The 119,771-nt window shown below is 37.6% G+C and overlaps 3 protein-coding genes, 1 long non-coding RNA gene and 1 pseudogene across 21 annotated transcripts, besides 18 other annotated features; 2 read left to right on the top strand and 3 right to left on the bottom strand.

The window, feature by feature from the left end:
* Window positions 14,594–15,113: a transcriptional cis regulatory region, noted in NCBI's record as "candidate enhancer chr12.528 targeted for multiplex CRISPR interference". NCBI's record gives its function as "positively regulates CD69 gene expression with high confidence in K562 cells {active_cell/tissue: K562}" and the evidence as "EXISTENCE:mutant phenotype evidence [ECO:0000015][PMID:30612741]".
* Window positions 18,263–18,342: an enhancer, noted in NCBI's record as "active region_5956". NCBI's record gives its function as "activates an Ori minimal core promoter by ATAC-STARR-seq in GM12878 lymphoblastoid cells {active_cell/tissue: GM12878}" and the evidence as "EXISTENCE:reporter gene assay evidence [ECO:0000049][PMID:35858748]".
* CD69 (CD69 molecule) lies at window positions 18,872–27,287 on the top strand. Its single transcript, NM_001781.2, has 5 exons — window positions 18,872–19,016; window positions 23,354–23,476; window positions 24,512–24,711; window positions 25,083–25,186; window positions 26,184–27,287. The coding sequence occupies exons 1-5, from the start codon at window positions 18,953–18,955 to the stop codon at window positions 26,290–26,292; spliced, it is 600 nt and encodes a 199-aa protein (NP_001772.1). The 5' UTR covers window positions 18,872–18,952; the 3' UTR covers window positions 26,293–27,287.
* Window positions 20,688–20,907: an enhancer, noted in NCBI's record as "active region_5955". NCBI's record gives its function as "activates an Ori minimal core promoter by ATAC-STARR-seq in GM12878 lymphoblastoid cells {active_cell/tissue: GM12878}" and the evidence as "EXISTENCE:reporter gene assay evidence [ECO:0000049][PMID:35858748]".
* Window positions 28,226–28,305: a silencer, noted in NCBI's record as "silent region_4235". NCBI's record gives its function as "represses an Ori minimal core promoter by ATAC-STARR-seq in GM12878 lymphoblastoid cells {active_cell/tissue: GM12878}" and the evidence as "EXISTENCE:reporter gene assay evidence [ECO:0000049][PMID:35858748]".
* Window positions 28,766–29,060: an enhancer, noted in NCBI's record as "tiled region #11505; HepG2 Activating DNase matched - State 12:CtcfO, and K562 Activating DNase unmatched - State 5:Enh". NCBI's record gives its function as "activates a minimal TATA promoter and a strong SV40 promoter by Sharpr-MPRA in HepG2 and K562 cells {active_cell/tissue: HepG2 | K562}" and the evidence as "EXISTENCE:reporter gene assay evidence [ECO:0000049][PMID:27701403]".
* Window positions 36,404–36,473: an enhancer, noted in NCBI's record as "active region_5954". NCBI's record gives its function as "activates an Ori minimal core promoter by ATAC-STARR-seq in GM12878 lymphoblastoid cells {active_cell/tissue: GM12878}" and the evidence as "EXISTENCE:reporter gene assay evidence [ECO:0000049][PMID:35858748]".
* Window positions 36,494–36,563: an enhancer, noted in NCBI's record as "active region_5953". NCBI's record gives its function as "activates an Ori minimal core promoter by ATAC-STARR-seq in GM12878 lymphoblastoid cells {active_cell/tissue: GM12878}" and the evidence as "EXISTENCE:reporter gene assay evidence [ECO:0000049][PMID:35858748]".
* Window positions 39,082–39,334: a transcriptional cis regulatory region, noted in NCBI's record as "candidate enhancer chr12.520 targeted for multiplex CRISPR interference". NCBI's record gives its function as "positively regulates KLRF1 gene expression with high confidence in K562 cells {active_cell/tissue: K562}" and the evidence as "EXISTENCE:mutant phenotype evidence [ECO:0000015][PMID:30612741]".
* On the top strand, window positions 45,427–77,591 carry CLECL1 (C-type lectin like 1). 13 transcript variants are annotated; one of them, NM_001441814.1, is made up of 6 exons: window positions 45,427–45,460; window positions 46,330–46,423; window positions 46,680–46,824; window positions 50,097–50,182; window positions 56,960–57,129; window positions 62,997–66,800. In NM_001441814.1, exons 4-6 carry the CDS (start codon window positions 50,131–50,133, stop codon window positions 63,012–63,014), a joined length of 240 nt encoding a protein of 79 aa, NP_001428743.1. In that variant the 5' UTR covers window positions 45,427–45,460; window positions 46,330–46,423; window positions 46,680–46,824; window positions 50,097–50,130; the 3' UTR covers window positions 63,015–66,800. The 13 variants fall into 13 exon arrangements, with proteins under 13 accessions (NP_001428743.1, NP_001428735.1, NP_001428742.1 ...); NM_001441813.1 differs by lacking the exon at window positions 45,427–45,460 and adding an exon at window positions 45,478–45,756; NM_001441806.1 differs by lacking the exon at window positions 50,097–50,182.
* Window positions 48,884–48,943: a silencer, noted in NCBI's record as "silent region_4234". NCBI's record gives its function as "represses an Ori minimal core promoter by ATAC-STARR-seq in GM12878 lymphoblastoid cells {active_cell/tissue: GM12878}" and the evidence as "EXISTENCE:reporter gene assay evidence [ECO:0000049][PMID:35858748]".
* Window positions 59,640–59,729: a silencer, noted in NCBI's record as "silent region_4233". NCBI's record gives its function as "represses an Ori minimal core promoter by ATAC-STARR-seq in GM12878 lymphoblastoid cells {active_cell/tissue: GM12878}" and the evidence as "EXISTENCE:reporter gene assay evidence [ECO:0000049][PMID:35858748]".
* Window positions 61,951–62,050: a silencer, noted in NCBI's record as "silent region_4232". NCBI's record gives its function as "represses an Ori minimal core promoter by ATAC-STARR-seq in GM12878 lymphoblastoid cells {active_cell/tissue: GM12878}" and the evidence as "EXISTENCE:reporter gene assay evidence [ECO:0000049][PMID:35858748]".
* Window positions 66,224–66,273: an enhancer, noted in NCBI's record as "active region_5952". NCBI's record gives its function as "activates an Ori minimal core promoter by ATAC-STARR-seq in GM12878 lymphoblastoid cells {active_cell/tissue: GM12878}" and the evidence as "EXISTENCE:reporter gene assay evidence [ECO:0000049][PMID:35858748]".
* Window positions 66,324–66,373: an enhancer, noted in NCBI's record as "active region_5951". NCBI's record gives its function as "activates an Ori minimal core promoter by ATAC-STARR-seq in GM12878 lymphoblastoid cells {active_cell/tissue: GM12878}" and the evidence as "EXISTENCE:reporter gene assay evidence [ECO:0000049][PMID:35858748]".
* Window positions 66,384–66,553: an enhancer, noted in NCBI's record as "active region_5950". NCBI's record gives its function as "activates an Ori minimal core promoter by ATAC-STARR-seq in GM12878 lymphoblastoid cells {active_cell/tissue: GM12878}" and the evidence as "EXISTENCE:reporter gene assay evidence [ECO:0000049][PMID:35858748]".
* LINC02390 (long intergenic non-protein coding RNA 2390) lies at window positions 68,855–76,389 on the bottom strand. Its single transcript, XR_931347.3, has 2 exons — window positions 75,616–76,389; window positions 68,855–70,901 (listed from the first exon to the last, which is right to left on the bottom strand). It is a non-coding gene; the product is annotated as a long intergenic non-protein coding RNA 2390 (long non-coding RNA).
* Window positions 68,968–69,057: an enhancer, noted in NCBI's record as "active region_5949". NCBI's record gives its function as "activates an Ori minimal core promoter by ATAC-STARR-seq in GM12878 lymphoblastoid cells {active_cell/tissue: GM12878}" and the evidence as "EXISTENCE:reporter gene assay evidence [ECO:0000049][PMID:35858748]".
* Window positions 72,125–72,224: a silencer, noted in NCBI's record as "silent region_4231". NCBI's record gives its function as "represses an Ori minimal core promoter by ATAC-STARR-seq in GM12878 lymphoblastoid cells {active_cell/tissue: GM12878}" and the evidence as "EXISTENCE:reporter gene assay evidence [ECO:0000049][PMID:35858748]".
* Window positions 77,552–77,601: an enhancer, noted in NCBI's record as "active region_5948". NCBI's record gives its function as "activates an Ori minimal core promoter by ATAC-STARR-seq in GM12878 lymphoblastoid cells {active_cell/tissue: GM12878}" and the evidence as "EXISTENCE:reporter gene assay evidence [ECO:0000049][PMID:35858748]".
* CLEC2D (C-type lectin domain family 2 member D) lies at window positions 80,220–110,060 on the bottom strand. 6 transcript variants are annotated; one of them, NM_001004419.5, is made up of 6 exons: window positions 109,978–110,060; window positions 98,740–98,850; window positions 91,687–91,871; window positions 86,842–86,945; window positions 86,658–86,739; window positions 80,220–85,013 (listed from the first exon to the last, which is right to left on the bottom strand). In NM_001004419.5, exons 1-6 carry the CDS (start codon window positions 110,036–110,038, stop codon window positions 84,972–84,974), a joined length of 585 nt encoding a protein of 194 aa, NP_001004419.1. In that variant the 5' UTR covers window positions 110,039–110,060; the 3' UTR covers window positions 80,220–84,971. The 6 variants fall into 6 exon arrangements, 5 of the variants coding, with proteins under 5 accessions (NP_001004419.1, NP_037401.1, NP_001184247.1 ...); NM_013269.6 differs by lacking the exon at window positions 86,658–86,739; NR_036693.3 differs by lacking the exons at window positions 86,658–86,739; window positions 86,842–86,945 and having other exon boundaries at window positions 91,612–91,871.
* On the bottom strand, window positions 83,224–84,405 carry NPM1P7 (nucleophosmin 1 pseudogene 7; annotated as a pseudogene).
* Window positions 106,182–106,441: an enhancer, noted in NCBI's record as "active region_5947". NCBI's record gives its function as "activates an Ori minimal core promoter by ATAC-STARR-seq in GM12878 lymphoblastoid cells {active_cell/tissue: GM12878}" and the evidence as "EXISTENCE:reporter gene assay evidence [ECO:0000049][PMID:35858748]".
* Window positions 110,061–119,771: the final 9,711 nt, after the last annotated feature.

Here is a 119,771-nt window from a genome sequence, read left to right as displayed (position 1 = left end):
ACTCCAAAGAGCAAAATCATATAAACCGTGCTCTCGGAACACACTACAATAGACATGTAAATCAATCTCAAGAAAATATGGCTCAAAACCACCTAATTACGTGAAAATTAAACAACTTACTCCTGGATAACTTTTGGGTAAATAATGAAATTAAGGTAAACATCAAGAAATTCTATGAAATTAATGAGAACAACGATACGACATACCATAATCTCTGGGACACAGCTAAGGCAGTTTTAAAAGAGAAGGTTGTAGCACTAAACACCATGAAAAAGTTAGAAAGATCTCAAATTAACAACGTACCAACACAACTGGAGGAACTAGATAAACAATAGCAAACCATCCCCAAAGTTAGCAGTAGACAAGAAATAACCAAAAATCAAAGAAAATCTGGAAGTGAAACTGAAGGAAATTGAAACCTGAAACAGCATACAAAAATCAACAAATCCACGAGTTGTTTCTTTTAAAGAATAAATAAGATTAATAGACCACTAGCTAGACTAATAAACAACCAAGAGAGAAGATCTAAATAATCAAATGACTTAGGGGACATTACCAGTGACTCCACTGAAATTAAAAAAAAAAAAAAAAACTCAGAGACTACTATGAACACATCCATGCATACAAACTAGAAAACCTAGAGGAAATGAATAAATTCCAGGAAACATACAATCTCACAAGACTGAACCAGAAAGAAACTGAGTCCCTGAACAGAACAATAATGAGTTCCAAAACTGATCCAGTAATAAAAAGCCTATCAACGAGAAAAAGCCCAGGACTATACGGATTCACAGCCGAACTCTATCAGATATATAAAGAAGAGCTGCTACCATTCCTACTGAAAGTATGCCAAAAAATTTAAAAGGAGGAGCTCCTCCCTTACTCATTTTATGAGGCCAGTATCATTCTGATACCAAAATCTGGCAGAGACGTAACAAAGGAAAACTTCAGGCCAACAAAGGCTCAACAACGGCCAGGCATGGTGGCTCATGCCTGTAATCCCAGCATTTTTGGAGGCCAACGTGGATGGAGTCTCAAAACCTCAAAAGTAGAGAAGCTGACAGTGCAGCCTTCAGTCTGTGGCTGAAGGCCTGAGAGCACCTGGCAAACCATTGGTTTAAGTCCAAGAGTGCAAAAGCTGAAGAACTTGGAGTCTGATGTTGAGGGCAGGAAGCATCCAGCACAGGAGGAAGATGAAGGCCGGAAGACTCAGCAAGTCAAGTCCTTCCATCTTCTTCTGCCTGCTTTATTTTAGCTGTGCTGGCTGCTCATTAGATGGTGCCCGCCCAGATTGAGAGTGGGTCTGCCTCTCTCAGTCCACTGACTCAAATGTTAATCTCATTTTGCAACACCCTCACAGACACACCCAGTAACAATACTTTGCATCCTTCAATCCAATCAAGTTGACACTCAATATTAGCCATCACACTGGCTATATAACCAAAGGAATATAAATCATTCTATCATAGAGACACATGCACACATATGTTCATCACAGCACAATTCACAATAGCAAAGACATGGAATCAACCTAAATGCCCATCAATGGTAGGCTGAATAAATAAAATGTGGTACATATACACCATGGAATACTACGCAACCATAAAAGAGAATGAGATCATGTTCTTTGCAGCAATATGGATGGAACTGGAGGCTATTATCCTATGCAAATTAACACAATAACAGAAATCAAATACTGCACATTCTCAATTATAAGTGGGAGCTAAAATATCGATTATACATGGACAACACAAAGAAGGAAATGATAGATACCAGGGCTACTTGAGGGTGGAGTGTGGGAAGGGGTGAGGATCAAAAAACTACCTATTGGGTACTATACTTATTACTCGGGTGACAACATAATCTGTACACCAAACCCCCATGACACACAATTTACCTATATAAAAAACTTGCACATGTACTGCTGAACCTAAAATGGAAATTTTTCTAAAAAAAAAAATTACAAAAGTCACACATATATCAAACCAAAGAAGACTCATACTCTGGCTGGGAATTGAAGCCAAGCCACTGTGGTGGAAGCACAGAGCCTTAGCTGTTGGACTACAGCATGCGGTGGTCTTTGTTGTTCTTCCCAGAAGAATACCAGATCAAGCAGAGTTCTGAGCTTGCAAAGGATTTTAACTTTTAGGTCACAGAAGTCTCAAGGCTAGCCATGACATCACTTTGTATCCTATTTCAATTTAACCTTTTCATTAATTGTTTAGAATAAGAGATCTCTGAAATCTTGTTTTATTTTCAGTGGCATACTCAGGTCCAACAGTGACTCAATCCAAATGCCTCAATCCAAATGCCTCTTTAAAGTTCAGATGCTACAAAAAGTACCAAAAGTGCACCAGGGTCACTACAACCCAAGAGCCGTCACACAAATCCTTTTTTCTCATTAAACAAAACCTTCCAGAGGAGACAGTGATTTTTACCATCTGCCCACCAGAGTGCACAGAGTCCAGGAGCCTGGTGGGTAAGAAACTTTTACCCCTTTGCCAACAGATCAGGTTACTGGGTTCTCTTCTCAGCAGCTTCTAGAAGCGAAGAACAGCTTTGAGTCCTTTTTACTGCACTATCACGGGGGCCATGGCCATTGGCCCACTAAAGTTTTGCTTAAAAATCAGTGGCATGAGGCACATTAATTAATAGGAGAAAAGGCATACAAATTTATTTAATCTGTATATAAAGAGACTTCAGAATGAAGACGGTCCCAACAATAAGATTAAAAAGCCACAGTAAAGAATGCAGAATCAGGGCGTGGCCAAAACCAGGTTATGTTGCTAAGTCAGATTTAGTGACAACACAGGTTATGAGGGAAAGAAAGGCAGGAGCTTGGCTAGCAACAGAGACTTTGTTACGTAGATGAAATTCTCAGGTAGTCAAATTTTTTATCTTTCTTAACCAACCAGGTTTTTTAGAGGTGGAAATTTGACTTTCTGCAGCTGTGGGAGTTTCAGTCAACATTAGAGATGGCCAGGAGTTGGTCAAATCTAACAGAAGATGAATCAACCACCGCCCCCCCCATAAAAAAAGGTCCAGAGAAATTAAAAAAAAAATGATCACACAATTTACATATAGTCAATATCTCTCAGCATAAGGAAAAGTTATCACTAGCTGACAATAGATCTTGTCCTTCAGCTACCAAATCCCAAAACGAAACCCCAAACCATCTCTTTACCTGCAGATGGAACCCATGCTGAAGACTGCTTTCTGTCACCACAGAAGCAGAAAAAATCCCAAAAGGAGTCCTACAGCAGAAATAAACCTCAGATTGCAACGAAAACCTTTGGGAGACCAGGGATCTCTAGAGGGAGAAGCCCCCAGACTTCAGCATATTTTCCTATCAAAGCAATGAAGATAGCCCACCCCAGTACCAGGCACCAATAAGAGAGTTGCCACAGGTCGAGGGCCAAACTCCACTCAGAATCCCCTCATGTTTATGAAAATGTAAAGCAAAAAAATTTTTTTAAATGACTGAGGCAAGTCTCAATCAGTTTTGAGGTTTATTTTGCCAAGGTCGAGGATGCTTCTGGGAAAAAGAAACACAAGTTACAGTAAGATCTGTGACATGTGCTTCTTCCAAAGAAGGTTTGGAGGACTTCAATATTTAAAGGAGGAAAAGAGAGCAGGAGGGGAAAGAGGAGAGTTTAAAAAAAAAAAAAAAAGGCCAGGTGCAGTGGCTCACGCCTGTAATCCCAGCACTTTGGGAGGCTGAGGCGGGGGGATCACGAGGTCAGGAGATCGAGACCATCCTGGCTAACACGGTGAAACCCCGTTTCTATTAAAAATACAAAAAATTAGCCGGGCGTGATGGCGGGCGCCTGTAGTCCCAGCTACTTGGGAAGCTGAGCAGGAGAATGGCGTGAACCTGGGAGGCGGAGCTTGCAGTGAGCCGAGATCACGCAACTGCACTCCCGCCTGGGTGACAGAGCGAGACTCTGTCTCCAAAAAAAAAAAAAAAAAAGCAGAGGAGGGTAAGCAATGAAGCAATGAAGCAAGTGGTTACATTCTTGTGAGGCCTTGGTTAGCACTCATTCGATCCACATTTTATAAGTAAGAGAGGTAATAGAGGAACAATCAATTATGCATTCCTTTTACACTCAGTAAATCTACATTTCACATAAGATAAAGTAAGCATGGGAAATTACAGCTATTGGTTTGGTAACAAAAGGAAGGCAGTTTTTGCATGACTCAGTTCCTGTACTTAATTTTCCCTTTGGCATAGTGGGTTTGGAGTCTTGAGACTTTCTTTTCACAAGATCAACAAGGAAATAGAAGACCTGAATAACGCTACAAATCAATTACTTAACAGACATCTATAGGACACTTAACAGGCAAAAACACATTTCTTTTAAGTGGATATGGAAAATCTTCCAGGTTAACCGTATGTTAGCTCACAACAAGTTTAAAAATGTCTTAATTTAAAATGATGGAGATCATGCAGAGTATGTTCTCTGATCACAATGAAAATGAAAATAGAAATCAGTAAGAGAAACAAATTTGGCAAATTCATATATATGTGAAAATTAAACAGCAAACTTCTAAATAACCAATGGGTCACAGAAGGAATCACCTGGGAAATTAGACTTTGGATTGTATGACAATAAACAAAACATATCAAAATTTATAGGATGCAGTGAAAACAGTGCTCAGAAGAAAACATACTGCAATAAACACCTACATTTAAAGAAAGATCTCAGATTGTTACGGTAGGTGATCAAGCAGACATGAGAAGGGTGGGAGAGGTCCTCCACCCACCAGGAATGTCAGGTGATGGTCAGCTAGTTGTTACGCTCTCGTTCCAAAATAATAATTGGTTGCAGTTGGCCCTAGGGAAAGGCAGTCTCCCAATAGATAGAAAAACCTGAAACTGCTGATTAGCGTCCCAATAAGATCTCAGGTGTTGGGCGAGTGGGCTCAAACATGCACACTAAGTGGCAAAATGGCAGAGCTTAACTGGTATATGGGCTTCTAGGGGCATTCAACTGGTAAAGGAAGAATGCCTCAAGGTGCATGCATACAACTCCAGTAAACACACTGCGTATGCTCCCCTCCCAAGTGCTAGCAGGCCAGTACACATGCGGACAGCCCAGCCCAAGGGAAGAATCAGGGGAGAAGGGACACAAGACCCTGGAAGTATGCCAATGTATAAAGCCCTAAGTCAAAGTCAAACAATGTATAAAACCCTAAGTCAAAGTCAAACAGTTCGCTTGATCTCTCCAGTTGCCTGCTGGGCCCTTTTCCAAGTGTACTTTACTTCTTTTCATTCCTGTCCTAAAACTTTTTAATAAACTTTCACTCCTGCTCTAAAATTTGTCCTGGTCTCTCCTTCTGCCTTATGCCCCTTGGTCAAATTCTTTCTTCTGAGGAGGCAAAAACTGAGGTTGCTGCAAACCTGTAGAGATTCACCACCAGTAACAAAATCAATAATCTAAACTTCCACCTTAAGAAAACTGAAAAAAGAAGAGCAAACTAAACCAAAAGCAAGAGGAAAGAAAGTAATGAAAATTTAAGAGAAAATAAGCAAAATACAGAATAGAAAAGCAATAAAAAGAATCAGTGATATCAGAAGTTACTACTTTTAAAGATTAACAAAATGGATAAAACTTTGACTAGAATGACCAAGAAAAAAAGGAGAGAAGACTGAATTACTCATTGTGTGTCCTCTTTGCTAGACGGCACACTCCCTAAAAAAATGGCTATAATTGTTTTGCTCAATACTGGATCTTTAGCACATACTTATTTCAGTGTTTGGAACAACGTAAGTGTGCATTAAATATTGGTTGAATATTGAATGAATTGGTGCAATTCAGTGAAATGCAATTACTTATCTAATTTTATGCATTAGTAGCAGTCAATTTTCAAATCACATTCCTTTATGATTTCTAGCCTGGGTCTCTACAACTTGCAACCAGAATATATATCTCTTAGGCCTTCTCCATTTGAAGCTGTTGCTACTGATGTGTGCTGGTTCTATTTTGTTTCCTTTTTATCTGATTCTGCTATTCCCCACCCACTTCTCTAAACTTTACTTCATAGAAAACCTGTCTATGGTGTTTGGACAATAGCACTTTTTTTTTTTTTTTTTTTTTTAAGTTTCAAGTTATCTGATGTGGTTTTAAAATTTCCTGTTAGGAGATTAAGACAAATGTGAGTTAGGGACATAAAGTTCCAGAGCTTGAATATGAAGATCGGTAACAAAGATTTCTTTTTGGCAAATATTTTGCCATAATTGTTGCAGACTGTGTTGATTTCATAGCCAGCATGCTATTATTTCTTTCACCTTTCCTACTGGAAAATGGAGACTATTTAGATGCTCATCATTTTTCATGTGGTCCTGGTGTTTCAAGAGCAGTAGATTCCATCCTGTAACTCAGAAGACGAATCCTAACTGGTCCAGATAACCATGGTGATATCAATTCTATGCTAGCAACTGGGTTATAAAAGGCCAGTAAGGCTAGCATTTGTAGCTAATGTTGGCTGAGCACCAACTTTCAACCATATATTACATTAAGTGTTTTTGAAGTGTGAGCTCATTAAGTTTTTGCAACAATTTTATGTGAAAGTACACATGTTGTCTCATTTTACGATTGAAAAAATTGAATAATTAAGAGAATTTGAATTTGATTATTCTATACTTGACAGCCCTTGATAAAGAGGAATTGGATAGATTCTCTGGAACAAGCTTTCTTGGAGACGTGCTGTATCTAGGCTAGGACATTGAGATTGCTAAAGGTTCTGGTTCATGTGTGAAGAACCTGAAGGAAAATACTCTAACAATTAGAAGATGAGTTATATACAGTTATTTATGTCTTCCTTACTGGTTGTTCTTGTGTCTGCCTGTGATTCTTAGAACAGACACAGCCATTTTGTAATCGTTAGGAGAAATGATGCCAACTAATAAGAATAGCAAAATAGAAAGATAACTCCTGGGTTCTTGAACTGCTGAAATCACCACCTCTCAACCTGCAACGAGATAATAACGTTTAAATCACGTTGAGTCAATTATCTGGTATGCACATCCACGTGCATCATAATTGTAGAGACCCCTTCTGACTTTCTTGTTTTAAGTGATTGTGATTCTTTATTGTTTTAGTCAACTGACACAGAAGTATTTGGTTTTTACAGCTGAAGTCATTCTTATTATTCAAATGCAAAGAAAAGTAAAGATATTAAAGATGATGAGTGAAAAGATATGGAACCAGCCTAAAGAGGAATCTTAGTGTCTAAGAAGTAACAAGTTGAACATTAAGAAACGATGAGTAAATTTCTGCCTCCATGTGGTAGTGTTACCTATATTCCCCTTTGCCCCAACAAACACACACACGGACCCACACAATTACTGATTAGAAATATGTCATCCAGACAAAATACAAAAAAAAAAAAGAACCCAAGTAATCTAAAGACCTATAAGAGCAATTAGAATAGTTGTATGTGGAAAATAATCACACCTTGGAGAAATTATCAGCATGAAGATGAGTTTCCCAGTGATATTACGGCTCTGCCTCCAGGCATACTGCAAGATGTTTGGTTATGAGTGATCAATTTCCGATAAAAACTCTACAATTTTTCTAACTATACGTACCAGACAAAGTGTGTTACTTTGGGTCCCCTGAGAAGCAGACTTCAATAAAGAATTAGACATGCAACATATTTGTTAGAGAAAATACAGTTGACAAAAATTGAGAAGACTCCAGAAAAGGATGGTAGAGCTTTCATATTATACCATGTGAGGAAAAGAAGGAAGGAAAAGAGGTTGAGTGTACAAGCCTTAGAATGTAGTGCAGTTCTAAAAATGTTTGTCAAGACTGGTAGGGAATCATCACATCAAGGTTGCCTGCCAGAGGAATTCCACATCTAGGAACAGAGCTACCTCAGTGTCCTTCCAAGCTAATTCACTGCCTGGGAGATACATGTGAAAAGATTGGCTTTAGTATACATTTGGTAAGGAAGTTCAATGGGCAAAATCTGGGGTGAAGATTTGAAAAAAACATTTTCATAAAAGATAACACAAAAGAATAAAGAAAATGGTAGTGTGATGGTTAATTTTATGTGTCATAAAAGATAAATATAAATTCTATCTATCTATCTATCTATCTATCTATCTATCTATCTATCTATCCTATTGGTTCTGTTTCTTTGGAGAACCCTGACTAATATAGTAGTTACCACAGAAAGAGATAAGAATCCCAGAAAGAAAAGAGCCAGAGAATGGGTTCAAATGTTGTAAAATATCCAGGCTGGCCCCTGAAACAGGCATGTGCAGGACAGGGGACAGTCTCCCTGCAATGCAACAAAAGCTAAAAAAATGAAATGAGATATGTACCACTGTATTGGTCAGGGTTCACTATATATTACATATATATATATATATATATATGTATGTATTTATATAAGCTGTTCTTAAGCATAGTTTAAATTTTAAACTGTGGGCCAAATTCCTCCCGTCACCTCTTTTAGTAAATGAAGTTATATATATATGATAAAACTTCATTTACTAAAATATATACACATATCTTATATATATCTATCTTAGATAGAAGATAGATAGATAGATACATAATCTTATTGGTTCTGTTATATACAGTTATTTACTGCTCCCTCTCTGGTTGCTCTTGTGTCTGCATGTGATTCTTGGAACAGACACCACCATTTTCTGACCATTAGTGGAAAGAATGCAAACTAATAAATTTATACTTACATGCCATTTTCTGAAGACGCAGGAAAGCCAATGGTGTAATTCAGTTCAAATCTGAAGGCCCAAGAACCAGGGAAGCTAAGGGAAACAGAAGATTAATATTCTAGTTCAAGCAATCAGGCAGGAAGGCCTGAATTCTGCCTTCCTTAACCTTTTTTTTTTTCTATTCAGGCCCTCAGTAGATTAAATAATGCCCATTCACACTGGGGAGGCAAACAACTTTACCAAATCCAGATTTACAGGTTAATTTCGTCTAGAAACACCCTTGCAGACACACCCACAAATAATGTTTGGCCAAATATCTGGGCACTGCATGATGCAGTCATGTTGACCCATAAGATTAACCATCACAACCACCATCCACAGAAGTTAAGAGAGCTCTAGTGTGAGTTTAATGGGTCATTGGGCGCTAAAACAAAAATATCAATATATTTTGAATATATATTCAGAAAATATTGCAGAATCTAAAAGGGCAATGCATCAGTCAGAAACATTTTAAATATGAATATGTTTAATAACATAGCCTCAAAATCTATTAAAGAATTTTTGACAGATTTTAATGAAGAAATAGACAATTCTATAACCAAAGGGTATTTTAACATTCCTCTATGAATAATTTATAGAATAACCAGACCAAAATATCAGTAAAGATATAGAAGGTTTGAACAACACCATCAATCATCTTGGTCTAATTTATGTTTACAGAGCAATACACCCAACAACTTCAGACTGCCCCTTTTTTTCTGAATGTGCATGGCACATGCATTTGAGATAAACCATGTACTTAGCTATAAATAAACCTCAGTGTGTTCTCTGACCAAAATGGAAAAAACACTTATTTGCAAATTAAGCAAGTCTTTTCTAGATAATGCAAGTGTGAAATTATAAGGAAATTAGAAAATATTCTCACTTGAACAATAATAAAAACGTAACAACCAAAATTAGGGGAAGAGGTTTATAACAGTTTTGGAGTGAATGTTCTGGCTTTAAATCAGCCATCCATACATTTTTTTTGTGTGTATAGTAAAGAGCGGGAGAGTAAATATTTTAGGTTTTGCAGAACATAAAACCTTTATCACAAAACTCCTTTTTGATCTTCTAGCCCCAAAACAGCAATAGACAATATGAAAGCAAGTGGGCATGGCTGTATTCCAATAAAATTTTATTTACTAAAAGAAGTAACAGGAGGAATTTGGCCCATAGGCCATAGTTTGCTAATCTCTGCTTTGCATATAATTAATTATAAAAGAAAATAATTCTATAATCAATAACCTAAAGTTACCCTTAAAAACTAAAAAAATACAAATTTAATCCTAAGAAAGTAGAAATAAGCTAATAATAAAGATAAGAGCACAAAAACGAAAAAACTGAAAGCAGAGAGAAAAGTAACAAATTAAAAGACTATTTCTTTAAAAATACTGGACGATTTCCAAGCTAGGCTAATAGAAGAAAGAGATTGAAATAGAGAGACTACAAATTCTCAATATCAGAAATGAAAGAGGAACTGTTACTACCTATTGTGTAGACATTAAAAGGATAATGAAAGCAGACAATAAACCAATAAATTTAACAACTTACACAACCAAACACTTGGAAGTACTACTCAATAATACTGTCACAAGGAGAAACAGAAAACAGCCTCACATCTATTAAAAAACCGAAGTTGCCATTAAAAAAAAAAAAAAACTTTTTTAAAAAGCAAAATAAACAACGAAAAGTACCTCCAGGTCCAGATGATTTCACAAGTCACCTCTTTTAAACATTCAGAGCAATAATAATAACAAACACATACAAACCTTTTCAGAAAAATAGTAGGTATGGAAACACCGACAAATTCATTTTATAAGACCAGCCAAACACTTCATTATTTTTCAATGAAGATTTCTGATGAATATTAGTAAGAGAGAAGATTGTGAGGAAGCATATAAGTAGAATCCTTTTAATAGAAAAAAATAAGCATTTAATTAACATGTGCAACAGGTGGGGCAGTATTTTGACAGCTGATCAGAAGAGAATATACGGTATTGGCATGGAAAATAAAATAATAGGTGCATAAATTGTATACCTGTTAAAGGATGATGAAGATGTAGTTGCATCTATGCTTGGGAATAATTTATGTATCACATTTGGAAAAACTGGAAAGCATAAATTTATTTTGGTTAATACAACCTATGAAAATATTAGCTAGTTAAGGAATACTTTTTTTTTTTTTACTCTGAGTACTTCAGTCATCTTTAGCTATTTCCTCTTTATCACCTTCACATTTTCTGTTATCAGAATCATTTCACTAGCTCTTTTCAGTGTTTTGCACATACACATTCTTCTTTATATTCAATTAATTGTCTCACATTTAGAATACTGCTATGATATAATGTATTAACTTATTTCTGTCTTCAGTTTCTACCCATTTCCTCTTACTCTTCTGGGAAATGTCTCCTGCCACTGCAGCCTGAACAAATTTATTTTCTTCCTATAGATTTTTTAACCTAAACTTTTCATTTGGCAACAATCCAGTATGACAATATCATATATTTTTATCATTGTCCTATGTATTATTTTGATTTCTATTGTATTTAACTTTGTGGGCTTATTTATTCTATCTAGGTTGTTAGGACTTTGAGGAATAGAACCAGGTCATACATTTCTCTTTGTCCTCTACAGTGCATCCACTACACTGTTCAGAATCTTGTAAGCAATAAAAAAATTGTGCAGTGTACCTACTTACTGATTAATTAATGGCATATTAGTGTTTAAGACGATTGAAGCACTGTTCACTACAGATAGGGGATAATTCTATATAGTTGAATTACCCAGAATAAATTTCCCAGTGCCATAAGTTTATGTAGATAAAAACAACTGTGCACAGTCCAATTCTCTAGAGTAGAGCTTCTGCTGTACTTGTTCTATTAGTACTGGACAATTATTTTACTTACAGAAGTGAATATGCTTTTTTCTTAAGCTGTACAAAGAACCCTATAACTTTATCATTGGGTTTTTAGTTCCAGAAGAGCTTTTAATGTTGAGAAGATTAAAGGAAGAACAAAAGGTTTCACCTGCATTAATGCAACTCACATTTGATTGGCTTTGCCTCTTTTATTTAACTGTCTTCATTGTATTTGTCTTAATACAATAGCAGAGACCATAGCAGAGATTGTTAGCTGTTTTGATGTCACGTAATTAAAAATTCCCTGTAAGTACAGTTCACTTCTGTTCTAACTAGTGAATTGTGTTTATGTGAGACCTTTCAAAAATTATTCACACTTTATATATTAACTTTAAACATTAGAGTTTTTAAAATATTCTTGATTTTATTAGAGATTAATTAAAAATCTATTACAGTGTTTCTGTTAGTAGTCCTGCATAATACAATTCTAGTTTATTTTATTTTAGTGTGGGGGCAGAATCTTATATAGAAATATGGCAACGATGACATCCACAGGCACAAGCTGTATGTGAAACAACAGTTGAAAATATGGGTTCAAATTTCATATTGATTGTTTCAAAAACAGCAGTAAAACCACAAACAAATCAATTAGAACAGGCAAAAGATACAGATATTTCACTAGAGGACATACAAGCAGCAACTAAGCACACAAAAAGATATTCAACATCATTAGCCATTAGGGAAATGCAAATGAAAACCACAGGGAGATATCACTGCACACCTATCAGAATGGCTGAAATTTTAAAAACAGAGTGGCGACATCAAATGCTGGCAAAGATGCGGAGAAACTGAATCACTCGTGTATTGTTGATGGCACTGTAAAAAGGAACAGCCACTCTGGAACAGAGCTGGGCAATTTCTTAATAAACCAGGGCTTGTGGAGGGAAATGGGAAATGGGTTTAACTCTAAAGGACAACAGAAAGATTCATGTGGTGATGGATTTATTCTGTATCTTAACTGTGTCAGCGTCAATATCCTGGTTGTGATATTGCACCTTAGTTTTGTAAGATGTTGGTATTGAGAGAAGTGGATGAAAGCTTAAAGGGGCCTAGTGCAGTGGCTCACGCCTGTAATCCCAGCACTTTGGGAGGTCGAGGAGGGCGGATCATTTGAGGTCAGGAGTTCAAGACCAGCCTGGCCAACATGCTGAAACCTCATATCCACCAAAAATAGAAAATTAGCTGGGCATAGTGACAGTAACCTGCAATCCCAGCTACTCTGGAGGCTGAAGCAGGAGAATCGCTTGAACCCGGGAGGCAGATATTGCAGTGAGCAAGGATCTTGCCACTGCACTCCAGCCTGGGCGACAGAGCGAGACTCCGTCTCAAAAAAAAAAAACAAAAAAAAAAACAAAAAAAAGCTTAAAAGCCTAAAGGGAGCTTTATGTGAATCTATAATTATTTCAAAATTTTAAAAACAATAAGTAAAAAATATTTCGACCCTTCTCCCCAATCATTATATATTTTTTTTATTTATTTATTTAACTTTACTGCATGTTACATCAAGAAATATTATCTTTAAAATGGGGATACTGGGCATCTAATCTCATTTCTGATTTCACAAGAAGCATTCTCAATTGGTCATCATTAAGTATGATGTATTTTATGGATACCCTTTTCTATAATCTATAACCTATAGAGTAATGCAGTTCATTGATTCTTAGTGTGCTATAGACTTTTATTATTGATTCATGATTAAAGTTATAAAATATTATTTATCTTCTGAGGTATCATTTCCTCTTAATTTGTCAATGTGGCAAGTTGTGTTGATTGGTTTTCAAATGAGAAATCAACATTAGATTCCTGCAATAAACCAAGTTTTGCTGTGGTGTATTATTTTTTATATATTGCTGAGTACAATTTTTTAAATTTATTTTTAATTTGTTTGCCATCTGTTCTTATAAGTAAGAATAGGTCAAGTTTTGATTGCAGTGTTTTCTTGATCTGATCTTATAGTCTTTCAAATAAATTGTAATTTGCTATTTCTTTTTTAAATGTTCGTTATTTTAGAACATAAAACCATCTAGACATGGGGTTTTTGTTGTTTCTGTTGTTGTTTTGTTTTATTCTTTCCCAAAAAGAGCGTATTTAATTATGGATTCAATTAACTTAATAGTTACAGAATATTTAATTCTTTATTTTTGTCTTGCTTCAGTTTTGGAAGAGACGTCTGTCTAGAATATGTTCATTTTACTTATGTTGTCAAATATATTATAGCCAAAAAATATTCATAATATACTATTATAATTTTTCATGCCTACTTTCACCTCTCTCATACTTTCTTGTGAATTCCCTTTTAAGATAAAAGTCCCAGAATGTCATCCACCTGGAGGCATTTCCTAGGTATGTTAGGTGCACACAGATCCACAGGAAGTGGGATAAGCAGTTCTGTTCAAATTCATTATGCATCTATCAAACAAGATCCAAGTACAATTGGATACATTTTATGATAGCATAGTAGCCCAGACCCCGGCCTACCTTAAAATTCTATATGGTACATTTGCTATTTTCACACCATTATCTTTGAGAGTAGTCTCCAAAAATGTTGTATATGGATAAGTCTGGAATTAATTTAGGTAAAGTACTCAGACATGGTTAAGCGTTATATCTCATCTTTAATATAGCTCTTCTTTTATTCTCTTATGTATTTTACTTTCAGAAACAGTCAGGTTTTTCAGAGTCCAAGCTTGTGTGTACACAAGCACTATCTTTTACCTTCACTGTCTCAAGTCAAAAAGAAGAAAATGCCAGCTCACACTTTCCAAGCTCATTTTTTGTGTTTCAGATGTTCCATTGAAGAGGAAAGTTAGAAAGTTCAAAGACTTGAAGAGGACAGAAGGTTGGAAAGTGTTTAAAACTGGAAATCCCCCGTTTACTCATGGTTACCTTCATTGACCCTTTACGGTAAACAATTCAAAAACACAAAGGCACCTGCAGGTTAAAAATAAATTTTACCAATTTGTGTAATTTGCATTAATTTGAGAGAGGATGATGTATTCTAAATTGAAGTTTTGATTCACAAGAAGATTAAAAGCCATTCAGAAACCTAATTCACCCACTGAAAGGAAAAAAAAAAAAAGAGAGATGAGCAGTTTGTCTCCGGAAATTGTCTTAGGTCGGAAGTCTGTGGTCCCTGTTCACATGTACCCAAAAGCATCCTGCTGCTGCAGCTGTCTGATAAGCACAGAGTACCCCACCTTCTCTGCACACTTTGCATCTAGCTCATATTACCTCATCTTTACTTCCTTTCTGACGTCTCACCCTGGATTCTACATATAAGGTCACACAGGAAGGAAAGCTGCATTGAGTTTTGGTGTCCTGAAAGACTTTTGCCAACCTTGTCCCCGCACTAATTTCTCTAAGCCTCGGCTATACTATTTTCTCAGCTACACGATGAAATGTGAATGATAATTTCTGCCCTAAAAATATCACTTAATTTTTTAACATATCATTTATGAAAGAAGACACATAAAATGTCTCCCTAAAATGGAAAGTTACATATTATTGCCATCTGTGTTTTATAAAGAGGTTGAAAGGGGTTTGCTTGCACAAGGTTTGTTTCTTTATGTGTGTTTTTTTTTTAAGAGAACTAAACCCATCAGGGCTAACCACAATAAGTTTGCTTCCATGTTTTGATTAAAAAAAAGGGGGTACTGAAGAACTCTCTGACCCCCAAATCTCTCCCACACTGCATCTTGACCCTCTACACTTTCCTTTGTTTTTCTCTGGAATTTCACGTGTAGAGATATGTTTCTTTGGCTTAACAAGTATTGATTAGTACCGTGGGCATATAGTTTATTGTACCTAAGAGGACATTGTCACAAGTGAAATAGCATACTCTTAATAATCACTGAAATAGCGTGGTGTTAATAATTACATGTTGTTAATAATTAACAGCATGTGTCAGCTAGGACAGTGCCAAGCAACCATTATTCACTGTGAGTTTAAATTGATTGCTTTCTCAAATTAAAAGAGATTTCTCACACTTAAGAAAAATAGAAAGAATTATGGAAGGGAGGGAAGATAAATGAAGAAAAAGTTAATTTTTCAACAAGTTCAGGCTCTTGCAGAAGACCTTGAGCAGCATGGGGCCCAGTGGATATCCAGGAGGCCACTGACAACCATGTGCTTGGTACGTTGGCTACTTTTTTCTTGCAGTGGCTGCCTCCTCCCACGCACCCAAGTACTGATTTCAACAAAATACTTGGGCTATCCCCATAAAAAAAAGCAGAGAAGGGCCAGGAGCAGTGGCTTATGCCTGTAATCCCAGCACTTTGGGAGGCGGAGGCAAGAGGATCATCTGAGGTCAGGAGTTCGAGACCAGCCTGGCCAACATAGTGAAACTCCGTCTCTACTAAAAAAAAAAAAAAAAATACAAAAATTAGCCGGGCGTGGTGGTGGGTGCCTGTAATCCCAGATCCTCAGGAGGTTGAGGCAGGAGAATCGCTTGAATCCAGGAGGTGGAGGTTGCAGTGAGCAGAGATCGCACCACTGCATTCCAGCCTGGGCAACAAGAGTAAAACTCTGTCTCGAAAAAAAAAAAAAAAAAAAAAAAGCAGAGAAAAATGACTGCAAAATAAAGTTAATAGATTTTGATCAATGTCATAATGTTTAAAAATATTTCCTCAAAATAAGATTTCTAGGTATCATTTTTCTGTGGCTTAGGGCATATATGTAAATATATATTATACGTAACATATATATAAAAACCTGTGCACACTAGATGTGTGTGTGTATACACACATCCATTAACTTGATTATGGTTGAAGAAGCAAGAAACCTTGAGCAAATGAGTCTTAGTACCATGAAAACTGCTAGAGGTGGTTGTAGGAGACTGCAGTTTCCTCTGTCTCTTTCTCAGACGGAGAAGAGACACATTACATTACATCAGCAATTATGCTGTGACTTCTCAGTTATTATCTCTGAATGCCTTACATCAAATGAGGAACTTTCTCTTTTCATGACGTGTACCAAACTGTCACTCCCTTCCATATAATTGAAGGCATAATATGTACCAAATACTATATTAAAAAAATTTAGAATTCATAATTTTTCTTCATAGAAACATTATAAATTGGATGTTATATTTTTAGTTTACAGATAACAAAGCCAAAGCTCAGTGGACTTGTATGGTCAATTTCCTGAAGCACTACTGGCTTACTGCACTTACCTTCATTCTTTTCCTTAAAGAAGCTAAACTTCTTTTTATTTTATAGAGTGTGTTCTTGTTCTTGTTCTTTCTGTTCTCAAATTTTCAATGGTTAACTCTTTCCTCCCATTTTTATTTAATTCCACATATGACCTCCTCAACAAGACCATGCCTGATGACCTATATAAATGACCTCACATCCATTCCTATGTATTACCTGGTTCTTTGCATGTAGCAGCCTAAGGTCATACACTTCTCAACCAAACAATCCTACGAACCCCAATAAATAGCACTCCATATTTTAGAACTTTTAGAGTTTTATACATATTTTTCATTCATTCACGCATTCAGTAAGGGCATGGAATACATACTAGATTCCAGTTACTACGGCAGGTGTTAGAGGCACAGAGGAGACAAGTCAAAGCCCTTGCCCTCAAGCAGCTTACAGTCTAGTAAGGGAAACAGATAATAAACCATGATATAATATCAGATATTGACAGCAATCTGTACAGGCACAGAGTGTGAGGTTCTATTTTACATATAATAGCAACTGACAATTTCTCTGAGCAGGTGGCAGCTGAAGAGTGAGTCGGTTAAAGGGAGAGCGAGACATGCAGGGAGATGGAAAAAGAATCTTTTAGAGAAAAAGTAAAAGCCCTGTAGTGGTAGGATGCTTGGCATTTTTAAGGAGGAGGTTTCTGTCAGAGAGGATACTGAATAATAGGAAAAATGATAAGAGAGGTAACCAGGGGCCATATTATGTATAAAGCATTCTCAACTATTAGGTCTTTGGATTTTACGGTACATTTGATAGGAAGCCTTTCAAAGTGCAGTGGGGGGAGGAGTTAAACACTTCACCAAAATCATATGAATTAATTATAAAACAATGGTTCTAGCTGCTATGTGGAAAAGGGACTAAGAAATTGACTGAAAAATAGGATGGAAGCAAAGGGAGCTTTTAGGGCCAACATGTACCTCTTTGTGTCTTAGGTAGACAAATGCATCTAATGGTCCAACTAACTTCTCTAGATGATAACTTCCAACCCACCTATGCATAAAATTTAACGTCTTTATTCTAAATAAGTGATATTAATAATAAAATTTGGGGCACCAAGATTATTAATCAGAGTGGTATTTTGATTTCCCTCCTTAAATCACCATACATAGCTTTCTGCATTCATCTTGCGTTGACTGTCATTACTTGTCTGAGTGAGACTGATACCACAGCGATGTTTTAAATAATAATCATACCTCAAAAGACTGAAGTCTCAGAGGTATCTGAAGAGAATAACCTAGAGCACAGGGGGAGAATTGAAGGAGCTGTTACTGAGGTGACATAAAAGCAGTCTAAATGACAGTAAAATGTGACAAGAAAATTAGCAGGAAACAAATGAAACAGATAATTTAAGATAAACAATTTTAGAGCATAGCAAGGAAGTTCCAGACCACAAGCTTTCTGTTTCCTGCATTCTTACTTCTTACTACGTGATACATCTAGTCACCAGGGAAGAAGCGAATGACACACTTCCAAAAACCAATTCGTAGCTTTCTAAATAAAACCCTTTCAAGCTGGAGAGAGATCCATGAGCATAGAGATCTTAAAATTCATGTTCAGCAATAAATCCTGGGGCCCCAGACAGTGTCAGGTGCATAGGGGGTGTTCAGTAAATATCAGTTAAATGTATGCATAAATCGATAAACGGGATTCCTGGAAAATACTACACTCTCCTTCTCCAAATTATCTTCATCTCAAAGACAGGAACCTCTAACTTTTAATTCTTTACTTAGATTATGCTGTCTCCTAAACTGTTTATGTTTTCTAGAAATTTAAGGCAGGATGTCTCAGAGTCTGGGAAAATCCCACTTTCCTCCTGCTACACCTTACAGTTGTGAGAAAGCACATTTCAGACAACAGGGAAAACCCATACTTCACCACAACAACACACTATACATTGTCTGGTCCACTGGAGCATAAATTAAAGAGAAACAATGTAGTCAAGCAAGTAGGCGGCAAGAGGAAGGGGGCGGAGACATCATCAGGGAGTATAAACTCTGAGATGCCTCAGAGCCTCACAGACTCAACAAGAGCTCCAGCAAAGACTTTCACTGTAGCTTGACTTGACCTGAGATTAACTAGGGAATCTTGAGAATAAAGATGAGCTCTGAAAATTGTTTCGTAGCAGAGAACAGCTCTTTGCATCCGGAGAGTGGACAAGAAAGTAAGTCAGATCTGATTGCCTATTTACTCTCTGGTATCTCTATATATGACATTAATAGTAGTTATACAAGATATACTGGTAATCTCTCTATATATGATATATAATCTTAGAGAAATATACTGCTAATCTCTATGTATGTGATATCTAATGGTTGTTAGGGAAGGAAGTGAGGCTTTGTCTTTTAGAGAAGACAGGTTCTTCTTCAGGGAAGAGGTAAACCCCTTTTTATCTATAAGAAGATAGAATACCTGAGATGAGAGAAAGCCGCAAAAATGAATTTCAGAAGATCTTTAAAGATCTTTCTCTTTGCTTTAGTTTATATCATCTCAGTGTTTAGATTTAATTAGAAAACTTTCTGCTCTAGCCCAGTTATTCTCCATCATTTTTTTCATATCCATCTGTACATTCTCCAGGAAGTGTTGTCTCTCTTTATGAAAAATTCTGTTTTCCACATAAGCAATTACATTGTTTGCCTTCCTTTGCATTCAGTGTCTGCTTTCAGTGTACCTTATCCTGTGTTCTCATGACAGCATCCTCTAGTTGCTGGAAATGGGCAAGTTTGCCATCTTTGAGAGAATAGCTATATCAGCAGATGAAAATTTACAGTGTCCATTTGTAATTTGCTAAAAAAAAAAGTCACAAAAGAATTCCCGAAAATGCAATCTCCTGCTTTGGTATTCTTTATAGGACTCTTTTCCTCTATTTCATCCTTCTATTTAACCTTTCCAATCTCTGGCTTCAAAGACTATGTAACTTAGAATTTGTTCTTCCTTTCCTTTGTCTCTCAGCAAAATATAATCATCTTAGAAATTTTCCTCTCTTCTATTTGTCTATTCTATCCACATATCTAGCTTATTTCCTGTTACTGGGATTTTGCCTATTGTTTTTCTATACCTTACTTCTGTAAAATTTGTTGAGTTTTTCTATTTATCCCTCTTTCTCCTTAGTTAATGAGGTACCCTAAAGCACTAGCACTTAGGAATTAGTCTACTTGTCAGCAAGAGCGATCTATTAACAAAGGGATATGTAAGAAACAGGAGAACTAAAACAATCTTGTGGAAAGGGATTATTTTCTAAGCGTGTGTCTACTATATTAGTTTACTTCCGAAAAACATCAGTTACTTCTCATAAATCCATCCTGTGTTTAAGAACATAAAATATAGTGTGGATTACAAATGCAAAGCATGCAAATTTTCAGGTAATCAGGCGAGCCATTACTTACGGCACAGGTGTGCCGCCAAAAAGAAATAATAATAATAATAATAATAATAACTACTCAATAAATAGAGAGCATAGGTGAAAGAAGGACCTAATACAGAAATTTTTAACTTTTCCTGATACTGTTTCAACTTTCTTTTGAATGTCTGATTTAGGCTGCCCTAGTCATCCTTGGACGTTATCCTTGGGTGATTCAATTAGTAGCAAATTGAGTTGATTTTCAACTTCTCCATTAATGTGCAGGACCTGAAATCAAAGCAAAAGTGTGCTGTTGAGGGAAATGTTTTGTCACCTAGGAGATAAGTCAAGCTGTGGGTAACAATAGCCCTCAATTGTAATCCCAGCACTTTGGGAGGCCGAGGTGGGCGGATCACGAGGTCAGGAGATGGAGACCATCCTGGCTAACACGATGAAACCCCGTCTGTACTAAAAATACAAAAAGTTAGCCGGGCGTGGGGGCGGGCGCCTGTAGTCCCAGCTACTTAGGAGGCTGAGGCAGGAGAATGGCGTGAACCCGGGAGGCGGAGCTTGCAGTGAGCCGAGATCACGCAACTGCACTCCAGCCTGGACGACAGAGCGAGACTCCGTCTCAAAAAATAAATAAATAAAACAGTAGCCCTCATTAATGGGAATAAAGTATCATCTGAGAGTCATCCCAAAGCTTACTCCCTCGTTGAGCCGATGGGCTGACTGAGACTCTGGAACCCACGGGTCACTGGGGTGTGTTAGTGCTCACTGAGGAGACAGAGCTGTTGCAATACTGAGTTCAAGCAGCACGACTGACTCACATAATGTGAAGTGAAACCAGACAGAGCTCCGAACTTGGTACCTTGGGTAGCAAAGGCGGCTTCCAATGATGATTCTATACCGGTGAACAAAGAAAAATTTGCTTTGAGAAGCTGAGAAAATCGAGCTAGACGGCAGTGAAGTAAAGGCTTCTCTTGCAAAATCTGAGTGCCGATCTGTGATGGGAAAAATAACTTCCAGATAAAGCAAAAGTTGATGTGGACACCAGTACCCAGTAAATTACTGTGAAAAAAAGGCAACTTCTCTTGGTCCAGTTTACCTTTAGATAAATGTTTTAAGGGTAAAAATATGTGTATTTCAAGATATGTCTTATGTAAACTTTTTTAAGTTATGAAAATCATCCATATTGAAAAATAGAATGTTTTCTATTTTGAAACTGTTTTGCATTGTCAGTTACTTAAGCAGCCATTTTACATTTTGGTTTTTGAGAACATAATAGGGACCTGTATACTCCTTGTGGGGCCGCATTTTAAGACTCCTGACAGCTCATCCTGCAAAATTAAAATCCAAAATCTAAGTCGCAAAATTCTCTTTTCTCCTTCCTCAGTTATTTACTTAGAGTGTAGAACAGACATCCTCTTAGAGTTTTTTGTAACTATCAGTTATCGTTAACATCATATTTTTATTCTAAATCCTTCCATAGAAACACTGCTTGTTGGGAAAAAAAAAGGCTTTTACTTTGTTTCACCATTGTACAGAGGGTAAATGAAATAACTTTCGCTGAATATTTGGTCTATAATACTGTTACATTTCCTCTATTATTTTAACATCTTTTGAAAAATTCAAATTTTTACTGTTCATTCACATATCATTTTAAATTGAGGTTTAGTTCACATACGATGAATGCACAGCTCGTAGGTATACAGTTTAACGACTTATGACAGTGGTATAACCACAAGACCAGCAACATTTGAATCTTTCCATCACCCTAGACAGTTTGCCCTGTGTCCCATTCCAGTTAAATTACCTTTCCTACACACACAAAGGCAACTACTGTTCTGATTTTTGACACCAGAGCTTAGACCAACTATTATTTAAAGTCATGTAAATGCAAATATGTAGTATACAATCTTCTGTGGCTGGATTTTTTTTCACTCAACATTTTTTTTGGAGATTCCTTCATTTTGTTGCATGTATCAGTTGTCTTATTTTGAATTGCTGAGCGGAATTCCCTTGTATGGATATACCATAATTTGTTCACTTATTTTCCTGTTGGTGGATATTTGGATTATTTCTGGAATTTGGCTCTTAAGAATAAAGCTGCTAGGAGCATTCTTGCACAAGGCATTTTGAGAACATATTTTCATTTTTCTTGAGGATATACATAGGAGTAGGTTTGTTGGGCCATAGAAAAGGCATATATTTAATTTTATAAGAAACAGTTTCCAAAGTGTTTTTCCAATTTACTCTCCCACCAATAATATCTGAAAATTCCAGTTGCTCCACATCTGCAGCAACTTCACCAAAAAATACTGTCACGTTTAAAATTTTGTTCAGTCATTTTAATGTCAGATATTTATATAGCAATTCAATATTTTACTTTATGATATTATCCATATTTATCCCATTCACATCATTTCTCTCAAACAGTAACTACAAGGAGATTAAGGAATTATGCTAGAATTTTTTATTTATTTATTTATTTATTTTTTTAGACAAGGTCTCACTCTGTCACTCAGGTTAGAGTGCAGTGGTGCAATCTCCGCTCACAGCAACCTCTGCCTCCCAGGCTAAAGCGATCCTCCCACTTCAGACTCCCAAGTAGCTGGGAACACAAGTGCGTGCCACCATGACCAGCTAATTTTTTGTATTTTTGGTGGAGACAGGGTTTCACCATGTTGCTCATGATGGTCTTGAACTCCTGAGCTCAGGTGATCAATCCACTCACCTCGGCCTCCCAAAATGCTGAGATTACAGGTGTGAGCCACCATGCCCTAGAATTTTTTTATGTGTCTTCTGGGGCATGTGCATATTTAATAAACGTTCTTATCATCATTAAAACAAACTGATTATATACTTAGAATTTTCATAGTTACTAAGTGTATAAATCATATGTGTCAGGTAAATATTTTGGGGAGACACTTTATAATCTCATCATTATGCTTGAATTGTTTCATTTCAAGCCAACAATAAACTATTCAAATTCACTCAAAATTGGGGGTAAATTAACTTAGAAATTTCTATAAAGAGACGGGGAAATTTCATATAATGAGATAGGAAATATTAAGTTTAAATGCCTCAAAAGAATGTTGCATATTCCTATAGTACTTCTATAGTCTGCCTGAACTCATCATCAACTTTCTCCCTTCCAGATGATGCCACCAGTCCCCATTTCTCAACACGTCATGAAGGGTCCTTCCAAGTTCCTGTCCTGTGTGCTGTAATGAATGTGGTCTTCATCACCATTTTAATCATAGCTCTCATTGCCTTATCAGGTGGGTCTACACTTCATCAATTCTTTCAAAGCCTCCTAGCTGTAAGCATTCATGCCCAGCTGAAATCAATATTAGTTTAGTCTAGTTAATCAGAAACTAGCTAATTCAGAATCATCCCATGTACCATATATGGCCAATTTCCTAATCAATACTAAACATAATTCCACAATCCTTGAATAATTAATGTAATACTTTTATAAGTATTAAAAGTATCTATGATTTATATATTACTGTAGAATAAAATTGCATTTGAAAAGATGTTTACATCTAGAATGAAGGGAGCTGATTTGAATTCTGAATAAATACCTATTTAGCTAGAAAAAAATGTGAACTTCACATTCATTGATTATGGAAAAAAATCGTATCTAAAGCCATAGATTAATCAGGAAGTGGCCAGTCTTTTGTGTTTTATCTCAAAGGACACAGAATGGTAGTTCTGAATAATTAAGATTATATTTAAAAGTTCCCAGAGAGTCAGTAGTGATTTGGTATTCAATACCTCCAGCTGTACCAAGATATATTTGTATCTTTTACAAATGGGAATGTTTACCATTGTTTTGAGATATTCTGAGTCATATGTCTTTCTGTATTTTGAATTGGTTCCCTAAAAGTTAGTTACTCTCTCCATCTTTCCAGCCTAGTGCTATAAATACTGCATCTTCAAATTCTTCCGCCTCTGCATTCAGATTCAAAACCTTATTTGAAATGTATAATGCACTTTATCCTTTCTAGTCCAAAGAAATATCTAGTCCAAATTTTCAGAATTGTTCTATATTTCTGTCATTTTCTGACATTATGACCAAAAGTACATCCCCTCATCCTCATATCTCCATCCAATGATGATTAGGCACAATGGAAGATCAGATATGGTCCTGAGAACTTTCTTTCTTCATACCCTTTTCAGAATTCTACTTTTTAGCTTTTATCCTTTACTTTATCACCACCTAGCACAACATAGCATCCTAAGGCTAGTTTTGCATGCTGTGGGTATTTGGTTTCTTTTGTTACTAAAACAAAGCATTTTTCTGTTCACAGTGGGCCAATACAATTGTCCAGGCCAATACACATTCTCAATGCCATCAGACAGCCATGTTTCTTCATGCTCTGAGGACTGGGTTGGCTACCAGAGGAAATGCTACTTTATTTCTACTGTGAAGAGGAGCTGGACTTCAGCCCAAAATGCTTGTTCTGAACATGGTGCTACTCTTGCTGTCATTGATTCTGAAAAGGACATGGTAAGAATAAAAAAAAGATAAAATACTACTATTTTAATTCATATGGCTAATCAGTGCTTTCCTTCCGTTTCTAAGTGGAGAAAACAAACAAACAAACAAACATTGTACCTATTTCAGATGTAGGAAAATGTCATCCCAGAGAACCATATGATCAGCCTGAGGTCAAAATGAGATTTAATTTAATCTTTTAAATTTGATTTGATTGCTTAGCTTCAAAGACCAGAAATCCAAATATGCTGATCCTATATAGAATGAGTACATGGTCAGATAAGCTGTCATGCCTCAAGTTGCAGCTTTTGAGAAACAGGATTTACTATCTACTTCCCCAGAAGGGTGTTTAATGTAACAAACTCCTTTGTGCTTTCTTTAAGAACTTTCTAAAACGATACGCAGGTAGAGAGGAACACTGGGTTGGACTGAAAAAGGAACCTGGTCACCCATGGAAGTGGTCAAATGGCAAAGAATTTAACAACTGGTAAGTCTCCAGAAGTCTCTTTATATTCCCCAGGGTGGCATCTCAGGAAAATCACTTTCCTTTTCTCCTTTCAAAGCACTTTAAATATAAAGGCTGAGCTCTTCAAGAGCTCTAACAATCTCTTCTGAATGCGTATACTCTGGAATTCTTTAATAACAGGCTTTATTATTATTCTTTTTCTTTATCCACACTTATAATACATAAAATAAATGCTTATAGTAATTTTTCTCAGCAAACTCTAATGTGAGTAGTAGATCTGGTTAATTTGGAAATATTTCAATAATAATTATGATGATGCAACAAAAACCCATTTTCAATGTCACATTTAGTCTTTACTAATAAGACAGTTGCTGGAAAATAAATCCTTCTTACTATTTCTCAGTTTTCATCTCCACAGAATAAAGAATAGTTTCAATGCCTAATTATGAGTTTCTATACACCTGAAAGAAAATTTGCCCCAGAATTAGATACTCTATTTTCATTACCTTTAGTTAAAATACATTTAATGTTTGAAGATCATTTTATAAGTTTGCTGTTGATCATAATACTGATAAAGTATCGAGATTAAAATTCAGGTTTCTAGAAAAGGGATTCCTAATATTTGTCCTATGGCTCCATATCCACAGATGGGCTTCAGGAGCCATAAACCCCTTAAAGCTGTATGCACTAGTATGCATGGCTGTTGAATGCATACAATTTTGTGAAATTATTTATTGAAAAATCTATGAACTCAGAAATGACCAAGAATCACTTATCTGGTGCCATGCCAACCAAATGAATGGCGTGCTTTCCTCTTACTTCCATATTTTTTCTCCACATCCTATTTTTTTTTCAATTCTTGTCCATTGTCTCTACAGATTAGTCTATGATTATTTGACTTGTGTATCCCACTAAGAATTTAAAAGAAGCAGAGGTCACCATCTCCGAGTTCATTCTCATGTAACTGAATGAAAACAATGAGCTGAAAATAATTCTAAGTTTTTTTATTGTTTGACAGGTTCAACGTTACAGGGTCTGACAAGTGTGTTTTTCTGAAAAACACAGAGGTCAGCAGCATGGAATGTGAGAAGAATTTATACTGGATATGTAACAAACCTTACAAATAATAAGGAAACATGTTCACTTATTGACTATTATAGAATGGAACTCAAGGAAATCTGTGTCAGTGGATGCTGCTCTGTGGTCCGAAGTCTTCCATAGAGACTTTGTGAAAAAAAATTTTATAGTGTCTTGGGAATTTTCTTCCAAACAGAACTATGGAAAAAAAGGAAGAAATTCCAGGAAAATCTGCACTGTGGGCTTTTATTGCCATGAGCTAGAAGCATCACAGGTTGACCAATAACCATGCCCAAGAATGAGAAGAATGACTATGCAACCTTTGGATGCACTTTATATTATTTTGAATCCAGAAATAATGAAATAACTAGGCGTGGACTTACTATTTATTGCTGAATGACTACCAACAGTGAGAGCCCTTCATGCATTTGCACTATTGGAAGGAGTTAGATGTTGGTACTAGATACTGAATGTAAACAAAGGAATTATGGCTGGTAACATAGGTTTTTAGTCTAATTGAATCCCTTAAACTCAGGGAGCATTTATAAATGGACAAATGCTTATGAAACTAAGATTTGTAATATTTCTCTCTTTTTAGAGAAATTTGCCAATTTACTTTGTTATTTTTCCCCAAAAAGAATGGGATGATCATGTATTTATTTTTTTACTTCCTCAGCTGTAGACAGGTCCTTTTCGATGGTACATATTTCTTTGCCTTTATAATCTTTTATACAGTGTCTTACAGAGAAAAGACATAAGCAAAGACTATGAGGAATATTTGCAAGACATAGAATAGTGTTGGAAAATGTGCAATATGTGATGTGGCAAATCTCTATTAGGAAATATTCTGTAATCTTCAGACCTAGAATAATACTAGTCTTATAATAGGTTTGTGACTTTCCTAAATCAATTCTATTACGTGCAATACTTCAATACTTCATTTAAAATATTTTTATGTGCAATAAAATGTATTTGTTTGTATTTTGTGTTCAGTACAATTATAAGCTGTTTTTATATATGTGAAATAAAAGTAGAATAAACACAATGGTTTCCAAGAAAGTTCATTCCTTCAAAATACATTAAAAAGTATATACTATATGAGAAAGCAGAAAACAGTTACTATAACTTAGGAAAAAATCCCATGTAGAGTAAAACCCTTAGTTTTATAATAGCTTATACATATCAAATTGTTTTCATATGCTTATATGCTAAAGGGTGTATGTATCCATATCCATTTTTCTGTATATAGCAGATGCTCTGTAATAATTACTCCTCATAGTCAATGCTCTGAAAGTATCTTGTTCAATTCTGAGGTGCTACATACACTTTAGTTATTTATGTAAAATAATTCAATATATAGAAAAGAGGCATAATCTTCATGGGATATTTCAATCAGCAAAAAACTCAATGATGTAGTTTGGATGTGTGTCCCTGCCCAAATCTCATGTCGCATTGTAATCCCCTTTGTTGGAGGTGGGGCCTGGTGGGAGGTGATTACATCATGGGAGCGAATCTCTCATGAATGGTTTAGCATCATCCTCTTGATGGTCTCCTTGCACCTGAGTGAGTTCTCAGGAGATCTGGTCTTTTCAAAGTGTGCAGCACTTTCTCTCTCTCTCTCTCTCTTTCTCTCTCTCTTTCCTGCTTTCTCCATGTGACATGCCTGCTCCCACTCCACTTCACCTTCCAACATACATAAAAGCTCCCTAAGCTTCCGCGGAAGCTGAGCAGTGTCAGCATTATGCTTGTAAAAACTGCAGAACCGTAAGCCAATTAAGCCTTTTTTCTTTATAAATTACCCAGTCTCAGATATTTTTATAGCAATGCAAGAATAGCCTAATACATTTGATTACCTTCAAAATTGTTTTATAAATGTAATTTGCAATATTCTTCTCTGCTTGTTGGAAATGTATGATGTGTATGGTATCTCTAAACTATTGGCAAACGGCAAACAGAAATGTGGATTTCAGACACTGCTTAGTGAAAAATAATGACCTCTGTGCTCCTGAGTTCCCACAGCTGTGGGAAAAAAGAAACAAGCAGCCTCCTAGCGGTAATATTCTATCATTACCAACAATCTACTCCCGAGTCATCTTAGAAAACAATGTCTTGCGATTAATATTTTAGTTATAACATATTTTTATGTGCATAAATCTAATCAAATTATGAAAATTGAGAGCAAGCTTAAAAATATTTCTATATTAGTATGACACAATTTTTAAGTCATTGAATACTGACTGTATCACCTAACAATTCAATGAATTTTATCATTTTTACAAATAATTTTATTGAATCCCTATAATTATGTGAAATGAGCAGCTGATGTATTTCCCTTTCCAGAGGAAGAAGTTGAAATTATGTTGAAAAAGCGACGCAAAACACGGATAACAGAGTTATTTTTTACACATAATTTGAAGTCATTTTATTCATAAGGACAACTGTTTTCTTTAAATAGATAAAAAATATACAATTCTTAAAGGGAATAATGTTATTATTTAAAGTATGACTCTACTTGCAAGTGACCAATGACAAATATAAAAAATGGGTTTGTCTCAAGAACCCCTCCTGCCCCCGGCTAAGTCCCCTGTTACAAAAGTTGCAGTGCCATCTAGTGGTTATACGAGATTACTGCACTTCTGTTTTAAGGATCCTACAAAACATCTATGTGGAGCGTGGAGCTGCTGAGACCCAAAGCACGGGGGCCAGACCGCCCGAGTTTCATCTCTGCCACGCGCGGGCTGACTAGCTATTTTATCAGAACTCGTTCAAAATTCAGCTAAAATTAGTTAGATGTTAAATTAGTTAGTACATGAAAACAAACTTAAAACATTATCTGGCTCCCTAGTACACCATAGGCATGTATTAAATACTCATGATGATTATTAGAACTAGAAACACTATGTCTTCAAACTTCCAGTATTGGCATAAAGCCGCGTTTCTACACGACATGTCTATTTCTACGTAATATATCTTATTTGTATTTGTTTTTGGAAAGCCTTTTAAAAATTTCATTTCACAAGTTATAAGTAAGCACCTACTACTATGGTGGACACCAGAGTTAAAATACTCAGCAAATTCCGCATGGCAACTGGCCTTGTGGAATTCGTGGTCTATTTGTAAAACAAACAACAAGATGAATTGACATGGTGTGATGAATGTTATAATAGGAAAAACGTAGGGTGCTATGGAAGCATATTAAAGATATACTCCTGTATTCAAACCTTTAGCTAATTATCAAAATTTTAACTCTGTAGGCTACATTCATCTTGGATAGTTACATAAATATGTGTAAAATAAAACTATCAGTTATCCGTGTTTTGCGTTGCTTTTTCAACATAATTTCAATTTCTTCCTCTGGAAAGGGGAATACATCAGCTGCACATTTCACATAATTGTAGGGATTGGATAAAACTTTTTAAAAAGGCTAAAATGCCATTGAACTGTTAGGTGCTATAGTCAGTATTCAACTACTTAAAAATTGTATGATACTAATATAGAAATGATATTTTTAAGCTTGCTGTCAATTTTCATAATTTGATTAGATTTTGCACATGAAAATGTATTATAACTGAAATTAAAATGTAAATGATTTTTCAGGGAAAAATATTGGGAAATATATGACCAGAACGACTGCTGGTGATGGTGTAAACTGGTTTCCTTTACCCTTTGGAAAGCAGCTTGACAATACTTACTGGGGAGGGAGGGAGATTTTAAAGAAATAATCTTGGATGTGCAAGACATAACCACAAAAATGTTTATCAAAGGGATATTTCTAGTAGTGAAAAATCAGAAGCTACCTAATTGTCCAAAACCAAAGATTTAGTTAAATAAATATAATGCTCCTACATGATGAAATGCTATCCCAACATTAAAAAATAATGAAGAACATTTATGTATATGAAAGAATACTCAAACTATTATTGCTGCTAGTTTAAAATAATATATACAATAGGATTATTTCCTGTTCAATATTAAATATACAAAACATGTTTTATATTTCTATATGCTGACAGAAAGTAAAACTACTAAAGTAAACACAGTGGTTTTCCCTGAGGAGGAGGAATATAGGAAGTATTTATTTTCTTTATGTTTTTCTATAATTTTGGATCTCTTTCTTTCTTTCCTTTCTTTTTCTTTTCTCTTTTTTCTTTCTTTCTTTCTTCTTTTTTTCCTTTTTTTTTTTTTTCCGAGTCTCACTCTGTCGCCCAGGCTGGAATGCTGTGGCTCGATCTCCGCTCACTGCAGCTTCTGCCTCCCGGGTTCAAGCAATTCTCCTGCCTCAGCGTCCCGGGTAGCTGGGATTACAGGCGCGCACCACCACGCCCGGCTAATTTTTGTATTTTTAGTAGAGACGGGGTTTCACCATGTTGGCCAAGCTGGTCTCGAACGCCTGACGTCAAGTGATCCGCCGGCTTCAGACTCTCAAAGTGCCGGGATTACCCGCGTGAGCCACCGCGCCCGGCCAATTTTGAATTTTCCTATAATGAAATTATTTTATTCTTAAGAAAAAGTGTTTTCTTTAAATAGATACAAATATATAATTCTTAAAGGGAATAGTTTTATTATTTAAAGCATGACTCTACTGTCTGGTGACCAATTACAAATACGAAAAATGAGTTTATTTCAAGAACCCCTCCTGCCTGTCTTAAAGATCTCTGTTGCAAAAGCTGCAGTGCCATCTAGTGACTGTATGAGATTACTGCACTTCTGTGTTAAGTCATTGTCAAAGGACATTAAAAAATAATTTCTTGCTGGCTATAATTAACAATAATATATTGCACATTTCAAAATCGCGAAGCAAATAAATTTCAAATGTTCTCACAATGAAAAATTATAAGTATTTGATGGTGATTGATATGGTAATTAGCTTGACTGAATCATTCCACATTGTGTACAAATAACACTACATTATACCCCACAAATAGATACAATTATAATTTGTCAATTTACAATAAATTTTTAAAATATATCTTGGTTATTTTTTACACTCAAGTGGCTTGTGTGTGTGTGGATGATGATTCTTGGTTTCTTTTGTGGAAAGATGTGGCAGTCACCACTCTCTCAACACTACATTTTGTATTTTTTCTAGTTATAAAGGAAATGGCATAATCTAGAAAAGTAAAACTTAACCTTTGATAATGCTGCACCCCATTCATATTTCTCAATATTTGTAATGCCAAATTTAAAATGTAATTAAAATAATGCATGTAAAAGTGTTTCGTCTATGCTAAAGAACTACATTACCATAAGTTGACTTGCTTCCAAATTTCTAGGTTCTGAGACCTGAAGTTCACATTATTTTCTCCTTATTTTACATATACTTACCAATAACTTGAAACCAACAAACAAAAATCTGCACATTATAAACTTAAAATTACAGATTTCTAGTTTTCAAAAGACATCATGGACAGAATGACAAGTCGTCACAGAGTGGAAGACATTCTAACACGTATAATTGATAAAGGAATCTGTCTCTCCCCACCCCCATCATCTATCTATCTATCTATCTATCTATCTATCTATCTATCTATCTATCAATCATCTATCTATCTATCTATCATCTATCATGTACCTAGACAACAAATCAATAATACAATGACTGTTGATCTTAAGAAGCTAAGAGAGGCTCTCAGTCCTCAGCCAAGAAGAAAAGGAAACTTCAGCACTATAGTCGAATAAACTGGTTTTGCTAACAACCTGAAGAAGCTTTGTATTACACTTTTTTTGCATTGCTATAAAGAATTCCCTGTCCAGGTGCAGTGTATCATGCCTGTTATCCCAGGACTTTGGGAGGCCGAGGTGGGTGGATCCCTTGAGCTCAGGAGTTCGAGACCAGCCTGGACAACATGATGAAACCCAGTCTCTACTAAAAATACAAAAATTAGCCGGGCATGGTGGCATGTGCCTATCATCCCAGATACATAGGAGTTTGAGGTGGAAGGACCACCTGAGCCTGGGAGGTAGAGGTTGCAGTGGACTGGGATTGCCACTGCACTAGAGCCAGGGCAACAGAGTGAGGATGCTGTAAAAAAGAAGAAAGAAAGAAAAAGAAGGAAGAGAAGGAAGGAAGGAAGGAAGGAAGGAAGGAAGGAAGGAAGGAAGGAAGGAAGGAAAGGAGGGAGGCAGGGAAAAAAGGAGGAAGAAAGGGAGGGAAGGAAGGAAGACCTGAGGATGGGTAATTCATAAAGAAAAGAGGTTTAATTGGTTCATGGTTCTGCAGGCTGCACAGTCATGACTCTAGCACTTGCTCTTGGTGAGGCCTCAGGAACCTTACAATTATGGCAATGCGGAGCCACCATGTGAAGAGAGCCGGGGGGAAAGTGCCACATGCTCTCACCAGATCTTGCCTGAACTCACAGTGAGATCTCATTTATTACCAAGGGGATAGCACTAAGCCATCATGAGGGATCTTCCCCATGATCCAAAGACATCCCCCAAGGCTCCTCTCCAACACTGGGATTACATTTCAACATGAGATTTGGAGAGGACAAACATCCAAACTATTTCAAGCTTAAAAGCAGATTTTTCCCCAGAGCTTCCAGAAAACAACCAGGTCCTCGAATTTGGCCTTATAGGACCCTAAACAGAAAACCAACTGTGCCTGGACTTCTGAGCTATAGAAACCGCAAGATAATCATGTGCCGTTTTAAGCTGCTAAATTTGTGGTAATTTGTTACAGCAGCAATATAAAAAAATAGTATCTTTAAAAATTTTTATTTTCAGTTTGTTTCTGAGAAACAGAAATACAATTGATTCTTTTATATTGAATTTGTATCCAGCTGCCTTATAAACTCCTTTATTACTTCTAATAATTTATCGATAGATTTTCTTGGATTTTCTATAAACAGAATCATATCCATGGTAAATGTGTGCTGTATTTTTCTTTCCAAAGTTTTATAACCTAAAAATCATATTGTATCTGTTAACATCGTGAACAATGATGTTAAGTGGAAATGATAACAGTGAGTACCTTGTCTTGTTCCCAATGTCAAAGGCAAAGTTTTTAATATGCTACCATTAACTGTAATGTTTGTTCTAGCTTTGTTTACTTGTTAGGTTGACTGGTTGTTTTGGGGGGAGATGCTGAGAATAGATATTATTAGATTAAGAATTATTTCTTCTGTGAAATTAATTTTAGTTACTGTGGATTTTAGTTCTAGAGTTTCCATCTTCTCCTTTTTCAAACTTTCCAAGTTTCAGTCCAAATTCTAATATATTCATTTTATTTCCAGGAGTTCATTTTAAATATATTAGTATTTTAAAAATATTTTATGTTGTTACATTTTAAATACTATATAGGTATGTAAATTTAAGAAATGATTTATTTAAAATTTAAATATGTATTGACTTAAATCTGATTTTTTGAAATAATATTTGAACATGCTTACTTTAAAGTCTGTGTGTGATACTGCATTTTCTAGAGCCCTTGGAATTTCTTAACCACTGCCTGTTATTTCTATTTGTAACTTTTAATGTCATCTTTTCTATTTATGTACCCAGTTATTTATTTCGTGTTGTTGTTGAGTGCTGGACTTTTGTCTTAAAAAAAAGAAAAAAAGAAAAAAACTGAGGCTAGGCACAGTGGCTCACACCTGTAATCCCAGCACTTTGGGAGGCCGAGTCAGGCGGATCACCTGAGATCAGGAGTTCAAGACCAGCCTTGCCATAATGGTGAAACCCTGTCTCTACTAAAAAAACAAAACTTAGCCAGGCATGGTGGCATAAACCCGTAATCCCAGCTACTCAGGAGGCTGAGACACCGGAATCCCTTAAACCTGGGAGGTGGAGGTTGCAGTGAGCTGGGATCACGCCACTGCATTCCAGCCTGGGCAACAGAGCAAGACTCCATCTCAAAACAAAAGAAAAAAATATAGTAATTATTTGAAAACTAGAATCATGTTATATTCTTTGACCAAGATGGCCTTAATGTTTCCCTCAGACTTCTTTTTGTCTGTGAATCCATGATTTTTCTTTTCTTGGATCATTTAGGAAAGTAATTACAAATTCTTTCTCTGCTTCTTTGAAACATAAATCTTCTCCCAGCCTCTTTCCAGTTTTACAGCCCAGGAATGTCTTTCTCAAAGACCTGGGAGCCAGGCTTTTGGAATGTAACCATCAAGCGAGACAGTGCCCCTACTTCCGGCTTCTGTGGAAGCACAGGAACCTCACTTCAATGAGCTTCAATTAACAACTACCGATGACCTAATCACATTGACCAGAGTCCCCTCAACATGCTCTGGTCCTTTTCCACCAGCTCACTCCAGTATTTAAACATCTTCCCACTTCAGCATAATTGGATTCAATTACTCTCTTCTATTACAATGGTCTTGAATAAAATCTTTCTTCCCTGTTTAGTTTGTATGATGCAATTTTTCTTTGACAAAAAAAGTACCTGCAGGAAGAACGTAAATGTGCTTCTAGAAAATCATCACAGCCATTAGCAATCTACGATCAACTTTCCTTCAGTTTTAGTAATGGAAAGGATTTGAAGGTGAGTTTCACCTCCTTCAAGAGCCAATCTACTCTTAGATTAGTCTTATTCCTAGGGCAGTGTTTTTCTACCTGGGATGGGGTAATTTTATCCCTCAAAGGGTATTTAGCAATGTCTAGACATATTTGTGATTGTTCGACTTGGTGAAGGGTCAGTGTCAGGGTAGGTGAGATGGGGGAAGAGGCTGGCTACTGGCATCTACGGGATGAAAGTAAAGGATGCTGCCAAACATCTTACGATGCGCTGCACAGCCCCTGCAAGAAAGAATAATATGACTCAAAGTGCCAATGATGTCAAGATCGGAAGATTTTGTCTGGGGTGCAGCTTTTGGTGAACTAACTAGAACTATTAATTTTTTCATCCCACCCCTACTTGGAGACTGGAGTTACTCTAGCACCGAAGACTGCCAAGAGCCCTGCTTGACTCCTTAGCTTTTTCATCTGTAAGATTTTCTGTTGGAAAAGCAGCTCTTATTTCTGGGTTTCAGTTATCTCTTGGATTAGTATTGTTTTATTTTTCAATAGCATGTAATTTCATTGATGCCTTTATGATGGTTTGAGGCTGAGTGCAGTGGCTCGTGCCTGTAATCCCAGCACTTTGGGAGGCCAAGGTGGGAGGATTGCTTGAGCCCAGGAGTTTGAGGCTGCAGTGAGCTGTGATTGCACCACTGTACTTGAGCCTGCGTGACAGAGTGGGACCCAGTCTAAAAAATTAAATTAAATTAAATTAACGATTTGAAACATTTTGTCTAGACTCTCCAATTGTCCTCAGTGGAAAGAGGGTTGGTAATACCCTTTTTGTAATAAAAAAGCTATCCACACTTTTTGTAATAGCCAAATAAAATAACTTGAAGTCTCATTCTGCCTTTAAAAATATATTTTTCTGAGTAATCCTGAGAATTCTCAGAGGGTACTTAAAAACTTGTTTGTTGCTTATTAATTCTCTCTCTTAACTGTTGCTCCAGTCTGCTCCACTGGTCATATCTTGTTGATTTATCGCTGGTTCTGTATGATGTGGTCTTCAACCCACACTACTTTGCTAAGTTTTAGCACTCTTGCTCCCTGTATTATCCAAAGCACCAAAATAATAAAAGTAACAAAGTGTGTACCAGATGGCGGTAATTACAATAAGGATGATTAAAATACGACAATAATTATAACATCTCTATAGTGTTTCTATATGCCAGACACTAAATGTTTTACATATAATTCATGTAATCTCCAAAACGGCCCTGTGACTTAGATCTAATATCTCATTTAATATGTAACAAAACCAAGTCACAAATAATTGCTTTACCGGAAGTCTTTAAATTTCAGATCTACGCTTCACAGCCAGGCAATCTGACACTTTGGAAAAACATGACGTATTTTGACACTCAAAAATATAGGACGTTGGATGGGAATGGTGGCTCATGCCTGTAATCCCAGCACTTTGGGAGGCCAAGGCGAGTGGATCACCTGAAGTCAGGAGTTTGAGACCAACCTGGCCAACATGGTGAAAACCCACCTCTACTAAAAATACAAAAATTAGCCAGGCGTGGTGGCAGGTGCTTATAATCCCAGCTACTCGGGAGGCTGAGGCAAGAGAATCACTTCAACCTGGCAGGGGGAGGTTGCAGCGAGCTGAGATCCTGCCACTGCACTCCAGCCTGGGTGACAGAGAGAGACTCTGTCTCAAATTATATATATATTTAAAGCTGAATGCCTGGTTTCATTTTTGTCAAAGTTTATGGCAACTTCAATCACACAGGGCCCCCTACTGGCAGAACACCTCCTTTTCTTCCAGCTTGCACTGTTGCTGAAGCTTGCCTACTCACTTCCAGACTATTTAAATTCGTCTACTCTTTCCATAATTTCTGAGGGTGTTTGTCAAAAACACCAGGGATAATTGTTTAACTTCCGGAGGCAGCAATATAATAAAAACTGAGACAAAGAGCTGATGAAAACTTAAAAAAAAAAAAACTGGAAATGAGATGTCTATAGTAGGCTTCAAAATCTCCAACATATTTCTTGGAATCTTGAAGGTTGTGCAAAAGCACAGGGCAGTGTGAATGTCCAGGGCTGTATACAGGTTCAGGAGTTACCTGACAAGAACCTAAGCTCTCACCTCTGGCTGACCTCGAAGCTCAGCCTGTGCAGTGTGAATGTACAGGGCTGTAAACAGGTTCAGGAGTTACCTGAGAAGAACCTAAGCTCTCACCTCTGGCTGACCTCGAAGCTCAGCCTGTGCAGGAAGTGAAGGAACAGCACAGCGAACTGCTTGCTGAGGGTCCAGGGTGTGCCCCCAAGTGCACGCAAAGTCTCTCAGCAAAGAATGGGAGAGTGAGAGTTTTCAAACTCATGAATCGGTTTAAAAAGACAGGCAACAACAAATGTTTAAGTGAGAAAAAGACTACAGAAGTGATTTCCCAGAAAAAGGACACCAAAATGGCAAAAAAGCTTATCAAAACACTCAAATTCGTCATCAGAGAAATGAAAAAACTTAAAGGAGTCACTACACACCAACTAGAATATCTAAAATTTTTAAAGAAATAAACAGAAATAAAATCTGAGAATACCAAAGGTTGGTGAGAATTTAGATCAACTGAAATGTTCATAAACCTGAAGGAAGTTCAAATTAATAACCATCTTAATTTGGTCATCTCTACTAAAGCTGCACATCAGCATACTCTGTGAACCAGGAATTCCACTCACTCGTTAATAGAAACAAACATGTATGTGCACCCAAAGACAGGAATCAATATTCATAGCAGTTTTATTCATAATAGCCCTGAATTGGAATCAGATGTCCATCAACTATAAAATAGATAAATGTTGCAGCATCCATACAAGAAGCACTATACCCGTTACACATGCAAAAACACAAACAAATATCAGAAACCTACTGATAAGCAAAGAAGCCAAACATAAATGATCACGAGATTGTGTGATTCCATTTGTATGAAGTTTTTTAAAACCCTAGAATGACAAAGACAAACCAGCCTAACACAAATTGCTGCAAAACCTGAAAATGCTTCTTCACCGCCCATTTCAGTGTGGTTAGACCACTGATTCATCATCTCTGTTTCTTAGTAAAACTAAATGCTTATTTATGTCAATGTAACATCTTATTTCAAGTGGCACTTCCTCTCTGATGCACCTGTGGGCTGCGGTAAAATCTCATGCGTGCTCTGTTGGGGCATTTTTGTTTTGTATATCAATTGTCAGTAAATTACTTACTTATTGACATACTAGAAAATCAGCTCCCTGAAGGGAGGACATCATTTTTAATCTCAACTTCCAGTTTCAGGGAAAGCAATATAGTTTAACCATTGTATTTATAGGCTTTGGTGTCAAGTAATCTGGTTTCAAATTTCTGCTCAACTCCTATCCTTCTGTGTGACTTTGAGTGAAGTACCTTGTTTTCCTCATCAGCACTTAAATGGGATAATAAAGGTGCCTAGCTCCTACAGTTGTGATACCAGAAGACTTAAATGAGCCAATACCTGACACACACAATGTTCTTAGTAAATGTTAGCTTTTAGCTAATCAAATCATCAAACTGTATTTATAAGTTTAGTGTAAATTAAGATTGCTACTTTCATATGAATATTTCCACATAAATTAACACATTCAATATAAATCTTATAAATTTTGTATGAAATTTCATAAAAATTAATCTATTAATACAAATCTAACCCGATGTTTCTCTGAATGGAAACTTTTTGGCATGTATATATCAAGTGGCCTTGAAAACTCATTGATTAATATTCTAAATTAGGTTGCTCTTTAAGAAAACTCAATAAAACATTAAAAGTAATATATCTGATTTTTTTTCTCATAGATGTGAAGTTTTTTTGTTTTAATTCTCAAACTAACAAAGGCTACCTAAAAATTCAATAGGGTACTTTCAGGTACATTTGTAATATTCAACAGATGTATTTGTTTCTGCTTTCTCTAAAGTCTCAGTAAAAATTATATTAATAAAAACATTTAATAGAATAAAAAATGATTGGGAGCAACTAGGCATAGATGAGAAATGTCTACAAAGTTTGGACTATGTTCAGTAACTTAGGCCATAGTTCCCTGGACGCTAAAGCATCAGAGACCCTATGCACCACAGACTCTATGGTGGCTCCCATCATCCCCGTGTTCTGGTCTTCAAGCTCTTGTGTGATCTCCTCTCTTTGAATGTGGATAGGACTTGTGATTTGCCTCTAATCAATACAATACAGCAAAGGTAATGGTATATGCATGATTACATGAATGGAATGGAATGTGCCTAAGATTATAATAACTGTCTGCCAGAGGGGACTCTTTTCATGGCTGGCTTTGAGAAAGCAAGGTGCCATGTCGGGAAAGTCCTTACAGCAAGAAACTGAGGGCTACCTCTGGCTAGTAGCCATCAAGAAACTCAGGCCCTCAGTTGATGGCCCACAAGGAAGTGAATGCTGCCAGCAACCATGTGAGCCTAGAAGCAGATCCTTCCCCAGATGAGCCTCAGAGGAGATGAGAGCCACAGCCAACACCTTCACTGCAGCCTTGTGAGTCTCTGAAGCGTAGCACCTACCCAAGCCATGCCTACACTCCTGGCATACAGAAATTATGAGATAACAAATGTGCATTGTTTTAAACCACAAAGCTTAAGGTAATTTGTTATTTAGCAATAAAAAACTAATACCGTATGGGTTCAATATGGGGGAAAACTGGGGAATTAGTAGAAAATATATACAAGGAGCCCCTTGAACAACCAAACGGCAACCCTGTATGTCTACTGAAGATTGGAAGTTTATTGCCTGGCATTACTGAACCAAAAGGAGCCTGAATTCAGAGTAAGAGTCTCTAGGCAAGGCTAAGGGAGGACGTGCTTTACTAAAGACAGAGGAATTAATTGAAATTCTGAATAACAGACTTGCTTTTGAGAGGTGACAGCGTGCTGGCAGTCGTCACAGCCCTCGCTCGCTCTCGGCGCCTCCTCTGCCGGGGCTCCCACTTTGGTGGCACTTGAGGAGCACTTCAGCCCACCGCTGCACTGTGGGAGCCCCTTGCTGGGCTGGCCAAGGCCGGAGCCGGCTCCCTCAGCTTGCAGGGAGGTGTGGGAGGGAGGGGCGCGGGCGGGAACCGGGGCTGCGCGCGGCGCTTGCGGGCCAGCTGGAGTTCCGGGTAGGCGTGGGCTTGGCGGGCTCCGCACTCGGAGCAGCCGGCAGGCCCTGCCGGCCCGGGGCAATGAGGGGCTTAGCACCCGGGCCAGCGGCTGCGGAGGGTGTACTGGGCCCCCCAGCAGTGCCAGCCCACCGGCGCTGCGCTCGATTTCTCGCCGGGCCTTAGCTGCCTTCCCGCGGGGCAGGGCTCGGGACCTGCAGCCCGCCATGCCTGAGCCTCCCACCCTCTCCGTGGGCTCCTGTGCGGCCGGAGCCTCCCCGATGAGCGCCGCCCCCTGCTTCACGGCGCCCAGTCCCATCGACCACTGAGGACGACTCGCTGAGGAGTGCGGGCGCAGAGCATGGGACTGGCAGGCAGCTCTACCTGCAGCCCCGGTGTGGGATCCACCGGGTGAAGCCAGCTGGGCTCCTGAGTCTGGTGGGGACGTGGAGAACCTTTATGTCTAGCTCAGGGATTGTAAATACACCAATAGGCACTCTGTATCTAGCTCAGGGTTTGTGAATGCACCAATCGACACTCTGTATCTAGCTACTCTGGTGGGGCCTTGGAGAACGTTTGTGTGGACACTCCGTATCTAGCTAATCTGGTGGGGATGTGGAGAACCTTTGTGTCTAGCTCAGGGATTGTAAACGCACCAATCAGCACCCTGTCAAAACAGACCACTGGGCTCTACCAATCAGCAGGATGTGGGTGGGGGCCAGATAAGAGAATAAAAGCAGGCTGCCCAAGCCAGCAGTGGCAGCCCGCTCGGTCACGCTGTGGAAGCTTTGTTCTTCTGTTCTGTGCAATAAATCTTGCTACCGCTCACTCTTTGGGTCCGCACTGCTTATGTGAGCTGTAACACTCACCGCGAACATCTGCAGCTTCACTCCTGAAGCCAGCGAGACCAGGAGCCCACCGGGAGGAACTAACAACTCCAGACGCGCTGCCTTAGGAGCTGTAACACTCACCTTGAGGTTCTGCAGCTTCACTCCTGAGCCAGCGAGACCCCGAACCCACCAGAAGAAAGAAACTCCGAACACATCCGAACGCCAGAAGGAACAAACTCCAGAGGCGCCACCTTAACAGCTGTAACACTCACTGCGAGGGTCCACGGCTTCGTTCTTGAAGTCAGTGAGACCAAGAACCCACCAAGTCCGGACACAGTTTGACATCTCCTAATTGACTTCAATATCCTCGACAATCAGGCTTAAGGCACCCAAGAAGAAAATTGGAGAATTTCTCTTTGAAAAAACTGACCTGCTTCATAATAAAGACCTACAAATATTGAGATTAAGAAGAAATAAATAACTTCTGCCTGAACATCCAGTGATGTCCACTGATCCCAGACACAGAAATTCCCTTCGCTTATTTAGTACCTCAGTCTTGCATGCTGTTAGACACTTAAGGACTACTAGATATTTAGAAAAGTCTCCAATAAAAGTAAGAGATCAGGCCGGGCCCGATGGCTCACACCTGAATCCCAGCACTTTGGGGGGCTGAGGCAGGCGGATCACCTGAGGCCAGGAGTTCGAGACCAGCCTGGCCAAGATGGTGAAACCCCATCTCCACTAAACATACAAAGAAATTAGCTGGGTGTGGTGGCACGTGCTTGTAATCCCAGCTACTTGGGAGGCTGAGGCAGGAGAATCGCTTGACTTGAACCTGGGAGGTGGAGGTTGCAGTGAGCCGAGATTTTGTCACTGCACTTCACCCTGGGCAACACAGCAGAACTCCGTCTCAAAAAAAAAAAAAAAAAGATCAAAACAAGTACACATAAGATGAAGTTCAAATTAGAATTGATCGTAAAAATGAAAGAAAGACTTAAAATATTCTTATAATTCATAATCTCAGGTGTGGGGAAAGAAAATAGTATATCACTTAAACAAAAAGAGTAAACTATAAAAAAGATCACAACAAGAAATAATCCTTGAAAATTAAAATTATAAGAAAATAAAAAAACAAATTCTATAAAATGGGTGGAGGAAAAACTTGAGAAATTTCCTAGGTAATAAAATCTAAAGAGGAAGAGATAAAAGAAAAAGTATAATAATAGTAGAATATCAACCCAAGAGCACTAATATTTCACTAAAAGGAATGCTAGAAAAAAGACATTAGAATAAAGATACGAGGAAAATTAGGAAATAAGTATAAAAAAATTTCTCAGAAGCTAAGGGTGTGAGTTTCCTGTTTAAAGCTTCACATTGAATGCCCCATGGAAAGGACAAAAATAGACTTAAAAGACACCTCACTGCAGAATTTCAGAATTGTAGGAATAAATACAAGATTCTGAAAGTCTCCAGATAGAAAAGTTAGGCCTCAGACACAGGATCAGAAATCAAAATCATATTGTGTTTTTTAACAATTATGTCATCTGGCAGAAAGTGCAACTAAAATTCAGAGGAAATCTGATAACAGATCTCAACTTTTGTATTCAGTCCAACTATACTTCAGGTACATAAGAACAATAAAACTCTTTCCAGCCAAATTACTGAAAACTGTTCTCTCTCTTTTGCTCTCTCCCATGTAACTTGTCTTTGTTAACAAAACTCTCTTAAGCAAATTTATGTGCTTACAACTAAATGTCTCTGAGTTACCTTTGATATCATTTACTAGCTAGAGAATACTGGTACCTCCACTTTTGTGTAAACCTCAATGTTTTAAATCTACATTTGAAGTTACTGATTTCTTTTAAGTTAATATTTTACTCTTTATTTTAGAACATATTTCCTCTTTTTGGAACTGCACAACTTCCTTTTTCTTAGCCTCCCCCAAAATGTCGTTAATTTTTTAGTACACTGTACTGTCTGTTCCGCATCTTTGACATTTTAATGCTGTTAACACTTAATCTCTTATTGTGCTGTCATCAGTAATCACCAGGGCCATTCAGAAAGATCAGACCTTGGTAGCAGGAATAAACTATCCCTGAAGAGGAGGTGAGATGAGTTCATACGTAGCAAAAATTAAAAACAGGTTTCAAAATTATGAAACTTATCTCCATGTAAGGTAAATTAACTGCCTGATAGTCTTTAAATGAAGACAACCAACATAACATGCTTTAAGCGAAGACCACAACATCAAGGCATCTGTAAACATAAATCATAATATCCAGCATCTAATCAGGAATTATTCAACATGCCAAGAAACAGAAGATATGAACAATAACAAGTAACTGTGTAAATTTTTAAAAAGTACCATGAAGTGACAGAAATGAAGAAACAAACATACAAAGATGTTAAAACACTTTTATGACTGCATTTAGTATTGGCTATGTAAGCACATTCTTCTTTTCAAACTAAATATAAAAAAAACCTTCCTTTTCAAAAACTTAATGACACAAACCACTACTGAAAACATATACATAAATAAACATGAAGCCCCTCCATTAAGAGAAATATACTTCTGTGCAATTATTGTCTTTATCTTCACCTCCAGGATCTCACAATTATGTGTCTGTGTCTAAGTCAGATTTGGATATGACCTGTGGTCCATCAATACACATGTAAATTTTAATTTAAGCACGTCTAACACAGAGAGAAAATATAATAGGATAACCTTTGTTAAAAAAAAATATAACATATAGGCCAGGCACGGTGGCTCAACGCCTGTAATCCCAGCACTTTGGGAGTCCGAGGCGGGTGGATCACGATGTCAGGAGATCGAGACCATCCTGGCTGACATGGTGAAAACCTGTCTCTATTAAAAATACAAAAAATTAGCCAGGCGTGGTGGCGGGCACCTGTAATCCCAGCTGCTCGGGAGGCTGAGGCAGGAGAATGGCGTGAACCTGGGAGGCGGAGCTTGCAGTGAGCTGAGATCGCGCCACTGCACTCCAGGCTGGGCGACAGAGGGAGACTCCGTCTAAACTATTAAAATATATATATATATATATATATATATCGCATATGAAAGAACTGTGTAAAAATAAACATTAGTGATTTTGAATTCATTAACTAAGTCTTTGCGCTGTACATAACAAGGACTCGTTGCCCTGATGCTGCAAAGCCAGTCCTTGATAACCCAACCTGGGGATGATATTGGTGAAAATGATGGAGTAGATCTGCTTTCACCTCTTCTATTCAGCATCATGCTGGAGTTTCTTGCCAAGGGAATAAAACAAGAATACGAAAGGAAGAAGTGAAACTGTCTTTATTTGCAGATAACATGATCTTGCATATCATGTCATCCTAAAACATTCACAACAGCAATAAAAATTAGAGGTAATAAACAAGTTCAGCAAGATTACAGGATAAAAATCAATATAAAATAGTAATAGTGCTTTTACAGACTAGCAATGAACAATCCAAAAATGAAATTTAGAAAAATCTTTGTTTACAATAACATCAAAAATAATAAAATAAAGAATAAGTTTAATAACAGAAGTGTAAGAGTTATTCTGTGAACAATGCAAACCATTTCTGAAATAGATTAAGGAATATCTAAATAAAGGAGAGATTCTGTATTTATGGATTGAAAAAATGAATATTACTCAGTTTGCACTATTCCCAAAATTGATCTGCTGAATCCCAGCTGCCTTTTTCATGGCAGAAATTGACATACTTACCCTAATTTTTTAACACTCTTTTAATACTCTACATGCTAGTAATTTTTTTACTTTTATATGACTAGATCATCAGTCATATTTTTCTTTTTTGAGACGGAGTCTTGCACTGTCTCCAGGGCTGGAGTGCAATGGCGCGACCTCAGCTCACTGCAACCTCTGCCTCCTAAGTTCAACCCATTCTTCTGCCTCAGCCTCCCAGGTAGCTGGGATTACAGGCGTACGCCACCACGCCCGACTAATTTTTTATATTTTTAGCAGATATGGGATTTCACTATGTTGGCCAGGCTGGTCTCGAGCTCCTGACTTCATGATCCGCCCGTCTCGGCCTCCCAAAGTGCTGGGATTACAGGCATGAGCCAGGGCACCCGGCCCATCAGTCATATTTTTCATATGAATAAAAGTCTACTTTTTAGTGAAAAATGATTATTCTCATTCTGGAAAACTGTTATAGCCTAATTATAACATTCAGCATAGCATAACTGATTTGGTAATTCAACACATAATTACTGAGCGGCTGTTATGTTTCACACAAAACTAAGTGATGAAAATAAAAATAATAAAATGTGAGTCTTACCCTCAAAATCTAGACAGCATAGTTGAATTATGGCATGGACTTAGAACTCAGTTATCACTCTTAAAATGTACTGGTTATGCCTTTGGGAGGCTGAGGCGGGCAGATCACGAGGTCAGGAGATCGAGACCACCGTGAAACTCGTCTCTACTAAAAATACAAAATATTAGCCGGGCGTGGTGGCGGGCGCCTGTAGTCCCAGCTACTCGGGAGGCTGAGGCAGGAGAATGGCATGAACCCGGGAGGCAGAGCTTGCAGTGAGCCGAGATCGCGCCACTGCACTCCAGCCTGGGTGACAGAGTGAGACTCCGTCTCAAAAAAAAAAAAATTATTGGTTATGCAACCACCTGCAGATAATAAAACCTCTAAAAGTCAGTTTTTCATGTATGTAGTAGGTATTGTCTAGTCACATACAAACAGTTGGAACAGCCCAGAAAAGGGAGAGAGTGTCATGCAGTCTTAAGAGACAGAGGTCGGTGCTCAAGCCTCATCCAGGGTCAGAAGTTGGTCTTTATAGGAGGGATCCCTAAATGCCACAAAGCCAGGATCTGTTCTCTAGTTATTTAATTAACCTAAGTTAAATTTCTTGGATGAGGGGTAGGGATGGGGTGACTGCAGTTTAGATTAATTCTGCAGAATGCACTTGAGTGGGTATTGAAAAAACCAGTTTTTCCATATGCAGATTTCCAGTTAATCTACTAGTCATAAGCTAATGGATCCTGCCATTTTTCATATCTGACATTTCTATGTCCTATGACGGTTTCACAGGTAGCTAGGCTCTCCTCCATTATTTCCCTCTGTATGGTGTTGGCTGCATTTTTCTCTGATTTTACTTCTTCATCAATGATCACATCTCCATCTACTCTCCATTTTCCAGGAATTAGTTGAAATTTTTCATCAACTAATAGGACCCTGAGCCTTTGTGTTATTGTTTTAGACTAACAAATTTTTATTCACTTAATTCAATTTTAGTGGAATTTTAGAAGAAATAGGAGATAAAATCTATGTTTGCTATGTTGTATTCGATAGTAAATTTCTGAACACCTCATTTTAAAATTAGATTTTTTTCTTTTATGTCATTACCTTGAATTATTTTAACAGAGTTATTTCTGTTTCTTAAATATATATTTTTTAGTTCAGAAGTCCTCTGCATAATTCATGTTTTACCTCAGTTTAATGTTAATATTATAAAGCATACAGGAAAGCAAATAGCTTTCAGAATTTTTAAGGTATTATCTAGACAATACAATGCATTTAGAGAGGAGGATAAAAGACATAGGGCCCCTTTCTGTAACTTTCGTAATAAAATCCCTTCTTTTTCTTGTTCTGTTTCCCAAATAGCTATCCTACTTTGGAGAAGATGCTGGAAATTCAGAGTTTCCGCCAGAGAATATATGCCTGAACTAAAAGAGGAAGTGGTCTATAGGAGAAAATGGTGAGATATCTTCTGTGGTATTAATAAAAGTTAAAAGCATTTCAAGTTTAGGCAGAAAACTAACTGAAAAACGAGAACCTACTGTATGGTTAGTAATTTCTTCCATGTCATACAAGTATTCGAGAAATCTGCTACCTTGATTAGTAAGACTGAACACATTGGTTTTGTCATTTATTCATGGAGGAAGTCCACCACCCACTTGGGGAGCAGAAGGAAATTTGCCATCTCAATTTACTTATCAGAAGTTTCTTTGCAGAAATATGATTGTCCCTTCAGTGGGACATCATTTGTGGTCTTCTCTCTCTTTTTGATCTGTGCAATGGCTGGAGATGTAGTCTACGCTGACATCAAAACTGTTCGGACTTCCCCGTTAGAACTCGCGTTTCCACTTCAGAGATCTGGTAAGCTGGATTTAGGGTGCCTTTGAGAATTAAGATTTTACTAGTTATCTCCTTTATTTCTTTCTTATGTATCTAATTGCCAAACTGAAAAGAGGAGATTGGATTCAAAGCAAAATTCATTGAATGCTAAGAATAAGAGCGAATGTTTTTAATGAAGCAAAATGTCTGTTCATAAAATAAATTGCCACTTTGGTTTTAATATGTAGAACTTTGCTTCTGTTTTCATAGCCTTTCTATTTCTTGATTTCTCGTGATGAATGTTTATATTCACACAGCAACTTCTAGCGGGATCACGCCTTTCTGCTCCACAGCTTTGCTCACTCTCAATCAAATCTGACCTTTTAACATAATGTGATAAATTCATCTCCACTGGGAAAAATACCTGTGGCAATTTACTCATATTGTTATTTATTCTTTTACAATATCAATAGGATAAAAATGTAAACTTAAGAAAACATGAAACGTTAGATTTAATTTTATAAAGTCTAGAATTAATGACTAGGTAATTGAATATTTCTGGAATCAGAGGCGATAAGCATATGCCTAAACTTAACATGGTGCCTTCATCACCAAACCCCCTCAAAAATTATAGATTTTCATAGCCAGTGTCTTTTCTATTCTTTGAAGTATTAAGGAAATTTCTCTGTCTTGTTACATTTCCATTCTCTGCTCTAGGGTAAGAATTTTTGTAGCATAGAGTTTATGTAGGTGTTTTAAATAATTTAAAGTTCCTCCTTTGTATTTGCCCTTGTGGAATGAATCTGCTACTTTGTTCGTATTTCCAAGGAATGTATTTCTTCTTTATATTTTCAAAAGTTTATAGTTATCAAAGGAATCTAGTGTGTGTCCTTTTCTGGTTGTAAAAGCATCTTGTTTCTTATTTTAAACCTTACCTCTCTATTTTACCCAGCAGAGGCTAACTTGCTTTCTTTTCTTCCAGCTTAGGCACTTTCACTTCCTATGAAATAGTGAAACATAATTTGAAAAATAACATGGACTAGAACTGCACTGTCATTCCCCTATGCTTCAAAAATGTCCTGTAGTTAGTTTCTTTTTCTAGAGGTTATTTTACTCAGTTTAAGCAACAAAACCAATATTTTTGATTCCGCATTCCAGGGTTTAATTGCCTTTCTGTCTATGGTTTGAACTTTTATAAATAAAACCTTATTCTTTTCCCAGTTTAGGGATGTGGGGCAACATCTTTTAATGTGATCTAGTTCAATCTTAGAATGCTAAAAATGAGAAAACGAACTATATGAAGATTAAATTACCTACCTATAGTCATGCTTATGACCAGAAGTCAAATATCATATTGTTCTTGTGCTGTATACGTGTGGTGTTAGATAAACGCAACTTTTGTTCTCATGCGTCACTTCGCCATCAAGCGAAAGAGCTGTTGGATAGATTAGATTTTTGTTGTCTTACATACAGAGTCCTACACAATTGTTCCTGATCTCTTCTAACCTCATACCTTTCACTGATTTTGCTCTGGCTATTGGCCTTTTCTTTTCTCCTAAAGGTTGTCATATTCCTTACCATTTCAGAGCCTCATAAAATGCTGAATCTTTCTACATAATCTATTAATCTTTGTGTTTCTAGCACCTCACACCGTACTAAATATAGAGCAGGAAATTAATAGATGCTTGATAAGTAAAATAATTTATAAATGGCTGAATAAATAAATGAATCGCATTAGACGATGAATGTATATATGTATGCTCATTGGTTCTCCAAGATGTAAAGCATAAAGGAATGTCATCAGGAAGCTTAGCAGGACATCAGTGAGAGTGTGTGTTTGAACTGAGAATATCCCAGAAATTTATGCTTTGCTTAAATCTTACTTAGGAGGCCTAAAAGAATGATCAATATCTTTTATGTTAGTCTTTTTATGAAATCTGAAATTTTATTCTACTAAACTTAGGGATCCATAATTTCAGTTCGTCATATTAGTAACATGTGTAGTGGCCAGGCACAATGGCTGACGCCTGTAATCCCAACACTTTGGGATGCCGAGGAAGGAGGATCGCTTGAGCCCATGAGATTGGTACCAGCCTGGACAACACAGAGAGACCTCATGCCTACCAAAAATTTTAAAAACGAGCATGGTGACACGTGCCTGTATTCACAGCTACTCAGGAGGCTGAGGCAGTAAGATTGCTTGAACCTGGGAGGTGGAGGTTGCAGTGAGCAGTGATCATGCCACTGCACTCTAGCCTGGGCAACAGAACAAAAGCCTATCCAAAAAAAAAAGAAAAGAAAAAAAGAAAGAAAAAGAAACGTGTAGTGACATCACCACATTCTTTCTGTGACTGACTTGACTCCCACAATTTTGACTGTTTTGTCTGATGAGTGAAAATATGTGGACTTCTTTTAATGTTTTGAAAATTAACAAATTCCTATTAAAGATGTTTTAATTAATAGCAATAATAATCAGCACATAAAACAATGCACTCAATAATAATCTACCAAATAAACATTCCATTTAGTCTTGATATGATTATATTTCAATATCAGCTATTTTCAGTACTTTCTCAGTGTATTGTGTGTTTAGGTCACATATCTAGTGGAAACAATGTACTGTAACTTTTATGTACCAGAGACTGTTGTTTTAAACTTTCAGCCTAAAGCTAAAAGTACAACTTCTTTTATTTGGTTTATTTATTATCTTTTGAGTACTTCAAATGCAATGAGAAGTGTGGATACCGAAGGCAGCACTAGTCTGGTAGTCAAGAGACCTGAGGTTAGATATCAGCTCTGCTCTCAAGTAACTGTGTGACTGTGAACTTGAATATCCCCATTTTAACACGTGGGTATTGCGTTAAAATAATCTCTAACATTTCTTTTATGTTTAAATGTATGGTTTTATGGAATTACAATGCTATATCACAGGAAATGGATACATTATATAAGAGGAGAAACAGAAAAGATCAGCTCAAATAAATGGGTGTTGTCAATAAGCTTATTAGAGAATCTTGAGGGTTTCACAGTCTTATATAAAAACCCAGAGACACAGACAGTGATCATAAGTAAGATCAATACTGGGGAATATAAACAGTGAAACCAAAAGGAAAAATTCATATTTATTCAAACCAGAGAATACTCGCATATGTGTGTTTTGTGTGGAAAAAAAAAAAGAAGCTGGGTCTACATATTTCGAAGGAAAGTAACTCAGGAACATGATAGGTGAGAAAGTTTATTTGGCCCTCTCCTACCTCTCACCATCTAAGGAGCTACCTGCTGGGTTTACTAGTGAAATCTATTCAATTTTGTAGATTCTCACCACCATGGAATTGTTCTTAACGTTGGATGTGCAATAATATTATCCTTCTGGTAATAGTAATTGTACTGAATATTTTGGGTAAGTAATTAGTAATATTATTTATTCATCTCAGGGTATTATTTTTCTCCTAACTTGTTGTAACTGTGTTTGCTATTTAAATGGTTCCTAAACAATATGGTACAACTTCACAAAAAGTGTAAAATTTGATACACAACTAAAATTAGAGATTTTCTATAGAATTTCACCATGTGATAAAATATACATTATAAATTCATCTCAATGATAAAGAAAAGAGATGGCAAGATTAGTTGCTTATTTTATGATCAAGATCATGCAGTGAATTGCCTGGTGCAGTTTGATGTTGGGATATACACAGATGTCTCTGAAACCATGTTCAGAAGGAAGCAAATTAAATTATGACTTGTGTTTCTGTGTATGCTTATTCATATCTGCTACTCCTAAGTATCATCAATCTTGTGTCAACAGGTGAGAAATTTGTCTAAAATAAATCAATTCCATTGAGCATTATAAATTTATACTAATGTACTTTGGACATAGCCAAACATAGTCCAATTTTTCATATGGCCATTATTTTAATGTTTTATTGAATAAACGCTTGGGGAAAAGTTCCTTACAAATATCTGTAGAACAGAGATGATATACAGATTATATATATTCCAAGTAATTCAGGCTTCCAGATTAAACTAAACCCTAGAAAAGTCAATGCAGTGTCTATGTCACTGAATCTTAGAGAATTATGTTAGTAATTATGAATGGCATTATCTATTACAAATAAATAAGCAGAGTTGTAGAACTTTAGAACTAGAAGGGACTCCAGAAATCAGCAAAGTCTAGTTTAGATGAGCAGTCTGAAGCCCAGAGGGATAAGTGGTTTAACTACTTTAATGTAACTAGCCAATGGCATAATTAGGGCTATAAAATGGGGTTGGGGGAGCAATAATAATTAGCATTAAAAATCCCTACTATACTACTTTTCATTATGTTTTAGAAGGCAATAGATTTTCTTGTTACTAAAATAGTTTTTTAGTAAAATAGATTTTTTTGCTACTAAAATTGATGTGTTACTAATAGATTTCAAAGATAAAATGTCTTCTTAAAAAGTTTCTCTAGAAGGCAACGATGTTCACGGATACTCTAGAGACCCAGGACCTGTTTTCAAATCCCAGCTACATCACTAATAAAATTCTTGCATTGGATGCACTATATTATGATGTATATATGTTGAAGGATTAAAAGTATGATGTATCAACATAAGAATTAGAGATTATATATTTAATACATTAAATGAATTAAATATATTCTGAATATGGTATCTTGTGTTAATGCCTGGCAAATGACAAGCACTATTAAATATTTACTTTTATTACTTTCAGATGTGTTTATGTGGTTTTAGATGGTCAATACTAATAACCTAATATACATTGTTCTGAGACTATAAATTATCAAAGATAATTTCAGTTAAATGGCCAGCAGAAAGACAAATATTTTCTTCGTTGCAGAAAAAAACTACTCTGGGCTAACTCTATCTCATATATGCAGCATTTATATGCAGAATCTCAAAGGAACAAATCATTAACCAAAACCAAAACATACAAAACATCAACCAGGTGACACCTGATATAATTAATAGGAACTCACTAAACACAAATGATCTAAATATGAGTCATATCCAGAGCTGGACATTTTGTCCTTATTAAAGTAATTATGACAGCTCCAGGAAAAAATTCAAGTGCTTATTCTTCTGGTCATATTTTTTCCAATTCTTTTAAAGTTAACATTGCTAAGGTTAATAAGAGTGCAAAAGAGACTCTAAATCTAGGAAAGAGTAGTTATGTTTTTCTCTTAAATTTTTAATCATTTAACTTTTGATATGGAATTTCCATATCATTGGACTTCATGGAATAACTACAGACTAATGGTTTTGGGCTTTGTATCTAATTAGAAAAACATGTTTCTTCTTTCATTAGTTGTCTAGTTCAACACTGCATGACATACTATTCATTATCCAATACTAAATTGTATAATGAGCCAAAAGAGAAAAACTGTACTGGGGAAAATAAATCTGGAACAATCACCTCAGTAGGTAATATTAGTTTGTATTGCCAAATTCCTGAGTAACCAAGCATGAATAGTAGCCTTGATTTTCTTTGACGATATCTGAATAGAGGAGAAACTTCTCTATCACAATAGACAGATGGTTTAGATCATTGCTTTTCATGGACTCATTACAATTCTGATAAAAATATTAACATGTAAAGGGCCAAGGCAAAATGAGACAAATGAGCTTATACAATGAGTTTTAAATGAATTTAAAAGTATTTCATTGAAATAATTGTATTTTATTTTGTTTTTTATTGGGGTATGTGCAAGCACAGGTTGGGGTTAAAATTTCTTTCCTCTTAAAATTCATGGTCATTGCAGATGGTTTTTCAATTTTTTAACGTTATTACATATTTAAAAATGTAAATGCTAATTTTGTTAGTCTTTCTTTTGCTCTCTCGTATGAATGTATTTGCATATTTTAAAAGTCAGTAGATGGCCTTTGAATTTTCTTAGGTTATTTGATTTTAATTTTTTAATTTACATTTTAATTCTGTATTAAAATATTATATATCTTTTTATAACATCCAGAAACAATTATATTAGAATGACTTACCATGTCCAAATTATAAACTAGATTCAAATTCTGGGGATTAATTAAGATTTTACATTGGTGTTTAAAGTCTTTGGGAACTTTGATGTTCCCAAGCTCCCTCAACCACAATCTAAAGACTATCTCGTACAATGTAAGTTAATATTTTTCTTAACTTTGTGAGACATTATCCCCAAAGCAAAAACACTTTCTTGTAATCCTTATACCTGTGACACAGGGAGACAATAAATAAAGCTCTGGCTTTAAATGCTTCCAAATCTGTTTTCTTACCCTTATTCTATTGTTATAGAGGTGTAAGTTACCTCTCCTAAGGTTCTACTTTCAATTGATTAGGAAAGTACACCAAATCTAAATGAGTTTATCTTAAAATAACAAAATGGACTTAAAATATGTAAAGTAAAACGTAGTTGATCTATTCAACCACCATTCCAAATTCTTTCTCTAATTTCTCTTTGTTTCCTTCTGGGACTCAAATTAGATGTGCAGTGGGCCTTTGCTTTCTAGCCCCCATTTCACCTAACTTCACATTTTGTCCCTGTCAATTTGTGCTGAATTCTTAGCAATATTTTCAGATATATCTTTAAATTCACTAATTATCCCTTTTCCTGCTGCTTTCCTCATCTGCTCTCATTCACTGAGTTTTTAATTTCAGTGATAACAGTTTTTGATTCTAGGGATGTATTTTCAAACTTATTGGCTTTTGATGTTTTTTGTTGTTGTGATGTGATGTTTTTATTTCTTCTTTTATTTCTTAAAACCATTTAAACATTATTTTTTATAATACATAGGATTATTTAAATATCTAAAGTCCTTGGTGACCAAATTCATTCTTTGTATTTCCTATTGATATGTTGGCTTGTTTCCTGAAATATTTGATGATTTTTAAAAATTTGGTTGACCTCAATAACGGGATTCATAAGGAAAAATTAAAGATTGTTTCTTCCAGAGATTAACTGCATTTTCATCTGTAAGAGGGCAGGGTGTAGCTAATGATTTGGATGTCTTGAAGCCCTTTTTAAGGTTTCAGACTGATGAAAGGCTCACTGATTTATCCCATCACCTTTCAGTAAACCAAGAGCTTATTCTTAGAATCTCAGCACCAATATATAGATTATTACCATGAAGGGCCACCTTGCCCTTTGAATTCATTTACCAAATGCTGCTCCCCATTCTGCTTCTAACTAAGTGCCTTCCTTTAGTGATTTCCTCATTTCTTACAAAGAAAGCAATATGTTTAACCTAATTATCTCAGGTTATAATGGTCTTGTAGTGAAAACATCTTCAAAGAAACAACAGTGTTGTTTCTCCTAAAGTTGTTTCTTTGCATGCCCTGACACGTTTTATGCATTGAAGTTCCTGAGCTATACAAATCCAAGTTGCTATTTGACAGACTATAAATAAACTATTATTTATCTATCTTGTTCTACTTTAGAAATCTATTTTTTTATATTCTATGATATCAAAATGGGTGTGAAACACTGCTTCCAGGTATCTAGTCTATCAGAGAAGTGAAACTGTAGTTTTTATAGTTTTCATTAAATGTGTCCTAAAATTTTTCAGCTACATAGTTGCTCTATCTTTCGCAATAATTATACACTTACTCAGAAAGGGTTTGATTTAGGTGCATTATATCAGTCTGAGAAAGAACTTTATAAGCTAGGCAACAGTATGAACTTAATTTGTAAGCAAGACCAAATGTTTTTTGAAGATATGTTGATTACCTTATACTTTTATGCTTATCCAGATGTTTGCCATTTTTTATGTTCTCCCTTGAATAATATTCAAGTTCTCATTTAGAAACATTGCGCATCAGCCTGAAAAACTTCCTTTAACATTAGCTATAGTGATTATCTGTTGTCAAGGGGTTCTTTTCATTTTCTGAAAATGCCTTAAATTTGCCACAATTTTTGGAAGATTTTTCACTGGATATAGAATACTTTGTTGACAGTTACTTTTTCCTTTGACAATTTAAAGATATCTTTTACTGTATTCTAGCCCCCATAGTTTATAATGAGGATGAGGGATTTTTGTATAATTGTTTTCTTGCAGGTAATGCACAAAAACTGTTTTCAAGATTTTTATCTTTGGCTTTTAAGTTTGACTAACTTATTCATACATATGAATTTCTTAATATTTACCTGCTTAGGCTTTGCTGAGCTTCTTGAAAGTGTAAATTTATGGATTTAAGCAATTTGGAAAAAATTTCAATTATTGTATCTTCAACTTGTTTTGCCCTAATCTTTCTCTTCTCTTAAGTTTTGGGACTTCAATTCTAAATATGTCATATGTTTCAATATTATTCCACAAGTCCTTGAGGATCTGAAAATTATCCAACATTTTTCTTCATATTGGACAATTTCAAGTTCGCTAACTTGTTTTCCTGTTAAATCTTGCCTTTAAGTATGTCCAGAGATGGTTTTTATATAAAATGTTTTACTATATTTCTCAATTCTAAATTTCATTTGGCTTTTTTCCTACTGTCCTTCTTTGCTGAGGTATCCTATTTTTTCATCGTTTGAAAGCATATTTTCTATTATGTCATTAAGCACAGTTACAACAGCTGCTTTAAAATATTTGCCTGATACTTCTAACTTCCACATCATCCTTATATTGAGCTGCATTGATTGTCCTTTTCCTTTAGAATTGGTCATATTTTTCTGGTTTTTCATGTAAGGCATTTGAGATTATATACTATACATTGTGAAAGTTATATGGAGAAGTCTGTGTTTTCTCACATATTCCTCCAAAAAAAGTGAAAGTGTTTATTTTCCTTTCTTTTTTTTTCTTTTTCTTTTTCTTTTTTTTTTTTTCATGGAGTTGCTTTGTCACCCTGGCTGGAGTGCAGTGTGACATGATCTGGGCTCATTGCAACCTTTACCTCCCAGACTCAAGCAAGTCTCTTGCCTCAGCCTCCCGAGTAGCTGGGGTTACAGGCACACACCACCATGACTGGCTAATTTTTTTTTATTTTTTGTAGAAATGGGATTTTGCCGTGTTGGCCAGATTGGTCTCAAACTGACCTCAAGCAATCTGCTTGCCTCAGCCTCCCATAGTGTTGGGATCACAGACGTGAGCCATTGCACCTGGCCAATTTTCCTTCCTTAGCAAGCAATTGGTGTAGTTGGACTTAAATTTAAATCTCTATCTTTGGGGCAGCAGGTCAAGTCTCAGTTCGGTTGTCTTGTTCTTACCATAACCTGGCTTGTGCTTGCATCAGTCAGAGATTTGGGGAAAAAAATTGTACACACAAGTTAGAGCACCCCCTCTATGTTTTTGATTTTATGGAATTGATTCTTCATTTTCAGCATCTGTGGTTTCTCTTAACTCTGTTCTCTGGTTATTCAGGTGAGAAAGGCTGCAGGTTTTTTAATGATGTTTTACTCACTCTACATGGGACTACAATTGGCCTAAGGCTAACAATTGTAAAAATGATAAACTTTTGCCCTGCCATACCTTCTTTGAAGTGTCATCTCCCCTCTAGAATCTGTCTGGCTTTGTTCACTCTTCAATGGCTTCAGGTCATGTGTGTGCGTGCGTGTGTGTGTGTGTGTGTCTGTCTGTCTCTGTGTGTAAAGAATATTTATTTACAGGAATACTAAATTATTGGTATATCTAGAATACCCTGTATCATCATCTAAATTTGCTGGGAAATATTATAAATTAGAACTAGCTGTTAAGAGCACATTTTTAGATGTCAAGATCGTTTTGTGTGATAATAGAGATGAACCTATTTGATTTTGGGGGACTGCCTATAGCACAAATTTTGCTTGTGAATAACTATACTAGTGTGATATAAACTCCCAACATTTCTGATGTGTTAGTAGACAACTAATTAAAATTTCTAATTTCTATTCTTCCTTTAAAGTTTTTAGTTCCTTGAAGCTTGGATGTTCATTGTTTTATCCTAGTGTCTGGTGCATTTCCTGGCTTATAGAAAACATGATATATTTTTAAAAGGATAAATTAAATGGAAAAAGGATGGATGAGTGAATGAATTAATGAATATACACATGACTTCAATTCTTTTAATTTTTTTTCAAATGTACCCTGGAACAAAGCACATACTTTTTTCAAAGAAAGCTTAGCACATAATATAACCAAATTTGAGACCCTTCAATTAGTATACATTATTAGGATACAGTTTTACATTGATTTTAATTGCTTATCTTCCTTTCTTCCAGTTTCTTTCAACTTTTCTACTGTCCATAAATCATGTCCTGCCAAAGACTGGAAGGTGCATAAGGGAAAATGTTACTGGATTGCTGAAACTAAGAAATCTTGGAACAAAAGTCAAAATGACTGTGCCATAAACAATTCATATCTCATGGTGATTCAAGACATTACTGCTATGGTGAGATTTAACATTTAGAGGTGACAGCATCCCCCACACTGGCAGTGAATTTTTTGTGCTACAAACTTGGCAAAAGTCTGTGAAAAGAAGTTTCAACTTCATGTGTTATTAACTATACAAATATTAGTTGAATGAATTGTTGAATTACATGATTACCTTTGAGGTTTTTTTTTTTTCCGGCTAGGAGGAGGGGAAATTCATTTTATGTTTTATACCAAGCTCTTCTCTCCAAGGGACCATTGCTTCTTAGCAGATTTCATTTTAAAACTTAAGAAATTGAGTATATGATCTCAGCACACATGTTTATTGCAATGCTCATAAAGGCTGTAGCCAGGTATCACAGCAGCTGAAATTAAGGAAGATTTTGTGAGAAAGGGAAGGCAGAACAGTATCTCTTACTTAGATTTAGTATTTCCAGAGGATAGCTAACATTTAGCTAACTCTGCCTTAATTTAAATTGAAGTTTTGCTGAATGGAGGTTGGACACTATTTTAAACCTTCTCAGTGATAAGGTCAATGTACATGTTAAATTACAAATATTAAATAAGGGTTCTCATGGGGCTCAGTATGTTAGAATCACAAGCTATGTCAGTAGCTCAGTTTCTGCAAACCCTGTGGCTAGCAGTGCTTTACAAACCTGGTTGAACATGCGCCATCTGAAAGAACTTAGAAAAGGGCAGCTGTTGAGACATCTGAGGGAAAAAGTCCCTCTTGAGTGTCACAGAAATCCACACCAAGAAAAACTAAAAGAGAAGTAAACTATTAATATCTTCAGTGAAACTAGTGTTACCCCAAATGTCAAACTGTAAGGCTCTGTCAGGCGCAGCAAACTATGAGCCAAATCAAGGATGGAATTAGGAATTGATAAGAGACCTTTGTTTGTTCTTCTAGAGCAAATTTTAATGAACAAGAAAGAGGAAGCAGGGAGTAACTAAAAAGCATCTAAAAAGAGTGTTGTCTAAAGAATCAACAATAAATAATAGCTTGGAGCCATTGCGCAATGAATGACTTCACTAAGAATCTCATATATCTCCTGCTCACAGTCAAAGGGAAAAATGTGAAAATGCAGAAAAACATGTCTCTCAGCAAACAGTAAACCAGATTTAGGAGAACGGTGATCTAAGACAACACATTTTAACGGAAACTTACTTCCTCCAGTTTAAGCTTTACCTCTTCACATCATTCCTAAGTAAATATATGAGTCAGACACAATTGTTCCCTTTCAAGAATAAACAAGACTCTAAAAGGAATTAGTGTATGATTTATGCATAAGCATGTCCCTTTCTAAACATCTCCCAAAAAAGAAAAGTAAAAAACAGATAAAATATGTTACAGAAGAACATTTACTCCAATAAATATAAAATCATTTTCTAGCGATTATTCTCAAGTTCTCAAGTAAGTTAAAGTTAAAATGGAAAAAAAAAAGGATTATTAGTCCATCTAGGGTATCCAAGTGTCATCATATGGCAAATAAAATAAGAAGTATGAAGGAAAAAGGAGAAGGAGGGCAGAGGGGCAGGGAAAGAGGCATAAAAAGAAGTAAGGGAGATGTGTGGCTTTCATTTCCATGTTGCAGATATCTCAAAGAAATGCTGCTACCCCTTCTATAATGGAAAATAGCCAAATTAACTTCTCAACATTTTCAAATCCATTGAAGAATGAACTCTGTAGAACAACCAGCTGGCCAAAATCTATGGTGACAGGCACATGCGAGAGAGAGGAAACACATCCTTGCTTATTTAGGATAGACAAATCCAACACCAGATACCAGTAAGAATTCAGCCAGGATAATTGAAAGATGGATTAGGGATAAGTGTAGGGTGGCAGAACAGTGTGAAGCTCCTGGGGTCTGCAGAAATTAGAAAATCCCACCACCTCTCCCAGGCTATTTCTCTACAAACTCCACCAGACTCTCACAGAAATGACTGGAGAGAAGCAGAAATTCTTCATGTCCATTGTGATGCAGACCTGGAGAGAGAAAACAGTGATAATACAGAGGTGGCGGCTGGGCGCGGTGGCTCACACCTGTAATCCCAGCACTTGGGGGGCCAACGTGGTCAGATGACCTGAGGTCGGGAGTTCGAGACCAGCCTGACCAACATGGAGAAACCCCGTCTCTACTAAAAAATACAAAATTAGCCGGGTGTGGTGGTGATGCCTGTAATCCCAGCTACTCGGGAGGCTAAGGCAGGAGAATCGCTTGAACCTGGGAGGCGGAGGTTGCAGTGAGCCATAATCGCAGCCACCGCACTCCAGCCTGGGCAACAAGAGCGAAACTCCATCTCAAAAAAAAAAAAAAAAATACAGAGGTGGCATGAAATTCCACAGAGTACCTTCTCCCCTATCTGCTATCTACACAATAAACTAAAAGACCTACTGTGTGTGCTGGGGAGAAGGGCAACAAACATCTCTGCCCTTAGGGAACTGGGGGAACATCGTTGCAGGTGGGAGAAAGTGCCAAGACACAAAATCTGCTCCTGTAAGAGGGGCAGGAATACACACTGGACCAACGACTATATCCAGGGTAGGGGCAGAGACCTGAGCAGGCCAGGCACTAACATTACAGGCACTCACTCAGTGCCTAAGACTGAGTCATAGTGAGAACAGCCATCACCCCTTCCACTCACTGCCTTGCACTACCAAGATAACATTTTCAGAAAAGGAGTAAAAGAGAATGCTGCTGGAAGAGAGACAGAAGAGAAATAAGAATGTGCCAAGTAATCTTCTCCAAGGCACTGTGAAAATGGAAACTAAAATGCCCAGGATGAAGAAGACATTTTTCTGGCAAACAAATCTCCAGATTAAACACCAGCTGTCATTACAGGAATTTAAAGTGTGTGAAACAATGAGGATAATCACAGCAAGAACAAATCACAAACCCAAACCAACTCTTTTTAGTTTGGTTGTATTTTTAGAGACAGGATCTCACTCTTTCTCACCCAGGCTGTCTGCAGTGATGTGATTATAGCCCACTTGAACTCCTGGGCTCAAGGGATCCACCCCTCCAGCCTCCAGAAGGCCATGCACCACCACGCTCTGCTTATTTATTTATTTAGAGATGGGCATCTTGCTATGTTGCCCAGGCTGTTCTCTTTCTTTTTGTTTTGTTTTTGTTTTTGAGACAAAGTCTCGCTCTTTCGCCCAGGCTGGAGTGCAGTGATGCAATCTCGGCTCACTGCAAGCTCCACTTCCCGGGTTCACGCCATTCTCCTGCCTCAGCCTCCCCAGTAGCTGGGACTACAGGCGCCCGCCACCACGCCCAGCTAATTTTTTGTATTTTTAGTAGAGACGGGGTTTCTCCATGTTAGCCAGGATGGTCTCGATCTCCTGACCTTGTGATCTGCCCGCCTCAGCCTCCCAAAGTACTGGGATTACAAGCGTGAGCCAACACGCCCAGCCTAGGCTGTTCTCAAACTCCTGGTCTCAAGGGTTCCTCCCACGGCACCCTCATGAACAGTTGCTATTACAGGCATGAGCCACCGCACCTGGCTCTAACTCTTAATGATTAACTCAAAGCCCACATTAAAGACCTAGGAGAAGGACCTGTGTGCACATTTCCAAGTACAAAAGCATTTTAACTCAATTCCCACTGTCCTACACAAGATGAAGATGTACAACTTTCAACAAACATGTAAGAGGTATATGAAAAGACACACACAAAAAAACCCAAGACACTCTTGAGAACAAGGAGGGACATTCCATAATAATAAAGGAGTTGTATTAATATGCTAGGGCTGTTTCAATAAAGTATCACAGACTAGGTAGCTAAAGCAACAGAAACTTATTTTTCACAGCTAAAGCCTAGAAGTCCAAGATCAAGGTTGTTGGCAGGTTTGGTTTCTTCTGAGGCATCTCTCCTTGGTTTTCAGCTGATCACCTTTTTGCTGTACCTTCAAATGGCATTTCTTCAATGTGTGTACATCTCTGATGTCTCTGTGTATCCAAATTTCTTCTTGTAAGGACATTATCAGATTGGATTAGGGCCCACCGCAATGGCCTCACTGTAAGTTAATTACATCTTTAAAGGTTGTGTCTCCATATACAGTCACATTCTGAGATAGTGGCGATTAGGACTTCAAAATATGAATTTTGGAGTAGTACAATTCAGCCCATAATATTCCACTCTCTGGGCCCCACAGCCCATAACAAGGGTCAATTATAAACGTGCATGCACCAAGGGAAAGACTGCAGAACTGAAAGGGGAAATGGACAAACTCACAAATGTAGCTGGAGATGTAAACACCTCTTTAAGTAACTAATTAAACTAATAGACAAAAAAAAAATAGTAAGGAAACAGAAGAACTAAACAACAATAACAACCAACTAGATTTAATTGACATTATTGGAAACTCTATACGACAGGGAATGTACATTCTTTCCAAGTGCACATGAATGTTCATGTGGATCATATTTGGGGACATAAAAATCTGAAAATATTTACAAATGTGGAAAATATAAATATCATACAAAATGTATATCTCAAATCATAATAAAATTAAACTAGAAATTAATAAAAGAAAGATACTTGGAAAATGCCTAAATATTTAGAAGTTAAACAACAGACTTTTAAATAATGTATAGGCCAAAGAGGAAGAATCAGGGGAAATTTTTAAAACGTATTCTGAGTTGAATAAAAATAACAATATAAAGCATCAAAACTAATGGATTTTAGCTTAAGCAGAGTTTAGAGGGAAATGTATAATATTGAATGCTTATATTTGAAAAGGAGATAATGTAGAATTTATAATGCAAGCATCTACTTAAAGAAAAAAAAACAGAAAAAGAAGAGCAAGCTAAACCCAAAGCAAGCAGAATGGAAGACTTACACTATTCAATTTCAGGTCTTACTGTAAAGCTAAGTTCGTTAAGATTGGGTAGAATTGTCAAAGGAGAGATATATAGATGAGTGAAACTGAAAAGAAGGCTCAAAATAGACCCAGGCAAATATAGTCAACTGATTGTTTTTAACATAGTACAAAGGTAATTCATGCAAGAAAGCTATTATCTCACTTGTATGCCTAATTACTATTTTCCAGCAAACAGCTATATAACTTAATATGCTAAGTGAATTCAGCTGTAGGTGACTGAGAAGCAAAACTAGCTTAAACAAGATAAATATTTACTTCTTTTATTGAATCTAAGGTCCTTTCAATTATAAGGTGTAAGATTAATATCAATTAGAAAGCAAAAATAAAGTTGCCAATTAAACTACTGCAAGTCATTGATAAGACGTTTCCAATTCCAAAACGTTAGCACTGGGGGAAAACCTGTCTTAGAACATATGCAGTAGGTTGTCTCTCTGACATAATTGCCTGGACTACTACGGGGTTTCTGCTCATTACGGCCATCATCATTATAGGTGCGTGCCACAACGCCCAGCTAAGTTTTTGTATTTTTAGTACAGACGGGGTTTCACCGTGTTAGCCAGGAGGGTCTCAGTCTCCCGACCTCGTGATCTGCCCGCCTCCGCCTCCCAAAGCGCTAGGATTACAGGCATGAGCCACCGCACCCAGTCTTGTTGAACTAATTTTCAAACTAAGCTATTTTAAAACACAGAAATACTTCCAGGAACAATAATCCTCCAGGACTTGCTGGGTAGAGGGATGGACACTAGAATACTTGACATCGTTCATGCTGCTAATGGTTCACCAAGTTCTTAGGATTCAGACCCTGCTGGAGCTGTGTCAGTGCTCTGGTTTACATCCCGTTCACAGAAGGACGTGGGGGTGTGGTTTACTTCTCATGTGATTCTAAGATGGAGTCTAGCAAGTGATTCTAGGATGGTCCCATAATAATCCATTCAGTAGTTTTGCCTCAAATGTTTTGGGAATGATATCTCATTATTTTCTTTCTCCTCTCAAATCTAGAAATCCAATCTTTTTTGACATATGCATATAGAAGTTCCTAGACTTCAGTGCTGAGGAGACAGAGGCTACAGGCATCCATATGTCTGTCTCTGGGGTCTTCTTAGGAAGAGGCCTCTGATGAAGAGAACAAAGCTCTTGTTTGATATCCCAGCTTGAGCAAGAGGAATGGGACAAGTTCGTGGCAGCCACCAGCCGCCAGGAGATGGCTGAAGTAGACAATCAATTTCCAGGTTATTGGGAAATTCAAGACCAATCAATAGAATTATCTGGAGATAAACTCTCTGGGACAGTGTTCATCAAGTTGCAGTGCCCTGTTTGAGTCCGAGTTAGTGTTAGTCGGAGATACAGTGAAGTCTAAGGAGGATGAGGAAGAGTGATTGGTGATAGCAGATAAAAGAAAAATGAATCAGTGGGATAAATGGAGATGACCAAGTTTGGCGAGAAGACAATACTATGAGAGAAGGTGTCCAGAGACAGAGTGAGACACAGATATAGGAACAGGATCCTGGGCCTTCCTGCTCCAGGAAAAGCATGGAAAAGGCAAGTTGTGAGGGCAGAAGACAGTCCCACAAGAACATGAAATTCAGTCATGCAAAGGGCTGGGAAGGCAGAAACACAGTGGTGAGAGTGAGCCAGAAAGGAGATGTGGGGAGCAAGGACTCATGGCAGAGAAGGCCCTGGTAACCAAGATAAGAAAGTCAACTGTGAAGGTGAACTAAGAACACATGATGGATGAGTGGAAACCAGGGGCCAGAAAGTCTTTGAAGGCAGAAGATACAAGGCAATTTGTGGGCAGGAGGGAAAAAAGTAGTGAAAATGTGCAGGCCAATGTGAGAGGGGCCTGTGATGGCAGAGAGGAGGCCAATGATGTGAGTAAAAGGAGCACTGCAGGAACCGGACCCAGTGTGACGTTATGAGAAAATGAGAAAAACTGAGATGGTGAGGGAGAGTCAGAGCCAATATCGGAACCAATGATGAAAGGCCTCCAAAGAGAGGTCAGGATAAGAAGACAGAATAAAGGCGAGAACTGGAGAGAGCTCAGCAGTGGGTGGGGATGGCAACTGGACCTCTGGAGTGTCAGCTGGGAGAGTGGATGCTGGAGGTAGAGGAGGAAAAACCCAAAAATTTGTGAATGAGAGCTAGACCTGTGTGGTAAAAGCTTCCAATACTTCTTCCCACACAGAGGGCTGCCTTCAGTGCATACATCAGGTCACTGAGGTAGGACAAGTTAAGACAATCTTTTTATTTTATAGCTATTATGAATGCCTAGGGACTCCAAAGAGAAACTTTGTATAGTAACACCCAGTACAAAGTATGTAATCCAGGAAGTGACCAGCCCGATGTGTGCTATGACCCCTTTGAACCTCCCATGATCACAGTCCTTGAAGTAAGACTAAGAACTAGTCGTTCTCTAAGTGACGCAAGTAAAGTAATAGCTAGAACAGAAGAAAAGGGGTCCCCAAAAATGTAACCTTAAAATTTGATGCCTGTGCTGCTATTAATAGTAAACAGCATAGGTTAAGATGCGGTTCTCTAGATTAGAAAAAAAGTTACGCAGCAGAAAATAAGTACATCTGTCAAGAATCATATTTATGTGAGATGTGTCAATACTGGTCTTGTGTCATTCATTTAGGCTACTTAGAAAGAAGATAAAAAAGATCCTGTTTGGCTCCAAAAAAGGAAAAGTCAGCCCCTCCTGCATGAGGAGGAGCTGCAGCCCTTTAGAATTGATAATCACAAATCCCTCAGACCCAAAGTAGAATAAAGGAAAATATGTAACATTAGACATTGATAGAAAAGGACTAGATCCTAGTGTAAATATCCTAATAGAAGGAGAGGTTCAAAGATGCTCTCCAGAACCAGTATTTCAGACTTTCTATGATAAACTAAATGTGCCAGTACCAGAGACTCCAGGAAAAACCGGAAATTTGTTTTTGCAGTTAGCCAAGCATGTAGCCCAGTCTCTAAATGTCACTTCATGTTATGTTTGTAGAAAAACTGTAATAAGAGATCAATGGCCATAAGTAGCCCGAGAATTAGTTCCTACAGACCCAGTTCCTGATGAATTTCCAGCCCAAAAGAACCACCCTGACAATTTTTAAGTTCTAAAAGTCTCAATTATTAGACAGTATTGTATAGCTAGAGAAGGAAAAGGATTCACTCATCCTGTAAGGCAGCTTAGTTGTCTTAGGCAAAAGCTGTATAATGATACCACAAAAACAGTTACATGGTGGAGTTCCAATTACACAGAAAGAAATCCATTCAGTAAATTTCCAAAGCTGCAGGCTGTTTAGGCCCACCCAGAATTCCACCAGGACTGGATGGCCCCCACTGGGTTATACTGGATATGTGGACACAGAGCTTATGCTAAGCTGCCTGATCAGTGGACAGGTAGCTGTGTAATTGGCACCATTAAGCCATCTTTCTTCTTACTGCCCATAAAAACAGGTGAACTTCTGGGCTTCCCAGTCTGTGCTTCCCGTGAAAAAAGAAGCATAGCCATAGGTGATTAGAAAGATAATGAATGGCCTCCTGAAAAAATCATACAATACTATGGACCCACCACTTATGCACAAGATGGCTCATGAAGATATCAAACCCCCATCTACATGCTCAACCGAATCATACAGTTACAAGCTGTTTTAGAAATTATTACTAATAAAACCAGTTGAGCTTTGACTGTTTTTGCCTGGCAAGAGACTCTTATGAAGAAATGCTATCTATCAAATAGATTGGCTCTCGACTACTTGCTAGCAGCTAAAAGAGAGGTCTATAAGAAATTTAACCTTACTAATTACTGTCTACACATAGATAATCAAAGGCAAGTAGTTAAAGACATAGTTAAAGATATAACAAAACTGGCACATGTACCCGTGCAAGTGTGGCACGGACTCAATCCAAGAGCCATGTTTGGAAATTGGTTCCCAGCAATAAGAAGATTTAAAACTCTTCCAATAAGAGTAATAATAGTAATAGGAACTTGCTTACTGCTCCCTTGTCTGACACCTGTATTTCTCCAAATGGTAAAAAACTTTGTCGCTACCTTAGTTCACCAAAATGCTTCAGCACAAGCATACTATATAAATCACTATCGATCTATTGCACAAAAAGACATAAGTAGCAAAAATAAGAGTGAGAACTTCCCCTAATAAAAAGTGAGAGTCTCAAATGGGGGAAATGAGGGAAGAGAGAGACCCTCTCATATTGTTTTATATTGTTTTATACTCAGTACCTGTTTTAAGAAAAAAACAACAAGAAAGTAAAACCAAAGACAGGCAGCCCAGCACCAGGCCCGAAACCAGGCCTGGGCCTGCCTGGCCTAAACCAGATTTCATTTGTAGATTGCATTGTTCATGCTTGGCTAAAGCAGAACAGTATTATGGTGCAACAGGCACTAAAAAGAACTATAGGAAGATGTGAGTTTGGAGGAGTACATGGGAGCCTCATCATATAGTAACTTGTGAACCACAGGGAAACCTTCACGTTTTACTGAGTGAGATAGGTAGTTGAAAATTAGTTAAAAATCAACTCATAACTTAGAAACCGATGTTATTCATAGATTCCAGACATTGTATAGAAGAACATTGTGAAACTCCCTGCCCTGTTCTGTTTCTCTCTGACCACCGGTGCATGCAGTCCCTATCATGTACCACCTGCTTGCTCAAATCAATCACGACCCTTTCATGTGAAATCTTTAGTGTTGTGAGCCCTTAAAAGGAACAGAAATTGTGCATTCGGGGAGCTCAGATTTTGAGGCAGTAGCTTGCCGATGCTCCCAGATGAATAAAGTCCTTCCTTCTCCAACTTGGTGTCTGAGAGGTTTTGTCTGCGGCTCATCCTGCTACAATATAGTTTTTGTTTCTCATATAGTTATTAATTTGTCTAAACATTTCAATAGATGGCAGGGTCCTTTTTAGTCTTCTGATTCTGGGTTTTATTAATAGTTGTACTTACATAAAAAAGCTTTATGTAATTCTATCAATCGATTAAAAAAAGAAGTTGGCAAAATTCAGCAAACATTTATGATTAAAACTCTTGGAAGCCTAGGAATAAAAGAGAAATTACCTTAATTTGTTAAAGACTATCTGTAATAAACTACAGATAACCTCATATTTAATGGGGAAAGATTTGAATGCTTTCTCCCTAAGATTAGAAAAAAGGCAAGGTGGCCACTCTTGCCACTTTTATTGAATATCACAATAGAAGTTTTATTTAGTGCAATAAAACATGAAAAATAAATAAAAGGCATACGGATTGTAAAGAAAGAAATAAAAAGATTTCATTTGTAGATTGCATTGTTCATGCTTGGCTAAAGCAGAACAGTATTATGGTGCAACAGGCACTAAAAAGAACTATAGGAAGATGTGAGTTTGGAGGAGTACATGGGAGCCTCATCATATAGTAACTTGTGAACCACAGGGAAACCTTCACGTTTTACTGAGTGAGATAGGTAGTTGAAAATTTGCCATAAAGACTTACATCGTTAGACTTACATTTTTATAAATTCATTCTAAATAATGTGTGCAGAATAGACTATGGGGATGAGGAGACAAGTACAAGGACACTGGTCAAGAGCCTATCACAATAATCAGGTGAGAAATGAAAATGGCTTAGTTTGGGTTGGCAGCTATTTTTAAGGTAGATATATCTTTACCTTAAAAGTAAGCTATAGGGTCTTGCTATGTTGCCCAAGCTGGTCTTAAACTGGCCTCAAAAGGTAGAGAATATCTGGATATACTCTAAATTTATCTAGATGTATTGGATAGGTAATATGAAATGAAAATCAACTAGTAAGATGTATTCGATAATGATAATACTGAGGGAGAAGCTTGCATGAAGTAAAGACTAGGCTTTCAGCTTGAGTCATGTTAAGTGTAAAGTGCCTATTAACTATCATTGTAGGAATGTCAGGAATCCAGTTAGATACTTTAGGCTGGAAGTCAGGGGAGAGGCTAGGTCTAGAGAAATAAATGTGATTGTAAGCAGCCCATAGATGAGACCAGAAGACATTGCCTAGGAAGTAAGCACAGATAAGAAGAGGTACAAGGACTGGGGTATTCCAAACTTTAGGGGGTGGAAAAAGGAAAAGGAACCACAAAAGAAAGCTGAGAAGGACCACTGCAAAAAAAAAAAATAATAATAATCTGGGGTGGGGAGAGGGTTTCTTTTAAAGAAAGAATATCAGGGAGGAAGCAATCAAGTATGTGAAATTCTACTGATAGTTGAGTACGGTGAAAACTAAGAAGAGATTTTTTTTTTTTTTTAAATAACTTACTCTCTGAAACCAGGCAAAAGCAAAATTTTCACAGAAGCTTAATAATATGAAGTGGAAAAGCTCTAAGTAGCTTTAATGAAGAGCAGTTAACTCCACAATCAGCTTGTTTGACCAAAGCTTTTAGATTAAGTAGCCAATGCAATTCTGAAGGTAGAAACAGAACACCAACCTTCTCTGGAACCCAGAATAAGTATAAGCCAGAAAATTACCCATTGTTTCTCTTAACAGTTCTGGCTTGAATGTGAAATGGGAAAAGTTCCCTTATCCCCTTGCAGGGTGTGAGATGGGGGTGTGGCTGGCTTCTTCAGTGCCTCCCTGCTCAAACCTCTAGGGGAGCTTACAGGCGGGCAGGCTGTGGGGTTCAGATCCCACAGCAATGTCTAGGGGTGAATGTTTGCAGCTGAAGCCCCAGTAGGCATGTGTTACAGTGTGCTCTTTTAGTTTTGCTCTTCTAGTTTAGCCGCTCTAGGTGCCTTGTGTTAGTCAACTCAATTAGACCCCTGCCTTATCACAAGGACAGTGGACTTTCTGTATCCTGAGGTTCTTGCCTTGGTGTACTGGAAGAATCAGATCACATATGGGCTTGGAGAATGAGTGCAAGGTTTTATTGAGTGGAAATAGCTACCAGCAGATGGGAGAGTCAGAAGGGAGATGGTTTTCCCCTGAAGTCAGGCTGCTCAGTGGCCCAGACTGTCCTCCAGCTGCCCCAGCCAAACTCTGCATTGTTCTGTCAGTCAGTGGCCTACCAGCATGCTGGTGCCTGTCAGTGTGTTCCTCTCAATGTCCAGCCACCTATGTGTTCCTCTCCCTGTGTGTTCCTCCGCTGATGTGCTCCTCTTGATGTCCAGTTGCTTCTGTATCTGCCTTGCTAGGGTCTCAGGTTTTTGCAGGCACAGGATGGGGGCATGGCAGGCCAGGGTGGTCTTGGGAAATGCAACATTTGGGCGGGAAATACCTGTTCTCAGTTAGGTCCGTGAGTGTGGAGCCCTAGCCAGGACTAGCCAGGGTATGGAGCCCTAGCCAGCCATGTTCTTCCCTTCCTAGCACTCCCATATTATTTCCCCTCTCTGAAGAGGTGTATCTAACTGCCATGAGAATATGGACAATGACTGGTCTTAGCTGCTTCCCACTGACAGGGGGCATTCTTTTGGGGTAAACTGCTGTCGGATGCTTCCGAGAGGTCTACCTGGGGGTTCCTAGCAAAGCGGAGCCATCATCTGAGGCTCTGGTTGCCTGAACATTTGGAGTTTGATGGCTTCCAGGCATGAGAGAAAAAACAAGTTTTATAAGGTTAAGTATGCATGGGTTAAACATGTGTATTATTAAAGGAAAGAATTTAGTGCCAAATATTACAGACATAAGAAGAAAATATACTAACAATAACATTGTACCCCAAGTTGTTTCACTCTGTTGAAAGAAATGAAACCTTGCACAGGAGCAAATAAACTTTACCAGAGAGATAACTGTTCTTGAAATATCTTTAGCAACTAACAGGTGTACCCTGGGAATTCTAGGGTTTGTGGGGTTGCATGGTGGCCATTAAAGCTTTTGCTCTTTTGCGTATTTCCTCTCTCTTCCTGGGCCTCCCTGTCTGTATTATAAAAGACCAAGGTAGCCACTTTCAGGAGGTCCTCTAATGTACTAGCTGATCCCAGGGATCGTTTCTGCAACTTCCTCCTGATATCAGGAGCTGCCTGAGTAATAAATTTATACTAGCCTTCCACTATGCACACCTGAAAGTGTGTGCTTCTCCAGTCTTCCATCTCATCATTGGGATGCCATTTAGGGTCATTCACTGGTACTGCTTCTCTTCCAGTTGGAGAATATTCGTCCCCTTCCCTGACGCTATATGTGATACAAAGCTCATTCCTAAATCTCTCTGCTGCTTGCAGAGTGGACTGTTTCTCAGTGTCCATCAGGGTCTGATTCAAAAGTAACATAATGTCTTTTCAAGAGAGTTCAAATATTTGGGTGAAATTCTGGAGAGCCTCTATCTATAAGGGTCATCTGAAAACCTGTCAATATCCTCCTTAATTTGCTTTAAGTCCTGTAGGGAGAAGGAGACCTGGACCTTACTGGGCCCAAATTCACTGGGCATCTGTTGGAGGGGCAGGAGTGAGACTGGGGCTTGTTTAGAGTGAGGATTTCTAGGAGGGGGCAAGTGAGAGGCTGAAGCTGGATAGGGAGGTTGGGATAGACCTGGAGGAGCAGGGCTTGAGGGAGCTGGCTCCCCTGTTGGGGGTGCCTCTGGGACTCATATCTTTAATTCTCTAGGCTTGCCCCTTGCAGCCTTCCCTAAGATGGCAAACAGGAGGGCTAGATCTATCTTACATTGTTAGCCAAGGTCTCGATTGCCTTGCAAGATATAGAAAGCCTGCATATATGTGGCCTCAGACCATCTGTCCTCATGTCTGCAGAAAAGTTCCAACTGCCAAGTGGTATTGAAATGAATGGTTCCTTCCTGAGGCCAACTCAGTCCTTCCTGTAAATCATAATTTGGCCAACCCTTTGTGCGTAGGGCTATGAGGTGTTTTTCCTCCAGATTCTGAGGGTCAAAGCCGTCCCAATGGTTCAGGATACACTCCAGAGGAGTATAAGCTGGAAGTGGTGAAGAGAACTGGTTGCCCATTCTGAAAGACAGGGAACAGAGGTGTCCATCATTCTCTTCTTTCAGCAAATACTCAGGGTGTGATGGAGAGAGAAAGCCAGTGTCCCCCTTCACTTTCCACCTTTTGTCCCTGAGACCCAGTGACCTTGACCTTGGCAAGTGACATAGGTACCAATGCGGTAGGTACCCATGAAGTAGAGAAAATCCGGAGAATAGGAGTTAACTGCCCTTATCTATGCCTTCTTTTCTCCCTGCTGTTGGCAAACTTTGAGTTCCCTGGGCCTGTTTATGTCACGAAGCAAGGCCTCCTTCCATGGGGTGGAGGTTTCAATTGGCAGAAATTGGCTGCCCATTTATATTGTGCCCGTTGCCTGGCTTTGGATCCCTCAGACCTGGTTTTCCTTTTTAGGACCTCAGCCTGAAGCTTGGAATCAAGTTTGGGACTGAAAAGGCGTTTCAGAAGCTGTTTGTGTCCATTTAGAGAGTCTCAAGTATGCCCTGCTGAATTTGCAGTTCTCAGCCAGCAGGGGTCGTTTCACCGTTAACTTCCCTATCAGAAACAGTGTTAGAATGGGGAGCCCTCTCACTTAAAAAACAGAAAAATAGCTTAAGGGGCAAAAATGGGAGAGATTCTGAGGGAAGAACCACTTGCTTAGTGCAAGTGGGCCCTCCTAATCCTTATAACTTTCCCATTCTTCCCCCAGTTCAGACCAGATTTAATTCCTTGGCCAGGGGAGGGAATGTTCCATTGGCACGGCAGGTAAGAAGCACCTTGTACAGTCCTGGTTACTGCCCCAGCTTCCTCCCACCCTCCTCGTGGCTGCTGAACTTGGCCTTTGCCTGCTGTGGGCACACCCAGGCACCCGAAGTGGGAGGAAAAAGGGTAACGGGAGGTGCCCTGAGCCATGTGTACCTGTGGCTGTCGACATGGAGGCATACATGGCACCTCCAGGAACAATTGGTCTGACTTGCATCTTTGTTGACTGAGCCAAATGCTCATTTTACTTAGTAAAATTGCTGCAGCCTGTAACAAAACTCTTAACACTATAAAGAAAGAGATAGCCATTTTGAACCATGTGAGAGAGAAAAGAGACAAAGAGAAAACAGAGCATCTTACCCACAGAAAGAGAAGTGGCAGGGTTTTGGAAGAAAAGCAGACCCCATAGTTTTGTATTTGCTCATACTCAACTTCTGAGATCCTGGAAAAGCCCCCATTTGAAATGGGAAAAGTTCCCTTGCCCCCTTGCAGGGCATGTGATGGGGGTGTGGCTTGCTTCTTCAGTGCCCCACTGCTCAAATCTCTAGGGGAGCATACACAGACAGGCAGGCTGGGGAGCTCCAACCTCATGGCAGTAGGGCAGAAGTGGAGCCCTAGCCAGAGACCACACCCTCATCTACCTAGCACTTCCCTTCCCCCACTGCATATCATTTAAAGGGACCATGTTCTTCCCTTCCCAGCACTCCCATATCAAATGTATGTGTAAACATTTAAGAAATCTTGGCTTTAATTCTAATAAAATGATAAAATTACTATGTAATTTTAGATGCTAATACTTCTAATTTTGTATAAAACTTTTATAATCTTTATCCTTCATAATTTTTAGATTGGTGAGATTTGCCAGAACTTTAAACTGGTATCTACTGCATGCCTACATCGTAATTTTATTTAGTCATTTTACTAGAATTAAAACTAAAATTTCTGGTACTCCAATTAACCCTTCAGCTTTTTCAAATGAACATAAAATACATCTATGCACATAAATTAGAAAATCTAGAAGAAATGGATAAATTTCTGGACAAATACACCTTCCCAAGACGGAACCAGGGGAGAAATTGAATCCCTGAAAGACCAACCATGAGTTCTGAAATTGAGCCAGTAATAAATAGCCTACCAACCTCCCCAGAAAAGCCCAGGACCAGATGGATTCACAGCTGAATTCAACCAGATGTATAAAGAAAAGCTGGTACCATTCCTACTGAAACTATTTCAGAAACTTGAAAGAAGTGACTTCTCCCTAACTCATTCTATGAGGGCAGCACCATCCTGATACCAAAACCTGGCAGAAATACAAACAAAAAGACAACTTCAGGCCAATATCCTTGATGATCATATGCAAAAATTCTCAACAAAATACTGACAAACTGAATCCAGCAGCACATTGAAAAGCTTATTCACCACGATCAAGTCGGCTTCATCTTTGGGATGCAAGGTTGGTTCAACATACACCAACCAATAAATGTAATTCATCAGATAAATAAAACTAAAGACAAAAACCACATGCTTATCTCAGTAAATGCAGAAAAGGCTTTCAATAAAATTCAATATCCCTTCATGTTAAAAACTCTCAATCTACCTGGTGTTTAAGGAACAGGCATCAAAATAATGAGTCATATATGACAAATCTACAGTCAATATCATATTAAATGGGCAAAAGCTCAAAGAATTCCCCTTGAAGACTGACACAAGACAAGGATAACCTCTCTCACTACACCTTTTCAACATAGTATTAGAAGTTTTGGCCTGGGCAATCAGGCAAGGGAAAGAAATAAAGCATATTCAAAGAGGAAGAGAGGAAGTAAAATTGTCTTTGTTTGCAGATGACATGATTCTATATTTGGAAAGTCCCATCATCTCAGCCCAAAAGCTTCTTAAGCTGAGAAGCAACTTCAGCAAAGTCTCAGGTTACAAAATCAATTTGCAAAAATCACTAGCATTCCTACACACCAGCAACAGGCAAGCAGAGAGCCAAATCACAATTGCTACAAAGAGAACAAAATACCTAGGAATACAGCTAACAAGAAAAGTGAAGGGCTTCCTCAAGGAGAAGTACAAACCACTGCTCAAAGAAATCAGAGAAGACACAAACAAATGGAAAAACATTCCATGCTTATGCATAGGAAGAATCAAGATCTTGAAAATGGCCGTACTTCCCAATGCAACTTACAGATTCAATAGAAAAATACCTATTTTAAAATTTATATGGAATAAAATTTATATGGAATAAAAAAGAGCCTGAATAGCCTGAATAATATTAAGCAAAAACAGCAAAGCCAGAGGCATCACACTACCCAATTTCAAACTATACTACAAGGCTACAGTAACCAAAACAGCATGGTACCAGTGCAACAACAGACACATAGACCAATGGAACAGATTAGAGAATTCAGAAATAAGACCACACACCTACAACCATCTGATCTTTGACAAACCTGACAAAAATGAGCAATGGGAAAGGATTCCCCTGTAAATAGTGCTGGGAGAACTGGCTAGCCATATGCAGAAAATTGAAACTGGGACCCTTCCTTATATCATATACAAAAATCAACTCAAGATGGATTAAAGACTTTAGTGTAAAACCCAAAACTATAAAAACCATAGAAGAAAACCTAAGCAATAACATTCAGGATATAGACACAGGCAAATATTTCATGACGAAGATGCCAAAAGCAATTGTAAGAAAAGGAAAGATTGACAAATGGGATCTAATTAAACTAAAGATCTTCTGCACAGCAAGAGAAACTATCAACAGAGTAAACAACCTACAGAATGGGATAAAATTTTTGTAATTCATGCATCTGATAATGATCTAATATCCAGCACTTATAAGGAACTTAAACAAATTTACAAAAAAAAAAGACCTCATTAAAAAGTAAGCAAAGGACATGAAAAGACATTTCTCAAAAGAAGACATACATGTGGCCAACAATTATATGAAAAAAAGCTCAATATCACTGATCATTAGAGAAATGCAGATCAAAACCACAATGAGACACCATCCCACACCAGTCAGATGGCTATTATTAAAAAGTCAAAAAATAATAGATGTTGGCAAGGTTGTGTTGAAAAAGGAATGCTTTTACGTTGTTGGTGGGAGTGTAAATTAGGTCAACCATTGTGGAAGACAGTATGGCAATTTCTCAAAGACCTAGAGACAGCACTACTATTCGACCCAGCAATCCAATTACTGGGCGTATACCCAAAGCAATATAAATTGTTCTATAATAACTACACACGCACACATATGTTCATTGCAGCACTATTCACAATAGCAAAGACACAAAATCAACCTAAATGCCCATCAACGATAGACTGGATAAAGAAAATGTGGTACATATACACCATGGAATACTATGCAGCCATAAAAAGGAACAAGATCATGTCCTTTGCAGAGACATATATGGAACTAGATGCCATTATTCTTACCAAACTATCACAGGAATGGAAAATCAAATACCACATGTTCTCACTTGTAAGTGAGAGCTAAATGATGAGAACACATAGATACCTAGAGGGAAATAACAAAAACGGGGGCCTACCAAACAGCAGAGGGTGAAAGGAGGGAGAGAATTTAAAAAATAATGGATACTAGGCATAATACTTGAGTGATAAAATAATCTGTACAATAAATCTCCATGACATGTGTTTACCTATGTAACAAATCTACAAATCCTGCACATGTATCTCTGAACTTAAAAGTTAAAAAAAGCAAATGAACATAACTTAATCCCTATTCCTCTCTATATGAAAATTGTGAAATAACTGTGACAATGCAGCAACATTTTCACAAGAAATTGTTCAAGGCCTTGGAGCATAGAATATGTAATATTTGTGAAGAAAGTGTCATAATTATATACAGAAAATATTTATTGGAAGTTCTCCTTGTGCAATTAAAATTCTAAAGATGTAAAAATCAAGTATTTCATATTAATAAAATATTAAAGTACTATGAACTTACCATAAATTTGACTCTGATTTGGCAATTACCTAAAGAAAATACAAGATATGTCTTGTAAACTAAATGATTCATCATTGAAAATAAATGTTAACACATTGTTTAACATCACTAGTTTTCTAGCTCCTTCTTTCAACATAAAATAAGCTTTAATGTAACTTATAAATGTATTCAATTAAAGAGTAACATTAAGGTGGAAAATATCATACATATGTTCACCTTGCTACTAAAACACAATACATAGAATATGTTGAGGTCTCCACTGTAGAATACGCAAGTCAATAAAATCAGCAAATAAAATTGACAAAAGGTGACTATTTCTCATTAAAAAAAGAAAATCATTTACACTTTGTCTTAAAGTTTTAAAGCAGGATATTCCAGTTTTAAGACAAAGAAATGACAAATATGTATACATATATATATATATGCGGGCAAGTGTTCTTTTGACATTAAAAGACCTAGGACAGGCTGAGCTCAGTGGCTCACAACTATAATCCAAGCACTTTGAAAGACCAAGGCAGGTAGATTGTTTGACCCCAAAATTTTGAGACCAGCCTTGGCAACACGGTGTAACTCTGTCTCTACAAAAAATTCAAAAATTAGTCAGGTATAATGGCACATGCCTGTGGTCCCAGCTGCTTGGGAGGCTGATGTGAGAGGATCGCCAGAGTTTGGGAAGCTGAGGCTGCAGTGAGCTATGATCATGCCACTGCACTCCAGCCTGAGCAACAGAGTGAGACCTTGTCTCAATAAATAAATAAATAAATAAATAAATAAATAAATAACCTAGCACAAATTATTTTAAGAGTGTGTGTGTATGTGTGTATATATAAATATTTTTTACAAATATCCTCCAGTAGTATGAAGTTGATTAGTACAATGGAGGAACAACATTTAACAGCTGTCTTATGCCTTAAGGGACATAAATCTTGATTGTCCATTCATAGATATTGTATTTAAAGGAACAATAACTTTACTCTATTCAATTTAGTAGCAACTTCTCCAGAATGGATTGCAGTCAGAAACTGTCAGATCTCTTTTGGGTGAGAACTTTGGAACGTTAAAAATTCTGTCTCTTAAAAATGAATGATGGTCAGGTAGTTGGATGCAGTAATTAGGATTTCTGTTTATTATAAGTAGAGATAATTTTTCTGGGTTGTCTACTAGTTTAGTTATAGAACAAGTCTTCTCTTCCTCTGTGTTGATTGGAACCTTGGCAGATACACCTTCACTGATTTTACTGAAATTTACTGTTCCACTAAAGTAAGGGTAAAAAGAGAAGGAACAGAATAGAAAACTTTCAGTCTTCAGATTTAATGCTACCAACTCATTAGCAGACCCAGTTTTCAGAGTTACTAGAGGAGTAGAGATGTCTACAGATTTCTGACTAATGTCATCATTAGTTTTCTTTTTAAATTATGCTGTGGAGGAAAGTTAGTTATTTTACATAAGAGAGAAAGGGTTTGCTCTGAGAGAAGCAGCATATAACTTTCCACCTCTATATTTTAATGTACCTTTTGAGTAGGGTTAGGAGCAGTGTTGGTGATATGGGTGGGAAGCAGGGAAATACTGGGCAGAAGAGGGCTGTCCCAAGCAAGAGCCACACATCCTCAAGCCTGGGATCACAGACCAAAATGAGAACATGCATTTCCTGCTTTCCCACTCACATGTTGCTTTTTGGCCCACCCCACACCCCATCCTCTACCCATAAAAACCACAGGCCCCATCACCAGAGTGGCAGAGCAGCAGAGCAGCGGAATAGCAGAGTGACAGAGAAAGAAAGAAAAGAAGAAGCAGCCGGATGTCAGAGAGAAGCAGTTTGAGCTCAGAGGGACAGCTTGATGGTGGGACCTCGGAGAAGAGTTTGTCTGAACTCCAGGGGAATACCACCTTCCCATTCCATCCACTTTCCAGCTCCCTATCCCGCTGAGAGCCACTTCCATCCCTCAATAAAATCCTCCACATTCACTACCCTTCAATTTGTTTGCATGACCTGATTCTTCCTGGACGCTAAACAAGAACTGAGGTACCAAGAAGGCAGGTCCAAAAGGCTGTCACCCTGACCCTCCACTGAGCTGTTAAATACTTGTCATCTGTGGATAGAAAAGCTAAAAGAGCACACTGTAACACTCACCCTCTGGGGCTTGAGGGGTCATGGGAACTCCCCTAGATGTTGCCATGGGGCAGCACAGAGTTCTACTCCTGCTGGCACACAGAAGCCCTCATCCTGATCCCTACACCCACTCACCTGTGAGTTTCCCCTCCCATGAGGGGTTGAGAGCTGTGGGCTGAGTAAACAAGCCAACCCCTTTGCAACTCCTGCAAAGAGGCCAGGGAAGTACCCCATTTCATCAACACTCTTGGCAGGTGCCAATGTCCTCTCATCTTTTCTGCTTTTGCAAGAAAAAAAAGAAATTGATTTTTTATGTAGATTTGAAAACTTCTAGGTTTTAACTCCAAAATATTGTTTATATCTCCAAATTTAGCACAAATGGAGTTGTACCAGTCTCTCTCATTCTGGAGTAGGTTTTAGAAGATTAGTCAATGCACCTTCAGCCATGCTCAGTGCACTGTGTGCCTGATGCTTCATTCCTAGGTGAGACTTTGGCCTAGGTGAGTAGTCATTCCAGCTCTCAGTACATACTTTCTTTTCATTGTATTTGAAGGTTTAGGATTGAATTTGTAGTCATCTATAAAATGGATGATTCTTTATACAAGAAGTAGTTGCAATTTTATCAATCCCTTCCAAAGGAGTAAAGAGAGCATCATTACACTGTGCCTTTTGCCTTTTTTTTTTTCCTTTTCTATGTTTGGGTTGATTTAATTTTGGGTTCAATATTGATGAAACAATTAGAGTAATTTCCTTGGAACACCTTCATGATCAGTTTTACATACCTGATAATTTGATCATCTGCCAACTTCCATGACAACATCATTACTTTTGGAAACATCTCTTACATTGATCTCTGTTCTCCTAACCCCATTGTTCATATTATTTCCTGTGTTAATTGGATACTTATTTCATTTCATAATTCTCTTTATTTGAACCCAACAACTTCGAGATTCTTACACAATTGACTACCATCTCTTCGTTGTTTATATGATGTACCATAACATGTGGTTCTCCATCTGTCTTTATAGTTTCTTGTTTTACTCCTTGGAGTTTTGTGAGAAATCTCTAGCACCACTGTCATGGACTTAGGATCTTTTTTTGGAGGGGGCCATATTTATCCTATCTCTTGGCATTGCACTCAGTTCATTTTTATCTATATCTCTTCAATTCTGGATTAAGTGTCTATTCCAAATTGTAGTGATGCTATAGCTTCATTAGACATTTTTGGGCAATCAGAGATAGAGGTTTCACTTGTCAGTATGAGGCAGAGCACTGTTCATAATTTCAGCAACACTTTGGGAATTCACTACGTAAGAAGGTCCTACCCCTTGGATGTAGGCAAGTTCATGTTGCACGCTTTGGGAATGTAGGTTCAAAGGCAATAGATCTTTTGTCTTCTTAGGTGAATCTGATGGCAAGAGTTTGAAATATGCAGTTTGGGCATTATACCGAACCTCATAAAAGTCAGATAAGGCTTTCTTGTTAGATGTGTTGCAGGAGCACTTGCAGTTTGCTCCTGCTTTTTGTCATTTGGAAAAAACAACCTAATTTTAAAACTGTCAAGTGAAGTGTGATGGCTAATTTTATATGTCAACTTGATTGAGATAAGGTATACTCAGCAGGGAAAGCATTATCTCTGGATGTGTCTATGAGGGCCAGTGTGACAGAGCTCATATTTTATAAAAATATGTTTTTTCTGTGATCTGATATTTCATGCAAATGAATCAACATTATTTTAACAAAGCTGTATTTTAGTTCTATTCTCTTTTGTTTGCAGAAAACTGATAAGAGAAGTACAATCATATTGGGCTTTAGATCTTAGCCTCCTGCCAAGGAAATTATGGAATCTTTGTGAATTGTGGTTGGTTACATAGTTTCTAAGCCAGAGATTGTTTCCTCTTCTTACCTATGTAGGAAGTACAAGCTTCCTAGTATTCTCTTCTGCAAGCTAGAGAACCAGGAAAGCCAGTGTTGTAATCTAGTCTGAGTCGAAAGCCTTAGAACCAGGAAATGTCTTCCTGACCAATACATGAAGTATTATTAAAATATGCCTAAATAAAACAAAGCATAATTCTCAGTGTAAGGCCAAAGGTCTGGGAAACTGGGGAACTCCAATGTCTGAGAGTAGAAAGAAATGGATGCCCTAGCTTTAGAAGAGAATAAATTTACCCTACCTGACTTTTTGCTCTGTTTGGGTAAGACCTGCACGGATTGGATGATGCCTGCCAACATTGGTGAAGGTAGATCATCTTTACACAGCTTAGTGATTCCAACATCAATCTCTTTCAGAAAAGCCCTCATAGACACATCCAGAGATAATGCTTTCCCTGCTGAGTATACCTTATCTCAGTCAAGTTGACATATAAAATTAGCCATCACACTTCACTTGACAGTTTTAAAGTGTTTTCAAAATGACTATTACTTAAAACAGAAAGCCAATCATCTTTTACATAATTGAGACCCACCCTGAAGAATAAGAGATAGCTGTAATATATTTACAGTTCACTGCCTTTCAAAGTGTTTATTCAGAATTATACTAGAAGTAATTTCATGAAAATAATATTGTGCAACCTTTTCATTCTATTTCAATGAAAAGCAGGCATGAACATTACTCAAGCTTGAAATTTTACTGAAAAGTAAACATTTCAATTAAGCTTAAGGAAAAAAGAAATTTCCTGAGATTTCCAGTGTATACAGAAGTGTCTTTCCATTAAGAATAATTAAAAGTTAAAAAATATGCTGATAACTTGCCACAATTGACAGAATGCAGATTAATAGGATAAATGGCAAACAAATCTATAAAAATGCATGCAGAGAATCAGAGTGATCACCCCACCAAGCAATGGGGTATAGATGGTGATATACCCTTGTCCTTAGGGGAGAGGGAGATGGGGAAGTGTGGGTGATTTTGGGGGAAGAGTAAATAATTTGGGGAGAACTTAATGGGGTGAAGATCACATAAATGGCCTGGGACAAAGTCTACTGGGCTTGCAGAGAAGACAATGGTTTGTGAGAAAAATCTATCCAGGTGGGTTAAGAGACTTCATTCTTTTTCCTACAATATGACTTCAGTTAATGAAAACCCATGGAAGGCACCAGAATTAACTGTTTTCTTATTTGGTGAGTCTGAACTTAAAGCAGATAAAGGAACTTCAGAGAACTTCCTCCTGTGCTCTGGGAAAACAGAGGATTAAGAAACAGAGGTTGAGGAGGAGGTCAGAGAGACCTCGAGTCTTCTTTAGTTCCACCTGTCAAATCACTATATGTTAGGGTATCCGTTTCTGAGCCCCAACAATAGTTTGGAAATATATTCTCCCAATCTGTAAGTTGTCTCTTTACTCCATTAATTATTTCCTTTGCTGTGCAGAAACATTTTTTATTTTATGCAATTTCATTTGTTTATTTTCACTGTGGTTGCATCTACTTTTGAGGTCAAATCCAAAAATTATTGCCCAGACCAACGTTGTGAAGCTTTCTCCCTATATTTTCTTTTAGTAGTTTTACAGTTTAAGTCTTTAATCGATTTTCAGTTGGTTTTTATATATGGTAGGAGGTAAGGGTCCAATTTTATTCTTCTGCATGTGGATATACAATTTTCCCACCACCATTCATTGAAGACTATTTTTTCCCCATTGTGTATTCAACATTTAGGGACTGGGGCTGGGGAATAGAGAGATGTTCCCCACATGTCACAGGGTAGTAGGTTTCAGTTAAGAGGAATAAGCTTTTGAGATCTATTGCACAGCATAGTGACTATAGTTAATAATAGTGTATTGGATCTTTCAAAATTGTCAAGAGAATAAATTTCAAATGTTCTCACCACAGAAAATGATAAGTATGTGAGATGATGAAATGTTAGTTTGATTTAATCATTCCATAGTGTACACATATATCAGAACATCACATTGTATTCCATAATTATACAGTTGTCAGCTAAAAATTTAAAAAATAAAAATATCCTTTAAAAATGCAAATAGCAACTGCAGATAGAAATTTATCATGTATCTCCCAATGTGCTTTTTTATTGTATATATTTGATGTGTATAATGTGATGTTTTTATGTACATACACTTAATCTAATTAACATAAGCTTCATCTCACATACTTACATTTCTTTTTGTCTGTGTGGTAAGAATATCTAAAATCTGTCATCAAGTTTTCAGTACACAGTGCAATACTATTATAGTCCTCATACTGTATGTTAGATATCTAGACATACTCACCCTTTGTAACTGCAACTCTGTATCTTTTGACCTGTGTCTCTGTATTTTCCTCATCTCTGGTAACCACCATTCTACTCTATTTCTATGTATTTGGGTTTTTTTTTTAAGTTTCACTATAAGTGAGATCATGCAACATTTTTTTTCTGTGTCTGGCTTATTTCACTTAGTATATATAATAAACCCTATAGGTTTATTTACATTGTTTCAAATAACAGTGCTGAGACCAGCTCAGTCGGGTAGATCCTAACCCAGCAGCGCCAGAGGAACTAAAGACACACACACAGAAATATAGAGGTGTGAAGTGGGAAATCAGGGGTCTCACAGCCTTCAGAGCTGAGAGCCCAGAACAGAGATTTACCCATGTATTTATTAACAGCAAGCCAGTCATTAGCATTGTTTCTATAGATATTAAATTAACTAAAAGTATCCCTTATGGGAAATGAAGGGATGGGCCGAATTAAAGGAATAGATTGGGCTAGTTAACTGCAGCAGGAACATGTCCTTAAGGCACAGATCGCTCATGCTATTGTTTGTAGCTTAAGAACGCCTTTAAGTGGTTTTCCACCCTGGGCAGGCCAGGTGTTCCTTGCCCTCATTCCCATAAACCCACAACCTTCCAGCGTGGGTGTTATGGCCATCACTAACATGTCACAGTGCTGCAGAGATTTTGTTTATGGCCAGTTTTGGGGTGAGTTTATGGCCAGATTTTGGGGGGCTTGTTCCCAACATAACAGGATTTCTTTTTACAAGGCTGAATAATATTCTATTTTTTATATATATATATATATGTATGTATGTATATAATGTGTGTGTTTTATATATATGACAATTTCTTTATCCATTCATCTGTTAATGGTCACTTCAGTTAGTTCCGTATCTTGGCTATTATGAATAAAGATGTGTTATAATAAACAGGAAAGCAGATATCTTTATGAGGTGGTGATTTCATTTCCTTTGGGTGTATATCTGGAAAAGGGATTGCTGGCTCATATGGTAGTTCTCTTTTTAATTTCTTTAGGAACCTCCATGACGTTTTCTATAATGGCTGCACCAAACTGTGTTCCCACCAACTGTGTACAAGGGTTCCGTCTTCTCCACACTCTCACCAATGCTTGTTATTTCTTGTCTTTTTGATATAGCCATCTGATATGGTTTGGTTGTGTCTCCACCCAAATTTCACCTTGAATTGTAATAATCTCCACATGCAAAGGGCAGGGCCAGGTGGAGACAATTGCTTTATGGGGGCAGTTTTCCCCATACCTTTTTTTTTTTTTTTACTTTATTAAAATACTGAGTTTTATTTCACGTGTATACTTTTGTCTCCCCACCATTTCCATGTCTGACCACTGCTACTACTATGTCCTATCATAGCATCCCATACATACTTAAAACCAAGCAAAGGGTGGAGTTCCATCTTTAAAAACTAAACAGGCATTTTGGACAACACATTCTTGGCAATAGAACCTGGACAACATTTATCAAACATGGTAGGGAAAGTTCTCACTCTGCACTATAAAAAGGACAGCCAGATATCAACTGTTACAGAAATGAAATAAGATGGAAAATTTTTAACAAATTGTTTAAACTATTTTCTTAAAGAGACTTCCTCCACTGCCAGAGATCTTGAATAGCCTCTTGGTCAGTCATCCAGAAGAAATTCTTCACATAATTGATGAACTTGGTTTCCACTTTGGGAAGAGAACCACGTTTTTCTATACTTGCTTGCATTTTTGCTTTAATGTCTTCTACAGAACTAGATCCTTTTGGTGTTTTAGGAGATTTTTCCTGTTTTTTGAAGGATTCTTGTCCTTTTGATCTTGGTGTTGATGATGGTTTTGAGTCTTTTCCATTCTGATTTGACTTTTGTGCATTTTTGGCTGGAGTATCTCGTATAGATTTCTTCACTGGCGCTTTTTCTTCAGCTTCCTCGTCATCATCATCATCATCATCTTCATCATCATCATCATCAGCAGCAGCAGCAAGTTTTACTTTTTTCTGCCCACCTCCAGGGGCAGACTGCTTTCCAGATATACTTAAGAGTTTCACATCCTCCTCTTCTTCATCTTCTGACTCTGCACCTTCCTTCACAGCTACTAAGTGCTGTCCACTAATATGCACTGGCCCTGAACCACACTTCAACCTTAAGTCCACTGGTGGTGTTATTTCAAAGCCCCCAAGAGAAACCGTTGGCTGTACAGACATTTTCAAAGTTGCCAGTGTTACTTTAATTGGACTGCCTTCGTCATTCATGGCCTCTGCTTCAACAATGTGCAGTTCATCCTTTGCACCAGCCCCTGAGCTGACCGTTCTTAAAGATAACTGGTCTCATTTTCATCATTATCCACCTTAAAGTGATCATCTTTGTCGGCCTTTAGTTCACAACTGAAAAGATAGTTCTGGGGCCTCAGGGGGCTCATGTCCATGTCCATCGAATCTTCCATCGGGTGGCGACACACACTTAGGTAGGAGACAAGGCAGACGAAGATAAATGAATGCTGCTCCAGAGAACAGCCGCGCAGGACGGAATCACACCAGGGAGCCCCATACTGTTCTTGTCTCAAGATATCTGATGGTTGTATAAATAGGAGTTCCTGTGCACAAGTCCCCCTGCCTGCCACCACATAAGACATGACTTTGCTTCCCATTTGCCTTCTGTCATGATTGCAAGACCTCCCCAGCCATGTGGAACTATGAGTCAATTAAATCTCTTTTATTTATAAATTACTCAGTCTCGGGTATGTCATTAGCAGTGGGAGAACAGGTAATATTAGCACCATGAAAACAGGTAATATTTTACTATGATTTTGATTTGTATTTTCCCAGTTATTAGTGATATTGAGCATATTTTCATATACCTGTTGGTATAAGAAATAAATTCTTTGCTCATTTTAAAATGGAGTTATCAGTTCCAATATGCTTCTAAAGATTAGTTGGGGCTTTGCTGTAACATCTAGACATGTATATCTGATTTGGAACAAATCCACTTCCTCTCTGTGTAGTGCCTGGCACTACTGGCACCTTTGTCATTCAAATAGGCACACTCTCCTGCTCCCAGGATAGGAAACCTGCAAGAGAAGAAGCAGAATCAGTTGGCCACTGAACATTTCTTCAACAGCAGAGAGAATGAAGATGAGAAAATGAGAAAACTAACATTAATTCAGCCTCTAAAAATAATGCTGTTTTTCCTTGTGTAGTGGTGACTAATTAGTCAGTGGGCTTTGCTTAGCAGGAGATGTTATAAATCAACTATAGGAATACTGCAAAGTCCTGAATCAAACCTATTTCATGTCTGTAAGCATAATATTCTTTCAAGTACATCCAAAGCCTTAGCTGGCTGATGGGAGAAGTCTGACACGTTTTCTTTACACAGTTTCCCAATATTTTGCTTCCTTAAATAACTGAAGACTCAGCAGCTATTTCTAAAAACCATGCTTGATTTTATTCCTCCTACTTCCCTGGTGGTTTTAGTACTGAAACTGCAGTGCTATTTAGCTGAGTTTAGATGGCTTGGCACAGATATTTTAGGTCAGCATTTGGATTATAAATTTTTCCTCTTTGCTCATTGGAATCACTATCATCTATGATATAATTTGCTAATTGTTGAAACTTGTTAGACCTTAATCATATAATATTTTACATTTCTTTAAGTGATGAGCAGTTTCCAAAAACTGGTTAGTTAATAATATATTTGATCCTTAAAATATTTTGAGAGGCCAGGCATGGTGGCTCACACCTGTAATTCCAACATTTTGGGAGGCCGAGGTGGGAGGATTGCTTGAGCTCAGGAGTTCAAGATCAGCCCAGGCAACATAGTGAGACCCCATCGCTGAAAAAAAAAAAAAAAAAAAAAAAAAAGCCAAGCAAGGTGGCACACACCTGTAGTCCCAGCTACTCAGGAGGCTGAGATGGGAGGCTCACTTGAGCCAGGGAAGTCAAGGCTGCAGTGAGCCACGATGGTACTACTGCACTCCAGCCTGGGTAACAGAGTAAGACCCTGTCTCTCAAAAATACAAACAAACAAAAAACCATTTTAAGAATTAGGTAGAGAAAATTTACTACTTCCGTATTGTAAAATAAGAAATAAAAGTTAATTCTAGATATTTATGAAGCAGTCACAATGTGCAAGGCAGTGTAGATACAACAATGTATAAATGTACATGTTCTCTGATTTCTAAAACTTACCATCCCATCCAAGGTCAAAAGCTAATGAGAAAAAACTCATTTCAAACCTGCCAATGTCCAGTCTGGGGCTCTTTTTATTAAATAAAGTTATATTTCCAATATTGATGAATGTATTACAATAAAGTAGCTTTTCAAAACTGTCTCATCTCTCAGACAAACATTGAGTGAAATTGTGTGAATCCAATTTTTCCAGCATTATCTCAAATCTTTTTAGTAATCTGAAGATCCTATAAATATACAATTGAGATTAAATTTTCTAGTGCCAAACTTTACCCATTTTAAAATTTTAAAACTATTGTCTTATTTTAAATAATAGGTATAATTGCTGTCACTCATAATCTTTCCCTGATACATCAAAACCTCTGTTCCTCACATCAACCCTGTGAAATCAGGAGGACAAGTGCAATTTAATTTTGTTGTGGAGGTAAGGAACAGACTTAAAGATATTGTATGGTTTGCTTAAAATGAAAGTGTTTGAAAATGACATAGATAAGCCTGGAGCCAAGTTCACAGTCAGTCTACCTCACCATGACAGGTCTTGGATTCATTCGAGGAACTTGTGAAACCTTTGCAACATACAAGTTGGCACCATCTTCTTTCATGACTAACCTTAAAATGAGAATTTTTTAAAGCATGTAACTAGAGAACACTTCAGATTTAATGCAAAGTAAATTCAAATACAAATATTACTGCCAGATTTTTAGAACTTACTGTCTTGTCCATTCAGTACCATTTATCCATTTCCATGGTTGGCCTTGTTCTCTGCTCAGCCCAATCCAGTGATCAGATGGGCCTTTATATCTCAACAGGAAATTCTTTCAGAAAACACAGAGATGATATTCATTAATCTAACATAACCCATCCTCTCCCAGAAATGTTGCTGCTATGCTATATTCTTAACTACTCATAATTTTCTTCCTTTTGATTTTGTATTGTTTAGTAATACATACAGAATAGGTGTGCTATATTATCATACATATCAAAAGAAGATAATTTAAAACTGAGAGAAATTGTTGATAATTTGGTTACTTTTGTTTCTGTATTGTACTCCTTTGTATGACTCTTCTCCAATTTATCTATTATACTATCGGTTGACACCAGGGTTTTATCAAGTTTGGAATGTATGCTACTATGACATTCTTGGCACCTGTCCTAGAATAGAATTTTTAGGCCCCAGGATATGCTTTTTGTCAACTTTAAGAAATGACACCACCAGGCCAAGCACCTGTAATCCCAGTACTTTGGGAGGCCGAGGCAGGCGGATCACCTGAGGCCAAGAGTTTGAGACTAGGCTTGGCCAACATGATGAAGCCCCCTCTCTATTAAAAAAAATACAAAAATTAGCTGGGCGTGATGGCATGCACCTGTAATCCCAGCTATTTGGGAGGCTGAGGCATGAGAATCATTTGAACCTGGGAGACAAAAGTTGTAGTGAGCCAAGATCACGCCACTGCACTCCAGCCTGGGCAATAGAGTGAGATTCTGTCTCAAAAAGAAACGAACGAACGAACGAACGAAAGAAAGAGAAAGAAAGAAAGAAAGAAAGAGAAAGAAAAGACACCAAACTAATGTAAGTGTACCAAATTATCCTCACAACAGCAGCAGCATAGGCTGGTTTCCTTTGCTGTGTTTCCTTGTCAATGTGTACTGTCCTTTTTATGATTACAAGTTCTGAATTTTAACGCAATTAAATATATAAACAATTTTCTTTATTATTAGTAAATTTAGGGACTTATTAGGTAAATCTTTTACTCTTTCAAATCATAAAGATGACTTCTATTTTTGTTTTACTTTTTTTAGTTCCTTACAGTGTACAGTTAGGCTATGGATTTGAGATCTTTCTTCTTTTTTAGTTAACTGCTCACAGCTATAAATTTCCCTCTTAGAACTATGTTCAGTGTATACCATAAACGTGCTATTTGTATTTTTACTTCATTTGTCTCAAGGTATTTTCTAATGTCCCTTGTGATTTCTTCTTTGACCAATGGCTGTTGAAGAGCGGGTTTTTAAATTTCTACATATGCGTGACTTTTCTGGTTTTTCTAGTTATTGATTTCTAGCTTCATTCCATTGTAATTGCAAAAGATACTTTTTATGACTTCAAATTTTCACACTTACTAACACTTGTTTTGTGGCCTAACATATGGTTTAAGAATGTTCCATGTGCATTTGAGAAGAATTAATATTCTGCTCTTGTTGGGTAGATTCTTCTGTATATGCCTGTTAGGGATAATTGGTTTATAGTGTTGTTCAAATTTTCTATTTCCTTATTGATCTTATGTCTAGTTGTTTAATCTCATGTTGAAAGTGGAATATTTCATTCTCTAACTTTTCATAGAACTGTTCTTTTCTCCCTTAAATTATAGCAATTATTGCTTCATATATTTTGAGGCTGTATTATTAAGTACATATATTTTATAACATAATTATTTGGCTATGTCAAAATTTTTGTCAATGCATAATGCCCTTCTTTTTCTCTTGTAAATTTTACTTTAGTTTATTTTGTTTGACAAAAATATAGCCACTCGGCACTATCTTGGTTACTACTGTTTGTATGGAATATCTTTTTCAGTCCTTTTACTTTCAACTTCTTTGTGTCCTTATATCTAAGGCAAGTCTCTTATAGACAGCATGTAGATGAGTCTTGTTTTTCTTTTTAATTTATTTTAGTTTTTAGCCAACTTGTCAGTCTCAGCCCTTTAATAGGATGGCTTCATCCTTTTCTATTTAATGTGATTACTAAAACAAGATTTACTTTTGCCATTTAATCATTTGTTTTCTCTATATCTTATATGTCTTTGTTTCTCAAGTTGTCTGTTACTGACTTTTTTTGTATTTAATTGGTTTTTTATAGTGTATTGTTTTTCTTTTTTCCTTTTCTGCATAATTTTGGTAATTTTATTAGTGGTTACCTTGAGAATTATAATTAGCATCTTAAACTTGTAACAATATAATTTCATAATATCAACATAGCTTCAATAACTATGCAAACATTTTGATCCTATATGTCTTCATCCCTGCTTCATAAGACTGTCACAGATTGCATCTTTATACATTATATGACCACTATCATATTTATAATTTTTATTCATTTGCCTATGAAGTTATAGATAAATATAAATATAGAAAGCTATAAATAGGAGAAGTTATAAACTATATGACACATGTAGTAATTCTGGGTTTTATATTTACCTCTATTGTTACTTTTATGAATATTCTTTATTTTGGAGGCTCTGAATTGCTGTCTAGTGTACTTTCAGTTCAGCCTAAAAGGTTTCCTTTAGCATTTTCTGTAGCACATGTCTACTGGTAATAAAATCCCTTAATTATTGGTTATCTGAAAATGTGTTACTTTTTCCTTCATTCTTGAAGGACAACTTTGCTATACATAGAATTCATGGTTGGCAGTTTTATTTTTTCTTTCAGACATTTAAATATGCCATTCCACTACCTTCTGATCTCCATGGTTTCTCAGAGAAAATCAGCTATTAATTTTATTCAGGGTCTTATGTAAATGATGAGTTGCTTCATTCTGGCTGCTTTCAAAATTCTCTCTGTGGATTTTGTCAACTTGACTATATTTTGTCTCAATGTAGATCTCTTTAAGTTTACCCTTTTGGAGTTCATTGAGCCTCTTGGATGTATATATTTATGTATTTCCTCAGATTTTGGAAAGTTTTGTTCATTATTTCTTTAAGTGTATTTCTCTGCTTCTCTTTCTCTTCTCTTTCCTGGATTTCTACAGTACATATGTTAGTATGTTTGCTGATGTCCTACAGGTTCCTTAGAATTTATTTATCTTCATTCTTTTTCTTTGTTTTTCTTAGTCTGGATTGTTTCAATTATCTTATTTTCAAGTTTTCTGATCTCTTACTTCTCAAATCTGCTGTTGAACTTCTTCATTGAGTTTTTAAAATTATTTTTAAATTTCAGTCATTGTACTTTTCAGCTCTGGAATTTTTGCTTGGTTCTTTTTTACAATTTCTACCTTTATATTGATATTCTAATTTTGTTCATTTATTATGTTTTCGGTTTCCTTTAGCTTTTTGTCTAGTTTCCTTTAACTCATTGGTTATACTTAAGACAGCTGATTTAACATTTTTGACTCATATTTTTAATATCTGAGCCTCTTCAGGGATAGTTTCTGTCAGATTACTTTTTCTTCCTGTGAATGAACCATACTTTTCTTTGCATGTTTTGTAATTTTTTTTTGAGAACTGGACATTATGAATACTATGTTGTGGTAACTCTGGTAACTTAATTATTTTGCTCTTCAGGGATTGTCAAATCTTGGTTGTTGTGGCTCAGAGTCATTTGGTCATGATTTTTTCCCAACTATTTTTATTCTCTGTTGTGCATGGTCATTGAAATCTCTGTTCTGTTATCTCTGCTGTCAGCCAGTTATCTAATAAAAATTGTCTTAAATGACTGCTTCCTAAAGGGAGGAAAAACACATACTATTTATTTAAATCCTTGGGAAGCCACTTCAGCTGATGAGGACTGATGCAATGATAGCCCACTTCTGTGTCTGCCCCTCAGCATTCAAAGGCAGAAATCAGCAATAACCCTGACATTTGGACAAAAAGGTGCTTATTGTTCACCCTGGCTGCAGGAATTCATTACAAGAACATGGGCAGCAGTTCCCATGGATCCCTGCAATAATGGGGTATGGAAAATAGTTATTATTGAGTGGAAAGGCTGAAATTCACCAACATTAACCAAAATTTATCATCCTCTTTATCAAACTCTTCCCTTGATGCTTCCAGTGTTTAACTAGACTCGAGAATTCCAAAATAGTTACTTCAGACAGTTTTTGACAGTTCAATAGTTTTCTCAGTGGAGGAACAGATTTCTGTAGCTTTTTAGTCTACCAACCTCTATGACATCATTCTTGCTTGACTTATTGTTTTTATTTTATTATTTTTTTGAGATAGAGTCTCACTCTGTTAGGCTGGAGTACAGTAGCATGATTTCAGCTAACTGTAGGCCTCCACCTCCCAGGTTCAAGCAATTCTGCTGCCTCAGCCTCCTGAGTAGCTGGAACTACAGGCGTATGCCACCATGCCCAGCTAATTTTTGTATTTTTTAGTTGAGATGGGGTTTCACCATGTTGGCCAGGCTGATCTCAAACTCCTGACCTCAAGTGATACACCCGCCTTGGCCTCCCAAAGTGCTGGGATTACAGGCATGTGCCACTGCTCTTGGCCTTGTTTGATTTATTTTGAAACAATGTTGCTAACTTCATACAAACTTAAAACTGGGTTTCTACCAATACTTTTCTAATCCTTATTTGCACAATTCTGGCTCACAAGTCAAAGAAGGCTCTGGCTTGCTTGCCCTCTGGGCCTGTTCCTGCCACGAATATTAAGGTAATTTTAGATGGTTCACTGTAAAATATAATACATGCTAGGTTACTCTTTCGTTATGCAAAAAAAAAAAAAAAAAAAAAAAATCAATGTAAAAGCAGATGTCTAAACCTACCTCTTAGATAATTTCACAGGAAAACATATCCTTGTAGGGCTGAATCTTTGATTCTGGCCAGAACTATTTTCTTACCAGTTCCTGGAAGCTTTCAACCTGAGCAAGATCAGCATCTTGTGAGTCACAAAACCTCTGACTTGATGTCCAGTTCTTGGTGTCATCAGAAAAATAGAAACACTTTCTTTGAAAACCAATCCAGCTTTCTGGGCATGCAGCTTGAAGACATACTGATGGCTCTTGATGGCAGTTAGCTCTTATTGCTGAAAATAAAATAAAAATAAATAAAATAAAAATTTCTTACTTTTATATTGTATTGTATAAATTACCAAGTGCTAATATACTTTCTGACACTCCTGTTAAGTATTAAATGTATTATTTTCATTTTTCAAGTGAGAAATATGATGCTAAATATAATTGCATACATTACACAGCAAATGGCAAAACTGAGATTCAAACTCATGCCTTCAGCAGGGGGTGAGCTGAAAAAGGAGTTATTAGTAACTTAAGCTTGCTCTGGGCCATGTATCTATTTGGCTCTCAACAGTGTTACCCTTTCTTAAAATATTAGATACATTAATGATAGCATTTGATCAGCTTTGGAGAACAGATAGTTCTCCAAGTGCTCTAGATTAGGGGTCCCCAACCCCTAGGCCATGGATCAGTACTGGTCCATGGATGAGTCAGGAAGCAGGCTGCACAGCAGGAGGTAAGCAGCGAATGAGTAAGTGAAGCTTCATCTGTATTTACAGCCACTCCCCATCACTCACATTACCTCATGAGCTCCACCTCCTGTCAGATCAGCAGTGGCATTAGATTCTCATAGGAGGGCAAACCCTATTGGGAACTTCTCATGTGAGGAATCTAGGTTGTGGGCTCCTTGTGAGAATCTAATACCTGATGAACTGTCACTGTCTCCCATCACTCACAGATGGTACCATCTACTTTCAGAAAAACTAGCTCAGGGTTCCCACTGATTCTACATTATGGTGAGTTGTATAATTATTTTATTATATATTATTACACAATGTAATAATAATGGAAATAAAGGGCACAATAAAAGTAATGCACTTAAATTATCCCCAAACCATTCCTTGACCCCAGTCCATGAAAACGTTGTCTTTCACAAAACTGGTCCCTCATGCCAACAAGGTTGGCGATTGCTGCTCCAGATGACTTGGTAAAATGAAGGGCAGGATAGAGATGCCTTATGTGAATAAGGTTTCTTGATGTGAAAAAGCCTTGTATATGTCTAAATACTATCATAAATATGAAATAAGTTGTTGTACAGTGAACTTCCTTCCACTAAGGAGATTTAGTGAGGTTTTCTACACTTTGAAGGCAGCAATACTTCACTGGACAGGCTTTTCTGACCCACTTCTTATATAATCAGGAGAAATGCTCTCTTCATGTGGGATCGAGATGAATGAATGTCTCTCCAGATAGTTGTCACTGAGCCCCTAGTAGCTACCAGTTCATCTTCTATTATATAACCACCTTCTACCTTCAACTCAATGGTTCTGAAAGTGTCTATGATAGACCAGAATGCTGGGTATTCATAGAATCATTACTATCAATTGGCACCATTATCCTTGGATTTGGCTCTTGTGAGATGAGAAATCACTCTTAGTTATGAATAATAACTGGTGTAATCTGAATAACAAATCATAACATGAGGCAAACGTGTATTGTATCTGGTTTGGTATCACAAACAAGGTGATACCAAATTATAACTATTAAAATGTAATTTCTTGAACCAGACCATAATGCAGGATGACTTTCCCCAAATCTGTGCATATTTGTTGTGCTATCACTGCTCCTGTATCAACCAATTTAAAGAAAACGACCAGACCAGAGAGGGCAAGATGGCTGATTAGAAACAGCTCTGGTCTGCAGTTCCCAGTGAGACCAATGCAGAAGGCAGGTGATTTCTGCATTTCCAACTGAGGTACCAGGATCATCTCACTGGGACTGGTTACACAAGTGGGTGCAGCCCACAGAGGGCAAGCAGAAGCAGGGTGGGGCGCTGCTTCACCCAGGAAGCACAAGGGGTGGGAGAACTCCCTCCCCTAGCCAAGGGAAGTTGTGAGGGACTGTGCTGTGAGGTGCTATCTGGCCCAGATACTACGCTTTTCCCACGGTTTTTGCAACCCACAGACCAGGAGATTCTCTGGAGTGCCAACACTACCAGAACCCTGGGTTTCAAGCACAAAACTGGGTGGCGATTTGGGCAGTCACCAAGATAACTGCAGGAGTTTTTTTCATACCCCAGTGGAGCCTGGAACCCACTGAGACAGAATCATTCACTCTGCTGGAAAGGGGGCTGAAGCCAGGGAGCCAAGTGGTCTTGCTCAGTGGGTCCAATCCCCACAGAGCCCAGCAAGCTAAGACCCACTGGCTGGAAATTCTTGCTGCCAGCACAGCAGTCTGAAGTGGACCCCAGATGCTCAAGCTTGGTGAGGGGAGGTGCATCCGCCATTACTGAGGCTTGAGTAGGTGATTTTCCCCTCACAGTGTAAACAAAGCCCTGGGGGAAGTTCGGACTGGGCGGAGCCCACCACAGTGCAGCAAAGCCAGTGCAGCAAAGCCACTGCAGCCGGACTGCCTCTCTAGATTCCTCCTCTCTGGGCAGGGCATCTCTGAAAGAAAGGCAGCAGCCCCAGTCAGGGGCTTATAGATAAAACTCTTATCTCCCTGGGACAGAGCACCTGGGGGAAAGGGTGGCTGTGGTCACGGCTTCAGGAGACTTAAACATTCCTGCCAGCCAGCTCTGAAAAGAGCAGTGGATCTCCCAGCACAGTGCTCGAGCTCTTCTGAGGGAAAGACTGCCTTTTCAAGTGGGTCCCTGACCCCCATGCCTCCTGACTGGGAGACAACTCCTAGCAGGGGTTGATAGGCACCTCATACAGGACAGCTCAGCTGGCATCTGGTGCGTGCCCCTCTGGGATGAAGCTTCCAGAGGAAGGAGCAGGCAGCAATCTTTGCTTTTCTTCAGCCTTTGCTGGTGATACCCAGGCAAGGAAGAAATGGATAAATTCCTGGACACATACACCCTCCCAAGACTAAACCAGGAAGAAATCAGATTCCTGAATAGACCAATAACAGGTTCTGAAACTGAGGCAGTAATTAATAGCCTACCCAACCAAAACAAGCCCATGTCCAGACAAATGCACTGCCGAATTCTACCAGAGGTACGAAGAGGAGCTGGTACCATTCCTTCTGAAATTATTCCAAACAATAGAAAAAGAAGGAATTCTCCCTAACTCATTATATGAGACCAGCATCATCCTGATACCAAAACCTAGCAGAGATACAACAAAAAAGAAAATTTCAGGCCAATATTCCTGATGAACATCAATGCAAAAATCCTCAATAAAATACTGGCCAGCCGAATCCAGCAGCACATCAAAAGCTTATCCACCACGATCAAGTCAGTTTCATCCCTGGGATGAAAGTCTGGTTCAATATATGTAAATTAATAAATGTAATCCATTACATAAGCAGAACCAATGACAAAAACCACATGATGATCTCAACAGATGCAGAAAAGGCCTTTGATAAAATTGAACACCCCTTCATGATAAAAACACACAATAGACTAGGTATTGATGGAACATACATTAAAATAATAAAAGCTATTTATGACAAACTCATAGCGAATATCATACTGAGTGGCCAAAAGCTGGAAGCATTCCCTTTGTAAACTGGCACAAGGCAAGGATGCCCTCTCTCACCACTCCTATTCAATATAGTATTGGAAGTTCTAGTCAGGGCAATCAGGTAAAAGAAAGAAAGAAAGAAAGTGTATTCAACAGGAAGAGAGGAAGTCAAATTATCTCTGTTTGCAGATGACAGAATTGTATATTTAGAAAACCCCATTGTCTCATCCCCTTAAAACTTATTAAGCTGATAAGCAACTTCAGCAAATTCTCAGGATACGAAATCAATGTGCAAAAATCACAAGCATTCCTATACACCAATAACAGACAAACAGAGAGCCAAATCATGAGTGAACTCCCATTCACAATTGCTACTAAGAGAATAAAATACCTAAGAATACAACTTACAAGAGATGTGAAGGACCTCTTCAAGGAGAACTACAAATCACTGCTCAAGGAAATAAGAGATGACACAAACAAATGGAAAATCATTCCATGCTCATAGATAGGAAGAATCAATATTATGAAAATAGTCATATAGCTCAAAGTAATTTATAGATTGAATGCTATTCCCATCAAGCTACCATTGACTTTCTTCACAGAATTAAAAAAAAAAAAACTTTAAATTTCATATGGAACCAAAAAAGAGCCTGTATAGCCAAGACAATCCTAAGCAAAAAGAACTAAGCTGGAGGCATCATGCTACCTGACTTCAAATTAAACTATAAGGCTACAGTAACCAAAACAGCATGGTGTTGGTACCAAAACAGATATATTGACCAATGGACAGAACAGAGGCCTCAGAAATAACACCCAACATCTACAACCATCTGATCTTTGACAAACCTGACAAAAACAAGCAATGGGGGAAAGGATTCCCTATTTAATAAATGGTGTTGAGAAAACTGGCTAGCCATATGCAGAAAACTGAAGCTGGACCCCTTCCTTACACCTTACACAAAAATTAGCTCAAGATGGATTAAAGACTTAAACATAAGACCTAAAACCATAAAAACCTGAGAACAAAACCTAGGCAATACCATTCAGGACACAGGCATGGGCAAAGGTTTTATGATTAAAACACCAAAAGCAATTGCAACAAAAGCAAAAATTGACAAGCGGGATCTAATTTAACTAAAGAGCTTCTGCACAAAAAAAAAAAAAAAAAAACAAACACAAAAAACAAACTATCATCAGAGTGAACAGGCAACCTACAGAATGGGAGACAAATTTTGCAATCTATCCGTTTGACAAACAGCTAATATCTAGAATCTACAAGGAACTTAAAAAAATTTACAAGAATAAAACAAAAAACCCTATCAAAAAATGGGCAAAAGATATGAACAGACACTTCACAAAAGAAGACATTTATGTGGCCAACAAATATATGATAAAAAGCTCATCATAACTGATCATTAGAGAAATTCAAATCAAAACAACAATGAGATACCATCTCATGCCAGTTACAATGACAATCATTAAAAAGTCAGGAAACAACAGACGCTGAAGAGGATGTAGAGAAATAGGAACACTTTTACACTGTTGGTGGGAGTGTAAATTAGTTCAACCATTTTGGAAAATACAGTGTGGCAATTCCTCAAGGATCTATAACCAGAAATACTGGGTCTATACCCAAAGGATTATAAATCATTCTACTATAAAGACACATGCACTCGTATGTTTATTGTGGCACTATTCACAATAGCAAAGACTTGGAACCAACCCAAATGCTCATCAATGATAGACTGGATAAAGAAAATGTGGCACATATACACCATGGAATACTATACAGCCATAAAGAAGAATGAGTTCATATTCTTTGCAGGGAGACAAATGAAACTGGAAACCATCATTCTCATCAAACTAACACAGGAACAGAAAACCAAATACTGCAGGTTCTCACTCATATGTGGGAGCTGAACAATGAGAACACATGGATGCAGGGAGCGGAACATCACACACTGAGGCGTGTTGAGGGTTGGGGGGCAACGGGAGGGATAGCATTAGGAGAAATACCTAATATAGATGATGGGTTGATAGGTGCATCAAACCACCATGGCACGTGTATACCTATGTAACGAACCTGCGGGTTCTGCACATTTATCCCAGAACTTAAAGTATAATTTAAAAAAAAAGTTAGGGACCAGAGCTATAACTACAAAGCTCTATTAGGAATTTTTATAACTAAAGCCAATCTAAATAACTCGATTTAAATGGGGAAATACCACACTTGAATAGTTAACTAACAATCTAAATGTTAAATAAAACATAAAAATGATATAAAGTAATACATAATAACACATTTAAAAAAAGAAAGAAAGAAAATGACCAGATTAGAAGATGGCTCCAGCTATTGGCTCCACACAAGAAATCATTTCCAAAGTGCTAGCTGAAAGGAAGAGAAACACATAATGGATAATAAAGGAAAACAGTCATAAGTGTCAATTTCATATGCTTACTGTAAAAAAAAGAGCTATAAATTTAAATTATATTTCAGAATACATTCCCTTGATTAATACTGAGGTACTTACAGAGTACAGAAATTGTCTCTTTCCAATTTTTTCTTTCTTAAATAGTTACAATTAGTTGACTTAAATCTCTGAAATAAAAAAATTATTTTTGCTTCATAAATGTATAAAGTATATTATCTGTGGTTTCAAAATGCCAAAAGATAATAAGCAAAAGATTTGCAAATGAATAGAAATTATTTAGAGTGTTATATGGAGTGCTCCAAGTATTGCTGACTCTTAAGTTACGTAAGCAGTATTTGAAGGGTCTCTCTGAAATTACTTCAGAATGTAGTAACAGGGGGTAGATTTTAGGTTGATATCCAGATTGGCATGAGGTTTGGGGGAAGTGCTTTTGTAGTTTTCTATGTCTTCGCTTGGTCTATATTAGATGCACTGCAAGCATGTTTTGAAGTACAAGATAATTTTTATAGCTAATTGCTTTTAGGGTACAATCACTAAACGGAGTTTGTTTTCTAGGAAGATGGGCTACATATGCTAAAAAAAACAAGGGCCAGAACATGCTCAAATAGCTAGGAAGAAAGAACAGGCTGCCTGTGATGTTATACAGCCACTTAGTAGTTTTGTGTACTTTAAACCATCTGTTTTGCTATTTTTCATGAAACAAGGTTGTTGTGGAGGTAAAATTAACCATGTTCCTAGATCGGACAAGAGACTATTTTTCAGTTTACTATTTTTTTTAATTTTTGCATCAATATTCTTAAGGAATAGTGGTCTGTCTTCTACCTTCTGAAGACTCTGATCATCTCACTAAACTTGGAATAATGTGAACCCTATTTACATAATTAAAATTTTTGGTGCCACTTAAAAAGTTATTGGAGTGTAACTCAGTTAGTGAGACAATATATTAAAAGCTGTAAAGAATAACAAAATTATTCAGATTCTTCCTCTTCTTTTTACAAGTATAATTCTCTCTAGATGAATAAAGATTACAGTTCACTTACCGCTTAAAGCAGCAACCATTCCACACACTATGATTGTCAGAAACATGATTAAGAAAAATAAGCGCCAAATTAAGGTAGCTTTAATAGAATGCTCTTTTGAATGCAGACAACCTGGAAAAAATTATTGAAAAACATTTTAACAATTAAATACAGACATAATACTGCCAGAAACATTAAGCATCAAAATGTTATTTTTATTTAATTCCTTCGCTTTTCACTAGAGGATGCAAATGACCTGTCATCTTATGAACTTACTATTCTATCTCCAGAATTTAATCATTTTCCAAAGTTAAAAGAATTGATTTTAACTTTCCAGCTACCATATTCAAGTTACCCTTTCAATTGGAGAGATTCATGTCAACTAAACCACAGGAATGAAATCAACAAAATCCAAGTAACTGGAAATTCAACATAGCAAATTATTCTGATTCCTGTCTAAAAATGTAAAGAAATATTTTTAAATGATATTAAGAGGAAATCTATCGATTAAAATAGACTTAAAAGGCATTGTTTTGGAGGAAAAAAGGCAAAACTGGAGTGATAAAGTGATTATTGTAGAGGTCAAATTAGTGTTATTCTTGGAAGGATAGGAGAGTGAATAGTTAAGAATACATGGAGGGCCTCTGAGCCACATAACAAGGATCTTTCTTAGACAATGTTAGCAGTTGTATTAGTCCATCCTCACTGCTATGAAGAACTGCCCAAGACTGGATAATTTAAAAAGGAAAGAAGTTTAACTGACTCACAATTCTACATGGCTGGGGAGGCCTCAGGAAACTTACAATAATGGTGGAAGAGGAAGCAAACGTGTTCTTCTTCACATGGCAGCAGGAGACAGAAGTGCCTAACAAAGGGGTAAAAGCCCCTTATAAAACCATCAGATATCATGAAAACTCACTCGCTATCACAAGAACAGCACGAGGGTAACCAACTCCATGATTCAGTTATCTCCCACTGGGTCCCTCCCATGACAAGTGGGGATTATGAGAACTACAATTCAAGATGAGATTTGGGTAAAGACACAGCTAGGCCATATCAGGAGTCAACAAAGGTGTTTATCTTATAATAATTAATCAAGCTACATATTTGTATTGTATAATTTCCTGTAGTTGTGTTATATTTCAAAATGTCTTAGGTTATCTAAAACCTCTTATGAAGTTCATTATTGGAACCCTGTTCTGACACAATCTCTTGCATACAATTCACACCTCTAGTTAATTTATCTAGGTTTGTCCTTAGCTAAATAGGCATATTTTTCTCCAACATTCCCCCCAACACTAGAGAGATCAGCAAGCTTTACATTGATGTTTCCCAAGATATTTGTCTTAATCAATAGATTTTAGTTTTTATCAGTTTAAGTTGACAGAAATACTGAATTAAAAATATAGAGTTCACATATGCCCCTGTACCCCCTTTATCAAAGATTTAAGAAATCATAAGAGAATCCAGAGGAAAATAAATTCTACATGTAGAGAAACAAAGATAAAAATGACATTTACATTCTTCTCAAAAACCATGCAAGCAAGAAGACAGTGGAAACAAATATTTAAAGTATTAAGAGAAAAAACCTTATCAACTTAGAATTCTTTAGCCAAAAAAATTCTTCAAAGTGAATGAGAAACAACCACTATTTTGGAGAAACATTGAGATAACTTGTTGCCAGTAGACTTGTCTTATATCAAAAAACAAAAAAGTTAAATGCAATTATTTTAAAAGGAAAGAGAATTATACAGGTTAGAAACCTAAATTATATGAAAAAGGAACAATATAAAAAATAAGTGAAGGTAAAATAAAACTATTTTTCTTATTCTTAATTGATCTAACAAATGGCAGTTTGTTCAAAATAACAATAGTAGCAATATATTTAATTATGTGTGCTTATGTATACATCTTTTATATATATTTATATGCTTATGTATTCTTACATGTAAATAAAATAAATAACAGAAATGACACATGGGATAAAAGCAGAGAATTAGATTTTTTTATTATAAGGTACTCACAGTACCTGTGAAATGGTATAGTATTATTTGAAAGCAAACTTATGTTAGTTGTGAGTGTATATTGCAAACACTAGGGTAACCACTAAAATCACATTTTTAAAGTATAATTGATATACTAAGAATGAGAAAATATGGAACTTTATAAATGCTAAGTTAAAAACTAAAAATGCAGGAAAAAAATGGAAGACATGGCTGGGTGTTGTAGCTTACACTTATAATCCCAACCCTTTGAGACACTGAGGCAGGAGGATCATTTGAGGCCAGAAGTTCAAGACCAGCCTGGGCAACGTAGCAAAGACTCTGTCGCTACAAAAATTAAATAAAAATTAGCCAGGCTTTGTGGCACATGCCCGTAATACCAGGTACTCAGGGCTCAGGTAGGAGAATCACTTGAGCCTAGGATTTCAAGGGTACAGGGAGCTATGATTATACCACCACACTCTAGCCTAATGAACAGAATGAGACTCAGTCTCTGAAAAGAAGAGAATGAAAAACAAAAATAGAAACAAAGAACAAAGGCAACAAATAGAAAACAGAAAGAAATATGGTAGATATTTAATCCACCTATATTAATAATCATTTTAATATCAATGATCTAAATGCACCAATTAAAAATCAGAGATTAAACTATATGATGTCTGCAGGAAATGCACTTTAAATATAAAGACACACAAATTAAAAGTAAATGGATCATGAATATATATATGTATTATATCATACTGGCACAAACAAAAGAAAGCAGGAGAAGCTATACAAATTTCAAACAGAACAAACCTCAAAGCAAGGAAATTTATCAGGAATGAAGAAAAGCATTGCATAATGGTATAAGAATTAGCTTTCCAAGAAACTATGTTATGTTTCCGCATAACAAACCTAAATGTGCACGCACCTAACAAGAGAGTATTTAACTACGTGAGGCAAAAATTAACAGAACTGCAAGGAGAAATCGATGAATTCATTATCATAGTTGGAGATTTCAACAACACTCTATTGGAAATGCACAGATCCAGCAGGGTATATTGGCTCATGACTGTAATCTCAGCACTTTGGGAGGCCCAAAAGGCTGGATTATTTGATCTCAGGAGTTCAAGACCAACCTGAGCAATGTGGTAAAATCTGTCTCTACAAAAAGACAAAAATGAGCCAAGTGTGGTGGTATTTGCCGGTATTCCCAGCTACTCAGGAGACTGAGGTGGGAGGATTGCTTGAACTCGGGAAGCAGTGGTTGAAATGAGATGAGATTGCATTACTGCACTCCAGTCTGGGTGACAGAGCGAGACTCTGTCTCAAAAACAACAAAATAAAAAAAAAAAAAAAAAAAAAGAAAGAAAGAAATGCCCAGATCCAGCAGGCAGAAAATCAGTAGAACTTAGGTGAACTCAGCAACATCATCAATTAACCGAATATAATTGACATCTATAGACTACTTTGTCAAACAACAGCAGAATACACACTCTCAAGATTACATGGAATAATCACCATAATAGACCACCTTCTGGGCCAAAACATATCCTAACAAATTTAACAAAATAGAAATCATACAGCGTCTGCTCTCAGACCACAATGTAAATAAACTAGAGTCAATAACAGAAAGAAAATTTTAAAATCCCACTAATCTCCACAAACATGTGGAGATTAAACAATACGTTTCTAAACAACATATGGGTCAAGGAAGAAATCACAATAGAAGTTTTAAAATACTTCAACTAAATGAAAATGAAAATACAGCTTAACAAAATTTGTGGGATGCAGTAAAAGCATTGTTTAAAGAGAAATTGATAGTATTGAATGCATCTATTAGAAAAAAATAAAGATCTAAAATTAATGATCTAAGTTTACACCTTAGGAAACTAGAAATAGAAGAGCAAATCAGGTACAAATTAAACAGAAGAAAAGAAATAATTAGAGCAGAAATAAAAAATGGGACACTGATAGAAAAAAGTTATCAAAACCAAAAACTAGGTTTGAAAGATTAAAAAAAAAAAAATGGATAAGGCTCTAGCCAGGCTAATTAAGAAGAAAAGAGGAAGGACACAAATTATCTATATCAGAAATAAATAAGGAGTTGTTACTACAGATCCCATGGATGCTAAAATGGACAGTTCTATGTCCACACAGAGGATCAATCACTTGAGAGACATAATTTGTCTAAACTCATACATGGAGAAATAGATGACCTAAATATGTTTACATTTATTACAGAAGTTGACCTTCCAAAACAGAAAGCACCATGTCAAGATGGACTCACTGGTGAATTCAACCAAATATTTAAGGAAAAAATTATACCAATTGTCTATAATTTGTTTTAGAAGTTAGAGCCGAGAGAATACTTCTTAACTCATTCTATGAGGCCAGCTTTATCCTAATAGGAAAATCAGATTAAGACATCACAAGAAAAGAAAACTATGGACCAATATACCTCATGAACATAGATGCAAAACCTTAACAAAACATCAGCAAATCCAATCCAATGATGTATAAAAAGAATTATATACTGTGATGAAGTTAAATTTATTTCAGCTATTTAAGGCAGGTTCAACATTCAAAAATCAATTAATGTTATCCATAACATTAACAAGCTAAAAAAAATCACTTGATTATATCAATATATACAAAAAAATTAACAAAATTCAACGCCCATTTGTGATAACTTTCAGTAAACAAAATTCAACACAGATTTGTGACAAAAACTCCCAGTAAACTAGAAATAGGGAAGAACTTCTTCACCTTAATAAAGAATATCTACAATAACCTACAGCTAACATCCTCAAGTATGGTGAGAAACTTGAAGTTTTCCCACTAAGATCAAGGACAAGGCAAAGATGTCCCTCTCGCCAATACTTTACAACATTGTTCTGGAAGTACCAGATAATGCAGTAAGACAAGAAAAGGAAATAAAGGAAATAAAAGGTATACAGATGAGAAAGTAAGAAATAAAACTGTATTTCTCTGCAGATGACATAATCATCTATGTAGAAAATCCAAAATAATTGACAATTTTGGGAACTGACATGCAAGGTTACTGATATGTAAGGTTGCAGAATGCATGGCTAATACACAAAAGTCAATCACTTTTCTATATGCCAGAAATAAACAAATGGACTTTTAATTGAGAACACAGTGCCATATACATTATCATTCAAAAAATAAAATACTTAGGTATAAATCTAACAAAATATATACAAAATCTATATGTGGAAAACTACAAACTGATGAATGAAATCAATGAAGAACTAAATAAATGGAGAAGTATTTTATGTTCATGGAGAGAAAGACTCAACATTGCCAAGATATCAATTCTTCCCAGCTTAATCTACAGATTAAATGCAATGATAATAATAATCTCAGCAAGTTATTGTATAAATATCAACAAACTGATTCTAAAGTTTATATAGATAGGCAAAAGACCCAGAAAAGCAAACACATTATTGAAGGAGATGAGCAAAGTTAAACAACTGATACTACCTGACTTCATGATTTACTCTAAAACTACAGTAATCAAGACAGTGTGGTATTTGTTAAAGAACAGACAAATAAGGCTGGGCGCGGTGGCTCACGCCTGTAATCCTAGCACTTTGGGAGGCCAAGGCAGGTGGATCATGAGGTCAGGAGATCTATACCATCCTGGCTAACACGGTGAAACCCCGTCTCTACTAAAAATACAAAAATTAGCCGGGCGTGGTGGCAGGTGTCTGTAGTCCCAGCTACTCAGGAGGCTGAGGCAGGAGAATGGTGGGTGAACCCAGGAGGCGGAGCTTGCAGTGAGCCGAGATTGCGCCACTGCACTCCGGCCTGGGCAAGAGAGTGAGACTCCGTCTCTTAAAAAAAAAAAAAAAAAAGGAATAGACAAATAAATTAATGAAAAAGGATAGAAAGCAGAGTAGCAGACTAAAAAGAAATAGACCCAGATAAATATAGTCAACTGATCTTTCATAAACAAGCAAAGCAATACAATTAAGAAAAGACAGTCTTTTCAACTAACGATGCTGAATAACTAGACACCCACATACAAATAAATGAATCTAGGCCCAGATTTTACATTTTTCCCCAAAATGACTCAAAATGTATCATAGTCCTAAAGGTAAAACACAAAACTGTAAAACTCGTAGAAGATAATATAAGAGAAAGCCTAGATAACTTTGGGTATGGTGATGACTTTTTAAATATAATACCAAAGGCACAATCCATGAAAGAAAGAACTGATAAACTGGACTTCATTAAAACTAAAAACTTTCAACCTGCAAAAGACATAATCAAAATAATGAAAAGACAAATTATTAATATCATATGTCTTTTGAGAATTGCAAGTTAAAATAATGAGATATCATTACATATTACTTAAGTGTTACATTAAAACATTAACAATATCAAATACTAGCAAGGATGTGGAGCAACCAGAAGTCTCATGCATTACTGGTAAGAAAGCGAAATGCTACAGCCACTTTGGCAGTTTCTTACAAAAGAAAACATACTTGAAGGGAGGGGCCAAAATGGCCAAACAGAAACAGCTCTGGTCTGAAGCTCCCAGTGAGATGAATGCGGAAGGCAGGTGAATTCTGCATCTCCATCTGAGGTACCAAGTTCATCTCATTGGGCAGCTGGTGCAACCCACAGGAAGCAGGAAGAAAGCAGGTGGGGTGTCATTTCACCCAGGAGCTGCACAGGGTGGGGAGACTTGCCTCCCTGAGGTAAGGGAAGTGGCGAGGGTCTGTCCTACCCACCAGGTGTACTATGCTTCTCCCACAGATTTTTGCAATCTGCAGATCAGAAGATTCCCTCATGAGCCTACACCACCAGGGCCCTGGGTCTCAAGCACAAACCTGGGCAAACCAATGACAGCCACTCCCATTGGTGGCTGTTTAGGCAGGCACTGAGCTGCAGGAGTTTTTACATACTCCAGTGGTGCCTGGAACTCCAGTGAGGCACGAGAACCATCCAGTCCCATGGAAAGGGGGCTGAAGCCAAGGAGGAGAGCCCAGCAGTCTCAATCAGTAGGTTCTACTCCCATGGATCCCTGCAAGCTAAGACCCACTGGCTTGAGATCCCTGCTGCCAGCAGAGTAGTCTGGAGTGTGCCTGGAATGACTAAGTTCCTGGGGGGAGGGGTGACCACCATTAGTTGGCGGTTTGCCCCTGACAGTGCAAAGGAGCCTGAGAGGTTTGGACTGGGCCAGATTTCCCACAGTGCAGCAAACTGGCTGTGGCAGGTTGTGGCCAGACTGCCTCTTTAGGTGGGACCCTGAGCCATCCCTCCTCACCAGGCAGGTCATCCCTGCAAGAATTCCAGCAGCTCTGGTCAGGGGCTTACAGACAGAACTCTCATCTCGCTGAGTCAGAGAACCTGAGGGGAGAGGCAGTTTCAGGTTCAGCAGACTTATCTTTTCTGCCTGCTGGCTCTGAAGAGACCAGATGAACCCGATGAGTGGGATTCCCCCAGCACAGCACACCAGCTCTGCTAAGGGAATGTCAGATTCTCTACATAAGCGGGTCCTTGATCCCATGCCTCCTGACTGGGTGAGACTTCCCAACAAGGGTCACCAGACACCTCATACAGAAGAGTTCCGGCTGGCATCAGGCCAGTGCCCCTCTGGGGCAAAACTTCTGAAGGAAGAAGCAGGCAGCAATCTGCTGTTCTGCAGCCTCCACTGGTGATACCCACGTGAACAGGGTCTGGAGTGGATCCCCAGCAAACTGCAGCAGACTTGCCTCAGAAAGGCTGACTGTTAGAAGATAAACAAACAAACAGAAAGTAACAACAACAACATCTACAAAAAAGACTCCACAAAAACCCCATTCAAAGGTCATCAGTCTCAAAGATCAAAGGTGGATAAATCCACGAAGATGAGGAAAAAACAATGAAAAAACGGTGAAAATTCCAAAAGCCAGAGTGCCTCTTCTCCTCCAAATGATCGCAACAGTTCTCCTGTGAGGGCACAGAACAAGGCTGAAGCTGAGATGGATAAACTGACAGAAGTAGGCTTCAGAAAGTTGGTAATAACGAATTTCGCTGAGCTAAAGCATTATGTTCTAACCCAATGCAAAGAAGCTAAGAAGCATGATAAAAGATTACAGGAGCTGTTAACCAGAATAACCAGTTCAGAGAGGAACATAAATGACCTGATGGAGCTGAAAAACACAGCACGAGAACATCATGTTGCAAACACAAGTATCAATAGCTGAATTGACCAAGCAGAAGAGAAAATATCAGAGCTTGAAGACTCTCTTGCTGAAATAAGGCAGACAGACAAGATTAGAGAAAAAAGAATGAAAAGAAATGAACAAAACTTCCAAGAACTATGGGACTATGTAAAAAGACCGAACCTACCACTGACTGGAGTACCTGAAAGAGACAGGGAGGATGGAACCAAGTTGGAAAACACACTTCAGGATATAATCCAGGAGAACTTCCCCAACCTAGCAAGACAGGCCAATATTCAAATTCAGGAAATCCAGAGAACCCCAATAAGATACTTCATGAGTAGATCAACCCCAAGACACATACTCCAAGGTCGAAATGGAAGAAAAAATATTAAGGGCAGCCAGGGAGAAAGGTCAGGTCACTGACAAAGGGAAGTCCATCAGATTATGAATTTTGAGTGCTACAATATGCCAATGTAGGTTATTAATTGTAATAAATGTACTGCTGGTGAAGAATGTTGATGTTAGAGACTGCTATGGTTTGAATGTGTCTCCAAAGTTCATGTGTTAGATACTTAATCCCCAATGCAATAGTGTTGAGAGGCAGGTCCTTTAAGAGGTAATCAGGTCATAATGTCCTTATAATGGGAGTGGGTTTACTATCACGAAAGTGGATTTGTTATAAAAGCAAGTTTGGTGCCTCTTGCTCTCTCTCTTTCTTATGCATGTGCTCTCTTGCCCTTCCAAATTTTGCCATGGGATGATGGAGCAAGATGTGTTTCTCAGTCTTGAACTTTCCAGCCTCCAGAACTATGAGCCAATAGATTTTGTTCATTATAAATTACCCAGTCTTGGGTATTCTGTAATAGCAGCACAAAACAGACTAAGACAGAGTCTATATATGTGTGGCAACAAGGAGAAAATGAAAAAAAAAACTACCTTTCTCACAATTTTGCTGTGATCCCAAAATGGCTCTAAAAATATGGTCTTTAAACAAAACAAAAAAGAGCAAAAGGAAAAAGGATATACTAGCAGCAGATCTTACAAGAATATCCAAATTTAAAGAGCCATCAAACCAGTGGTGAATTTAAATTTCCCTCCTCTAGTATCACTGCCCCGAACTTAATACAGCCAGAAACATGGAATTGAGCCTCTGTCAGCATAAAGAGAGGGCTCCAGGAGAAGCACTAGAGGTATGGTCTGAGGAACAGAAAAGCAAACTCCTATCTCAAATAGAGTGTGAAAATACCACGTTTATTTTTTCTCCCCCTCTTGTCTACATTCTCATGTGCCTCAAACCTCAGGCAATCTGATGATGGTAGGGGAAACTACAGCAACATGCAATAGCCAAAACCTTGAGAAAGGTTAATCCTCGGCCGGGCGCGGTGGCTCACGCCTGTAATCCCAGCAGTTTGGGAGGCCGAGGCGGGCGGATCACAAAGTCAGGAGATCGAGACCATCCTGGCTAACACGGTGAAACCCCGTCTCTACTAAAAATACAAAAAAGTAGCCGGGCGTGGTGGCGGGCGCCTGTAGTCCCAGCTACTCAGGAGGCTGAGGCAGAATGGCGTGAACCCAGGAGGCGGGGCTTGCAGTGAGCCGAGATCGCGCCACTGCACTCCAGCCTGGGGGACAGAGTGAGACTCCACCTCAAAAAAAGAAAAGAAATCTAAAGTCAATCCTTTCCATTCAGTTGAGCTGTAGCTCCATGAGAGTGGGGCCAAACCTCTTGCTTTTTTTTTCTTCTTTCTCACTGTCCGTCTGCCACATGAGCTTAAAGATGCAGCTATAATTGCAGAAGTATATGGTTCATCAGAATAAAAGGAGGCCCGCATTTCTAGCTGGAGGATGGAAAGGAGAAGCCCCTGGGAACCTGAAAGTACGGGTCAGATGGTGAAGAGGAAGAAACTTTAGAAAGAGACCCATGAACATTATTCATAAACTCCTGGATTCACCTGCCCCTCAACTTATGCATGCCTAGATATGGTTCTAATTGGCACACTAAAGATGCTAAGACCTGAACTAATGAGTAGAGCATTGCACAGTTCCCAATTTCACCCCTGGTTGATGCACATGTCTGAATAGCACTACAAAGGCTTTCAGAATGGAACTGACATTGGAACCAGATCCCACAGATTGTCTTCATCTCACCAGGGTGATTGCTTGCTAAAACAATAGTATCAATATACTCCAAAATTTAAATAAGATCCAGTCTAACTAAATATTTGTTCAAAATGTTCAAATTACAATCCAAAATTACACAGTATATGAAGAACCACGAAAATGTCAACTTCCATGGGGAAAGAAAACACAAGCCAAGGAGGACATGACAGAGATGTTGGAACTATCCGACAAACAGTTTAAAGCATTTGGTATAAAATGCTCAAAATACCCAATGAATGAAGAAATAAATGAAGTCATTTAACAACATTTAGAGTTCATCTTTTTCTGCCTCTGAATTACCTTTTCTCCAAATTGATTACCTTTTAAGTTGGGAGGAGAAAACTCCAAACTTTTAAGTCCTAAGTTATAAAACCTTGATATTCCCTAACTGTGGCAAAAGTCATTTTTTTCACTTACTAAAGCATCATATAAAGCTATATATATATATATTTCCAGTGCATCCAATGTAACATAATTCCATTAGAATGCCCTACTAAGTTTCTACTCAACCTTTGTTACTTTTTTGATTTGTAAATGTCCTTTACATACTATTTTCTACCTTTTCTCTCTTAAGAGCTTCCATGATAGGTTTTCTACCTATGTAATAATGATGGTATCTTGTATCTGAGTAACACTTTAGAGTTTGTATAGATTTTTTTTTAGTGAAATTAACTGTTATTTTCAATCCTAAACTTAACCTTATCTCATTGTCTTACATCTTTCTCTCATTGTTCCCTCTCCTTAGTTGTTAGAACTGGGAATATAAATATATGCATGTTTTACACAAATTATAAGCCAATTTATGGACTCCCACATTCCATCTCTTATCCTTGAAAACTTTTTACTAGATCAGCACCTTTCCTGTGTGAGCCCATCACTACCACTACCTTCCCATTCCAGTCCTCACACTTACTCTGTAGAGCCCAGCTTCTTACCTGGGTTTGCAGGCAATTCAGATGGTGTAATGTCTTTCTCCACATTGTTACTGTCATGCATTTTGCCTCCAGTTTCTATGAGTGATCTAAACCACAGTCTCTACGTTTTCAACCCCAAGAATGATTCAAAACAAAACAAAAAAAAAGCCCAACGACTAAAACGTGTAAGTGTGTAACCGCCCCAGTAACTCAAAATGTCAAGCCTTTAAGTTAAATATAGCTAGAGGAACAAATGAAGCATAAATTGTTTCAAAAATCAGCTCATCACAACAGAATAAACTGGTGTTTGTAAGAATTTTAAAAAGTTGAAGCTACTTCTCTAACAGTATTTTGGTTACGAAAGAAACTAATGTTTGATAACTTAAAATTTCTTTGACTATTAAAAATTATAATTGTATTTTGTGCGGTACAAAGCAATATTATGATAGAAAATAAGAATTTATTGAAAGGAAGGAGTTGGCTCTCAGAGGAAATGAATGTTAGGTAAGTAAAGACAACAGCAATTTTAATCTCAAATTAAAATTCATTCCCAAGAGTTTACGCTCATTCAAAAAATATCTTGTTTTCAATTTCTTCAAGATATTTTGGGAATTTGCTGCTATGGCTGCTACAACAACTTTTCAAAAATGGGCTTGAACGGTGTGCAGCTTCTGTGCTCCCTCTGGCATGATCCAGGAGCACAGAGGCTCTTTAGCAGCAAGAGCTTCTTGTCAGATGTGTTGATTTCTTGTATATAAATGCCAGTAAGGGCACCTTTTACTAAAATATAATTTATAGTAATGTGCACAAATCATAAGCATACAACTAAACACATTCATTAAAAATATAACATGTAACAAGTGCCTAGATGAAGTATATCTTAAAACCACGTAAAACAATACCAACACGCTATGTGCCCTACTCATGTCCTGCAACGCTCATTACCCCAAATACAATCTCTATCTTAACTCTGACAACATATTTTCCCTGCTTTTGAATTCTATACAGTAGCCCCCCTTACCTGTAAGAAATAAGTTCCAGATTGGACAGCTATTGCCTTTATCAAATAGAAATGAAGTTGCATTAGGACTGAGTTCCAGTTTCTGTAAGATTTTATATATCTTTTTCTTTACTATTTCATCATTTCTAGTTTGTCCTAGGACCTATGATAAAGCCTTCTAGTAATTCCATCTGAGAACCTGCTTTTTATCAAAGCTGCTTCTCTTTCTTGGAAGTTGAATTTGGTTTTGTCTCCTGAACAACATGTGATTGCCAAAAGTTCAAGTCTGTTTTTCACATAGTTCTTCCTAACCTCCTTTCCTGTGAAATTTAATAATTTGAAAATTGCTTGAGAGAAAAATTTTTCTCATTTCTTTGGCCCTCTCTCCTCTCTGGGGGTTTTGGTCCTTCAAGTGCTTTAGGAAGAGATTTTTCTCTCCCCCAAAAAAATGCCTGGTATCCACAGCCCTCTCCCCAGAATCTCAGCATCTGACCCACTGCCAAGATGCCCCTAAGAGAAGGGTGGCTCCTGGAATGCTGACTCACTTCTCTGTGGCCCCTTTCCAGAATCTTCGTTCTGCCTCCAGTTGCCTTGAACACTCTCTAATATCTTAATGAAATCCTTTTTCTTCAATTCTAACTCTTCTAGTTGTTCTCAGCATGAGTTTGATGTCTCTCCAGTTATATTATCATACACAGAAGTGGATATGAACTGTCAGGCTTATCCCTTTTATATCCTTTTATAATTTCATTGTTAGCTTAAAGGGGACAAAAGGTAAACCCTGATAAATTGAGATTTCCACACTTATCTTGGAATTTCCACACTAATCATCTTGGAATTTCCACACTAATCTTGGACCTTCCAGTGAAACTACTATTACTTTTACTGTTACTAGCCTGGCATGACAACATGCCAGGTTATTACTGCTTACTATGCTCCATACACATTAATATGAGATTTAAATATGTGTTCTTATTTAATTGGCATAACTAACTAATGAGGCTGATATTACCTTTATTTTTCAGATGATTTTGGGTGAGGGACTAACTAATATGTCTAAGTTCACAGTAAGCTATAGAACCCATGACTGACAGATCTGATATGAAAACTACTTTAAAGGTCAAATATCAAATGACATGGTATTTGTGAGTTAGTCACATCATTTATTCATATCAATCTCTTGGTTTCTACGTTGCTGTAAGTTTCTCCTTATGTGGAAACTAAACTGAAAGTAAGTTCATGAAGTCCTAAAGATGTACATAATCATTTACCCTTTAACAAATATTTTCAAACTTAACATCTTTCAGCCAGCACGCCAGGTGGACTTTGAGGGTAATGTCCCTTTCTTTAAGGAAGTTAATATGAAACTGAAAAATAAGTAGGTATACATGACTTATTGTAACAAGATGTGAATGGCAGTAGAATAATTTATTAGGAGAGCAGTTAATGAGGGCACTTAACCCAGAAGAAGTTTTCCCAAGAAAGTACCAATCAAATGAGCTGGAGTTAGTTAAATAAAGTGAGGCATTTAGGCCAGGCATGGTGGCTTATACCTGCAATCCCAGCACTTTGGGAGGCCAAGGCGGGTGGATCACCTGAGGTCAGGAGTTCAAGATCAGCCTGACCAACATGGTGAAATCCTATCTCTACTAAAAATACAAAAATTAGCTGGGCATGGTGGCTTGCACCTGTAGTCCTAGCTACTTGGGAGGCTGAGGCAGGAGAATTGCTTGAATCCTAGAGGCAGAGGTTGCAGTGAGCCAAGGTTGCACCACGTGGGCGACAGAATGAGACTCTGTCTCAAAATAAATAAATACATACATCCTGGCTAACACAGTGAAACCCTGTCTCTACTAAAAATACAAAAAATTAGCCGGGCACGGTGGCAGGCGCCTGTGGTCCCAGCTATTCGGGAGGCTGAGGCAGGAGAATGGCATGAACCCAGGAGGCAGAGCTTGCAGTGAGCCGAGATAGTGCCATTGCAGTCCAGCCTGGGCGAAACAGCGAGACTCCGTCTCAAAACAATAAATAAATAAATAAATTAATTAATTAAAAAAAATAAAGTGAGGCATTTGAGGTGGAGGAAGAAGTCTTCCAGTTGAAGAAAGTCTTCTAGTTTCTTTAGTTAGGCCCAGAGAGAAGAGAATATATCTCAGAGTTGGGAAAACACCTGAAATCTGAGAGAGCTGGAGCATAAATTATGAAAGGAGAAATGTGACAAAATAACTCTCCAATTATCACAAGAGCTTTATATTAAACTATGTGAATCTCATGACTTCTAAGCCATATCGTCGTGCTTACTTTCTTATGCAACCTTGTGTTAAATAGCTGATACCACACATAAGATACCACACATAAGATACAGTGATGTGCATTTACACTGTCCTTAGAGAATTCCAGTGTGAGGAAAAGAAGTACACATACAGAGTAATTTTAATTTCATTTAGAAAATAAATTTTTTTCAAAATATAATTTTTTAGTTGAGTCTATATTAGAAGGCAGAAATTAATGACTAATTGACCGGATATAAAAGGAAAGAAAAAAGCCCCTTCAAAGTGCCCATTACTCTTCAATAGATGTGAGTGTCTCAACTAAGTAGTATAAAAGCAATATATTATCAGATTTTGCTTCATTGGAATAGCTGACTGATAAAAAGTTACAAGAAAGAACAAAAGTTTATAAAAATTATTTATTCTCAATGACCTGTATCCCACTTTTCTTGGGTTTTTGTGTTTGTGACAGCATGATGGATGGTAATGATATTGAATAAGTGAGGGATATAAAAGGCAGTGTATTATGATGTAAAAGAACACAGCTGGCAGGGTGTGGTGGCTCACACCTATAATCCCAGCACTTTGGGAGGCCGAGGCAGGTGGATCACCTCAGGTCCGGAGTTGGAGACCAGCCTGGCCAACATGGCAAAACCTTGTCTCTACTAAAAATACAAAAACTAGCTGGGCGTGGTGGTGCGCACCTGTAATCCCAACTACTTGGGAGGCTGAGGCTGGAGAATCACTTGAACCCAGGAGGCGGAGGTTGCAGTGAGCCGAGATTGTGCCACTGCACTCCTGCCTGGGCAACAGTGAGAGTCCATCTCAAAAAATAAAAATAAAAAAAATAAAAAAAGAACACAGCCTTTGGGGCAAAACAAGCTCAATTCATATATGACTTTTGTAGCCTGATAGTTAATTTTAAATGTATGTGGAAAGCAGAATAATGACCCCCTAAAGACATTAATAAGCTAATTCCCAAAACCTTGAGGTAAGGATGTTATTTTACATGACAAAAGACATTTTGCACATATGGTTAAGGGTCTAAAGACAGAGGGATTATTTTGGATAATCCAGGTGGGCCTAATCTAATCACATGGGTCTTTATTAGGGGAAGGCAGGAATGTCACTGTCAGAGAGAGATTTGAAGGTGCTGTGCTGCTGGCTTTAAAGCTGTAGCAAGGGACCATAAGCTAAGGAATGCAGGTGGCCTCTGGAAGCTGAAAAAGGCAAGGAAACGGCTTCTTCCCTAGAGCCTCCAAAAGAAATGCAGCCCTATCAGTGGCACCCTGACTTTAGCCATTTTGAACCTCTCATTTCTAGACAGTAAAATAATAATTTGTGTTGTTTTTAATCCACTTGTCTTAGTTCATGTGCCTGTAACAAAATACCATAAAATGGGTAACTTATAAACAACAGAAATTTATTTCTCACAGTTCAGGAGGCTGGAAGTCCAAGATCAGAGTGCTGGCAGATTTGGTGCCTGGTAAGGGCCCACTTTCTGGTTCATTGATGGTAACTTCTAGATGTGTCCTCACATAGTAGAAGGAACAAGGCAGCTTTGGTGGGCCCCTTTTGTAAGGGCACTAATCCCATTCATCGGTATTCTACCCTCATGACTTAATGACCTCACAAAGGTTTCATCTCCTAATGCCATCACCTTGGGAGTCAGGATTTCAACATGTGAATTTGGGAGTGGGAGATACAAATATTGAGATCATAGCACCCCTAGTTTATGGTAATTTATTATTACACAATAATTATAGCATATTGATTAAACTGTCTCAGCCTCAAGATCTATATGAATAAAAGGAGTATAATAGCACCTTCCTTGACTGGTTTGTTCTGAGAAATGAAAACTTCATCAGTTAATATACCTATTAAGTTACTAGTAATTCATACCTGCTTTAGGAAATATTACGAACTTCAACATCTAAAATCTTCCTGTCGATGCTTTGATCTGGAGAATATCTACAACGTTTTTCTTCAGGGCTCAGATAATGTCATTTCCCTCAAGTGTGGAACGTTGGCCAGAAACTCTTCTGATTGGTCAGTGCCTGCGTTTAAATATTCTGAATATCGACGTTTCCTCAAGACTAGGAGAAAGGGTGTGCTTCATCCTAGTGCATCATGAAAATAATCTGAGAGAAATGGATGGATGAAGCCCATTAGGCAGGGCAACTACTGTTAAACAGCTTAGCAGAGAAAGAAGAGAAAATTACCCTCCTGAAGAAGCAAATTCACTGAGCCCAAAGAGGCCATGGTGAATTGATCATGGGCAAAAATCATTCCATTTGCAGGGCCAGATACGTGAATGTGCAATCTGTGTGGTAGCACAGTTTATCATGCTTAAAGGGCCCCACAGGCGGCTTAATGCTTTATCAATGTCTCAAAATTATTAATAATTTTTTAACAAGATGTTTTACATTTGTATTCTGCTCTAGATCCTGCAAATTATGTTACAGTCTCTGACTCTGTGTGCGTGACAAGGGTGAATTATTTTTTGCTTCATTTCATGTAGCTTTTATTTTATAATTAAACTTTTTATTTTGAGCTAGTTGTAGATTCACATGCAGTTCTAAGAAATACTAAAGAAAGATCCCACATCTTCTTTACTCAGTTTCTCCCAATGGTAACATCTAAAAAACTACACTATAATATCACGACTAAGATAATGCCATTGATACAATGAGGAAACGAAACTCTTCCATCACGACGGAGAGCCACACCACCCTTTCTCCATACTGCCCCTTCTTCTCCACTCACCCATCCATAACCCTCATTCTCTATCTATACCATTTTGTCATTTCAATAATGTTACGTAAATTAAATCACACAGAATGCGATCTTCAGTAATTGGCTTTTCTTACTTAGCCTAAGTACTTTGAGATTCAAGGAAGTTGTTATATGTATCAATAGCCCATTCCTTTTTATTGCTGAGTAGTAATCCACTGTATGCCTATAACAGAATTTACTTAATTTTTCACCCATTGTGAGACATACAGTTGTTTACAAGTTTTGACTATTATGAATAAAGCTGTTATGCACATTTTATATACAGGCTTTTGTGTAAATATAAGTTGTCATTTGTGCGAGAGAAATGTCTACAAATGTAGTAACTAGACTGTATGATAGTTTAACATTAAAAGAAACTGTCAGAGTCACAGATGGCAGAATAGAAGGCCCTAAACTCTCCTTCCCCACCATCAATTCAACAGCAACACAGAGGCAAATTCCCATCATTGGAAATCCAGAAACTGACTGAGCCACTCCTGTACCCTAGGTGAGTGTGAAACTATCCACATCAAAACTGATAGGAAAAAACTTGCACACACTGTGATCATAACCCCCAACCCTAATACAATGCCATATGATCGGGAAGGAACTCCCATCTCTTAGTCTATCCCTGAGGAGTGAAGGGTTTGGACCACCTATCTGGTATCACAACTTCTCTAGATACTACCAGATAGACTGGTTTCTAATTTCCCTGTTTTGGTGAGCTGACAGGGCCCAGCATCTGCTAAACCTCTGGGGCTACACAAACCAAAACAGCAGTTGCTTTTAAAATAATAATTGTTATAGCCCTGTTACTTCAAATATTTTCAGAGCGGTTTTTAATAAGCATGTGGGCACTTCCCCCTGCTCCCCACTTTGGCTCAGTGCAGTGATAAAGCCTGGCTTCCAGCTTCTCTCTGAAAAGCAAAGGAGACAGACCAAATAACTAGCACCCCAGCTTTTCTGGCTGCTACCTGAGGAACTGGATTTTATCTCATGTATCTGAGAGCACTGGAAGGGCCTGGCATACTCTAGATGCCTGAGGACCATTAAGAACAAACATTGTGGTTTCAACTACCAGGAAGGTTTAAGTGGCACCCAGAACCTCTGTCTGGACTGATTGGTAAAGGTGTTGTCCTATCTGAGACCTGTCTGTGAAGACTGGAAAGGAAGCTGTTTTATCTGGTGCACAGACACCAATGCAGACAGTCAAGGAAAATAAAGAAATGGAAAATATGTTCTAAATGTTACCCACACAACAGGTGGGTTCAGTCACTTGGCAGGTATCAACCCAATGACCACCGACAAGGTGGATTTAGCAAGGAGATTTTGTTCTTACAGAAAGTAAAGAGAACACTGGACAAAGCTCCCAAAGTAGTACCTCGCCAAGCTGGGAGGTGGGTCAGGTTTTATAAGCATAGGGTAGTGAGGAATAATCTGATTGGATCTTGCAATGAGGTGATGCTGGGAGGCAAGATCTGACTGGATCCTGCCATGAAGTGATGCCTGAGTTCTATCCAGTTGGATCCTGGATCCTGCCATCCTGTGTCCACCTCTTAATTCGGTCCCTGTACCTCAGTCTGAATGATTAGGTTTCCCTTGTGGTTGCACACTTGTTTCACCTGTCCATGCTCAGGTTACATGACCTGAGTGAGGGTCCATGACAACTGAAGAACAACTCACAGCTTTGTTACCATAAAAGTTGAACCATGCATGTTTATTGCTGCACTATTCACAATAGCCAAGACATGGAATCAATGTAGATGCCTATCAACAGTGTTCTGGATAAAGAAAATGTGGTACATATACACCATGGAATACTACACAGTCATAAAAAAGAACAAAGTCATGTCCTTTGCAACAAAAGATGCAGCTGGAAGCCATCATCCTAAGTAAATTAATGCAGACACAGAAAAACAAATACCACATACTCTCACGTATAAGTGGGAGCTAAATGCTGGAAACATGTGGACATAAAGATAGGAAAAATAGGCTTCGAATTAAGAGAGCAGGGAGAGAGGGAAGATAAGGCAAGTTCTGAAAAACTACCTATTGGATATTATGCTCACTACCTGAGTGATGGGATCATTGGTATTGTAAGATCAGCGTCATGCAATACACCCATGTTAACAAACCTGCACACGTACTTCCTAAATCTAAAATAAAATTTGAAATATAAAGAAAACAAAAAACAAACCCAAACATCTTGCTGGTAATACAGAAAATATGGCTCATGGTAGTGGAAGCCCCCATAAAGCATGTGTGATTCAAAAAAATAAGAATCAAAGCTGAAAAATGAAACATACAGACCAACCATATCTATAGGAAGCACTCTGTAAATGAGGTAGCATGGAAAAAAAAGATTATGTTGAATAAAAAAAAAAAAAGTTGAACCAGATTTGTTAGGAAAGCAGGAGCATAGGAAAGCCAGAGTGACACTATTTTAAAATCAACTCCATCTAAAAACTAGCAAGGCACTTCCTTGACAGTTATGACCTACGATTATAAGATGTTTACAGCTAAGGAAGCGATTTAGTAATGCTGCAAGGACAAACTCCTACGACAGCAGAATGTCCAGATGTCCCAATATCACATAACAATACATGCTTTTAAGGTAGCTAAAGTCATACTTTGATGTACTTATGCACTAAGATGACAAGGATAAGTTTCTTTATATCAACAAAATACTAAATTTTGTCACACTGACAGCCTACCCACATGTAGACATAGCTTAGGTTTTACATAGATTAAACCCCTATAAAAGAAGAGTTTAAAACAAAGACAGCACATTCCTCCTCCTGCTTTTGGAGGATGCCCTACTCTGTAACTGAGTAGCTTTCAATAAACTGTCTATTCTCTCTACACTCTGTGACTCTCCTTGAATTCCTTCCTGCAGGAGATCCAAGAACCCTCTTTCATGGTCTGGTTCAAGAGCCCCTTTCTGACAACAGATCAGTCTGGAGCAGTTACAAATCCCCTCCTTTTTATGTCCATTCCTCAATCTTGAGGGAAAGGGATGATGACCATTCTAACTACTTCTTGCTGATTAGGGACATAAACGTTGGTTAGAGTAATAAAGTTGTTTAGCGCTTTACTGTAGGAGTTCCCTGGTATTAGGGCTGCATTTCAGATGGAGTTGTTTCCATCCAGTTCTAGAGAAAGGTACAGAGAGTTAACAACTTAACATTGTTTGCTCCAGAGAACAAAGGGAATGCTCAGATTTTATAGCAAGTATTCATACCCAGGCTCCCAATCAAGTCTTCTACACAAATAAATGGTTAAAATTTGAAACTCGCTTAGTTTTCATTAGTCAATACAGCTGATCCCTGATTAGCTGACACAAGTGAGCTTTAATTGATTGATTTAGGTGAGTCTTGAAAGTCCCAAAGTTAAGGAGTGTGGGTTTTCCAGGAACTCAGAGCATTTGTATGAAATCTAGTTAGCAAATGGCTGCTTTGTGCTATTTAAATTTAGGTCCAGTTAGTCACTCAGAATCCATCTTGAAGGACTGGCTCAAACATGCTGGCAAACAGCATTGCATTCCATCCAACAGAGAAGTGGTTGGCTACCTGCTCTGGGCCCATCGGATCCCTTGCAGGAATCCTAGTGGCAGTGCAGTGGCCAATAGAGAAACTAGAGCCATTTACTTAGGAGAGGCATTCAGGAAAGTACTGGTTAAATGTGAACCAAAGTCTCTTGGGTTAAGTTGGTTCCTATTTCCAGCTGGAGTGAGTTTAAAGTCTCAAAGATTGCATGGGCAGGATCCTGGT

Source organism: Homo sapiens, chromosome 12 (assembly GCF_000001405.40).
Source record: "Homo sapiens chromosome 12, GRCh38.p14 Primary Assembly".
NCBI classification, from domain to species: Eukaryota; Metazoa; Chordata; class Mammalia; order Primates; family Hominidae; genus Homo; species Homo sapiens.
The sequence above is the reverse complement of the archived record's forward strand: the minus strand, read 5'-3'. Positions and strand labels throughout refer to the sequence as shown.

Excerpts from the sequence above, each read along its gene's own strand:
- CD69 (NM_001781.2), top strand. The coding sequence starts at position 18,953 with ATGAGCTCTGAAAATTGTTTCGTAGCAGAGAACAGCTCTTTGCATCCG. Across the intron at positions 19,017-23,353 it reads TCCGGAGAGTGGACAAGAAA|ATGATGCCACCAGTCCCCAT; the intron begins GTAAGTCAGATC and ends TCTCCCTTCCAG. Across the intron at positions 25,187-26,183 it reads GGCAAAGAATTTAACAACTG|GTTCAACGTTACAGGGTCTG; the intron begins GTAAGTCTCCAG and ends ATTGTTTGACAG.
- CLECL1 (NM_001441804.1), top strand. The coding sequence starts at position 46,743 with ATGGCTGGAGATGTAGTCTACGCTGACATCAAAACTGTTCGGACTTCC. Across the intron at positions 46,825-56,959 it reads GTTTCCACTTCAGAGATCTG|TTTCTTTCAACTTTTCTACT; the intron begins GTAAGCTGGATT and ends CCTTTCTTCCAG. Across the intron at positions 57,130-60,998 it reads TTCAAGACATTACTGCTATG|CTGATCACCTTTTTGCTGTA; the intron begins GTGAGATTTAAC and ends CTTGGTTTTCAG.
- CLEC2D (NM_001004419.5), bottom strand. The coding sequence starts at position 110,038 with ATGCATGACAGTAACAATGTGGAGAAAGACATTACACCATCTGAATTG. Across the intron at positions 98,851-109,977 it reads TGAATTGCCTGCAAACCCAG|GTTGTCTGCATTCAAAAGAG; the intron begins GTAAGAAGCTGG and ends AATTTTTTCCAG. Across the intron at positions 86,740-86,841 it reads GGTACTGAATGGACAAGACA|GTTAGTCATGAAAGAAGATG; the intron begins GTAAGTTCTAAA and ends TCTCATTTTAAG.